At 32.6% G+C, this 113,742-nt stretch overlaps 10 protein-coding genes, 8 long non-coding RNA genes and 2 other non-coding genes across 23 annotated transcripts; 14 read left to right on the top strand and 6 right to left on the bottom strand.

Moving 5' to 3' along the window:
* Nucleotides 1-8,131: 8,131 nt before the first annotated feature.
* Nucleotides 8,132-8,796, top strand: LOC109161022. Its single transcript, XR_002050860.1, has 2 exons — nucleotides 8,132-8,295; nucleotides 8,470-8,796. It is a non-coding gene; the product is annotated as an uncharacterized LOC109161022 (long non-coding RNA).
* A 5,136-nt stretch (nucleotides 8,797-13,932) lies between these two features.
* Nucleotides 13,933-15,148, top strand: LOC109161018. The gene is made up of 2 exons (XR_002050856.1): nucleotides 13,933-14,056; nucleotides 14,664-15,148. It is a non-coding gene; the product is annotated as an uncharacterized LOC109161018 (long non-coding RNA).
* Nucleotides 15,149-18,374: 3,226 nt separating this feature from the next.
* LOC109161021 lies at nucleotides 18,375-19,132 on the top strand. The gene is made up of 2 exons (XR_002050859.1): nucleotides 18,375-18,496; nucleotides 18,843-19,132. It is a non-coding gene; the product is annotated as an uncharacterized LOC109161021 (long non-coding RNA).
* A 4,618-nt stretch (nucleotides 19,133-23,750) lies between these two features.
* On the top strand, nucleotides 23,751-24,543 carry LOC109161020. The gene is made up of 2 exons (XR_002050858.1): nucleotides 23,751-23,869; nucleotides 24,191-24,543. It is a non-coding gene; the product is annotated as an uncharacterized LOC109161020 (long non-coding RNA).
* A 1,860-nt stretch (nucleotides 24,544-26,403) lies between these two features.
* On the top strand, nucleotides 26,404-27,123 carry LOC109161025. The gene is made up of 2 exons (XR_002050864.1): nucleotides 26,404-26,499; nucleotides 26,829-27,123. It is a non-coding gene; the product is annotated as an uncharacterized LOC109161025 (long non-coding RNA).
* A 2,373-nt stretch (nucleotides 27,124-29,496) lies between these two features.
* LOC109161024 lies at nucleotides 29,497-30,096 on the top strand. Its single transcript, XR_002050862.1, has 2 exons — nucleotides 29,497-29,600; nucleotides 30,004-30,096. It is a non-coding gene; the product is annotated as an uncharacterized LOC109161024 (long non-coding RNA).
* A 2,597-nt stretch (nucleotides 30,097-32,693) lies between these two features.
* LOC109161019 lies at nucleotides 32,694-35,022 on the top strand. Its single transcript, XR_002050857.1, has 2 exons — nucleotides 32,694-32,872; nucleotides 34,758-35,022. It is a non-coding gene; the product is annotated as an uncharacterized LOC109161019 (long non-coding RNA).
* Nucleotides 35,023-35,582: 560 nt separating this feature from the next.
* On the top strand, nucleotides 35,583-36,328 carry LOC109161023. The gene is made up of 2 exons (XR_002050861.1): nucleotides 35,583-35,729; nucleotides 36,026-36,328. It is a non-coding gene; the product is annotated as an uncharacterized LOC109161023 (long non-coding RNA).
* A 2,683-nt stretch (nucleotides 36,329-39,011) lies between these two features.
* On the bottom strand, nucleotides 39,012-39,083 carry TRNAD-GUC. The gene has a single exon. It is a non-coding gene; the product is annotated as a tRNA-Asp (tRNA).
* Nucleotides 39,084-40,023: 940 nt separating this feature from the next.
* LOC109160834 lies at nucleotides 40,024-41,133 on the top strand. The gene has a single exon (XM_019309078.1). The coding sequence runs from the start codon at nucleotides 40,024-40,026 to the stop codon at nucleotides 41,131-41,133; it is 1,110 nt and encodes a 369-aa protein (XP_019164623.1).
* A 732-nt stretch (nucleotides 41,134-41,865) lies between these two features.
* On the bottom strand, nucleotides 41,866-43,876 carry LOC109161017. Its single transcript, XM_019309322.1, has 2 exons — nucleotides 43,558-43,876; nucleotides 41,866-42,432 (listed from the first exon to the last, which is right to left on the bottom strand). Exons 1-2 carry the CDS (start codon nucleotides 43,696-43,698, stop codon nucleotides 42,031-42,033), a joined length of 543 nt encoding a protein of 180 aa, XP_019164867.1. The 5' UTR covers nucleotides 43,699-43,876; the 3' UTR covers nucleotides 41,866-42,030.
* Nucleotides 43,877-46,091: 2,215 nt separating this feature from the next.
* LOC109161016 (nicotinate-nucleotide pyrophosphorylase [carboxylating], chloroplastic) lies at nucleotides 46,092-49,727 on the top strand. Of its 2 annotated transcripts, XM_019309321.1 has the most exons (11): nucleotides 46,092-46,327; nucleotides 46,451-46,596; nucleotides 47,054-47,187; nucleotides 47,270-47,333; nucleotides 47,418-47,500; nucleotides 48,087-48,170; nucleotides 48,268-48,420; nucleotides 48,571-48,747; nucleotides 49,253-49,320; nucleotides 49,407-49,547; nucleotides 49,579-49,727. In XM_019309321.1, exons 1-10 carry the CDS (start codon nucleotides 46,266-46,268, stop codon nucleotides 49,501-49,503), a joined length of 1,068 nt encoding a protein of 355 aa, XP_019164866.1. In that variant the 5' UTR covers nucleotides 46,092-46,265; the 3' UTR covers nucleotides 49,504-49,547; nucleotides 49,579-49,727. The 2 variants fall into 2 exon arrangements, with proteins under 2 accessions (XP_019164866.1, XP_019164864.1); XM_019309319.1 differs by having other exon boundaries at nucleotides 49,407-49,727.
* A 535-nt stretch (nucleotides 49,728-50,262) lies between these two features.
* LOC109161015 (probable U3 small nucleolar RNA-associated protein 7) lies at nucleotides 50,263-53,996 on the bottom strand. Its single transcript, XM_019309318.1, has 8 exons — nucleotides 53,703-53,996; nucleotides 53,252-53,317; nucleotides 53,069-53,158; nucleotides 52,284-52,416; nucleotides 51,950-52,068; nucleotides 51,747-51,814; nucleotides 51,633-51,681; nucleotides 50,263-51,527 (listed from the first exon to the last, which is right to left on the bottom strand). Exons 1-8 carry the CDS (start codon nucleotides 53,760-53,762, stop codon nucleotides 50,499-50,501), a joined length of 1,614 nt encoding a protein of 537 aa, XP_019164863.1. The 5' UTR covers nucleotides 53,763-53,996; the 3' UTR covers nucleotides 50,263-50,498.
* A 2,254-nt stretch (nucleotides 53,997-56,250) lies between these two features.
* Nucleotides 56,251-57,905, top strand: LOC109160833 (receptor-like kinase TMK4). The gene is made up of 2 exons (XM_019309077.1): nucleotides 56,251-56,282; nucleotides 56,783-57,905. The coding sequence occupies exons 1-2, from the start codon at nucleotides 56,251-56,253 to the stop codon at nucleotides 57,903-57,905; spliced, it is 1,155 nt and encodes a 384-aa protein (XP_019164622.1).
* A 14,633-nt stretch (nucleotides 57,906-72,538) lies between these two features.
* On the top strand, nucleotides 72,539-72,610 carry TRNAQ-UUG. Its single transcript has one exon. It is a non-coding gene; the product is annotated as a tRNA-Gln (tRNA).
* A 2,449-nt stretch (nucleotides 72,611-75,059) lies between these two features.
* On the top strand, nucleotides 75,060-84,743 carry LOC109160953 (putative 1-phosphatidylinositol-3-phosphate 5-kinase FAB1C). Its single transcript, XM_019309221.1, has 11 exons — nucleotides 75,060-76,661; nucleotides 77,363-78,136; nucleotides 78,474-78,627; nucleotides 78,714-79,058; nucleotides 79,427-80,053; nucleotides 80,335-80,663; nucleotides 81,422-81,548; nucleotides 81,643-81,807; nucleotides 81,942-83,411; nucleotides 83,551-83,814; nucleotides 84,240-84,743. The coding sequence occupies exons 1-11, from the start codon at nucleotides 76,159-76,161 to the stop codon at nucleotides 84,492-84,494; spliced, it is 5,013 nt and encodes a 1,670-aa protein (XP_019164766.1). The 5' UTR covers nucleotides 75,060-76,158; the 3' UTR covers nucleotides 84,495-84,743.
* Nucleotides 84,744-85,381: 638 nt separating this feature from the next.
* LOC109160956 (elongation of fatty acids protein 3-like) lies at nucleotides 85,382-86,252 on the top strand. The gene has a single exon (XM_019309225.1). It carries the CDS (start codon nucleotides 85,408-85,410, stop codon nucleotides 86,227-86,229), a length of 822 nt encoding a protein of 273 aa, XP_019164770.1. The 5' UTR covers nucleotides 85,382-85,407; the 3' UTR covers nucleotides 86,230-86,252.
* Nucleotides 86,253-88,572: 2,320 nt separating this feature from the next.
* LOC109160955 (elongation of fatty acids protein 3-like) lies at nucleotides 88,573-89,450 on the bottom strand. The gene has a single exon (XM_019309224.1). The coding sequence runs from the start codon at nucleotides 89,448-89,450 to the stop codon at nucleotides 88,623-88,625; it is 828 nt and encodes a 275-aa protein (XP_019164769.1). The 3' UTR covers nucleotides 88,573-88,622.
* A 1,940-nt stretch (nucleotides 89,451-91,390) lies between these two features.
* On the bottom strand, nucleotides 91,391-103,457 carry LOC109160957 (uncharacterized protein At1g66480). 3 transcript variants are annotated; one of them, XM_019309226.1, is made up of 3 exons: nucleotides 103,379-103,457; nucleotides 92,491-93,059; nucleotides 91,391-91,547 (listed from the first exon to the last, which is right to left on the bottom strand). In XM_019309226.1, exons 1-3 carry the CDS (start codon nucleotides 103,440-103,442, stop codon nucleotides 91,503-91,505), a joined length of 678 nt encoding a protein of 225 aa, XP_019164771.1. In that variant the 5' UTR covers nucleotides 103,443-103,457; the 3' UTR covers nucleotides 91,391-91,502. The 3 variants fall into 3 exon arrangements, with proteins under 3 accessions (XP_019164771.1, XP_019164772.1, XP_019164773.1); XM_019309227.1 differs by lacking the exon at nucleotides 103,379-103,457 and adding an exon at nucleotides 99,572-99,664; XM_019309228.1 differs by lacking the exon at nucleotides 103,379-103,457 and adding an exon at nucleotides 95,438-95,838.
* Nucleotides 103,458-105,062: 1,605 nt separating this feature from the next.
* On the bottom strand, nucleotides 105,063-109,303 carry LOC109160954 (U-box domain-containing protein 11-like). Its single transcript, XM_019309222.1, has 4 exons — nucleotides 108,867-109,303; nucleotides 107,709-107,825; nucleotides 107,140-107,604; nucleotides 105,063-106,561 (listed from the first exon to the last, which is right to left on the bottom strand). The coding sequence occupies exons 1-4, from the start codon at nucleotides 109,194-109,196 to the stop codon at nucleotides 105,491-105,493; spliced, it is 1,983 nt and encodes a 660-aa protein (XP_019164767.1). The 5' UTR covers nucleotides 109,197-109,303; the 3' UTR covers nucleotides 105,063-105,490.
* Nucleotides 109,304-113,742: the final 4,439 nt, after the last annotated feature.

Below are 113,742 nucleotides of genomic sequence, written 5' to 3'. Positions count from 1 at the left end.
TAAGTAGAAAAGATAGAGGATGGTGATAAGTAAAATAAGATGATAATGAATACAATCTTAGTAACGTGGTTATAGTGACATATAACCAAATAGATGACAGATGATTCTGTTTTCCATTTAGAAAATAATTTTTAAGAGTGTTCCTGAAAAATTATTTTCAGTTTTCAAAAAGGAAAACTATGTTAGTAAACATGTTTTCTGTTTTCTATTATCTAGTTTTCCAATTTTCCAGAAAACTGGAGAAAATTTCTAGTTAGTAAACGGGCCTTAGGAGTTTGGGTTTGGGATGTGTTCCTTGTGTACAGAAGTGTGCATATGTTAGGAACAAGTGTATTTAGATTTTGATGATATCAAACTGTCTAGGATTGTAGACCCCTATTTTTCATTCCTTTGATAAGTCTCGTGTAACAGACCCATGAGGTGTACAAGTCTTGCTCGAGACTAGCATAATAGGTCTACATGATGTTTTGAAGACGACAAGATGATCGAAAGATGCTTACAGGCGAAAGATGGATTGAGCAAGTCTTGGATAGACTTCTTTTGACAAAGAGGACCTTTCGTCAAAGGAGAAAGGACGAAAGATAAAGTCAATCTTTTGACCAACAAGTCAAAGACAGACTTGTAAAAGACAACGTTCATTCAAGTGAAGCAATAAGAATGTTGTCTATGACTTAGATGGGCAAATCATTCGGACAAAAAAAAAAGTGTCCTAGGAATGATCTTCACAAAAGACAAGGAGCATTAAAAGACTTGTACCATCTTGTCAGAGAACAAAGACAAAAGCCATAATGTTTTTGGCTCCAACGGCTACACAGTACAAGTGCATTAAATGCTCAATGCCCACTGATCAATACTCACTGGTTATTTGGTATGAAATTTTCATCTCCCTCCAACGGATGGATTTTTCCACCTATAAATACCTCTCTTCACCATTGAAGAAGGTGCTGGTTATGTTTCACTCTTGCTATCCAAAGAAAAGCTTTTCAAACAGCTTCATCTCTTAAAAGCTTTTCATAACCAGTGATCTTGTGAAGTTTTTTAAAAGGTTCATCCATTTCCACACTTCACAATCAAAGAAGTCTTGCATATTTTCAAGTGAAGATCCATCCAGTTATCAAGACAAGACTTCAACCAGTTGGAGAAACATCAGATTATCTTTCCAACATCTCAACTTAGGAAGAAGTTGATAGAAGCGGAGTAAACTCGAGGAGTTGAAAAACCTGTCAAGTGGCTGTCCGGCTTAGTGATCAAGGAAGCCAGCTTGAAGTAGTTTGTACTTGGAGTGATAGTGCAAACCCTTTCACGAGTTGTGAAAGAAGAGTGGAGTAGACTTCGTTAACAGACGAACCACTATAAAAACCTCTCTCTCCATATCTCTTTACTTTCTGCTATATTACTTTCGTGCATTGCATATCATATCGACCAAACGCTAAATCTTTTAACGAAAGTGTGCAAAGATGATCTAAAACAAAACATTATTTCCGATGTGCATATATTCGAAAGAAGTTGCTTTGTAAAATCGATTAGAGTCTATTCACCCCAACTCTCTAGACTCTCCTTTGACCCTACCGGGACCAACAGTGTTTATATATATATATATATATATATATATATATTGGCATGCCACTCGACTACAATATTATTGGCATTATTAATATTATTATTATTATTATTATTATTATTATTATTATTAATGTCTTGTTTTAAATATGAGTAGAGATGGGTCCAATCATGCTTGGAGAAGCCGACGGCGCCAAGTGTTTTGACGACTATGGAAAATGCATTAACACTTTCAAATGCGGTAACTGGTGCAGGAAGAAAACCTTTCCGGACGGTATATGTAACATCAAACAGATATGCTGCTGCATATACTAATAACATCTCCAAGTGGATCCAAGAATGCCGTTAATAAATGGGGTCAAAAACTTCAAAATTCTAAAACTTTTTATCAAATGGTTGGAATAAATTGTATATCATCTGTATTAATATAATATTCATAAATACTTTTTTATTTTAATTGAATCAATTTTATGTATTCCTAGACTATTAATTTGAATAGGATGATGTATAATTGATATTTCTAGATTATATTGACTAAATAGTTCATGAAATGTAAATTCACTTTTAAAATATTTTTTTCATAATTGAACTACAAAACATATATTGTAATCCCTATCAAATAATTAATCAATTCAAATAATTATTATTACACATTACGATTTACGCATTTTAAATCTCACAATTAATATAAAACTAAAAATGAAAAAAAAATAACTCCTTAAGTTGAACTTCTATGAATCCTTGATTGCCTTACATTAAAAATTAAGAATTACTACTCCCGCATTTTATGTGCATAGCTTTAAACCTTAAGGAGCACAAATTTTCTCTTTAACGTAATACTTTTATATTTTGATATAAAAGTATTACATTTTTCATCAAAAGTATTACATTTTTCCTTATAAATAATGCTGGCAAATGCTTATTACTTATAAGAGAAATGTAATACTTATGAGAGAAATGTAATACTTTTAAATCAAAATGTAAAAGTATTAATTACATTTTTCTTCAAAATTATTACACTTTTCCGTATAAGTAATAAACACTTTTTTTTTCTGATTAGTATTACATTTTTATCTTGACCCGACGCATCTCACAAACGAACATCCGTGTCACACAAATGTTTGCCGAAACCAAAATATATAACTAATACCAACAATTTCGGTATCATGCTTGTTACATGTATGCTTGGGGACATATTTAAGGTATATTAACAAATAACATACGTATACATAAACAAACCAATAAACATACCCTATATATATTGAGCTACATATACTTTGATATCTTTAATGTACACTAACATACACTTTTGACTAATGGCACAATCATTCAAGTTGTTCATCACTATATTCATCTTGCTGATCCTATCATTTACTGGTAACACTTTATTTTGATTTTTTTTTTGTTGGTTTATGATTTTAGTTTGTCAAATCGAGTGTATTAGTGAACATAAAAATATGTGAATCAATCGATTTTGTGATATCAAATTAAAGTACGTGTTATGTCTTAATTAAAAATTTAAGTTGATACCTACCAGGCATTGACTTAGTGGATGAAAAGTCTCACTTAAGACTTATTTTCAAGGATCACTAACAAAAAATTGTTCTCAATTTTCTGTTTTCTAATTTTCAGTTTTCATTCCCTGTTTAGAAAACTTGTTTACAAACACATATTTTTTCAAATTTCTTTATTAACGTTACAAAATTAATACAAGTTTAATTTCGAGTGATTTTTAAATCTTATATTTAAAATATTTTTTTACATATATTCATTTCAATGGCATGTATATAAATATATAATTTTTACTTTGAATTCTAATATATGTGAGATTTCAATATCTGATATCCGGATCGAACTTGTATTACGATATAATATAACTAAAATATCCAATTAATAATCTATTGGGTTCAACCAAAATCTAAAACATTGTATAGAGTTTAATTCTTAATTTTGATAATGTGAATAATGTCTAACTTTAAAATGTAAGCAAATAAGTTATGTTTATATAAGTAAAGTAGAAAAGATAGAGGAGGGTGATAAGTGAAATAAGATGATAATGAATACAATCTTAGTAATGTGGTTATAGTGATATATAACCAAATAGATGACAGGTGATTCTGTTTTCCATTTAAAAAAACAATTTAGTTTTCAAAAAAAAAACTGTGTTAGTAAACATGTTTTCTGTTTTCTATTATCTAGTTTTCCAGTTTTGCAGAAAATTGGAGAAAATTTCCCGTTAGTAAACGGACCCTAAGAGTTTGGATTTGGGATGTGCTCCTTGTGTACAGAAGTGTGTGTGTGTATATATAGTTCGACTAAACTGAAAAATCTTTACAATTGTACTACACATTTATTATTTTGAGTTAATTTTTTTTTTTTTTGTTCCTAGAGTTGTTAGGGGAGGACACATTTAGTCCACAATAAAAAAAAAAAAAAAAAAAAAAATTGTCACATTTTGGCCACACTTATTAGATGAGTTTCTGTCATCCCAGTTCATATATATACTTTCTCAACCTATTGAAGTACAAAGAGTTAATACTGTCCCAACTGATGAGGCTCGGACTCTTGACTTCCTATTTGAGAAAGCCACTTCATGTCACTCGACTACAACATTATTATTATTATTATTATTATTATTATTATTATTATTAATGTCTTGTTTTAAATATGAGTAGAGATGCGTCCAATCATGCTTGGAGAAGCCTACGACGCCACGTGTGTTTACGGCTATGGACAATGCATTAACCCTTTAAAATGCGCTAAGTGGTGCAAGAAGAGATGCTTTTTCGACGGTTTATGTAACATGAGACAGAAATGCTGCTGCATACACTAATAACATCTCCAAGCGGATCCAAGATGCCGTTAATAAATTATATTAAATGGGGTAAAAAACTTCAAAAATTTTAAAACTTTTTATCAAAGGGTTGAAATAAATTGTATATCATCTGTATTAATATAATATTTAGAAATATTTTTTTATTTTAATTGAATCGATTTTATGTGTTCCTAGATTATTAATTTGAATAGGATGATGTGCAATTGATATTTCTAGATTATATTGACTAAACAGTTCATGAAATGTAAATCTTCTTTTACAATATTTTTTCATAATTGAACTACAAAACATATTTTGTAATCCCTATCAAATAATTAATCAATTCAAATAATTGTTATTGCACATTATGATTTACGCATTATAAATCTTACAACTAATAATATAAAACTAAAAATGAAAAAATAACTCACAAATAAAAATTGCAATTAAAATGTATTCAACAAGTTTTGATCCCTAGATCTCTTAAGACAATAGATGCTTATTATCTAATTTTTTAAAATACTCATAATTATGAATAGTACAAACCCATATTATAGGTGAATAAACGGAATTCAATTAATTGTAAACACCACTACCCCTGCTCCAGAATTCCGACGAAGTCTCTGAACCTTAGGGTCGTCAGACATTGCAACGGCGGAGAACGTCAATGGGCGAGGGGTAGTGTGTGAAATGCGTATGTTACAGTAGATGTAATTGTGCAACCTAGAAGGCAAAATCCTATCTAAGGAACCAATTCCTAAATTAAGCCCTGACAATCCAGACGACATTTACTATTGAAATCCCTAAAATACACCTAACTTAATTAGTCTCTCCAAATCTACGGTCAAAAATATTTAATTAAAAAATCATTTTTTATATACCATTGATCTCAAGATTTCAATGGTCCAGATTTATCTACACGGACTCATGAGAAGAGATGGACTTATTTGATTCTGAGTATATATATATTGAGAAACTTGTGTCCAAGAAAGATTGAGAACCAATCATATCACTCTCTAAAGCTTTTAAAAAAATGCGATGACTATCAAATGCATTTTTTATATCTTTAAATACAATCTCTTGTGTGCATTTTACATATTGTCAAATGCATTTGTAATTTTTCAAAATGTACTTGTGAAGTACACTACTTGTACATGTTTAAAAATGCATTTGGATTGTTGAAAAGTGCGCATTCGTATACATAAACATAACTTATTGAATTATATATTTGGGAAACATATTGAAGCGGAATAGCTTAACCAAACTAATTTAGTTCTAATTATGATTTTTTTTCCGTGAAAGAATCATAAACATGTTTAATGTTTTTCAAATTCAAACGTATTCGTAACCAAACCAACAAACCTATACCTTATATATAGAGTTATATATATGCTTGAGTTATGTTCTTTCATGTTCACTTATATGTATACATGTAGAAATAAAAAAAAAATAAAAATAAAATAAAAAAGCCCAGAATTGAGAGCAATATAATGACAAGTTCTTTGAAGTCAATTACAATAACCTTCCTTTTTCTCGCCCTCCTTTCTTTTTCTGGTAATTTAATTCTTTTTACAAAAAATTTTATTAATATTATAATGGTGTCATTGTTATCTTTTATAAAGAGACTTTTAGGTTCGAATCTCATCCGAATCGAGCTTGGCATTATGCTGAAATACATTTTAATTTCAAAATATGTGTGCTTACTGTTGTAAAAGTCAGACTAAGCAGTCGCCTAGGCCATCTATGCTCTCGAATCGGACAACTCAGCGCCAGAGTAGACTACACTCGACTCCTGACTAGGCAGCCTAGACGCCTGAGTCAGCCAACTTGGCGCCCAACTCAGCGCAATGTTTTTTTTTTTTTTTTTTTTTTTTTTTTTTTGTTTTGTTTTTGTGTATGTGTGCGCTTAATGTGTACACTATTGTATTTTTCATATTATTATTACTCGCCCGCTTAGACACAGGCACTTGACTAGCACCTAACGCCTTCTACAACATTGTGTGTGCACCGTATATCATTTGCTTATTATTTGAATTACCTAGTTACTATTTCTGTACAACGACATTGGGTATTATATATTTTATAGGAAATTTTTTACAGTGTTAATTCGACACCTGAAAATACCATTTACCATCAATATATATATATATATATATATATATATATATATATATACCGAAAAAATTATACTTTTAGTCCATCATTGTTCCCGATTTATAAATGTGTCTTTAAATTACTATAATTTTTTAGTCCTTAAATTATTGATCAAGCTTTATATTTACTTTTTGTCTTTCAACTGTTATAAATCAAACCTTTAAATTATTGATTCAATTGTATTATTATTATTATTATTATTATTATTATTATTATTATTATTATTATTATTATTATTATTATTATTATTATTATTATTATTATTATTATTATTATTATATTTCTTCCCAATTATTATTATTTTCTGATTTAAATATAAGCAGAGATGGGTCCAATAATGCTTGGAGAAGCCAAGGACTGCGTTGGATCGAAGTGGTTATGTGTCACTAACCATTGCAATAAAAGGTGCTGGCGCCATGGCTATAAAAATGGCAATTGTGGCTCTAATTTATTCAAAAATTCACCATGCTGCTGCTGGTAATTATGACATGTGAAAAAATAATTAAAAATAAAAGGAAAAATTACACTTTTAGTTCTTAAGTTATATGTCGAGTGTACATTTATTCTTTATTTATAAATTTGGTCCTTAATTAGCAATGACAGTGACTATTTTCGTCTTTTGGAGACCAAAACACGACGTGTAAAAATTACAGTCTGGTCCCTAATATATATATATATATAGAGGCGAGTTCAGGTGCGGCGATGTCCTTAGGTGCGGCGGTGCGGCGTCACCAATAGTTCAACAAATATACACCATTAACGTTAGGAAAATACACCATAAAAATACACACAAATTAGGTACGCATCACCAAAAATACACCATTAGGCGTGAGAAAAAACACCATACAGTGTTTGGAAATACACTATTGGGGTGTGATGAGTTATATGGTGTATTTTTTGGGTCTGTTGTGTATTCTGTGATTTTTTTTGCATTTCATTGTGGTGCGTTTCCCTTACACTGTTGGTGCATGTTGATAACACTGTTGGTGTATTCTGTAACCCCGCCGCACCGCCGCACGGGAAGTGTCTGCCGCACGAGAACTTTTTCCTATATATATATATATATATATATATATATATATATATATATATATATAAGAGAGAGAGAGATTACTATTGACCTTGACATTTCAAAAATCTTATATCCAAACCAAATAATAATTTGGATATATTCGTTTCAGGTAAAATTATTTCGACTGTATTTTATATTTGTTAGCACTCAGGATATATATACCCAAAAACATTTTTTTTTTTTTTTGAAAACATACCCAAAAACATTGTTTTTATTGATCTTAACTTTATATGGCCATTTTACTAATTATTAAGTATTATATAATCCTGAACCATTTCAATAAGTTTAGATCCAGATTATAATCATTAGTATTTTAAAAACTCGATCATGATTGCATTAATTTACATCACAAATATTGCTGAGGCATAATTTGAACAATAGGAATACCTGAATCCTAAATACTAGGTTTTATCACTAACATGTTATCTGACTCACCTAAAAAGTAGGATAAATAACAAAACATATTCATTACCAACTAACCCCTATATATAGAGCATGTTCAATTCGTTTACATATACTCCTGTTAAAATAAAATAAAATAATAATAATAATAATTACTGTTGTAATTATTATTATTATAGTAACATAAATAATAACAATAAAGTTGGAATCTCAAAACTATTGATGGCAATGGCAAGTTCATTAAAGACTACAGCAACAATCTGCCTCCTGTTTGCGATCTTTTTTTCTACAGGTAATTTCTATATAGTTTGTTAGATCAAACACGCAAATAGTAATTTTGTTATAGTTAAAGGACCATTTTGGTAATAACTCAATAAAAATATGTCGTACACGAAGTTAACATCATAACTGTTTGAGGATGTTTTTTTTTTTTGTTGTTGTTTCTTTTTGGTTTAAACATGGGCAGAGATTGGTCCAATGATGCTTGGAGAATCACATAACTGTGATGATTTTAGCAAGCTTTGCTTGACCGCTAAATCTTGCACTAAATATTGCCTTAGAAAGGGGGCCGGTTATGAAAGAGGTAGATGCTTTGGATTTAATTGCTGCTGCTATCCACAGAAGGGTTACAAGAGTCTGAAGTGATTGAAAATAGAACTAGGGGATTAGTATTTTTTCTCCTTTTTTAGCATTATATTTTAGCTTTATGTAGTTTAGGTAAAAGTGTCGTGATTGAGTACAACATATATGTGAAGTGCATTCAATTTGTTAAATATACACGTATGTTGTGACATATACAAGTGCACTCGATAATATGTGAAGTGTATTTGGTGGGTTCCTGGGATAAATTTTGAGTAAGGACACTGAATTGAATCTGAGTAGCCGCAACGTATCAAATATAACGGGCTCTTGTGGACGTTAAATACTGGTCTTCCAACCTAAGGGTTTGTTTGGTAAATGATAATAATAATAAAATTTGAAACGCTGCATATTACAGCATTTTAGTTTAACATTTTTAAAAAAGATTAATCTTTCTCTAAAATTTCCATATAATTATTTAAAATAAAAAATAAAAAACCTTGAAACTTGCACCAAATACCATGAGCCATTTTGGCCCCTTAATAATTACAAAGGAGTCTGGCTCCCTATTAATGCTTGTCCATCTCTTGATGGGCAGTAGATTATGGAGCCTTGATGCCCCTTTTGTAGGAGCTTAAAGACTCCAAGCTATTGATAAATTGACAATTGACATGAAAAGAATATAAAGTGGAAAAACAAAAGGAAATTGCACAAACCACTTATATAATTCGGTGGTCAAATTTGCTAACACAATTCACTATTCGCTAATTGTTGATTGTTAAACAAGGCCAAATAATATGGGTAAGATTGCACTATAAATATCAAATAATACACTTGATAGTGTTGCAGAGTTCACTCAAAACATGAGATAATTATTAAAATGTCACAACATTTTTTTCTTGCTTCAGAATTGTTAATCTTCCCAACTCGATGAATAAGAATGGTTTTCAATTTTCTCTTAAGGACGAATTGTCACTTGAGTATGCTCATGTGTGTGTTATTATAATAAAAATAAATATATAAATTGATAAATATAATAATTTTGAATTAAAGAAATTGAAGAAAAAAATTCTTTTTTAGGGAAAGTGAGCTACGTCGGATCAAATTTTTATTGTTTGGTGTGGCCTAGTCTGTCTCATATTTAATTTGACATTAAAAAAAATTAAAATTAGTATATAAAATGAAACTGAGTAACAGTTTTACATATTTGAGTGTACATTATCCAATAAATTCATAATTGAATTAGAATTATAATTTATTGGTGTTGCAATACATGATAATAGAAAGTTGAGGTACAGTTCAAACTTTACCAGTTTCACTAGGGCTTTCCACTTTAACTGAATTTGAGGGAGACTTCTGCAATTGTGATTCTGATATCCCTGAATTTTGTGGAGGTGATGAATTCACAGCTTGACGGAGGGGACTTTTGGTGATCTTCTTGAGGAATATCGGGATTTTGTATAAAATGAAATTCAATAATATGTATGTCTCATTTTAATAAGACTGTTGTAGGTATAATGTTCCTGTTGTAAAAAATAGTTTAGGCGTCCTTAGACCGTGGCGATTTCTCTCTTAGGCGCCCGCCTAGATTACTGACCGCACGCCTAACTCGGTCGACTTGGTCGCCTAGCGCCGAATTCGGCTGAGTTAACTCGTCCATTTCGGTCGAGTTAGCCGAGTTAACCTGGCTGGCTCGGCCTCATTATATATATATATATATATATATATATATATATATATATATATATATATATATATATATACATACTAGTATTGTCTTGCAGGATAATATTTAAAATTAATTGACTTATTAGACGCCAATTACTTAGAATGTATTTGAACTACAGAAAAAAAATATGAATAACAATAAAATTTGTTTTAAAAACTACTAAATATTACACATTATGAATATGTGAAAGTGTTTGACCTTGACTCTTGTTAATCATGATAACATTAAGGAACATTAAGGAAATTATTTTCTTTGAAACTTAGGTAATCTCGGATCGAATGGTGTCATAGTCATATATATATATGTGTGTGTGTGTGTGAATAAATTATAGTGTCTTGAGTATGGCCATTTTATTAATTATTGATGTTAACTTTTTTTGTTGATGTTAACTTTTTTATGGCCATTTTATTAATTATTTGAGTATTAATATTTTTATATAATCCTGAACCATCTCAATAAGTTTAGACCTGATTATAATCAATATCTTAAAAGCTCATGATTGTATTAATTTACATCACAAATATTATATTGCTGAGACATAATTTGAACAATAGCTAGCTAGTGTTAACACAATGAAATAGCAATACCTTAATCCTAAATACTAGGTTTTATCACTAACATGTTTTCTGACTCACCTAAAAAGTAGGATAAATAACAAAACATATTCATTACCAACGCCCTATATATAGAGCATGTCCGTTTACATATACTCCTGTTAAAATAAAAATAAAAAATAATAATAACAACAACAACAATAATAATGAATAGTAACATAAAATAATAAAAACAAAGTAGGAATCTCAAAATTATTGATGGCAATTGCAATTTCATTAAAGTCTATAGCAACAATCGGCATCCTGTTTTTGCTCTTTTGTTCTACTGGTAATTTCTTTTACAAAAATTTTCATTACTAGTGCGTTATAGTTTGTTAGATTAGACATGCACATATTCTCATACATGCAAATTTCTTTAAGGACAAGCCTGAATGCCTGATCTTATCATTTTATAGGTCCGGAACATAGCAATAAAAATACGTCCTACATGAAGTTAACATCATAACTGTCTGAGGATGTATGGTTGTTCATTCTTTTTTTTTTTTTCTTTTTGGCTTAAACATGGGCAGAGATGGGTCCAATGATGCTTGGAGAATCACGTAATTGTGATGAGACTACCAAGGTTTGCATCGCCCCTAAATATTGCAATAAAATGTGCAGAAAACGTTCTCGCTTCTATACAGGAGGTAAATGCATAGAATTTAATTGCTGCTGCTTTCCACCGGAGCCACGCAAGTGGCCGTAATACCAATGGTGGTGGTGATTGTGGCAAGTTTTGGGTTTTACAAATTTTTTCACTTTTTTAGCATTATTATATTATTATAGCGTTACGTATTTTATGTTAGAGTACCGTGATTGAGTACAACATATACCTGAAATGCATTGAGTTTGTTAAATGTACACTTTTGAACACTACTGAATGTATGTTGTGACATATACAAGTGCACTCGATAATATGTTAAGTGCATTCAATTGGTTCCTGGTGGTAAATTGTGGATAATGACACTAAATCGAACATGGGTAGTCACAATGTGTGAGGTACACTCAATATTACGGGTTCTTGTGGACATTAAATACTAATCCTCCCACAAATGATGTATCCACTATTTTGATGTTTTGACCGTGGTCAAAACAACAAGAAAAATTAAAATGTGACATATTGAAGCATTTTAGTTTGACATTTTGAAAAAAGATTCATCTTTCTCAAAAATTCCCATATAATTATTTTTTAAAAAAAGAAAAAAAAAAAAAACCTTAAAACTTACACTAAATATATACCATGAGTCATTTTGACCTCTTAAAAATGAGTCTGGCTCCCAATTAATGCCTGCACATCAATATATCCATGGGGAGCAGATTAAAGCAACCACACATGTGGTTTTTTGGCAGTTTTTTCAAATCTTGAAAACATATCTTGATTTTTATATTGATGTAGGTCATGGTTGTTTTTTCAATTCTTTCTTCTGCAAAAATTATATTTTTTTAGGGAGAAGAAAAAAATCAAGCTCGAATCGAACAAGCTAAGTGGAGCGCACTTCGTGCCCCTAGCGGGCGCGTCAGAGTGACTATGACAAAACCACCGTTGATTTCTTTTAAAAAAAATTGTGAGATTTTTTTTTTTTTTTGCTTTTTTTTTTTTATATTTTTATCTCTCCTACGTGGCACCTAACAAATTTTGTAAATTTTTTCACTTAGAGCATCCTTATCAGTTGGGGTTATTAGGGGGAGAATATAAGAGTGAGTAGGAAAGAGAATAATGTGGGAGGGGAGGGAAAAAAAATCAAAACTGATTTTATAAAAAAAATATATATAAAAAATAAGCATGTCATTTCTCTATTGGTTCTTTATCCTTCATCATTAATTATTTTTCTTGGGCAGAGTAATATCCCAACATTTGCAGATGCTCCCCACCCCTTCTCTCTCTTGATTCTCTCTCTGCCACCATGGCATTTTGGCCTCAAAAGTAGTGAATTCTCCCCTATTTCTCCTCTGATGTAGATGCTCTTATATGGATGCTCTTATGGAGCCTTGATGCCACTTTTGCACGAGCCTAAAGGCTCCAACCCCACTTTTTTTACTGACAAATTGACAATTGACGTGAAAAAGTGTAGAAATGAAGGGGAGCCGCAGAAATCACTTATATAATTTGCTAGCCACTAACCACTAACACAATTCGCTAATCGCTGATTGCCAAATAAGGTCAATGAGTTGCTAAGTCACTGTGATTTACTTATTTACTATCATGTCGGGTCTGATTTGGGAGCGACTGAATTTTGCCTTATGTGGGTAAGATTGCACTATAAATATCAAATAATATATTTTATAGTGTTGCACAATACACTCCAAGCTTGAGATAATTATTAAAATGTCACAACATTTTTTTCTTGCTTCAGAATTGTAACCAATGAATAAGAATGATTCTCAATTTTCTCTTGAGGACGGGTTGTCACTTGAGTATGCTCATGTGTGTGCTATTATAATAAAAATAAATATATAAATTGATAAATATAATTTTGAATTACAGAAATTGAAGAAAAAAATTCTTTTTGGAGGGAATGTAGGCCAGGTCAAATCAAGATTTTTATTGTTTGACTTGGCCTACTGCGTGAACAATGACTGTGTTCCTGATTCTATTTCATATACTTGTTCTTTAATTTATTATTTCACCATTTGATCAACAATATAAATTAAAGATAAGTTAATTATTGATAAAAAAATAAATAGAACTTGCATTCAAGACTCACGGTTCAATTTCAGACACCACTTAGAAGAAGAGAGAGAGAGAAAAAGAAAGAACTATGTGTAAGACATAAATTTGAAAAATACTTTTGGAACAAAAATCTAAGAATATAATTTTCGTCAGAATGGGTCTTTTTTCTTTAACCAAAAAAAAAAAACTAATTTACATCTAATAATGATTTGTTCCGTGTAAGCATCATTAAAATGTTTGTTACATGCATGGTGTCATGCTTGTGGTGTTTCATGTTTGAAAATAGGACAAGTAATTATACGTATTTATATTAAAATCATCAAACATACACTATATACGTAAAGAGTAATATATATACAAGAGATCTTTCTTGTACATTTGTACACAAAAATAAGTCTCAAATAGAAAATTACATTAATGGCTCGATCCTTTAAACTGTTTGTCACTATGTCCCTTTTGTTGGTCCTCCTTACTTCTCCTGGTAATTCCTTCTGAATAAATATTCATTTATAATTTCTTTTCTAGTACTACTGATTCTGTTATAATATAGTATATGTCCATACATATTTTTTCAACCTAATAAAAGTTTCACTGACTCTATTACAATGTAGTATCTGTTCATAGCTACTAGCTACTTTCTCAACCTACTGAAACACAAAAAGTCAATAACACCTCCACTGGGGCTCGAAATCACAACCACTACTGGAAATTATGAAATTTCCGACCACCTGAAACTTAAATCAAATCGAAAGCCTTGTTCCGACCACTTTTGGTATCCGGAAAAACCTTTTGTTGCTATTTCCGATCACTTTTTGGTATCAACTTGATTTAAGATCACTTTCAGGCGGTCGAAAATTCCATAATTTCCAGTAGTGAACCTCCCGTATGAGATTCCAACCCAGATGCCTTCTATGCACAAGGTGGTTGGCGACGGCAAGGTCTTGAATGTGTTAAAATGCAAAATATATTATATATTTGCAAAATATAAAAATATGTCGTACATGATGTTAACATCATAACTATTTGAGGATGTATGGTTGTTCATTCATGTTTTTTTGTTTTTTGTTTTTGGGTTTAAACATGGCCAGAGATGGGTCCAATGATGCTTGGAGAATCATCACGACAATGTGATCCAACTACCAAGATTTGCATGAACGCTAGTAATTGCACTAAATATTGCCGTAATAAACGTTTTATGCGCTATGATGGAGGTGAATGCTACGAATTAAATTGTTGCTGCTATCCACCGAAGCCACCGGATTCACCGGAGGAGTAATACAATAATTGTGGTACGGTGATTGTGGGGAGTTTTGGGTTTTACAATCAAGCTTCAAATGGCTCCTCTAAAGTGATTGGAAATAAAACTCTGAGGGGATTAGTATTTGTTGTTTTATTACAAAATATTTCTTTCTTTTTAGCATTATATTATAGCTTTATGTATTTTACGTAAGAGTATCGTGATTGAATACAACATAATATACGTGAAGTGCAGCATTGAGTTTGTTAAATGTACACTTTTGATTGAACACTACCAAATAATGTATGTTGTGACATATACAAGTGTATTCGATTATATATGAAGTGCATTTAATTGATTCTTAGTGGTAAATTGTGAGTAAGGACACTGAATCGAATCTGAATAACTACAATATGTGAATTACACCTAATGTTACGGGTTTTTGTGAACATTAAACATTGGTCCTCCCACCTAAGGACTTGTTTGGTAAATAACGAATCTGTCATTTTAATGTTTTGACCTTGGTCAAAACACCAAGAAAAACTGAAATGTGACATATTGCAGCATTTTAGTTTGACATTTTGATAACAGACTCATTTTCTCCAAAATTCTCATATAATTATTATTATTTAAAAAAAAAAAAAAAAAAAAAAAAAAAAAAACTTGCACTAAACACCATGAGCCATTTTGACCCTTTAAAAAGGAGTCTAGCTCCCAATTAATGTCTGCCCATCAATCCATGGGCAGGCAGATTAGAGCAACTACACATATAATTTTTTGGTAGTTTTTTCATATCTTAAAAACAGAGCTTGATTTTTATAATGACGTAGATCATGGTTTTTTGTCAATTATTTGTCATGTTTTTGCACGGAGAAGAAAAAAAGCAAGCTCGAACAACACAAGTGGAGCGCACTTCTCGCCCCACTGGGGCACGTCATAGTGGCTGCCAGCTGGCGGCCACTTTAACAAAACAACTGTTGGTTTCTTTTTAAAAAAAAAATGTCGAAGTTTTTTTATTACCTTTCTTTTTCTCTTCTATTTTTATCTCCCTACATGGCACCCAAAAAAATGTGTAAAATTTTACATTGATATGGATGCTCTTATGGAACCTTGATGCCCCTTTTGTAGGAGCCTAAAAGCTCCAATCAAACTTTTTTCACCGACAAATCGACAATTGACATGAAAAATAAAAGTAGAGAAATAAAGGTGAGTCGCACAAATCACTTATATAATTCGCTAACACAATTCACTATCCACTAACCACTAACACAATCCGCTAATTGCGGATTGTCAAATAAGGTCAATGAGTTGCTAAGTCACCGTGATTTACATATTCACTATCTTGTCGGGTTTGTTGTGGAAGGGAGTGAATTTCGCCTTATGCGGGTAAGATTGCACTACAAATATCAAATAATACATTTGATAGTGTTGCACAGTACACTCAAAGCTTAAGATAATTATTAATTAAAATATCACAACGTTTTTTTCTTGCTTCAAAAATGTTAATCTTCTAAAATCGATGAATAAGAATGGCTCTCAATCTTATGCGGGTAAGATTGCACTACAAATATCAAATAATACATTTGATAGTGTTGCACAGTACACTCATGTGTGTGTTATTATAATATATATATATATATATATATATATATATATATATATATATATATATATATATATATATATTGATAAATATAATTTTTGAATTAAAGAAATTGAAGAAAAAAATTCTTTTTGGAGGGAATGTGTTTGACTTTTATTGTTGGGTTATGGCAAATTATGTTGTGCATCCGTATGCACCATGCATGGTGTATACGGATGCAAAAACGACGTCATTTTATTAAAAACACGCATCTCACTTTAAAAAAAAAAATCAGTTTCGATTCTCAGCAACAACATATGAATTAAAATTCCAGAATCTATGAACTAAAATTTCAGAATGAATGAACTAAAATTTCAGAATTTGATCTATGAACTAAAAATTCCAGAATGAATGAACTAAAATTCCGGAATCTATGAACTAAAATTCCAGAATCGATGAACTAAAATTCCAGAATCAATGAACTAAAATTTCAGAATCTATGAACTAAAATTCCAGATTGAATGAACAACATAATGTTGTTGAGGGGAACCAAAACTGATTTTTCTTTTAAGTGCGATGCGCATTTTTAATAAAACGACGTCGTTTATGCATCCGTATGCACCATGCATGGTGCATACGGATGCACAGTATAACTATCCTTGGGTTATAGGTTTTGCCAAAAAAAATTATTGTTTAGTCCGGCCCAACCCAAATCATATTTTAATTAGTCATTAATAAATTTAATAAGTCTAAGCTAACAAACTTGAACAAAGAATTTATAATATATTTTAACCTTTTAGGCTATGGGGTAGACTCGGTCAAGAGTTTTATTGTTTCGCCTAGCTTGATCAGACATTCAGACTCATACTTTAATCAAATTAGCCTAAACCAGTTCAAATAATAATGATGTGCATTCAGTTTGTTAAATGTACACATACTTTTAAACACAATAAAATGTATGTTGTGATATATAACATGAGCCATTTTGACCATATAAAATGACAGGCAAATTAGAGCAACTACATATGTAATTTTTTATAATTTTTTCAGATCTTAAAACACAGTTTGGTATTTATAATGATGTAGACCATGGAATTTAATTTTGTCAATTCTTTCTCCTGCAAAAACTATGTTTGTCAAAAAAAAAAAAAAAAAGGCTCAAACTATGTAAGTGGAGCGTACTTCGCGCCCCCTCCCCACGCTCCACTGGGGCGCGTCAGAGTGGCCGCCAGGAGCCAACTAGCTAGCGGTCACTTTGACAAAACAACTGTTGGTTTGTTTTTTTTTTTAAATTGTCCCTTTTTTTTTGCTTTTCTTTTTCTCTTCTATTTTTATCTCTCATACATGGCACCAAAAAAATTGTGTAAAATTTTCCATTGACATGGATGCTCTTATGGAGCGTTGATGCTTCCCATTTTTTCAGTCGACAATTGACATGAAAAAGTGGGGAAATAATGAGGTGTCGCACAAATCAATTATATAATTCGCTAGTCAAATTTGTTATACACTAACCACTAACACAATTCGTTAACTGCGAATTGCCAAATAAGGACAATGAGTTGCTGAGTCACAGTAATTTAATTATTCATTACTTTGTCGGGTCTTGTGTGGGAGCGAGTGAATTACGCCTTATGTGGGTACGATTTCACTATAAATATCAAATAATAAATTTGATAGTTTTGCACAATACACTCAAAGCTTGAGATAATTATTAAAATTTAAGAATATATTTTTCGTCAAAATGGGTCTTTATTTTCTTTAACCAAAAAAAAAAAAAAAAAAAAAAAAAAAAAAACTAATTTACATCTAATAATGATTTGTTCCGTGTAAGCATCATTAAAATGTTTGTTACATGCATGGTGTCATGTTTGTGGTGTTTCATGTTTGAAAATAGGACAAGTAATTACACGTATTTATATTAAAATCATCAAACATACACTATATACGTACAGAGTTATATATATACAAGAAATATTTGTAGTACATTTGCATACATTTGTACAAAACAAAAATAAGTCTCAAATCGAAGATTACATTAATGGCTCGATCCTTTAAACTATTTGTTACTATGTTCCTTTTGTTGGTCCTCCTTACTTCTACGGGTAATTCTTTTTGAATAAATTTTCATTTATAATTTTTTTTTTTTTTGTAATTCAGATTCTGTTATAATATAATATTTGTCCATATATATTTTTCTCAACTTAATAAAAGTTTCATAGTCATGCCGCTTGACCGCAAGGTCTTGGATTTATTTATAATTTGAATTTGTTAAAATACAAAATATATTATATACTTGTAAATATATATATTAAATATACTATATATTTGCAAAATATAAAAATATGTCTTATATGAAGTTAACATCATAACTGTTTGAGGATGTATGGCTGTTCGTTTTTTTTTTTTTTTTCTTTTTTTTTTTTAATTTTTTGGTTTAAACATGGGCAGAGATGGGTCCAATGATGTTTGGAGAATCAAATAACTGTTATAATAATTCCAAGCTTTGCGTGACCGCTAAAACTTGCACTAATTTTTGCAAAAAACGGCGCTATAAAGGAGGTGGATGCTTAGTAGAATTTAATTGCTGCTGCTTTCCACCGGGTGTAATACAATGGTGGTGGTGATTATGGAGATTTATCTATTTACTATTATGTCGAGTTGAGTGTGAGAGCGTGTGAATTTTGATTTGTATAAATAAGATTGCAGTATAAATATTAAATAATACACTTTTTATAGTATGTATTATTGAAATGTTACAATATTTTTTTTTCTTGCTTCAGAATTGTTGACCTTCCCAAGTCGATGAATAAGAATGATTCTCAATTTTCTCTGAAAACGAGTTTTCATTTGAGCTTGATCATGTATTCATGTGTGTATTAATTATTATAATAAAAATAAATATATAGATTGATAAGTATAATAACTTTGAATTAAAAAAAATTGAAGAAAAAAAATCTTTTTTGGGGAATGTGAGCTACGTCGGATCAAGATTTTTTTTTTGTTTGGTTTGGCCTAGTCCGTCTCATATTTAATTTGATATCGACAAATGTAATAACCCTGAATTTAAAAAATTGAAACTTAATTTGATATCGTCAAATGTAATAACCCTGAATTTAAAAAATTGAAACTACAGTATATATATATATATATATATATATATATATATATATATATATATATATATATATATAGTAAAACTGAATAACAGTTTCACATTTTTGAGTATATATTATCCAGTAAAATCATAATTGAATTAGAATTATAATTTAGTGGTATTGTAATAAAACTACAGTGTGTATAAATTGAAATTCAATAACATGTCTCAGTGTAATAATACTATTTGAGGTAAGTGTAATAATACTATTGTATGTATAATGTCAAATGAAATTTTAGTTGCGCTGAAATAAAATTACAATGTATATAAAATAAAATTGAATATGTTATAAAAACAGAACTAATTACACGGAACATATGCGGTTTCTTTTCATTAAAAGAAACGATACCGTTTTGAAACATGATCCACAATAAAATGAAACTTTAATTACGAGTGTAGGGGGATTACAATTCCCACCTAAGGACTTGTTTAGTAAATGATGAATCCACCATTTTTGATATTTTAACCTTGGTCAAAACACCAAGAAAAACTGAAATGTGGCATATTGCAGCATTTTAGTTTGACATTTTGAAAACAGACTCATCTTTCTCCAAAATTCTCATATAATTATTTTTTATTAAAAAAAAAATAACTTAAAACTTGCACTAAACACCAGGCCATGACCCATTTTGACCCTTTAAAAAGGAGTCTCGCTCCCAATTAAAAGCCAGCCCATCAATTCATGGGCAGGCAGATTAGAGCAACCACACATGTAATTTTTTGATAGTTTTTTCAGATCTTAAAAACAGAGTTTGATTTTTATAATGACGTAAATCATGGTTTTGGTCAATTCTTTGTCATGTTTTTGCACGGAGAAGAAAAAAACAAGCTCGAACAACACAAGTAGAGCGCACTTCTTGCCCCACTGGGGCACATCATGGTGGCCACCAGCTGGCGGCCACTTTGACAAAACAATTGTTGGTTTCTTTTAAAAAAAAAAATGTCAGATTTTTTTACTGCTTTTCTTTTTCTCTTCTATTTTTATCTCCCTACATGACACCTAAAAATTGTGTAAAATTTTCTATTGATATGGATGCTCTTATGGAGCCTTGATGCCCCTTTTGTAGGAAGCCTAAAAGCTCCAATCCCACTTTTTTCACCGACAAAAATCGGCAATTGACATGAAAATTAAAAGTGGAGAAATAAAGGTGATCGAGTCGCACAAATCAGTTATATAATTCGCTAACACAATCTGCTAATTGCGGATTGTCAAATAAGATCAATGAGTTACTGAGTGACCGTGATTTACATATTTACTATCTTGTCGGGTCTGGTGTGGAAGGGACTGAATTTCGCCTTATGTGGGTAAGATTGCACTATAAATATCAAATAATACATTTGATAGTGTTACACAGTATACTCACAGCTTAAGATAATTATTAATTAAAATATCACAACATCTTTTTCTTGCTTCAGAATTGTTAATCTTCCAAAATCGATGAATAAGAAATAAGAATGGTTCTCAATTTTCTCTTGAGGACAGATTATCACTTGATTCATTTTAGTAATGAACAAAAAATAATTTTATGGGACTTCCCTGTCGAGAATAAAAAAAATTTCTCTGTCATATATATATATATATATATATATATATATATATATATATATATAAATTGATAAATATAATTTTTAATTAAAGAAATGAAGAATTTTTTTTTTGTTTGGTGGGAATGTGTTTGACTTTTGTTGTTGGGTTATAGGTTTGGCCAAAAAAATTATTGTTTAGTCCCGCCCAACCCAAATCATATTTTAATTAGTCATTAATAAATTTAATAAGTCTAAGCTAACAAACTTGAAGAAAGAATTTATTATAATTTTTAACTTTTTAGGCTATGGGGTAGACTGGGTCAAGAGTTTTTTTTGTTTCGCATAGCTTGATCAGACTCATACATACTTTAATCAAATTAGCTTAATCCAGTTCAAATAATAACTAGATAGACCGTGAATTAATTCACCCATTTGATACCACTTAAATGAAAAGAGAGAGAGAAAGAACTATGTGTAGGACAGAAATTTAAAAAATATTTTCGGAACAAAAATCTAAGAATATATTTTTCATTAAAGGGGTCTTTTTTCTATAACAAAAAAAAAAAAAAAAAAAAAAAAAAAAAAAAACTAATTTACATCTAATAATGATTTGTTCCGTGTTAGAATCATTAAAATGTTTGTTACATGCATGGTGTCATGTTTGTGGTGTTTAATGTTGTAAAATAGGACAACTAATTACACGTATTTATACCAGGACTATGTGGTCTAATGGTATCCGGGTTGGATTTCCATTTGGAAGATTATGAGTTCAAGCCTCAGTGGAGGCGTTATTGGTTCTTTGTGTTTCAGTAGGTTGAGAAAGTATATGAACAGATACTACAATGTAATAGAGCCAGTAACTTTCAAAAAAAAAAAAAAATTACACGTATTTATATTAAAATCATCAAACATACACTATATACGTAAGAGTAATATATACACAAGAGATCAGATCTTTCTTGTACATTTACATACATTTGTAAAAAACAAAAATAAGTTTCAAATCGAAGATTAATGACTCGATCCTTTAAATTGTTTGTCACTATGTTCCTTTTGTTGGTCCTCCTTAGTTCTACTGGTAATTTCTTTTGAATAAATTAAATATTCACTTATATTTTTTTTCTAGTACTATTAATTTTGTTATAATATAGTATCTATCTATACATATTTTCTTAACTTAATTAAAGTTTTCACAGCCCTGCCGCTTGACCGCAAGGTATTTGATTTATTTAGAATTTGAATTTGATAAAATGTAGAATATATTATACATGTATGATTGTTCATTCTTCTTTTTTTTTTTTTTTGGGGGGGGGGGGGGGGGGGAGGGGGGGGTTTAAACATGGGCAGAGATTGGTCCTGCTTTTCACCGAAGCCGCCACCGATGCCGTAACACAATGGTGGTGGTGATAGTGGAGAGTTTTGGGTTTTACAATCATGCTTGAATTGAAATGGCTCCTCTAAAGTAATTGGAAATAAAACTCTTAGGGGATTAGTATTTGTTGTTTTATTACAATATTTTTCTCACTTTTTAGCATTATATTATAGCTTTATGTATTTTAGGTAAGAGTATCATGATTGAGTACAACATATATGTAAAGTGCATTCAGTTTGTTAAATGTACACATACTTTTGAACACGATAAAATGTATGTTGTGATATATAACATGAGCCATTTTGACCATATAAAATGACAGGCAGATTAGAGTAACCACATATGTAACTTTTTTATAATTTTTTCACATCTTAAAACACAGCTTGGTTTTTATTATGATGTAGACCATGGAATTTAATTTTGTCAATTCTTTCTCCTGCAAAACATAGTTTTTGCAAAAAAAAAAAAAAAAAAAAAAAAAAAACTATGTAAGTGGAGCACACTTCGCGCCCCCTCCCCACGCTCCACTGGGGCGCGTCAGAGTGGCCGCCATGAGCCAACTAGCGGCCACTTTGACAAAATAACTGTTGGTTTCTTTTTTTAAAAAAATGTCAGATTTTTTTATTGCTTTTTTTTTTCTCTTCTATTTTTATCTCTCATACATGGCATCAAAAAAATTGAGTAAAAAATTTTCCATTGATATGGATGCTCTAATGGAGCGTTGATGTTTCCCATTTTTTCAGCCGACAATTGACAGGAAAATGTGGAGAAATAAAGAGGAGTTGCACAAATCACTTATATAATTCGCTAGTCAAATTTGTTATACACTAACCACTAACACAATTCGTTAACTGCAAATTTCCAAATAAGGACAATGAGTTGCAGAGTCACCGTAATTTACTTATTCACTATTCTGTCGGGTCTTGTGTGGGAGCGAGTGAATTAGGCCTTATGTGGGTACGATTTCACTATAAATATCAAATAATAAATTTGATACTTTTGCACAGTACACTCAAAGCTTGAGATAATTATTAAAATTTAAGAATATATTTTTCGTCAAAATGAGTCTTTTATTTTAACCAAAAAAAAAAAAAAAAAAAAAAAAAAAAAAAAAACTAATTTACATCTAATAATGATTTGTTCCGTGTAAGCATCATTAAAATGTTTGTTACATGCATGGTGTCATGTTTGTGGTGTTTCATGTTTGAAAATAGGACAAGTAATTACACGTATTTATATTAAAATCATCAAACATACACTATATACGTACAGAGTTATATATATAAAAGAGATATTTCTAGTACATTTGCATACATTTGTACAAAACAAAAATAAGTCTCAAATCAAAAATTACATTAATGGCTCGATCCTTTAAACTGTTTGTTACTATGTTCCTTTTGTTGGTCCTCCTTACTTTTACTGGTAATTCCTTTTGAATAAATTTTCATTTATAATTTTTTTTTTGTAATACAGATTCTGTTATAATATAGTATCTGTCCATACATATTTTTCTCAACCTAATAAAAGTTTCATAGTCATGCGGTTTGACCGCAAGGTCTTAGATTTATTTATAATTTGAATTTGTTAAAATGCAAAATATATTATTTATTTGTAAATATATATATTAAATATACAATATATTTGCAAAATATAAAAATATGTCTTACATGAAGTTAACATCATAACTGTTTGAGGATGTATGACTGTTCTTTTTTTTTAATTTTTTGGTTTAAACATGGGCAGAGATGGGTCCAATAATGCTTGGAGAATCATATAACTGTTATAATAATCCCAAGCTTTGCATGACCGCTAAAACTTGCACTAAATTTTGCCAAAAAGGGGGCTATAAAGGAGGTGGATGCTTAGAATTAAATTGCTGCTGCTATCCACCGGGCCACCGGGTGTAATACAATGGTGATTGTGGAGATTTATTTATTTACTATCATGTCGAGTCGAGTGTGAGAGGTGTGAATTTTGCTTTGTATGGATAAGATTGCAGGATAAATATCAAATAATACACTTTTTATAGTACGTGTTGCTGAGTACACTCGAAGCATGATGTAATTATTAAAATGTCACAATATTTTTTTCTTGCTTCAGAATTGTTGATCTTTTCAAATCGATGAATAAGAATGGTTCTCAATTTTCTCTGAAAACGAGTTCTCACTTGAACTTGATCATGTGTGTATTAATTATTATAATAAAGATAAATATATAGATTGATAAATATAATAATTTTGAATTAATTATTATAATAATTTAGTCAAAACGACGTCGTTTTGCATCGTATGCACCATGCGCATGGTGCATTCGGTTGCACAGCATAACTATTGGTCTAAGCTAACAAACTTGAAGAAAGAATTTATTATATTTTTTAACTTTTTAGGCTATGGGGTAGACGGTCAAGAGTTTTTTTGTTTGGCATAGCTTGATCAGATTCATGCATACTTTAATCAAATTAGCTTAATCCAGTTCAAATAATAACTAGATAGACCGCGAGTTAATCCACCCATTTGACACCACTTAAAGGAAAAGAGAGAGAGAGAGAGAAAGAACTATGTGTAAGACAGAAATTTAAAAAATATTTTCGGAACAAAAATCTAAGAATATATTTTTCATCAAAAGGGGTCTTTTTTCTTTAACAAAAAAAAAAAGAACTAATGATTGGCCCCTTATGTGGGATGTCTTAAGTTCGAGCCTTGGTGAAGGCGTAGATAGTATATGTGGGTGTCCCCCTTCCTTTGTAAAAAAAAAAAAAAGAAAAAAAAAACTAATTTACATCTAATAATGATTTGTTCCGTGTTAGAATCATTAAAATGTTTGTTACATGCATGGTGTCATGTTTGTGGTGTTTAATGTTTGAAAATAGGACAACTAATTACACGTATTTATATTAAAATCATCAAACATACACTATATACGTAAAGAGTAATATATACACGAGATCAGATCTTTCTGGTACATTTACATACATTTGTACAAAACAAAAATAAGTTTCAAATTGAAGATTAATGACTCGATCCTTTAATTTGTTTGTCACTATGTTTCTTTTGTTGGTCCTCCTTAGTTCTACTGGTAATTTCTTTTGAATAAATTAAATATTTACTTATAATTTTTTTTTTCTAGTACTACTAATTCTGTTATAATATAGTATATATCTATATTATAGCCTTATGTATTATTTTAAGTAGGAGTATGGTGATTCAGTACAACATATATGTGAAATGCATTCAGTTTGTTAAATGTGCACTTTTGAACACGACCAAATGTATGTTGTGATATATACAAGTGTACTCGATAATATATGAAGTGAATTCAGTTGGTTCCTGTTGTTAAAGACACTCTATCGAGTCATACTATGACTCAAATACAAGAATCATAATACTAGTCCTAATAGGAGGAACCCGAGGTAGACGGAGCCTAAACTCTTACAAACACTCTATTAATATTAAAAATTATTAGAAATGTCAACTCAGCTGCCACGTAAGCCGGTAACCTGCTTAAATTGATAGTAACCTGTTATCAGGTGAAATTGCATACATTTAGAGTGTTCAATGTCCTAATTGCACTTTTTTTTTCATTCAGTGGCCTAATTGTATTTTCAGGTTACGTGGCCGATTTGAACCTTATTCCAAAAATATTTTTGGAACAAAAATCTAAGAATATATTTTTCGTCAAAATGGGTCATTTTTTCTTTAACCCAAAAAAAAAAAAAAAAAAAAAAAAAAAAAAAAAAAACTAATTCACATCTAATAACGATTTGTTCCGTGTAAACATCATTAAAATGTTTGTTACATGCATGGTGTCATGTTTATTTTGTGGTGTTTCATGTTAGAAAATAGGACAAGTAATTACACGTATTTATTTATATTAAAATCATCAAACATACACTATATACGTACACAGGTATATACATACAAGAGATCTTTCTTGTACATTTACATACATTTGTACAAAACAAAAATAATAAGTTTCAAATCGAAGATTGATGGCTCGATCCTTTAAAATGTCTGTCACTATGTTCTTTTTGTTAGTCCTCCTTACTTCTACTGGTAATTCCTTTTGAATAAATTTTCATTTATAATTTTTTTAGTAATAATATTGATTCTGTTATAATATAGTATCTATTCATACATATTTTTCTCAACCTAATAAAAGTTTCACAATCATGCCGCTTGACCGCAAGGTCTTGGATTTATTTATAATTTGAATTTGTTAAAATGCAAAATATATTATATATTTGTAAATATATATTAAATAACTATATATTTGCAAAATATAAAAAATATGTCTTACATGAAGTTAACATCATAACTATTTGAGGATGTATGGTTTGTTCGTTCTTTTTTTGTTTTTAATTTTTTGGTTTAAACATGGGCAGAGATGGGTCCAATGATGCTTGGAGAATCATATAACTGTTCTAATAATATCAAGCTTTGCATGACGGCTAATTCTTGCAATAAATTTTGCCAAAAACGGGGCTATGAAGAAGGTGAATGCTTAGCATTAAATTGCTGCTGCTTTCCACCGGGCCACCGGGTGTAATACAATGGTGGTGGTGATTGTGGAAATTTATTTATTTACTATCATGTCGAGTTGAGTGTGAGACCGAGTGAATTTTGCCATGTATAAATGAGATTGCAGTATAAATATCAAATAATACACTTTTTAAAGTACGTGTTGCTGAGTACACTCGAAGCATGATGTAATTATTGAAATGTCATAATATTTTTTTATTGCTTCAGAATTATTGATCTTCCCAAATCGATGAATAAGAACGGTTCTCAATTTTAGAGTGAATTCCATTTTTGGTCCTACTGTTATAGGGGCGTTTCCAATTTCAGTCCACTTTAATTTTTTTTGCCACTTTACAACCACTGTTATTGAATGTGTTCCACTTTTAGTCCACCGTTAATATTTCTGTCAAGAGACCGTATAATCAAAGGGTATTTTGGTCTTTTTATGTTTGTCTCTTATCTTTTAATCCAGCGGCTTCGTCCTCCTCCTCCGATATTCGAAGATGGCTCTCCGAACAACGAGAATGGGAAGCCAAAGCTACATCGTTTCGTTCGTTCCAACATGGGCCGGCGAGGTTTCTTAGGTTTTAGGTTTAATGTTCTCATTTCTTTAGTCAAACATAGTCTTGGATGAGAAGAAAGGTCAAAATACCCCTAGATTACACGGCCTCTTGATGAAAATACTAACGGTGGGACTAAAAGTGGAACACATTCAATAATAGTGGTTATAAAGTGGAAAAAAAATTAAGGTAGACTAAAATTGGAAACGCCCCTATAACAGTATGACCAAAAATGGAATTCACTCTCAATTTTATCTGAAAACGAGTTTTCACTTGAGTTTGCTCATGTGTGTATTATTATAATAAAAATAAATATCTTTTCAAAAAAATAATAAAAAATAAATATATAAATTGATAAATATAATAATTTTGAATTAAAAAAATTGAAAAAAAAATTGGGGAATGTGAGCTACGTCGGATCAAGATTTTTTTTTTTTTTTTGGTTTGTTTGTTTGGCCTAGTCCATCTCATATTTAATTTGACATCGACAAATGTAATAACCCTAAATTAAAAAAAAAATTGAAACTATAGAGTATATAAAATGAAACTGAATAACAGTTTCACATTTTTGAGTGTATATTATCTAGTAAAACCATAATTGAATTAGAATTATAATTTAGTGGTGTTGTAATAAGACTACAGTGTGTATAAAATGAAATTCAATAACATGTCTCATTGTAATAATACTATTGTATATATAATGTCAAATGAAACTATAATTGAAACAAAATGAAACTTTAGTTGTACTGAAATCAAATTACAATGTATATAAAATGAAACTGAATATATATATATATATATATATATATATATATATATATATATATATATATATATATATATATATGTTATAAAAACAGAACTAATTACACGAAACAGGTGCAGTTTCTTTTCATTAAAAGAAACGACACCGTTTTGAGACATGGTCCACATTAAAATGAAACTTTAGTTACGAGTGTATGGGCGTTACAATTCCCTCATTTTCATGTACTCAAAAATCCCATGCCCCCACTCAACTCCACCCCTATAAGAAAAAAGCAAAAAAAAAAAAAAAAAAAAAAAAAAAAAAAAAAAAAGAAGAAGAAGAAGAAGATAACATTGTGACAAAATAACCATTCTCTTTTCTAATCTAAAAAAATGATACCTTGACACAAAATTACACATTTATGCTTTTTTTTTTTTAATGTAAGCATTAAAAAAATAAAAAATAAAAAACTAACATTTTATTATGTTTTTTTTTTTTTTAATCAAATGGGATGGGGGAACCTGGGGTAGACGGAGCCTAAGCTCTTACAAACACTCTACGCATGCTGGTAACCAAGTTGCTATATTGACATTATATTGATCCATAATATAACTATTTCGGTAAATAATAAAAGGAATCAACATATATATTATTTTTTTGAAGGAGAAGAAGATCCAAATTAACACATTTATGGTTTTGAAAATTATATACAAAAATTATGATTGACATTTCAAAAATCTTATATCCAAACCAAATAATAATTTGAATATATTCGTTTCAGGTAAAATTATTTCGAATGTATTTTATATTTGTTAGGACTCAGGATATATATACCCAAAAACATTATTTTTATTGATCTTATTAATTATTTAAGTATTATTATTTTTATATAATCCTGAACCATTTCAATAAGTTTAGATCCAGATTATAATCATTATTTTAAAAACTCATGATTGTATTAATTTACATCACAAATATTGCTGAGGCATAATTTGAACAATAGCAATACCTGAATCCTAAATACTAGTTTTATCACTAACATGTTATCTGACTCACCTAAAAAGTAGGATAAATAACAAAACATATTCATTACCAACTAACCCCTATATATAGAGCATATTCAATTCGTTTACATATACTCCTGTTAAAATAAATAAAATAAAATAAAATAATAATAATAATAATAATTACGTACTATTGTAATTATTATTATTAAAGTAACATAAATAATAAAAATAAAGTTGGAATCTCAAAACTATTGATGGCAATGGCAAGTTCATTAAAGACTACAGCAACCATCTGCCTCCTGTTTGCGCTCTTTTTTTCTACTGGTAATTTCTTTTACAAAAGTCTGCATTAATAGTGCAATATAGTTTGTTAGATCATACATGCAAATCTCTTTAAGGACAGGCTTGAATGCTTGATCTTATCATTTTATAGGTTCGGGAAACCTTGGTAGTATCATCACGTACAGTTATGTGATTCTCCAAGCATCACCGGACCAATTACCAATTCGGTCATCACATGCACCATTTCCTCTGAAAAGTTATTTACCGAAATGTCCCCTTTGACTATAGTAAAGTTATTGATTTGGTCCCAAGTTAATGAATATCTAACGACAAAACAATGAAGTTAAACTCAATAAAAATATGTCGTACACGAAGTTAACATCATAACTGTTTGAGGATGTTTTTTTTTTTTGTTGTTGTTTCTTTTTGGTTTAAACATGGGCAGAGATTGGTCCAATGATGCTTGGAGAATCACATAACTGTGATGATTTTAGCAAGCTTTGCTTGACCGCTAAATCTTGCACTAAATATTGCCTTAGAAAGGGGGCCGGTTATGAAAGAGGTAGATGCTTTGGATTTAATTGCTGCTGCTATCCACAGAAGGGTTACAAGAGTCTGAAGTGATTGAAAATAGAACTAGGGGATTAGTATTTTTTCTCCTTTTTTAGCATTATATTTTAGCTTTATGTAGTTTAGGTAAAAGTATCGTGATTGAGTACAACATATATGTGAATTGCATTCAATTTGTTAAATGTACACTTTTCAACACTACTAAATATATGTTGTGACATATACAAGTGCACTCGATAATATGTGAAGTGCATTCAGTTGGTTCCTGGTGGTAAATTGTGGCTAAAGACACACTGTATCAAACTTGGGTAACAGTAATGTGTGAGTTACATTCAATATTATGGATTATTGTGGACATTAAACACTGATCCTCCCACAAGGACTTGTTTAGTAAATGACAGATCCACCATTTTGATATTTTGACCTTCGTCAAAACACCCCAAAAAAATTTGAAATGTGACATATTACAGCATTTTAGTTTGACATTTTGAAAAAGATTCAACCATGGTTTCTTTTCAATTCTTTCTCAAAAACAAAAAAAAAAACAAAAAAAAAAAACAAAAAAAAAAAAAGAAAAAACAACAAAAAAACTCGAACTGTGCAAGTGGAGCGCACACTGTTGGTTTCTTTTTAAAGAAAATTGTCAGATTTTTTTTATTTGCTTTTCTTTTTCTCTTCTATTTTTATCTCTCATACATGCACCTAAAAAATTGTGTAAAGTTTTCTATTGATATGGATGCTCTTATGGAGCCTTGATGCCTTTTTGTAGGAGCTTAAAGGTTCCAATCTCACTTTTTCTATCGATAAATCGACAATCGACATGAAAAAAAAAATGGAAAAATAAAAGGGAGTTGCACAAACACTACTTATATAATTCTCTGGTCAAATTCGCTAATTATGGATTGTCAAATAAGGTCAATGAATCGTTGAATCACTGTGATTTATTTATAAACTATCAAGTTGGGTCGGGTGAGGGAGCGAGTGAATTTTGAAAACGATCTATTAAATTCATCGAGTTGTTCCAAAGGATCAAAACGGCTAGTTTATGAATGTGGGCTAGGCCGGATCAAGATTTTTATTGTTTGGTTTGGCCTAGTCCGTCAAAGCTTATTCTTTTATTGTTGGGTTGTAGCTCGGGTCAAGATTTTTATTGTTTAGTTCGGCCCAACCTAATTCATAATTTAATTAGTCATTAATAAATTTAGGCAATTTATATCGTGGACGACTAGGGTTATAGTGCATTGTGGACCCTAGTTCAATACACAAAATTTGACGTCGTAAAGTACAGAATTCATGTTCATAATGCACAAAATTCATGTTCATAATACACATACATATAAACACGATATAATGAATATGAATTATGTGCATTATGAGCATGAATTTTGTGTATTATATTAAGTGTTTATATGTCATCAGCTATATGATGCACATAATTCAAGTTCATTATATCATGTTTATGTATATATGTATTATGAACATAAATTATGTGTATTGGACCCTCCACGTACGATATAACGATTGAAAGTTTAAGTTAACAAAGTTGAAGAAAGAATTATAGTATTTTTTTTTTAACCTTTTAGGCTATGGGCCAGATTGGGTCAAATTATTGTTTCACCAAGCTCAACCAAATTCATACTTAGGATGAAATATTTTATGCAAGAAGAAGAGGAAGAGATCAATCCCAATTGGACTAGCCTAAACCAGTTCAAATAATAACTAAATAGACCACAGGTGTCGGGTTAAACCACCCATTTGACATCACTTAGAGGGAGAAAGAGAGAGAAAGAACTATGTATGAGACAGAAATTTAAAAAATATTTTTGAAATATAAATCGCATAATATATTTTTCGTCAAAATGGGTCTTTTTCTTTTTATCAAAATAAGTATTTTTTGTTGATAGCCAAACATTAGAAAATTAGAAAAATAACATCAAGAAATCATTTTTTAAGTTTTTAAACCGACTCTTAATGGTTTTACTGGTTTCTAAGCATCTTTCAAAATCTGGTAAGATCTTTTGTGAAGCTTATGTTAACAACCAAATATAACAATGTGACGAACATACCATTCCGTTGGTATGCTTTTGAGTTCATTCTATTATTTAGATCATAAGACTTCATTAATTTTTTTTAAAAAAAAAATATCTTGTTAAAATTACTCTTTTGTCATTAACTATTCCATCATATCACCTTATTTTTTGTCAACTAAAAAAAAAAAAACTAATTTACATCTAATAATAATTTGTTCCGTGTAAGCATCATTAAAATGTTTGTTACATGCATGGTGTCATGTTTAATTTGTGGTGTTTCATGTTAGAAAATAAAAAAATAAAATTAAAATTAAAAAAAAAAAAAAGAAAACTAATTTACATCTAATAATAATTTGTTCCGTGTAAGCATCATTAAAATGTTTGTTACATGCATGGTGTCATGTTTAATTTGTGGTGTTTCATGTTAGAAAACAGGACAAGTAATTGCACGTATTTATATTAAAATCATCAAACATACACTATATATATACGTACAGAATTATATATATGTACAAGAGATCTTTCTTAGCTTGTGCATTTACAATCCTTTGTACAAAACAAAAATAAGTTTCGATTACAAGAGATCTTTCTTAGCTTGTACATTTACAATCATTTGTACAAAACAAAAATAAGTTTCAAATCAAAGATTAATGACTCGATCCTTTAAACTGTTTGTCACTATGTTCCTTTTGTTGGTCCTCCTTACTTCTACTGGTAAATTCCTTCTGAATAAATCTTCATTTATAATTTGAATTTTTTTTTTTTTTTTGAATTTGTTAAAATACAAAATATATTTATATTTTTGTAAACATATATATTCTCTCATGCTTGATGTTAAGTACAATGTTTTCATTGTTATTTATTAACTAAAATATTGAGCAAGTGATGTCAATGTATGTTATTTTATCCGATCCTTGAAGTATTAATGTAATACTTACTTTTATCTTTGTCAAGTTAAACATTATATTAAAAATATTTTAATTTAATCCTTTCGTATCTGGCCTATTTTATTCCTTATAAAATATGATGCGTATTATAATATTAGCCCCCTTGGAATGTTGAACATATAATATATAAATATAAATGTGTAGACCAACTATTAGAGTGGCCTTTTAGTTGATATGGAGTGCATGCTTCAATTTGGAATAACTATTTCCTTTGCAAGACGAATAGTTCATTTCTGAGAATAACTTGACTTACTAAAAAATGTAAAAATAGAATAAGTTTATTCACGAAAATGCTATTACATTTTAGACCCATTATGTAAACCAAATGTGTTGTAAATTAAGCAAATTTCAGAATAAAAATCTTGAAGTCTATTTCTCCCATTAACCGAACAATGATTAGAATTCCTATTATATTCCTTACTTGTTTTATTACTTATGAAATAGGATTCCAATTCTTCTAAAAGTTATCCCATTAACCAAACATATTGTTGTAATAGTAATCAAATCCTAAATACTTAGGGTCATGCTTAAGTTATGTTATTGGTCTCTAACATGTTTCTTACATGCTTGGGGTTGTTATGTTTGAGAATTTTCATTCTTTTATATATATATTGATACATATTTATTACAAACCAAGCAAGAATATCCTATACATAGAGTTATCTTACATGAACCTGGGGTGTGGTTGAGTAGCACACCAAAGAAAAAAAAAAAAAAAAAGAGTTATGTTACATGTATGTGCTTGAGGTCATTCATGTTTGTTTAAATACATTTATAGAAGAAAAAAAAAAAAAAGACTTAAGAATAAAAATATAAAATCAACAATAATGGGAGGTTTAATTTCTTTAAGTTGTTTGCTATTATGTTAATCTTTTTAGTTCTTATTTCATTTTCTAGTAATTATCCTGAAAAACTTTTTACTTAACAAATTGTTTACTCTCTCTCTATTTCATGTGTCGAATTCGACTAATAAGGATAGATTGAAGTTATGTACACTTTAATTTTCTATAATATTTAATTTAGTGTTAGTGTATAAAATTTATATGTTTAATTAAAAACTACATAAAAGTACTATTAAACTCACAAAAAACAAAACAAAGAAAAAAAAAATTAAAATTAGAAATTAAAAAAAAATGTTACAGAAAATAATCAAAGAAAGAAGAGTTCAATTGACCAATGATTTACAATGAATAATAAATAAAACTTGCAAAATGAGACAGATTGAGCATTTGTTATAATCTCCAGGTCAGCTATCCCACCCAATAGAGATGCCTACAATTTAGCGAGGAAATTATTCACTGTGTCCGACGATAGAACCTCTGGCATACACCCAAAACAAATAATGTACTTTGTATACATAAGCCATATCCTATTGTCTGACTACTATAAACAAAAATAAGCGCTGACTTTTTTTTTTTTTTTTTTTTTTTTTGTAAATGGAACAATTGTTTTACTTTCACTACTTATTATTTATAAAGGTGTCACTTTTAACCTCAATTAAGTTAGTTGGTCAGACTTGTGACTTGGTAATTAACCACAAAGTTACATGTTTGACTATTAATGGAAGTGGCCTGGCCTATTACCCTTCTTGGTTTGAACCGATCAATTACGGACGATTTAGACTGATTTACCTCCTTATGATCTTTTGTCAGCTACGGTCACAAGACAAGCAGAGACAAGCCCAATTAGGGTTGGAGAAGTGAATGGTAAGGGCAAGAAGTGCTTTGGCAATGTAAAGGACTGCAATGATGATAAATGTGATGCATTATGCAAGAAACGAGGCTCTAAGGCAGGCATGTGTGTGTACCCTGATTGTTGTTGTGCATGATTGAATACACATATATCATGTACTGTTTTGTAATGTCCAGAGGAGTGTTTTAAATAAATATGAATATTACTAAAGGACTTTTTTTATAATTATATCTCTTCATCTTATATTAGATTGAATGATGAATAATAAAGATTCACACACACAAAAAAAAAAAAAAAAAAAAAAAAAAAAAAAAAAAAAAAAGATAATTAAAATGATAGTGAACCCGTAAATATTTGATTGGAATTGAAGATATTATCATTGAGAAGAGAAAGATATTGGAAATGGATATTGAGCGTTAGAATAAACTCAATAAACACACCCTCACAAACATTCAACACAAATAGGTCTTTATTTTTTCTTTATTTTTTTAGAATCCAATAGGCCATGTTTTAAGAAGCTCAATTATATTAATCATTTAATTGTTATTGTTTTTTAAAAAAAAAATTAATTGTTATTGTTAATTGTGATAGAAACATAATCAAAATAAAAGCTTGTGATATCCCAAAGAAATAGTAACTCAATCCTAAATACATTGTAGCTTTAACATACATTCTTGTTGGCTAGCCTAAAACATAGGACAAATAACACAACTTGTTCATTACAAACCAAACATATATACCCTATATATAGAGTTACATGTTTTGAGCCTTTCATACTCACTCACACATATATTATATGTAGAAATAAAAGTAAAATAAAAAATAAAAATAAAAAAAAAATAAAATAAGAAGCCCAAAATTGAGAGCAATGGCAGGTTCTTCGAAGTCTCTTACCATCCTCTTCCTCTTCTTGGTGCTCCTTTCTTCTACTGGTAATTTCTTTTACAAACCAATAGATGTATGTAAATCACCACACAAAATAGATTGAATTGTGTTGATATTGGTATCAAATAGTATGGGAATATAATGCCATTATGATATTGGTAGCAACCCCATCCCACCCCACCCCTCCCCCCACAAAATGTATTTCAATATAAACATACATAAATATATATATGTAAATCAGCATTATTGAGAACAATAAAGAATGGTATACGTAATATAAGTATAGGTATGGATAGTATTTTTTACAATAAAAATAAATTATGTTGATATTGGTATGAAGCAGAAATGGGTCCAACAATGACGGCTGCGCATGACACCAGCCAACAGTGGTGCTTTGGGCAGGTGGGAGGGTGTTGGTCTAAAAAGTTATGCGATGAATCTTGCAAATCTCAGGGCTATGGTGGTGGCAAATGTAGCTTATTAAGAACTTGTTGTTGTGAGTGAAGGGAGAATTTTTAATTATTATTATTATTATTATTATTTTATTTTATTTATTCTTTTTTGTAAATAAGAAGTTACAACTTCGATTTTCAATGGATTAAGTGTTATTCCACACTATAAACTATGACGGATTTTTTATGTTGCATCCTGACCTTTCATAATTGTTGTTTCGATTCATAAATCATTAAAAAAAATTCGCCTTTAGAATCTATAATTCTAAGCCCACATCATTTACATCATTTCACATGCTCTGTAGGGTCGAAGTGTGGGGGTCCTTAGAGTGAGGATTCAACTTTGGGAGATGATTTACATTCTTGGGGAAGGGAAGAATTAAACCCCGTAACATAAAACAACATTGGAATTGACAACTGTAAATTAAACTTTGAATTTTTCAACGCTATTTTTTTCAATATCTTAACTGCAAGACAAGACTTCTCCCCAGTTTCCGCGCCAACAAAAAAAAAAAACCGAACTAAAGTCATCCTCTTCAATCCATCTATCATTTCCCTCTTCGAACAAAGCCAAGGTTTAATTTTATTTTATTATTACCTTGTCTCTATTATTCTGCCTTTGAAACCTCTGCTCCTAATTGATTTCGAAACTGCCTTTGAAACCTCTGCTGCTCCATTTCGAAACTGCCGATAAAATTCTTTAGCCAAACATTCTGTGAAGTAGCCTCGAAATAGGATACGGACTCGGCTTCCATGGTAGAAGTAGCTATTAAGGACTGTTTAACACTTCTCCATGAGATAGCCCCACCGGCAATAATAAAAATTCACCCTGAAGTTGATTTTCGAGAATCAACACAACCAGCGAAGTCCGCGTCTGAATAACTGATAACATCTAAATTGTTTGTCTGCCTAAACCCAAGCTTGTAACATTTGGTTCCTTTGAGATACCTTAGAACCTTCTTTACAGCTCTCCAATAGTCTAACCCCGGATTATGTTGGTAACGCCCTAGCATTCCAACCGCAAAAGCAATGTCCGGAAAATGACTTGGAGAAAGAATTCATGGAGAACATCCCTTGTTGAATGTCTTGGATATAGACATGGCGCCGGTATTTATCTAATGTGGTCTTATTGATTTTAATTAAAAATAAAGCATATAGAGATGAAGTCAATGCAAACATTTTTAGGGTGTGTTTGGAAACTTGGAAAATGAGTTCTGGAAATCATTTTCCAAGTTTTCACTGTTTGGATGTGCTTGGAAAATCAAGTCAACGGAAATCATTTTCCGTTGACTTTGGAAAATAAGCTTGTTTTGGAGGAAAATGACTTCTCCTTTTTTGGGGGGAAGTCATTTTCCAACTTTTACACCAACATCACACCACCACCAACATCATCAACACCATACCACCACCACCTCACTACCACCATCACCACCACTACTGCCGTCGCCGCCACCACTATACCACCGCAACCACCGCCACCACACCACCACCATCACACCACCACCATACCACCGCAACCACTACCACCACCACCATACCACTACCACCACTACTACCACCACCACCAACACCATACCACCACCACCACCGCTGCTACCACTACCACCGCAACCATCGTCGCCGCCACCACCACCACCATACCACTGCCACCACACCACCACCATATCACTGCCACCACACCACCACCATCACACCACCGCCGCCGCCACCACCCCCGCCGCTGCTACCACCGCAACCACCGTCGCCGCCACCACCACCATACCACCACAACCGCCGCCGCCACCACCACAATACCACCGCAACCACCTTCGCTGCCACCACCACCACCATACCACCGCTGCTGCCACCGCCACCGCCACCGCCACCATACCACCGCAACTACCACCACTACCACACCACCAGCATCACACCACCGCCGCCACCACCACGATCATACCACCGCCGCCACCACCACCACCACTATACCAACGCAATCACCGTCGCCGCCACCACCACCACCACCACCATACCACTACAACCACCGCCACCACACCACCACCACCACCACTGCCACCAGTCCACCACCGTCATACCACCATCAGTTATTATTATTATTATTATTATTATTATTATTATTATTATTATTATTATTATTATTATATAACAAATAACACCACTACTACTACACCACCACCACCACCATAATATTTTTGATATATTATTAGTTATTTTTTATTATATTTAAAATTATTATTATTATATTATTATACATGTTGTAATATTCTAAATAAAATAATTAAAATGTTTAATTATACAATTCTACTCATTTTCCAGAAAATGAACCAAACACACTAAAACAATTTTCCAGAATGCAACCAAACACTGGAAATGAAAATGTTTTCCGGAAAATGACTCATTTTCCAGAAGTCATTTTCCTACTTTCCAAACAGACCCTTAATTTTTTTTTTTTTAAAAAAAACAACTAAAAAACAAAGAAAGAATTGGGTTGTTTCAATAACTAAATTGGGCACAAAAAAATCATTTAGAACTAAATTAAGTAATATTATTATATCCGATGACTATATTGGGTATTAACTCATTCTTTTAAAAAAATTAATTTAATTTTAAATAAATTTCATATAAAAATTTAAAAGAAAATACTAGATTTCAAATGGATGACTCGTGATAAGGTCATCAAAACATTTTATACAATTCTAAAAGGAAGAAAAGATTACTGTGCTCTTATAAGAATCTCAATTTTCTGCAGCACCCTAAAAAATTAAAAAAATAAAAATAAAAATTAAAGCGTTAAAATAATAGGCATCTTAAAGCTTATCGAGGTTACAAGAACGACGGCGTTTAACTAAGTAATCAGGGAATTCCATTAACAAAACACTTCGCCGTTGCCAGGGATCGAACCCGGGTCACCCGCGTGACAGGCGGGAATACTCACCACTATACTACAACGACCGGATGTCCTTCTTCTTAACAATTTAACCTTTTATACTAAAGTATTTACAGATTGATTGTCTTCTTTTCATTTTTTTTTTTTTAATATATTTATTTATTTATTTTTGTAAAAAAAATAACTAAATAAATTATGACAATACGACATTTTCTGATTTTCCTGACCACAGAAAAAGTTATTTTTATTGAATTTATAATTTGAAAATCCAGAGTAATTTATGTTAAAGTACTACTTTGATCAAAATTGTAAGATACGGAGTAATAAATTAATAATTCGTATTGGAAACCTTTTTTCTGCAACGAATTTAATATTATTTTTAATGTATTTTATAAATATATAAATTTTACGGGATAGATACTACTCCATATCAAACTTAATATTATAAAAAATTTAATTAAAAATAACTTCAGTCAATTCTCGTTGAACTAGATACATAAAGTGAGATGAAGGGAGTATATAATATTTTTCAACATCCTTAAATATTCAAACATGAAGAGGCGATTATGTTAGCTAATTTTTGTATTCTTACGCTTAAATTGAACACCTATTTAACAAACAGTTAATTGAATAATCAAATCTGAAATAAAATCAATAGTCTAAAAGACCAATTATGATCAAATTAAAAACCAAAGATTAAAAATAATAATAATAATTCTTCAAAATAATAATAATAATAATAATAATAATAATAATAATAATAATAATAATAATAAAATATTTATTTGAAAAAAAAAAAAAAAAAAAAGGCACATTGTTTGACAAGTCATCCTCTTCCACTGGTCTTTTGCTTGGAGGATAAACCTATTTAGGATAGGAGTATTAGTCTAATCGAACTATTTAACTTTGATTCAACATTACTTAATTACTTTACTAATCACTATATAATTACATATATTTATATCCTTAATATAAGCATTTGGTTCCAACCGGAAATCCCAAAGGATGTCGAAAACAACATCGGCAATCGTTGTTCTCTTCTCCGTCGTCTTTCTCGTGGGTGTAGTCGCCGGACGGGGACCCCACGTCATCAACTTCCGATCGGAGAACCTTTTCCCGGAGTCCTTCGTGTGGGACCCAAGGTCCCAGCACTTCGTCGTTGGCTCTCTACGCTATCCGAAGCTCGTCTCCGTCTCCGACGCCGGCGTATCCGAAACCCTGATCTCCGACGCCTCTCTCCCGGCGGACTCGAAGATCCTGGGCATCGCCCTCGACCGGAGACACTACCGCGTCCTCGCCGTCGTCCACCGCCCCGCGCCGGAACCCTTCAACGCCCTCGCGGCCTACGACCTCATCTCCCTCCGCCGCATCTTCCTAACCCCCCTCATCGACGACGAAGAAGAAGATGATCGGAACCCTAACCCTAACCCTAGCCAATCCGTCGCAAACGACGTCGCGACGGATTTCTCTGGAAACGCTTACGTCACCAACTCCGGGAGAGATCTCATCTGGAAAGTCAACTTCGACGGCGAGGCCTCCGTGCTGTCCAGATCGAAGGCGTTCAAATCGTATCCGGTGGACGCCGCCGCCGACTACCACAAATGCGGCCTAAACGGCGTCGTTTACATCTCCAAGGGCTACCTACTCGCCGTCCAATCCAACACCGGGAAGCTCTTCAAAGTCGACGTCGAACACGGCGGCGCGAGGACCGTTCTCCTCAACAAGGACTTAACGGCGGCGGACGGGATCGCCGTCAGGCGCGACGGCGTCGTGGTGGCGGTTAGCCACCGGAAGCTGTATTTCCTAAAAAGCCAAGACAGCTGGATGGAGGGGGTGGTGTTTGACGAAACTGCCCTCGAAGAAGACCGGTTCGCTTCCGCGGTGACGGTGGGGAATTTGGACAGGGTGTACGTGTTATATGGGCATATCAACGAGGGCATTATGGTAAATGCGGAGAGGGATGAATTTGGAATAATGGAAATAGAGTCTGAAAATGAAAAGAGCGAAGACAATGTTTGGATCTTTGTTCTTATTGGTTTGGGTTTAGCTTATTTCATGTTTTGGAGATTCCAAATGCGCCATCTTGTGGATAGCTTGAACAAGAAAAGGCTTTGATTTTGTTTGTTTTTGTTTTTGGATTTTGTAATATGTATTAGAATAGGTTTTGATGTTTTTTTAACAAAAAATATTGTTTACGTTTTAATATTTAATTGCTCTATTGGGTCTTATTAATTTCAGTCCATAAATTCCGAAACTATTAATTTAGTACCTGTTTTTTTGTTAGACTCTGAGTTTAAACCCGTATCAACCATACTCGGACTAATTTTCATACGCACCGGAACAGCCCAATTAAGGGGCAAAGTGCAGGCCAGATTGGAGGGTTCGAACTCCCGACCTTCTTAATAGACAAGAGTGCAAAGCCACTCTCAAACTCTCGGGCAAAGTGGGATTGGAGAATAACTGAGGGCAAATTTTGGTCTTTTCAGTTATTTTTCGACGAAAATTTGATCGAATTGATAGAAATTGAGAAAAAGTTGATAGTTAAAGTACTAAATTGACAGTTTTAAAACTTATACACTGTAATTAACAAGACCTCAATAGTCCTTGGCAAAAAATAACTGAGGACAAATTTGTCTTTTCAATTATTTTCGACGAAAATTTAATCAGATGGACCGAAATTGAGAAAAATCGAATAGTTAAGGTACTAAATTGACAGTTTTAAAACTCCTCATAGACTGAAATTAACAAGATTCCAATAGTCATAGGACCAAAACTGAAATTAACTCTTTTAACTAATTAGGAGTTCAGAGTTGAATGTCTTAAAACTTCACTTAAACTGCTAATTGGTGGAATGAAACTTCATCTATTCTACTAACAGAGGGTTTAGAGTTCAATGTCATAAAAACTTCACCAGCATTTCTTGAGAGTTCAGAGTTGAATGTAATAATAAAACACAATAAAGATGGCAAATATTAACCTTCATGACAGAAAAAAACTGAGGAACAGCCATTCTCAGTTTTTGGCAATTGCTTTAGTCTCATCTTTCACTTCACCTCCGGTTTTTGGCTCCGACGATTTGGCCTCAACGCTCGCTGTGGGCTGCTTCTGCTCATCGCCTCCGGTTTTCGGATTCGATGGCTCGGCCTTGTTATCAACAGGCGGCGGCTTTTCATCCCCTACAGTTTTTGGCTTTGGTAACTCGGCCTTACTCTCGGTTTTTGGTTCATCGCCTTCTGGTTTTGGCTTCGGGGTCCCTACCAAGTCCTTGAGCAGATCAAGAAACTGCGAGATTGGGTTCCCGGAATTAGCTACCTCGACGGCCTCAGCAGGCTTAGCCAAGGAAATCCCGAGCCCCGCGGCTGCTATGCCCATCATAACATCTCTTCTTGAAACAGCAGCCCGAGTTTCCTGTGCCTGCAAGCTCAAAGAAGAAAAACCAACAGTAAACACCGAAAACAGGTTTAAGGACTCAAATGAACACTCAAAAGGGAAGACGAAAACTCTGACCACCCCATTCAATCCCAGGTATAATCAGAAGAAAGAAACCTAAAGAACTAAAAGTGTGAGAAGAAGTAAAAGATTGAATTTTTATGCTTGTTCCTAAATGAAAGATGTCTATAGGCAGTATGAAGCCTTTTCTTGACACTGATAACAAAGGTAAAATGCCAAAATAGTTCCCAAAATTCACTACTGGAAATTATGGAATTTCCGATCACCTGAAAATGATCTTAAATCAAGTCGAAAGCCTTGTTCCGACCACTTTTGGTATCCGGAAAAACCTTTGTTGCTATTTCCAACCACTTTTTACTTTCGACTTGATTTAAGATTATTTTCAGGTGGTCGGAAATTCTATAATTTCCAGTTGTGATTCCTGCAGAGCATACAGAATCTGCAATAGAATGGAGCTATTATTTTACTTTTTTGGTGACCAAGGAGACCCGCAGCTACTACTCGAGGATGTGCACTAGATAAACTCCACCTTCTGACCCTAGTCGACAAAGAACCACAAAGAGGTAAACCATTGCCAATAACTAAACAGCTCAAACCAAGAAGGCCAATAGGCTCCTCCCGTTCGGATTCAAACTTGTAACCGTTTGGTTACTAAGTCACCAGTATGACCAACTTGGTCGAGGTTGCCCCTGAATGGAGCTAATTTGATGTCATGAATGGAGTTAATCTCTAGAAATAATCAGGCAATTGAAAAGTTAGGTGCAACTACTTTCTAATTTGAAACCCTTTTTGCAAATTGCAGGCCTAACTAAACATATATAGCACAATTTGGGGACCAAGAAACTTAAAAATGGCTACAAAAGTTCACCCCCAACAATAGCAATTGCACAATCAACACTAAAATCCAAGAATGGGGTTTCAAAAACAGACAACATTTGACTAAAATGTGAGCCTGCTTCCTACATAACCCTACAAAATTGTCAGCATTAACGAAAGGGAAATTTCCAGATCAAGAAAAATAAGCAAGTAAATCAAAAAAGAAAAACAGAAAAGTACATAAAACTAAAGATACACGGATGAAATTCAAACCTGGAGAGCATGTGAAGACGAAGAAGAAATTTTGGGATTCACCCTCAGCATTGTAGCCGGCGGCGCATTTTCACGGGAACCATGTGGGGCGGAGCTGGAAGGAAGACAACCCACGACGGGTTTCAGAGTAGAGAGCAACATTGATCGGCGGTGGCGACGGGAGGGGAGTTCTACGGCGAGATCAGCTGCTCCGATCTTCTACTCCGACTGAAGTTTGACTAAGCTAGCAAAGATGGTCGGGTAGATGAAAAATTAATGGCAGCTTAAAGTGTATGGCGTATTTAAAACATGCTTCACGTTACTCCAAAATTGTAGTACATGGAATAAAAAAATGCTAAGTTGGAGCTATTTGTTTTGGGCTACAAAGCTTCAAGTTTAACTTTCAATAGAAATATCTTAGATTGGATAATCTATGTTAATTTATCTCATTGTGATTCCTTTAAAAGCGACTAATTAACCTTTTTTATTTGAGCTAGTCGATTTTAGTATTTGATTATTAATTTAATTATTTTTGTTCATTTTCTAATCAACTAAACTCAATTCAAAATGCCGAAATACTTTCATAAGCAGTGTTGTAGAAGGGGCTAGGCGCTCCGCGCTCAATGGGCGATTGGGCGCCTACTAGGAAAAAAAAAAATTAAAGAAATGGACAATTGGACATTTGAAATTGTCACTTGGAGTCCATAAACACTACAAACATTAGCAACATTAGCAATATATGTAATATTAACCAAACATCCTGTACTCAGTTGGCACATTTATCTCTCTCCTTGAGGGAAGGTCACATGATCAAACTCTGATCGTGGGAAATTGACTCTTTGGCGTCTCTCTACCTAGGTCCTGCCAAGCTGCGAAAGTGGCGATGATGAGCTCAATGTTCGAACTTTGTGCTTTTTGCTACCGGTGAATCTGGCAAAATTGAACGGGATTGTTTCAGTGTTGCGACATCTATGAGTTGAGGCACTAAGGTTCGATTGTGCAAGTTTGGGTTGGCTTCCTTTCCTTTCTTGCTTGTTGCTACTCCAGAACTTAGGTTTTGTTAATTTAACTTGTTTCGCTCAAAACTAAGTTATTTTTATCCAAACAAACCGTTTAAATAAACAAATAAATTGACTGATTTGCCTGAGGAGGCCAAGTAGTCGACTGGCCGCGTAACACCCAGGAAATCTCATTGGCTTACAATGCTATTCATAAGAAGAACTGTGAAGGTTAGTATAAGTGAGAAATTAAAGAACATTTTACATTGAAGTTAATCACTTTTTAAAAAATATTATTCATTCATTAAATTTATATCATAATATTCACCAATAGATTTTTCTGAAGCATAAAGAGTCAGTATTGTTAAAAAAAATAGCTTAAATGGTCTAATAAGTGGCTATTTTGTGATACAATTATTAGTATGGTCCACATCTGATTTGGGTCGGGTCAAAGTGGATTCGAGTTCTTCGTAGTGAGACGAAGAGATTGATATATTGTACGCTCAAAACGGATAATGGGTGAATGAGAAATTAATTCTCAAAGTAGACTCATTTGAGTTGGAAAAATGAAGGGAAAAGGCTTTAAAGTAGCCTTTGTCCCACATCGATTTGGGAAATGGATTTGCACCACTATTTATACAAGAGCCTTTCTAAGTGATTACAAGAGTCGGGATGATTTAGAATTTTACAACACAACAGAAATAATAATGTTTTATTCCTCGAAACTCTGCTCCTACTCCTTTCTGTTTTTTCTCTTGAAACTCTGCTCTTACTCATTTCTTGTTCTCCAGTGTTCATCTCATTGCTCTAGTTCGCTGGGTTCATTTGTTTGGGTGCTCAAACATTAAACCATAGTACGTTTTATCTTGGGAAACCTATGCTACAACGCTAGTGTTTTGTTCGACTCTTGCTAATCACCTACCCACCATATCTTTTTCGTCCTTCCCAGAATTTCCAATTTTCCCACAAAATAATAATCTTTTTTACGTAGGATTATTATTGTTTTTTTCAACCTTATTTGCAACATGAATTTCGTATCTTGAAGGTTCCTCTTAGTGTGCGTTTGGAAACTCGAAAAATTATTTCTGAAAATCATTTTTTGAGTTTCCCGTATTTGGCTAGAAGGGGAGATGAAAGTCAATGGAAAATAGGGGTGTGGTCAATGAAAAATAGAGAGAATTTTCCAGAAAATGCCTTCCCTTTTTTTTTTGGAGAAGTTATTTTCCACTTGCAGCAGTGAAGCAGCCAACCACCCGCCGTCGTCGCCGCTACCACCAGCACCACCCCCACCAGCAGTTCACCCACCACCACCATCATTGCATATTTTAAATATTTGAAATTAAAAATAATTATGTTCATTTTTCAAAAAATAAATCAAACACACTAGTCAGTTTTCTAAAATGCAAACAAACAATGAAAACGAAAATATTTTATGAAAAATAATTCATTTTCTCATTTTCCAAACATACTCTTAATTGAGTGGACTGCACATAGTCTGACTAATGTGAGTTACCTTTCTTATGTAATTTGTGAAGTGTTACATCCACCTATTTTATTTTATATTTTAAAGATAACTAAATCGAAAATTTAGCAGAAAAAATAATAGGGATTCTTTCTGCGCAAAACAAAGAGGAAACTAGGAAAAGCAGAGGCCACCAGCGAAGGGTTTATTGCTTTTTGTTGTGTGTACTGAATTGAAGATAGAGATTGAGTTGCGACATCAGATTCTCGATGTTCAGAGCCTTTTCTCTCCGTCCATTTTTGCACCATGCTCATCCCATCACTGCTCCCAGGTTTGCTATCTTTCTTTCTTCTTTTTTTTTTTTGCTTTTCAAATTTTCTCTCTTTATTTCGTAATTCGCAATCAGGGAAGTGTAAAGATTCAATTTTTTTGGTGAAAAAAAAAATGCTTGCAGATTGCTTGTGAAAATGTCAGCAGTTGGCACGATCAATAATCTTGGAAAAGCTGTTGAGTCTCTGGCAGTGAAGCCACCTGCTCACCCCACTTATGATTTGAAGGGTGTTATTCATCTTGCCCTTTCTGAAGATGCTGGGGATAGAGGTATCTACACCCCCCCCCCCCCCCCCCCCTCTCTATGTGAGTGTATTTGTGTGTGTAATCATCAAGAGAGAAAATTCCCAAATTTTTTGATCATTTGTGGGTGTTTCTTTGTTCAACTTTGTTTTCCTCTATGTTACTCATATGAGGCTATGTGTAATAATTATGATAAGCTTAATTTTAATGTGTTTTGAGAAATGGGAAATGGGAATAGGCAACTCTTGATGTTAATTTAATTGCATTTACAGACACTGGTGGCATATATGCTAAGATTATGTGGTTCAGGTAGTGTTAGTTGATAGCAAAATAAAATTATAAATTTGTGAAAAACTAAAAAAGTTTGAATATGACCAATTTGTTGCTTCAATCTTTTTGTAAAAAGATGCAGAATATGACCGATTTGGTCTCTTTACGTGATTGTAAATGTGTATTAAGATGCAACTATAATGATGAAATGCAGGAGACGTGACTTGCAAGGCAACAATTCCAGTTGATATGGAAGTGGAAGCTCATTTTATAGCAAAGGAGGATGGGATCATAGCCGGGATTGCACTTGCGGAAATGGTATTCGATGAAGTTGATCCCACGTTGGAGGTATTATACATTATGGTCTTAAGGTTTAGAATACGTTATATTCGATGGAGATATTGTTTCTAAGAGTTCGTTTCAACGTTAGGTGGAGTGGTCTCGAAAGGACGGTGATAAAGTTCACAAAGGCCTGCAATTTGGCAAAGTGCACGGTAAACTAAAACATTGGAAAATAATTTGATTTTATTCAAAAGTTTGATCATATTTGGCGTTTGATTCTCCTCAAACATATGCAGGAAACGCTCACAGTATTATCGTTGCTGAAAGGGTTGTGCTTAATTTTATGCAGAGAATGAGCGGAATTGCTACACTGACTAAGGTGTGTTTAAGTTGATGTAAGTCACTGTTCATTGATTCGAGAATGAATTAATATCACTTAACGAGGGTTAACATTTTCTCAGAAATTATACCACTTAACGGTTAAACTCTATAAATTCCCTGGACTTTCCTGTACTCTTAGAGTCCAAAATTTTACCATTATTAAGCTGCATTTTCATTCCTATTTTAGTGTATGTCCAATAAAACTAACGAGAATTATGAAATATTCTGCATTACGTATTTTTTTTTGTCAGACCACGAGGTGTCCTGAGCAGGCCCTAACTGTAGGAGGCACCTTTAAGCCCGTACCATATTCGGACTAATCCCCGTTGGCACCGGGCCAGCCCAATTAAGGGGCAAAGTGCTGGCCAGATTGGTTTTTCCATACGAGAGGGGGTTCGAACTCCCGACCTCTCTTAAGGGACAGGAGTGCACGGCCACTCACGCTAACCAAGCTGGTTCTCTGCATTACGTATTTGTCATATTATAATAACTAAATAAAGTTGAATATAACTACAATGAATATGGAGTCGGGTTTGATCTTATTATGCGGGTAGGAGAGATGTAGTTATTTATATTTGTTGTAGGCGATGGCAGATGCTGCAAATCCGGCATATATCTTGGAGACGAGAAAAACTGCTCCTGGCTTGCGTTTAATCGATAAGTGGGCGGTAGAGATCTCTTCTTTCACCTTTACTCCGTGTTTGTCTATTGTTGCTTTCGTGAATTGAATTTGGTTGATTTCTTTCCACCTGGCTTTCGTGATAGGTATTAATCGGTGGTGGCCAAAACCACAGAATGGGTTTATTTGATATGGTGATGATAAAAGACAATCACATCTCAACAGCGGGAGGTGTCAGTGAAGCCTTAAAATCTGTCGACCAGTATCTCGAGCAAAATAGCCTTCAAATGGGGGTTGAGGTACCCTTTTTTTTTTTTCGGTTTCTTGATGTATGTTTGAGAACGAAGAAATTATTGTTCCTTTAGCTTCTATATGACTACCTTTGTTCTTCCATTAACCACAACAGTAAATCTGGACATAAATTTTGACGATTTGTTTTCGTTTTACAGATTGAAACCCGGACACTTGAGGAAGTGCACGAGGTGTTACGATATGCGTCTAAAACAAAGACTTCATTGACTAGAATAATGCTGGACAATATGATCGTTCCACTGCCTAATAGGGATATTGATGTGTCCATGCTCAAGGAAGCTGTAGATTTGATCGGTGGGAGATTCGAGACCGAGGTATCTCCTGCTTCAATATACAATTTTTAATTGCAGTTATTTGACCGCTATTTTTCCAACCAAACGTCTGATCCAATGTTCTGACAAACGATGCATTTATCAGTAGTAATATTTTTTAGCTCAAATGGATCAATTTTTTGCCCACAAAGGCGAAATTCCCTCGCCCCCACAGCCCCCACACCCCGGCCAATAGGATAGTGGAAGGATAAATCACAGTGACCCAGCGGGTCATTAAGTGGGAGGACAAGTGTCTGGTGCCCACAAGGAGTCCACCACATTGGACGTAACGCCCCCACACTACGGCTGCCCGGGCTCGATCCTCGTCCTTGCCGACAATCTACCACTAAGAAACCAACTGAGTTGCCCGTGCTGGCTCAAATGCATCAATTTTTTCAATATCCTAACCCTACCCACTGCTACCTAGTCTTTCTAGGGCATTCATTTTAGATTTAGTGCAACTTCAAATGGTGTTCTTTTGCATTCTCATTTCCTTCTATGCTGGCAGGCTTCTGGAAATGTTACCCTTGAGACAGTGCACAAGATTGGGCAAACTGGGGTGACCTACATATCCAGGTAAGAATATCCATTTTAAATGACTGTCCAGTACATTTAAAATCCATAAATTATGCTCTAACACGATACTTGTTAAACATTTGCAGCGGTGCACTAACGCATTCTGTAAAAGCGCTCGACATTTCCCTGAAGATCGATACAGAGCTCGCCCTCGAAGTTGGAAGACGCACAAATCGAGCATGATCGCACTCCTCGTTTTCAACGAACCGATGTTATATTCCTTTGTAATAAGTTGATAGTCACAAGAATGGAATACAAATAAGAATTGGTCATATGAGCCTGCAAATTCCTTGATGATGTGCAAATTGGCAACTATGACTTGTTTAAGAGTTACACAACTGTAGTGGCAATTGCTCTTTTAAGTATGAAATGAAAGAAGCTAATACCTAATTTAATTTTCTCGACTATAATGATTTTTCTCGATTTAGTTTTAAACATCTTTTTGTGTTTAGTGGGCCCTTGATTTTGATCATTTTACCTAATTAAGTCACTGGCTGTTAGAATGATTGATCAAGGATTAAATCGGAAAAGATAATTATAATTGATGACTAAATTGTGTATTAATCAAGGACTAATTTGGGTGGGGAAAATTGCCAAGTTACAATTACAGAAGACTTAAATAGGTAAAACAATCGAAGTTGAATTATTTTTCTCAATTTAGTCTTAAACATCTTTTTGTGCTAATTGGATCCTCGATTTTGATCATTTTACCTAATTGAGTCCCTGTTAAAATCAAGGACTAAATCAGTAAAAATAATTATAGTTGAGGACTAAACTGTGTATTAATCAAGGACTAATTTAGGTAGGGGAAATTGCCAAGCTACAATTACAGAAGACTTAATTAGGTAAAACCATCGAAATTGAAGATTCAATTAAGCACAAAAAAAGCGTTTATGACTAAATTGAAAAAATCACTGGTCGAGGACTAAATTGAGTATTAACTCAAATGAAAGAAAACATTTGCCTCTTCATTTCTCTAAGCAAAATTCTATAATGGAGTCAAGGGGACAGGATTAAAAGTTGGTAACACATACAGGTTTAGCCTAAAAGGGGAAGGCAGCTTAACATTATATTTCACAGAATACATCTTCATCTCTCTTCATGGCTGTCACAAAACCCCCTGTTGGGACAGGAGAGGCCAAAAGAGACTTAAACAAATACCAGAACTTGGACTGTCATCATGCTGTTGATCTCTTTTTGACGAATCGCTGCAGGGATTTCGGTAGGTGATCGTCATTGCTAGCTCTCGTTCTCTTCTTGGACGATTCGGCCCCGCTCATCTGTTGTTCGAAGAACGGTCTCTTGGCGTTCTCAACGGCTTCCTGTTTCTTCCTCGCCTTTTTACTGGGTTTGCTTCGACCCTTTGTTTTGTTTTTCACGGGAACGCTCTTGGCTTCTTTAATAGCAGCTTCCATCCCCGACTCCCTCTCCTCTTTCGTCGGCTTTTCCTTCTTCCTAGTAGACCTCACAGTCCCGATCTTTGAAGGGTCCAACATGATTGTCTCTGGAGGAAGCTTGTCGATGAGAGACTTAACTTCCTTCTCCCTCCTCTGTTTAGAAGTTTCGAAAGGATTCGCCACCCAGGAGTCGAAGTTGGGCTCTCCGGATCCGGGAATCAAGATGGAAGACCAACCCATGGAGTGCCCGATGGCGAGAACATCTTCATATGGTCGAAACGACACCTTTTGTATTTGGTAACCTTTAGCCATAGAGTGCCCCATATAGCGGCTATAGTTCTGAGATCCCGAAAGGTCTCCTAAAACCTGGACAGAAGATCCCGTTGCACTTGCGAGCAAACCTTGTTGACTGAAATCCAAGGTCTTGGCGTGGCCCGGTAACGTTTGGAGAACCTCGTACTTCCTCAAGTCCCAGAGCTTTATCTTCCTTTCCATTCCCGCGGTAGCCATGAGATGGCCATTGGAATGGAACGCTAGAGCCGTGATAGGGCCATTATGGCAGAGCATTTTCACGAGGGGAGCAGCACTCGTGGGCTTCCACATGCTCACAGTGCCACCGGAATGGCCCACAGCAATCACACTATTGAAGGGATTCACCTGCATAACATCACTTCGACCTAGGCCAGTTCGGTAGTTACCAACCATCTCCCCTGTAGTGACATCCTGATAATGGAGCTGACCAAATTTGTTTATAGATGCCAAAAGGAAATGGTTTTTCAGAAATTGAAGTTTTAGCACAGCACCGTGTTCCTGAAAGATGAAGCCTTTAGTTCGAAAGATGTCTTATTAGCAATCAGTTAAAGATATGGAGCATCTGTTACTATCAGCGCAAGGATTATCAGGTTATTTACTAACCTTAAGGCAATGGAGCTCAGTACCATCCCGATTGTATATGTATGAATACCTGTAAAAATTTTGTGATTAAATGGCCTAAAAATGCAGGCTGTTTTTGGAAGAAACGTATCTTACTTCTTTTGAGCAGCAGCAAAAAACAGTTCATTGTGCAAGAATACTACATCACGTACTGTTTCTCTAACCTGGAAAAATAAATTGTTACGCATTTGTGAACACAAATTAAAAAGCCAACAAGTCACTACTCAGAACTATGAAGCCAAACAATATTGAGTTATATCATAGGTATATATACCCTCAATCTTCAACAACTCAAATACCTGTAGTTCTTTAATAAGATTCAGAGTTTTCATGTCTACAATAGCAAGGTGTCCCTTCCGGCCAGCTAAAGCCATGTAACGACCACTAGACGTGAAATCCAGAGTATAAGGTCCAAGATCTGCATATACAACTTAAAAGCTGACATGAGAAAGTAATGGTAAAAGCTATGCCAACCTACAATTATCACTGTTATATTTAAGTTCATTCTACAATTTCACAAAAGCAAATACCTCAGTTTACATAACAAGCAAGCAACCAGTAGCATAAGGTCACAAATTTCACATTTAAGTTTGAAAGAGTAGTGGAATAGTAATAAGAAAAGAGGACCCTAACCTGGTAAGACAATATCATATTGATTTCTTGAGCTCAAAATGTCTACTTCACGAGCAATTGCCTCCTGCTTGATCCTCCATGTCTTCTCTATCCCCTCAGGTTCCAGGTAACCCGCTTCACTTGGCATAAGCCACTGATATAACACATTCAATCATTACCACGCATGTTCTATAACAATTATTAGGAGTACTTTACATAGCAAATAGACTTGAGTAATACTCCCTCTGTCCCATTTTATCTGTCCTACTTACTATTCATTGGTAAAACCAACTCTTTCTTCTTTGTTTATTTTCTTTAGTATTCTTTACTTATTTTTAAATTTGATTTGTTGTGTTTAATAGTACTTTTAGTGTAGTTTCTAAATATATAAATTTTGTATACTAATACTAAACTTAATATTATGAAAAATTGGATTAAAAATAACGTCAGTCAAGCCTCGTTAAACAAACCAGACACATAAAATAGGACGGAGGGAGTATATGGATAGGGCATTTGTGTCTGTTTATAAAAGAAGTAACGTGGAAGAACGACAATAGTTTTATTTGGCAGACTAAAGTCCTTTAGGTGTTAAAGTGGTAATTTTATAATTTATATTGAGAATCATTTCTCCTCCAGTATCTTACTTTACCATAGGGAGATTGCAGATGTAGAGACTGCAATAGCTAAACTTAATTCACTTAACTTTGTTTTCAAAAGGGGAAAGTGAACATGGGGAAATACATTATGTTTAAATTAGTAAAATGGCATTTTTTCAAGTGATAAACAGTAATCGTTATTATAGAAACCTTTTCGGCCTTTGCAGCAGCATTTGCAGATCTTCCATACAATTCTTCTCTGACAGCAAGCTGGCCCTTCAACTTCTTATCTTGCAAGACCTGCAAATCAACCAACACAGTACGTCAACATATGATTATCATGGAAACATGGATGATTCAAGAACGAATAAAGTCTCAGAACCACTGAAATACCTCCAAATTTGCTGGTTCTCCTCTGAGGTACTTCTTTACGTTCTCATCCATCACTTCAGAACCATCCTGCAAATTGTAATTTAAGGTCTTAGAATCTACTCACATATCCAACTAATTGATAATGTGGACACCCAAAGCCAACATGCATAATACCTAGTGTGCCAACAATCTATTTACTATATGAACTACAAATTACTTCCTCAATCTCATTTTATTAACTAAACAAGTTTAATAAGTATGTCAAGTAAGAATATAATTCTTGATTTAATCGACCTGAATTCGCACCTGCGCCATTGAATTTTAGTAGCAATTTGCAGGTAGCTAATTAAGGTTTGACAATGGAGTTAACTTGAGTTCAGAAGCACAAAGAATCAAACCAAATTCAAAATACACACAAACAATATCATAAGCAGAAAGCAAAAGTTAACAGCTTTGGAACCGAAGTCTTTACCTCAGCCACAGAAGAAGCAGAATTTCTTCCAGGCTTTATCTTCTCCGCCCTCACCCCCATCTTTCCCAACGGCAATCGGATAAAAATGAGCTAAATCGCCAGAAAAAGAAAACTTTATCGTACGGAATCAAAATCAATACTTTAAAATCCCAGGTGGAAGAAGAAGATTGAGAGAAGAGATTTCCTCAAAGTTCTCGCCTCGTCCACTTCGAGGCATCAACTCTGTGAGTGGTGAGGGCGTCTGCCCAGGGATTGTTAGAGGAGTTGGAGAATAGGATTGTGCTAGGGTTTTAGACATAAAACCTCAAAAACTTGGATTTGCCTCCGACCCGGTCCGTGTTTATATGGTTTGTATCCAACCCGACACCGGTGCATTTTTTTTTATTTTTTTTTTATTATTATTTTTTTTTTTGGAAAAAAGTGTCATATAAGTTAGTAAACTTATCACTTCTATGTAATTTGATTATTGGACTTAAAAAGTGTACAATTAGATCATCAAACAAATAAAATATATGTAATTGAGACATTTTTTAATTTTTTTCCCATAATTTTGACTATATTGCTTACATAATATGTACTAAAAATCGTCATTTCCTATGTCATACTAGTTGTAATGAAATATTGAAATGTTTTCAACTCAAATTGCATTAAAATAAATTTAAAAAATATCTCAATTGCACATATTTTGCTTGCTTAATGGTTTGATTGCATATTTTTTTAGTTCAGTAACTCAATTGCACAAAAGTAATAAGTTTAACTATATTAAACACTTCTTCGTTTTTTAAAAAAATACTTAGGTAATCCCAATTTCATTGGATTAATCCTAAACTCACAATTCTCCAACTCCAGAACCCGCAAAGATAAACCACAAGTTGCGCAATCAACTCACTGATAAGACTTTTTTTTTTAAAGTTAACACCCAATTTAGTATTGGACTATAGTGGTTTTTATCGATTTAGTCCTAAACGATTTTTTGTGGTTAATTAAGTCCTTGACTTTGATGGTTTTATCCCATTAAGTCCTTGACTATTAGAATTAAGGACTAAATCGGGAAAAAAAAAATCACTATAGCCAATAACTAAATTGGGTAAAACCAATATAGTTTAAGACTAACTATTTAGGTAGCCAAACACCTTGTGCTCAGATGGCATGTAATGACCCCTCCTATGTGGGAGGTCATGAAATCGAGCCTCAGCGGATGCGTTGTGCGATATTACAATGTAATAATAGAGTCAGTAACCGTCGTGTAGGACTAAATCAATAAAAGACACAATCACTATAGTCAATGACTAAATTGAGTATTAGCTCCGTTTTTTATTATTATATGGACTTGGCTGTTCTTTTTTATTTGAGTAATTTTAGATACATTTCCTAGTTTTTCATTTCAATCTCTTTTGAGATATGAGTCATAATACAAGATTATCTAATTGACAATTAGTTTTTCTTTAAATTTTGTTAGAACAGTTTTTTTTTTTAAAAAAATTAGTTATGGAGTTAGTCAATTCATAACTTTTCCGTAAATGAAAGCCACATCAAGATGAAAATTTTAGAAGAAGAAAAAATAATTTTACGTTTTATTTTCATCATTGCTTCCTTTTGTATTCATTGGTCTCATCTTATCTTACACGGAGGACTAGATTATTACCTGAATCAATTAATTTGTGGGGGGAATAATACAATTGACGGTGTAATGTTTACTGTTATACAAAATACAAGAATAAAAAAATAAAAATAAAAAATAACAAATAAAATTCGAAAGAGATAATCATGTGAGTGGAATATGATTCTTGTACTTATAATTTAATTATGAATTTAATATTTATTGACATTCTTTTGATCGATGTTGTGGCACGTGATCTTCCTAAATTGATTTAGTGAAGGTTGGATTTTTTTCAAAATTTTTGTAAGACATACCACTCCATCTCAACATCCATTATCTCACTCCATCTTAAAAATTTTATTTTTTCAATGGTTTAAGTTTTTTCATAGCTTTTCCGTGGACTCACTAATCTATATTTAAATTTTTTTTTTTGTCATTTTAAATTTATAATTGCAATTATAACTAGAAAAATGGATCAAATAAGCCTCCTAAATGGATCAAATAGTGCAATTAAACATTTTAACCATTAAAAAAAAAAAAAAAACTCTTAAACTCGCAACAAACAAAATCCAATTGAACTCTAATTTTACCTTGATAAAGGTTCATTTTCAATATAATGCAAGTTCATTTTAACTTTTTAGTGTAGTACACGTTCATTTCTGGTATACCACAAGTTCATTATTAAAACTTGGAGGGTGCGGTTGAATGGAAAGTGACTCATCCATCATTAGCCAAAGGTCAAGGGTCTGATCTTTGACTTTGGGTATGAAAAAAAAAAAAAAAACCAACTTTTTAAGCTAATTAAGGAACTATAAGATTCTAAATTTAATCATAATCACAATTATAAAAATTTGAACAAGGCATGTTTGGTTGGAAAATATTTTCATTGAATTTGAGGAAAATTGAATTTTTCTTTTGTTTGGTTCATGAAAAACATTTTCCTCAAGAATGAGGAAAACATTTTCTATGGCCCCTCCTAGGTATTTTGTTTTTCATAGAAAACAAGTAGGAGAATTATGCCTTCACTAACTTTTCTTAATTACCATTATTATTATTTTTGTTATTATTATGTAGGGGTATAATTGTCTTTATACTCACTATTTCTTACAATTTTAAACTCAACTAAATAATGCAAGCAATATTCCCAGTAATTTATTTTCCATCAACCAAACAATATAATTAATCTTCCTAGTAATTTTTTTCCATGAAATTTCAATTCCATTTTCCCTCAAATATTTTTTGCGAACCAAACAGGCCGTAAGTATTTGACAAATATAGTTGGAGAAAATGGCATATTTAGTCAATGAGTTATATCTCATGTATAGACTTAATTTTTTTAAGGGTGAATCAACGATTTGGTCCCTCACTTATTCGCGACTTGTCAATGTTGTCCCTGAATCACGTATTCATCGATTTAGTCCCCGAAAATAATTGTTTTTCGTCAAATCAGTCCCTATGGCTGTATTCCGTCAAGTCTCAGGCGAAAGCTCCGATTTGTCCTGGGCATTTTGGTCTTTTCACGCCTTCTTCTTCATCATGGCTGGTCCGCTTCCAAAGATCCGTGTACTTGGATTAATGTCAACTGCGACAAACCCACCGGCAATGTAGTCTCCATCAACCTCGATTCCCAGTCCATCTCCGGCAAGTTCCCTTCTGAGCTCACGCAGCTGGCATCTTTCCGATCACTTTCCGTCCAGAAAAATTCCCTCTCCAGGCCCTTGCCGTCTTTCGCTAATATGTCCAGCCTCGAAGAGCTCTACTTAGACAGCAATGAGTTCAGCTCAATCCCCCCAGATTTCCTCTTGGGTCTTCCCAATTTGCAGATTTTCAGCATTTCCGACAATGGCGAGCTCAGCCCATGGCAAATTTCTAGTTATTTGGCCGAAAGCACAAACTTGGGATCTTTCTTCGCGAGCAACGCCAGTATCACCGTCGTCATTCCTAATTTCTTCGATTCTTTCCCTAATCTCCAAAACCTGAGATTATCCTACAATAACCTCACCAGGTCTCTGCCTAGGTCGTTTGGGAGCTCGGAGATACAGAATTTGTGGCTGAATAACCAACAACTTGGGCTCTCCGGGACTATTGATGTGCTTTCCTCAATGACCCAACTCTCCAAAGTCTGGCTTCATGCCAATGCCTTCACGGGTCCGATCCATGACCTTTCCAAATGCGTAAATCTCTTCGATTTGCAGCTCAGAGACAACCAATTGACCGGAGTTGTACCAGTTTCCATAACGGGTCTTCCGAAATTGGTGAACATTACTCTCCAGAATAACAATTTGCAGGGTCCCATGCTTGAGTTTGGAAATAACGTCAAGAAGAATCTTGGTAATAGTTTCTGTAATGATAAACCTGGACCTTGTGATCAACATGTGACTACACTTCTTGTTGCTGCTGGGGGTCTTGGGTATCCAATCACGCTTGCCCAATCTTGGGAAGGGAATAATGCCTGCAACAACTGGTCATATACCTGTTTTCCCACCTTCTGTGAACTTTTCTCATGGTTGCAACTTATTTCTTGGGAAGAATGTGAGTACCGGTGGTGGATCACCGGGTTCAGGTCGGAGTTGAACGCTCGCGTGGAGGATATACGGCGGTGAGCTAATTTCGACGAGCAGAGAAGAGATGGAGCTCCCTCCGGCGAAGCTTGGTCGGAGTTAATGAAGAAGAAGGCGTGAAAAAACCAAAATGCCCAGGGCAAATCGGAGCTTTCGCCTGAGACTTGACGGAATATGGCCATAGGGACTGATTTGACGAAAAACAATTATTTTCGGGGACTAAATCGATGAATACGTGATTTAGGGACAACATTGACAAGTCGCGAATAAGTGAGGGACCAAATCGTTGATTCACCCTTTTTTTAATTATTAGCGTGCATATATTTGTTGTCTTTCAATTATTACTGATGTTGCGATTTTGGTCATTTTCATAAAATTTTGATAGATTTGAAAGAAAAATCAATAAAATTAAAAAGTTTAAATGGTTTAAGTGAACATGAAAATTTGATTACTTTTTCGATCTCCTCCTTATACAAAATAGACGTTTTTAGTATTCCGCAAGTAAGTTTAATTGACAAAATTTCAAGCTAACTTAGTGCGACTAGTGTCCTATACATGATTTGAGGTTTGTCAAATAAACTCACAAAATATTTAGAATGTTTCTCTCATATAATGAGAAGAAAAGACTATCAAAATTTAATATTTACCCTTACAATTTAAGTTGTTTTTTAATTGATTTTTTTTTTTTTGGTTCAAATCTAACAAAATATTAACAAAAATATCAAAACTATGATTTCAATAATAACTGAAAAAACTAAAAATAAACATGATAATGACGGCAAATTATACCGTACCATGGACTAGGTTCTACCTTGCATTATTGTAGACTCTGATCCAAAAATAATCTCCAGATTATGTATCTATAGTTGACACATTCTGTACATGCAGTTCATAGTTTCTATACCTGTAATTATCCTATTATGTAACCTTCATATTATATATCTATAGTTGATACATTCTGTATCTACAATTGATAGTTTTTGCACATGTAACTATCATATTATGTGCCAACAATTATCAAGTTATTTGTTTACATGTATAGAAATTATTAACTGTAGGTATATAATGTGTTAACTGAAGGTATAAAATTTTTGTATCAAGATTCATAATGCAATATGAATCATGATCCATGGTATACAATTGGATAATGACTAAGGGATTAAGTCTACACATGAGGTATAACTCAAGAGTTTTTTGCACTTTTGGTCCCACGACTATGGTGTCACTAACAACTTTAATCAACGACTTTTAAAAATTGTAGAATTGATCCACGACTATGACTTTCTTAGAAAATTTGGTACTTTTGGTGCATTTTCCGTTCAATTCTTGCCGGAAAATTTTACTCTCCATTTTAACATTGGTAATATTGTCTTTTCCAACTCACAAACTAATGACATAAATAATTAATTAATTAATTGATTAATGTTTTTAGTGACAACCTTTGTCTAACGGAAATGGGGAGGATGATGAATTTGCCCATATTAACAAAAAATGTGAGATGGAAAAGACAATATTATCCATGTTAAAATGGAGAGTAAAAATTTTCCAAAAAATGCATCGGAAGGATCAAATTTATTAAAAAAGTCATAGTCGTGGACCAATTCTACAAAGTTTAAAAATTGTAGATCAAAGTTGTTAGCGACACCATATATAGTCGTGGGACCAAAAGTGCAAAACTTTCTATAACTCAATGCTCAGGTATATTATTATTTCTCATATAATAATTATGAGACTATATTTCTAATCACAATAAAGATACTTGTAATAATACTGATTTTTTAAATAGAAAATATTAAAATACTCACTATATACAAAAAAAAAAAAAAAAAAAAAACAAAACAAAACAAAAAAAACAAAAAAAAAAAACAAAAAAAAATAATAAATGTCCCAGCCAAAAAAAATCATATAAAAGATGTCAAACTTATTAATTTGACAAAACTTTTTTGAAACATTGAAAACAAATACACTAATGGTGGGTCCAATTTGTAAGCCTAAACTGGAAAGCTTCTCATGAGAAAAAAGAATTTTTGGGTTCCCCACTTTCCTATTTGTATTAAAAAAAAAAATCAATATATCCACATGGTGATGAGTCATGCATGACAACAGGGCCGGATTTTAGGCTGTGCAAGGTGGGCTACCGCACAGGGCCCCCAGTTTTAGAGGGCCCCAAATTTTAGAGGTCCAATATTTAATATTTACTGAGCTAGTTTAGATATAAAAATTAAAAGTTTTCAATTAAACTTAAAAGGTTCTATGAAGAGATGATAGTAATGTGTATTTATTGTATTTTTACTGGGAGGTTAAAGGTTCGAAACTTGCATATTAAAAATTATGATTTTGGAGGGCCTCAGTTATTTATCAGAACAGGGCCCTAAAAACCTAAAATCCGGCCCTGCATGACAATGATAATGACTATAGAGAAGAAAATAAAAATATTTGTTCCCTAAACCTCAAAGGATGGGCGGCTATGGCACGTCAATCTCATGCTAAATGACATTCTAATAATATATATATATATATATATATATATATATATATATAATGCTAAAAATAGGCTCAAATGTATGCATTGGGACATACAATGGGATCATTTGGCCCTAGAGGAGATTATCATTTTGGGATTGCAATGGATTAAAATGACCCTATCAAATATGAGATTGGACAAGACAAGATGTGTTTAACAATTGTTTATATCGTCACGTTTTGTAAATGGTTGTTAGCTGATAGCTCTTAGCTGTTAGCTGATTTGGTTAATTAGAAGATATAATTAGTTGATAACATTAGCTGATTGTAGAAAGGTGATTGGTAAATTAGTTGTTAGTCGATAGTTGTTTGATATAATTTATTTTCTCAAAACGTTAATTGAAAAAGTTATTTTGAGCAGCTTTTTGAATTTTAGCATTTTGGAGTTACAAAAAGCTAATTAACCAAACACTTATATTGATTTTTTTAACTAAGTCAAACAATTAATAGTGGTCAAATAAATCAAAATTGTCTGATAAGCTAACTATTTTACCAAAGAGGACCTATATGTTTAATGCCCAAAATCGTCCTCGACTATAGTGGTTTTTCTCAATTTCGTCCTAAACGACTTTGGTGACCTAATATCGTCCCAGACTTTTGTGTTTCGCTCAATTTAGTCCTCCATTTGTTATTCCGTCAAATTGGTGTTAAATAAAGGGACAATTCAGTAATGTCAATATTGATCTCTCTTTACTTTCAACTTGTGAAGTGCGAAATTCATCTTTCTTGTACGAATTACACCCAGAATTACTCCCGGACCTGCAAATCAAATTTTATATTCGCAGTTTTAGGAGTAATTCTGGGAGTAATTCGTAAAAAAAAAAAAAAAATTTACAGTTCACATGTCTATGAGTAAAGAGATGTCAACATTAAAATTACGGAATTGTCTATTTATTTAACACCAAATGGACAGAATAACAAATGAGGGACTAAATTGAGCAAAAACACAAAAGTCTGGGACTAAATTGAGCAAAACACAAAAGTCTGGGACGATATTAGGTCACCAAAATCGTTTAGGACGAAATTGAGAAAAATCACTATAGTCGAGGACGATTTTGGGTATTAACTCTTTATTTTTTGATATGGAAATATTGTTGATTTGTCGACAATAGTTAGTTATATCTTGGACTAGGGTTCATACTGATACATGCACCTAACACGTCTTTATTTTGTATCCTTATATCTTTTATTCAACTTAAATTTATTTTTCTCTTCTTCTTTTGGTACACATAAAATTAATGTATAAAAATATATTTAAAAAGCTATAATTGAGATTTTTTTTAAATGACGACATTCACGAGGCAAGGGATCAATTCAACAGTGTTACTATTTATAACTAATCTTTAATTTAATCATTTCTAAATTTTCAAACTAAGTCTAAATGCTCATAAATAAATAAATGAGAAGCAAACTAAAACACTCTTTGTGTGAATTGAAGGAGAAAATTCAAACTCTCATTATTATTATTATTATTATTATTATTATTATTATTATTATTATTATTATTATTATTATTATTATTATTATTATTATTATTATTATTATTATTATTATTATTATTATTATTATTATTATTATTATTATTATTATTATTATTATTATTATTATTATTATTATTATTATTATTATTATTATTATTATTATTATTATTATTATTATTATTATTATTATTATTATTATTATTATTATTTTATTATTATTATTATTATTATTATTATTATTATTATTATTATTATTATTATTATTATTATTATTATTATTATTATTATTATTATTATTATTATTATTATTATTATTATTATTATTATTATTATTATTATTATTATTATTATTATTATTATTATTATTATTATTTATTATTATTATTATTATTATTATTATTATTATTATTATTATTATTATTATTATTATTATTATTATTATTATTATTATTATTATTATTATTATTATTATTATTATTATTATTATTATTATTATTATTATTATTATTATTATTATTATATTATTATTATTATTATTATTATTATTATTATTATTATTATTTATTATTATTATTATTATTATTATTATTATTATTATTATTATTATTATTATTATTATTATTATTATTTATTATTATTATTATTATTATTATTATTATTATTATTATTTATTATTATTATTATTATTATTATTATTATTATTATTATTTATTATTATTATTATTATTATTATTATTATTATTATTATTATTATTATTATTATTATTATTATTATTATTATTTATTATTATTATTATTATTATTATTATTATTATTATTATTATTATTATTATTATTATTATTATTATTTATTATTATTATTATTATTATTATTATTATTATTATTATTATTATTATTATTATTATATTATTATTATTATTATTATTATTATTTATTATTATTATTATTATTATTATTATTATTATTATTTATTATTATTATTTTTTTTTTTTTTATTTTATTTTATTATTATTATTATTATTATTATTATTATTATTATTATTATTATTATTATTATTATTATTATTATTATTATTATTATTATTATTATTATTATTATTATTATTATTATTATTATTATTATTATTATTATTATTATTATTATTATTATTATTATTATTATTATTATTATTATTATTATTATTATTATTATTATTATTATTATTATTATTATTATTATTATTATTATTATTATTATTAATTATTATTATTATTATTATTATTATTATTATTATTATTATTATTATTATTATTATTATTATTATTATTATTATTATTATTATTTTATTATTATTATTATTATTATTATTATTATTATTATTATTATTATTATTATTATTATTATTATTATTATTTTATTATTATTTATTATTATTATTATTATTATTATTATTATTATTATTATTATTATTATTATTATTATTATTATTATTATTATTATTATTATTATTATTATTATTATTATTATTATTATTATTATTATTATTATTATTATTATTATTATTATTTATTATTATTATTATTATTATTATTATTTTATTATTATTATTATTATTATTATTATTATTATTATTATTATTATTATTATTTTATTATTATTATTATTATTATTATTATTATTATTATTATTATTATTATTTATGATAGTTAGTTGAATTCTGAAATAAATCTCCAAATAGAGAGACCACAATGTCTCCACCTTTAGGCGAAAGGTTGAATAAAATAGGTAGAGCAAATAAAGTTTATATATATATTAAAAAAAATGGTAGGGTATTATTTGGAGAATAATTAAATGTAAGGTTCACAAATTGCAGGCTGCATTTTATAAATATTTACAAATTACATAATTTTTTTTTTTTGAAAAGAAATTACATAAAATTTGATTGTTCATAACTCATATAATAATATAGTGCACACATGTATGAATGTATGATAGATGTTTATGTAGGGCGGACTTAAAATTTTATATTTTAAGCTAGACAACATTTTATTTTGTTGAAACAATAAATATTAGTAAATGAAAATGTATAATTATAATTACACGACTATAGTACAATAATAGACAAAATGAACTTAGGTATTCATCAAAAAATGAGGAGATATCTATACGAACTACTAAAAATAAATGACACCCGCCTTATCAAAAGAGTAATTTCTTGTCACGAAAGGGATGACCGATTGAATGAAGCATGACTCTTGTACTTGAAGGTTGTACAGGATATTCTTGGTGCAATTTACTTATCTTATATGGTTTGCGGGTTGTTGTTAATTTGCTCTAATTTTTCATTTGATACCATGATATTAAATTATTATTATATTTGTCAATAATGTGGTTTTAATTAAAACAAGAAAAATAATTTGTAATGAAAAGTCGGTTGAATCAAACATTAAAAATTGCAAATTCAACAAGATAGTTATTCCCAATCTATGTCACACAAGAATTGAAGCAAAACGTGAGCATTCTTCAATTCTATACAATTATGAGAAAACGCCAACAAGAAAACAGTGTATAGTACTCAGCTTTGCGTTGGCAGCTCACATAATTTGAAGAAATCAAATTAATTAAAGACGATGCCTCTCGCCCAAGTTTAGGCTTAGCTCAATGATTCAGCAGACATTATTAGGAAGAAGAGATCAAGGTTTGATTTTCGGCGACGACAGTATGGGGATTATGTTCACAGTGGGCAGATCCTTTGTATTTGGCCCTATCTGCTGAGCCATTGAGTCACCGTGATTTACATCCTCTCAAATATTTTGTCGGGTCGGGGTGTGAAAGGTCCTTAGAGTTGGGAATTTAACTTTTTGGAAGAAGAAAGATGATGCCTCTTGCCCGCACATGCTTAGCTCAATGATTCAGTAGGCATTATTAGGGAGAAGAGATCAAGGTTTGATCTTCGACGACGGCCCAGAGTGGACAGATCCCATGTATACTGAACCATTGAGTACCATGATTTACATTATCTTAAATACTCTGTCCGGTCAGAATGTGAAAGGTCTTTAGAGTTGGGAATTCAACTTTTTGAGAAAGAAAAGATGATGCCTCTCACCAAACACTGCTTAACTAAAGCTACCAAAGAGTACATAGAATTGGAAGATGATGAGAATAAAAATGTGGAGGTTTCGAGTTTCGGCGAAAAATACATAAGATTAGATGGTTGATTCTTATTAATTAGAGTTAATTTCGAATGAGATAATTCATAATCGTGGTGTATGGTACAATTGAAAAACTCACAATTTCTATTCACTTTTTGACCTTCAAAAAAGTAAATTGTAAGTAAAGATTTTTTTCCCCACTTGTCTGACCACCTAGAATGGTGGTTGGAAAGTGAAGGGTATTATCATTTATCGACCATTATTGATTGGTGGTTAAACTATTTTACCATCCACTATTTGATAACTAAATAGAGCTATTAAAACTGGTTTAGTTTGTCGAGTTGGTCCACCTTCTCACATAATAAGGTAGAGTGTGTTGGGGACGTCTAATTATATCATAAATCGGATTCACTTTGCATTATAGATTTTAGTACAAACTCCAAAATAACATTCATATTATGTGTTTGCAGTTAACAGATTATTTGCATGTAAATAAATTGAAGATATTGATGGATCTCAGCGTTGCACTATGCGTACGCTTAACCACAAAGTTCTTTGGCTATATGGTTGTTATATCATATTTAAAACCAATTGGTGATAAGTAGGTTGACATTAACCATTTAACCACTTTCCTCATGGTAAGCCACAACGACACGTCTCAAATCGAGTAGGGGTTGAACTCGGCTAACCCGGTCGATGCCCAATAATCCCCCTCCCAGCAGGGGTTGAACTCAGCCAAATCAACCTCGGTCCTTAGCCTCCACGCCCATCATCCCTTCCAGGACTAGACTTGGCCTGACCTACACCCACATCCCATCTGAGAATGGCGAGGCGAATTGAACCTGTGAGTTCAGCTCTGATACCAATTGATGGATCTAGCGCTGTACTATGCTTACTTCTCAATGGGTCACCCATTTTGTGACTGTTGTAAGTCAACCACGCTTAACCACAGATATTTTTTGGTTATCTGGTTGTCATATCCTACTTAAAATCAATTGGTGATAAATATGTGGATATTAACCATTTAACCACATCCCTTCATGGTAAGCCACATAGCCACGTCTCAAATCGAGTAGAGGTTGAACTCGGTCAACCCGATCAATGCCCAACATGCACATAATATGTTAATTACATGCACATAATATATTAATTGCATGCACATAATATAAAAACTGCATATTATATGTTTGCAGTTAACACATTATGTGCTTATAGTTAACAGATTATGTGTACATAACATGTTAACTAGTAACTACAGATACATAATTTTTGGACTAGGATCAACAATGCAAGGTAAACATTTGTTCATGGTATAACGATTGATTGGGGAAGAGCATCTCTAGTGAAGGCACCAAAATACTAATTTGGTGCAACCATCTACATCAAATTCTACACCAAAATGGTGTAAATGAATAGCGTTACACCAAATATGGTGCAACACTATTCATTTACACCATTTTGGTGTAGAACTTTTTAAAATATTTTTGTCAATTGTTTCATTTTAAAAATTTATATTATTAAAAATAAATTATAAGGATCTAAAGATGTTATTGAGACGTTTAAAATGAGATCAATATCGACTATGAAATAATTAAAAATTAAATACATAAAAACATAAATTCTATTTTAAAATATTATTATTTATAACAAAATTATATTTTATGTTAACATAATTAAAGTAGATAAAATTAAAAATTTTAAATTACAATAATACAAATTATTTTAGTGTATGAATAGAATTTGGTATAAACGGGTTGGAGATGGAAACATTTTGATGTAAGAATATCTAGAGAATATTTTCTTTGGTCTAAAATTTTAGTATTTTGAGTTGAAAATAGTGTAGGCAAGCTGCTGATTGGTCTACCATATTAATTATTAAAAAAAAAAAATCATATGACTAACTAGCTAAGTGACTATGTAAGTGAAATGACTAAGTGGCTAACCTAGTAATTTAATTTTTTTTTAGATATTACTATTATGTTTTTGTTTCCTATTTTTATATTTTTTTTGGTGGTGTTCTAAGACCTTGTTGTGTGAATATAACTTGTGTGAGACCATTTTACATAAAATGTGTAATATTTTTAATTAAAATGTAATACTTTTTTATGAACCTATAGAAAATATTATATTTTAATTAAAAAAATATTGCACATCTTACATGAGATGGTTTTACACAAGACTTATTTCATTGATATATAAACACCTACATATTTTAATATTCTCTTCGAGCATATTTTGTTTATATTATTGTTCGTTTAAACTGTTTAGTCAATTAACTTTGAATTAATATTTTATTAAATTTATTAGTTTTAAACAAACTATGATCGACCAGTACTATAAGTAAATGAAAGTTAAGGGCCACTTGACAATTTTAGTTAAAGATTAGCAGATAATTTTGAATTCTCAAAGTATCATATGAGACACATATCAATCTCTAATCTTATGCCTAAAATATCATCAATATGTACTAAAAAACTATTATTTTCGTTATTATATTAATTATGATATTATGATATCACATCTGATATAATTTAATCAAGTAGTTAATTATAGAAGATAATATATCTTACTTCACTAATTGCACAACTTGGACCAAAGAAATCTATCTTCAACTTTCTCACCTAACTTATCCGATTCTTCCTATTATATGTTCCACCAATTGCTATAATTATGATCCCCACTTAACGGTCATGTCATATATAAAATCAATGAATATACCAATTAACAAACACTTAATTCAAAGTGAAAAATATTTACTCAACTACCCATTGGACCGATGGAATGAATGGAGCGTGATTTTCATACCAAAAGGTTACGATTTTGATTCTTTCTCTAAATTATATTTGAGAGGATGTAAATCACGGCACTGCTGATGCGCACAAAGAATTTGCTCTGATCTTTTCCCCTAAATAATGTATGCTAAACTAGTAAGCTAAACTCGAGCGATTATTACATAAGAATAATATTACCCAATACACATTCTCAAATAGTGAATGCAGATTTTTCTCGTCTAACAATTTTTTTTTTTTTTATTTAGTTAGGGAGATTTGAAACTAATAGTTGGTATTTGTTTATTTGGTGGGATTTGTAGTTAACTTCCCCACTCCATATTTTTTTTAATTAAATTTCTTTAATACTTACTTTTTAAACTTGGGTGGGTATGTTTGTCCATCAATAGCAATAAAGAGTTTTATTGCCACGTTAGAAGGTAAATATTACAAGATCAATTCAATAAGAAAGTATTATTTTAAAAACTTAATTATATTTGCGGATTCCATGGACTATGTTTCATCCCTAGTTCAAAATTCAAAATAATTTATCTACAATTAACATATTATGTGCTTTCAGTTAATAATATGTTAACTACATGTACTTAATTTATTAATTGCAGACACATGATATGTTAACAGTAAATCATGCATAATATATGTTAATTATAGTAAGAACATAATTATGTATCTACAGTTAGTAAATTATGTATTTGCAGTTAATATATTATGTACATTTAATTTATTCATAAGTGCATAATTTATTAACTAGAGACATATAATATATTAACTTCAAACCTATAATCTGAATATGTTTTGAATTAAGGTTTATAATCCATAGTATAACAATTGAATGTCTTATGAGTAGTATAATCAAATACTATTTAGTTGAAACAATTATGAAGTTCTCACAACGTACGCCATGGTACAAACCACTACTTTATACAGTTCTGACATGTTCCTCATTAAAGCATCCTTCTTTTTTTTTTTTTTTTTTTTTTTTTTTTTAAAATTATATTTTTAATTTTTTTTTTTTTTGAAACATCATTAAAGAATCCTTAAAAGTGAAAAAAAGCAAACCGCCTACAACCCCTTCCTCCATGGGAAGCAAAGTACGCACGTGCATACCATGTGGAAAAAAAAGTGAATTACACTTATTATTATTATTATTATTATTATTATTATTATTATTATTATTATTATTATTATTATTATTATTATTATTATTATTCATTGTCTTTGTTATTTGATTTTTTTTTTTTGAAAAAATCCAAAAAAATAGAGAGAAAAAAAAGAGTTTAAACAACAAATGCTTATAAACATATTTTATAAATTAAAATAGAAAATAGAGAATTAAATAACATAACGTTATCTTTCAAAAAAGAAATAACATAACATTACGTTTATTATATGGAGATTTTTTTTTTCAAGAAGTGAAAAGTTAGGGAAAGAAAAATAAAGAATTTGAAAAATAATTATTGGTAACCATATTCTATTCAATATTAGAAAACAAAAATAAAATGGAAAACAAAGAATTGAAATGAAGGTAGCTAAATATTTCATAAAATTTGATGAGCGATAGATTATTACTTTAATAGCAGTTAAATGATATTATAATGATGTTCATATTATTATAATATAATTATGATTATAATAAAACCCCAAACATTATTATCATCATCATCATCATCATCATCATCATCATCATTCATCATCATCATCATCATCATCATCATCATCATCATCATCATCATCATCTTATCATCATCATCATCATATCATCATCATATCATCATCATCATCATTCATCATATCATCATCATCATATCATCATCATTCATCATCATCATCATCATCATCATCATCATCATCATCATTCATCATCATCATCATCATCATCATCATCATCATCATCTCATCATCATCATATCATCATCATCATCATCATCATCATCATCATTCATCATCATCATCATCATTTTCATCATCATCATCATCAATCATCATCATCATCATCATCATCATCATCATCATCATCATCATCATCTCATCATCATCATCATCATCATCATCATCATCATCATCATCATCATCATCATCATCATCATCATCATCATCATCATCATCATCATCATCATCATCATCATCATCATCATCATCATCATCATCATCATCATCATCATCATCATCATCATCATCATCATCATCATCATCATCATCATCATCATCATCATCATCATCATCATCATCATCATCAATCATCATCATCATCATCATCATCATCATCATCATCATCATCATCATCATCATCATATCATCATCATCATCATCATCATCATCATCATCATCATCATCATCATCATCAATCATCATCATCATCATCATCATCATCATCATCATCATCATCATCATCATCATCATCATCATCATCATCATCATCATCATCATCATCATCATCATCATCATCATCATCATCATCATCATCATCATCATCATCATCATCATCATCATCATCATCATCATCATCATCATCATCATCATCATCATCATCATCATCATCATCATCATCATCATCATCATCCATCATCATCATCATCATCATCATCATCATCATCATCATCATCAATCATCATCATCATCATCATCATCATCATCATCATCATCATCATCATCATCATCATCATCATCATCATTCATCATCATCATCATCATTCATCATCATCATCATCATCATATCATCATCATCATCATCATCATCATCATCATTCATCATCATCATCTATCATCATCATCAAATCATCATCATCATCATCATCATTCATCATCATCATCATCATCATCATCATCATCATCATCATCATCATCATCATCATCATCATCATATCATCATCATCATCATCATCATCATCATCATCATCATCATCATAACAACACATGTAATTATATATGTCATGATTTTTTTTTTAATACATTAGTAAAATGGAAAAATGTTGAGCTCATAAAAATGAGAAGTATAAATTTTATGATGTTTTTGAATGGATCATAAAAATGTTGAGCTCAGAATCTCACTCATAGCTTAGAATTGAATCGGTGAGTCATTCATAGTCATTCATAGCAATTCATAGCCATACTCTTACTTTTACTTAGGTGATTTAAGCTTCATCGGACTAATCTTAAGCCTACAGGACTCCGACCCTAGGGTCACTGCAGAGAAAAATCACGAGTCGCACAATTAACCCGTTGATCAGATCATAGTCTTCATGTGCACACAAGAGATCCAATCCAGAACGACCTTCCATCATCCTTTGACCTTTTCCATCATCCTTGTAAACCCATTTTTATATTGCTCACAAGAGACGAAATTCTTTCGTCCCTAAGATCCATGCAAGTTGCAGCACAATACGACAAACAAATCTGGAGTATTCCGGGATATTGAACCACATGAAAATAGGCGTATTAAGCACTATCTACTAATCTGTCCACAAGAAGCTAATCCTAACATAACGAGAGATAATTAACTACATACAATCAAATAAGCAATAAATAAAATGAAGGTAAACAATTTGAGAAATACAAGAGAGTAAAGAGTATAATTTTTGGAGGTCAAAGTGTTTAATTACATAGTGTGAAACTAAAGTTAAATATTTAATTAGGTTTTAAACAAGTGTGAAAGATTGCATATGAGGAATATTTAATTGAGTTTTAAACAAATTTGAAAGATTGCATAGGGGAGGAATTTTATTCCCATAATTTTAACCAAAATAAAGGTAAGTTAAGTATACTCATTTCCATGAGATACTTACATTGATAATACAAGAACAAACAATCAAGATAAAATCCTTTAACCAAGAGGCCAGATTAATAGTAAAATATTTTTCTAGCTTTTTGTTTGAGCCAATTTATGATGAAAAGGAATAACCATATAATATATTTATGGTAAAATAAATGTTTTAAAAACAAGTTCTAATCGGTTGATTCTTATTGTTTTCCATTAGTTAATTAAATTATATTAAAAAAAAATTATTAATCATTTTCACATAGGGAAATTCTTAACCTTTTAGGAATTGCTATATATAACCATCATATTGTTGTCCAAGTATTCCACTACTTGGCAATTAAAAAGAGAAGAAACTACATCAATTCAATAAGGAAAAATTGTATTTTTTGTTATTCAATTAACCCATAATAAAGTCATTAAAAATCAAATTCAGCACTTTATTAAAAATCCGTCACTTTATTAGACATATTATTGGTGATAAAAATAGTCTCTAAAGGACTAAAATCGCCACTACACTCATAACTTAGTGGCCAAAGATGGTCATACATATAACTGAGTGACTAAGCATATACTACATGTATAATTGGAAAACAAAAGTGCAAATTTTTCATTCATAATAATGTAAGAAGAGTGAGACTAGAGACATTGTATATTGATTGCCTTTAAATGAAAAAATGCAAATGGAAGAAGATAGAGTAGTTTGGGTGTCACACATGCAAATCCTTAAGACCCTAGCTACATTCCATATAATACATTCAAATAAGATTACAAATTCAATTGTTACTTGGCAATAACGTGATTTTCCTCAATTCCTTCAAATTCAATTTCACCACTCAATCGTACAAGAGTTGTAACAATTATTGTCCTCGAATTCACAAAGTAAATTTCTTTAAAATTTTCTTATTTAATTCACACAATAAGGATTATTAAAGTCTATCAATAAGAATGCTTAAATAACCATTGCCACTCATGAAAAAAAAAAAAAACAAAGTGGTTCCATGGTGTAGTGGTTAGCACTTTGGACTTTGAATCCAGTGACCTGAGTTCAACTCCCAGTGGGACCTTACCAACCACATTTTTGTAGTATAAATTTTCTCATGCAATCGTAAGTTGAGTGTGAGAGCTACACCTAATGTGTGCAAGGAGGCTAAGAACTTTTTTCTTTTTCTTTCCTTCCCTTGACAGGGCGTTTGGTTGGAGGGATTTTAAATTCCCTTCCCACTTAATTCCCACCTAATTCCAAAGGTCATTAAATTTCGTAGTTTGGTTGGAGGGAATTGCAATTCCATGGAATTGCAATTCCCCCATTTTCATGGAATTAAAATCCCATGTCCCCCCCCCCCCCCCCCCCCCCCTGGTATTTTAATTCCTGGGAAAAAAAAGATAATGATGAGTCAAAATTACCCCTTCCTTTTTTAACCTAAAATTAATGTCTAACAACAATAATGGATATTTTTGACTTTATACTACTTATTCCCTTTCAATTCCCATGTATACCAAACATTGGAATTGAAATTCCTAGTAATTCTATTCCTGTCAACCAAACACTGGAATTTAAATTCCCACTTTATTCCCAGTAATTCAACTCCCATGGAATTACAATTCCTTTCCCACATAATTCCCCCCTCCAGCCAAACGCCCTGTCAATGTCTTACACCTAATGTGTGCAAGGAGGCTAAGAACTTTTTTCTTTTTCTTTCCTTCCCTTCAATGTCTTTCTTTCCTTATTTGAGTTTTTATTTATTTATTTTTCCTTCAAGACTCTTCAATTTACAACATTAGAGATGTCTCGATATTATGATGTGGTTGAATGGAAGGGATTCATCTATCTTTAATCAAAAGTCAATGGTTCAATCCATCTAATGTACCCAAGATTGATAGTGGTTGAAGTTCAGAGAAGTCGCTTTTTCATTGTCATATTTGTCACCCAAGATGAGATTCACATATGCATGACCAGTTGTATCGTTTCACGCTTGGGTCGCTTTTTCATTGTCATCGCTTTTTCATTATCATATTTGTCACCCAAGATGAGATTCACATACGCATGACCAGTTGTATCGTTTCATGCTTTTTCATTGTCATGTTTGTCGCCCAAGATGAGATTCACATACGCATGATCAGTTTTATCGTTCCACGCTTTATGAAAAAAGAACTCGCCAAGTAAACGAGAGGAAGTAACTCGTCAAAACAACGAGAGGAAAAACATAAAAATGACAAATAAAATTAAACAAATAAAACAAAGTAAATGGAAATAACCGTGCGAAAGTAGAGAATGAAAGAAAAAACGATGAAGATATAAAAGACAAGAAAGCGAACACTATCTGCGGTGGGAATGACGGCAGGAGAAGACGATTGGACGTTGCCTCCGATCTGCTTGCTTCACGGAGGCGACGACCGTGTAAGAATTTGAGTAGTCGAACGAGAGAGAATTAGGGTTTACTAAGAATTCTCTACTTAAATGATTGTTTCTATTTTTATGGAATATATTGTATGACACTACAAAAAAAAAATTTAATACTTCGTTCGTCTCATTTTATGTGCTTTGTTCGGTAAATGAGACTTGATTGAAATTATTTACAATTTAATTTTTTTTATAATATTAAGTTTATTGTTAGTGTATACTCCGTAATATAATATATATAAAAACTACATGAAAAGTACTATTTAACACAGAAAAAATTAAAATAATTAAAAAATATTAAATTCTACAATACGGGAAATTCATAAAGGAAAAAATTATTTTCCTTCAAAAATTTCCTATATGCACAAATTCTACAATATTACACGTGATGTCATATATTTTAGTCGTAGAACTAGAAATTCTACTGAATATATTAGTGGATACTTCCATTTTCAAGAATAAAAAATAACTAAAAAAGTACTATAGAAAACAAAAAATAAAAATAAAGAATTAAATAATGGTCATGCTGACCAAGGGGTTAGTAGAGAGTTCAGAGGAACATTTACCAAACAAGTCCAAATCAGGAAATGGTAAAAGAAAATGCAACGAAAAGAAAAAAAAAATTATGTGAGATTATTTTTTGGATCTTTATTCGTGACACGAGTCAGATTAATATAAAAATATAATATTTATATTAAAAAATTATTTAAAAATATAATACTGATCAAGAATAAAATATTTATTTCTTTGAAAAATATAATACTTCTAAATCAAAAGGTATGATAAAGATTCCTCAGTGATAAAAATTAAAGCATATGCTCAATCTAAGCTAAGTTGATAGTTGGATTACACGCCCCTTCAGGTATGTGATGGGTTCCAAAGAATGACTCTGATATCAAATTGAAACATATGTTCTATCTCAACTAAAAGTCTAAGCTGATAATTGAATTATACATTAATAACTATATGCTCAACAGATTCCTGAGTGATAAAAAATGGTTTCATTTTCATGACATAAACCCTAAGAAACCGCATGGTCCGCATGAATATATATTTAAAATATTTTCATGGCATAAAGAAAGTCAGAAAGAGAACTGAAATTATGGATAGATGAAAGAGAAGAAAGTAAGAGAGAGAGAGAGACTATACATACACAAATATGATGTATTTATATATATTTAATACATCTGTATGACTGTATGCACATGAAACAGCATGTTTTGCCGTATATTTTAATGTTAGCTGAGAAGTGAAAAAAAAATGGAAGCAAAAGTGTTGCCGGGAAAGAAGGGAGAGAGAGATAGAGATAGAGAGAGAGAGAGAGAGTTAGCGTTTGTTCTTCATTGCTGTAGAAGCTGCTCAGCAAGGAGATGATGGCTCCGCATATGGAGATGCGAGCCAGAACCTTCTCCGTACTCTTCCTTTTCCTGCTATACATTCTCATTCTCTTCGTTATTTAATTCACTCTTTAATTTCTACTCCGTATTTATCTTTCTTTTCTTCTCAATCGACGCCTATTGGAGAATCAAGCAAGCTAAGTTCTCTCTCCATGTAGCTGAAATTAACTGTTTTGATCATACCCAGTACCTTCTTTTCTCGGTTCTGAACTTTGTTGGGTGCCTTTTGGTGGGTTTTACTGTTTGATTAAGGGGATTATTGAAGAATCTGATCTGGGTTTGATTCAGTGAAAGCTCCTTAGGGTGGCAAAGTTTTGGATCTCTTGTTGATTGTGATGAAAGATTCGATTTTGGGATCTGAGCTTGATGATTCTGGGATCGGTTGAGTTGGGTTTATTGGGTTGATTCTACTATTTGAGTCTGATATTCATACTGTGTAATTGTTGTTGCTGTTTGTGCTATAGTTGTCATGGAATAGGGTGTATATACAATCAGATTAGTCTGAACCTAATGGTTCCAATAGCCTTTCATATTTAGTGAATTTCCAGGGGGAATTTCATTAGGTTTTGTTTTTTGTCTTGCTCTTTTTGAACCCCAATTTTCATCAGAAAATCAACACATAAATAACTTTGAAGAGACCCACTATTTTTATTGTGGGTTTGAGTTTCCATCATTACTTGGATTGGGTTCCCCTTTTTTGATACCCACTAATTTGATAAGTCTGTGGGAATTGTACTCTTAAGCAATCAAAAGTGTGTTGCTTTTCCCTCTGAGGCAGATGTGGTGATTATACTTGGTGGGATACCACTGGTCTATGGGAATACCTGATAGTTCATTACCCGATTTGATTGGGAAGGTTAAATCTTGGATTTCTTGGGGAATCATTTATCCAACTTATCTGTCTGGAGGACTTGGAATGGATTCGAACATAACCTGCTGTGAATGCAAGATGAAATTTACCAAATCTTGCCTGAAGTACCACTGCCAAATTTGCAATCGAGCTTTTTGTGGGGACTGCTTGCAGGGTAATCAATCCCTGGATGTTGTTGCATCAGGTGGTATGGAAAACACAAAGGAAGCTGATATTGGTATCATTTCTTGCAAATTTTGTTCTGACCTTAGCACTTGGCATAGAAGTGCAAGGAAGTATAGTGATGTAATCCATCCTTCTGACTCTCCCAGACAAAGCCCAGAACCTCCATCACCAAATTATAGTAGTGACAGGTTTGATGGCTATTCTCCCAATGCTGCAAAGAGTAGTTTTGCATCTTTTTCAAGCAATCCGTCCTCAGTATTTGTTCGTCGCTCACCGAGCAGGTATGAACTTTGGCACATATTTATTCAAAAACCTTATAGGCATGCAAACTTTGGTTCCTTTGGAGTAGCTAACTGTGTTATCCCTTGTTTCCAAGTACTTTGTAAATATGTCAAGGATACTGACGCCTTGTTTGGTAAATGGCTGTTAGCTGATTGTGTTAATTAGATGGTATAAAAGTTGATAATATTAGCTGATTGTAGAAAAGTGTTTGGTAAATTAGCTGTTAATTGATAGCTGTTTGGTATAATTTCTTTTATGAAAAAGCTAATTGAAAAAGTTGCTTGGAGTAGCTTTTTGAATTTTAGCCTTTCGGAGTTGCAAAAAGCTAATTAACCAAACATTTATATTGATATTTTAACTAAATCAAACAATTAATAGTGGTCAAATAAGCCAAAATTGGCCTATAGGCCAATTTTTTACCAAACCCCCTTGCAAAAAGTTTCCCAGTTTTGTTTATCTGATAATTAACCACATGTGTAGATTAGATTTAGGTAATAGCAAGAACAATAATCTGATTTCTTGGTTAGTGACTGATATTCATATAATTAAACTGTGTCTGACTAAATGTTTTCTTCCATGTCCTTAAAAATCGGCTCTAAAGAAGTCTATGTTTATGACTTATTAGGTGAAAGTTCTCTCTTTTTAGTGCTTCCTGAAGCTTTTGCAACTAATAAGTATTATTCTGATTTTTATAATCTAGGAGTGATGATGATGAAGGGGAGGACTCCACAAATGAATTTTTATGCCCATCAAGTGATTGCTGCCATGATACTTCTTCAGATATAGATTCAAGTAGTATTAGCGCTAGGCATGAACCTCACAGTTTTAAGTCAGTTGGATCAAGTCCTAATGACAGCCCCTCTAGGATTCATTTTACTTCCAATAGAGTTGGGCATTCTGTACAGCAAGAGCAAATGGAGACCCAGAGATCTCCCAATTATAGTTCCTTTGACCAAGAAACCTTGAATGTTTTAAGAAGGGTTGACAAAGGAACTGAGGATATTGAGACCACCAATGGCTTTGGCAATAATTTGTCTCTCTTTCAAAGTCAGTTTGAAAACAACGGTCTCATATGGTTCCCTCCTCCTCCCGAAGATGAATATGATGAAACAGAAAACAATTTCTTTACATATGATGACGAGGATGATGAAGTTGGAGAATCAGGTGCAGCGTTTTCTTCCAGTGGGAGTCTTGCTAACGCATTTTTGTTGAAGGAGAAACAGAACGGGGGTCACAAAGAGGCTATAAGAGATGTAGTTCAGGGCCATTTTAGGGCTCTTGTGTCACAGTTATTGGAAGCAGAAGGAGTAATGTCAGGGAAAGAAGGAAGTGCTGAGGAATGGCTCGATATAGTAACCACAATAGCTTGGCAAGCTGCAAGCTTTGTGAAACCAGATACTAGTAGAGGGGGAAGCATGGACCCTGTTAACTATGTGAAGGTTAAATGCGTAGCTTCAGGAAGGCCTTGTGACAGGTGAGATACTTGTCTTGTTCTGGATTATTTATATGTTTGCCATTATTTTTGATCAGACCACGAGGTGTCCTTAGCAGGCCCTAACTGTAGGAGGCACCTTTAAGCCCATACCATACTCAGACTAATCCCCGTTCACACCGGGCCGACCTAATTAAGGAGCAAAAGTGCTGGCCAGATTGGTTTTTCCATACGATAGTAGGTTCAAACTCCCGACCTCTCTTAAGGGACAAGAGTGCATGGCCACTCACGCCAATCAAGCTGGTTTATATGTTTTTCATTATTGTATTCAAATGCATTCATATTCATTAAGAGGATTTGAACGTTTTTTTCTTTGCAGTACATTTATCAGAGGGATTGTCTGTACAAAGAATATCAAACACAAGCGCATGACATCACACTATAAAAATGCTCGATTACTTCTCTTAGGAGGGGCACTTGAGTACCAAAGAGTTCCTAATCAACTGGCTTCTTTTAACACCTTACTGCAACAGGTTCTACTTGATTGCCTTGTTTTTGACTGAGATAAGATTAATTAGGATTTAGGGAGGAGAGTTTATGAATTTCATTGTGCTGATAGGAAAGAGATCACCTGAAGACAATTGTTTCAAAAATTGAGGCTCACCGTCCAAATGTGCTTCTTGTGGAGAAAAGTGTATCTTCATATGCTCAGGAGCATCTATTGGCAAAAGAGATATCCTTGGTGTTGAATGTTAAAAGGCCACTACTAGAGCGGATTGCTCGGTGCACTGGTGCTTCTATAACTCCATCCATTGATAACATAACAGCAGCAAGACTGGGCCACTGTGAACTCTTTTATTTAGAGAGAGTGTCTGAGGAGCATGAAGCCACCAACCAGTTAAACAAGAAACCATCCAGAACCTTGATGTTTTTTGATGGCTGTATCAGGCGTTTAGGCTGCACGGTATTGTTCCCTTCCTCTCAAATCTATATCCCTGATTTTAACTGCTGGTGAAACATGAATTGCTATGTATGTATGTATGTATGTATGTATGTATGCACGTGTTATTACAGTCTATGGTCTTGGACTTATTTTGGCATTTGATTACACGCACAATTGTTTTGAGATTGATTGAACATTTGAACCTATTATCAACTCCTACAAATTGCTTTAATGCAGTTTTCTCTCGCCTTCTTCCTCTCCCTCTTGTCAGTACTTGTGCCATGTGTTTACGTATTATCAAGATTATGTTTTTACCTAATTGATGCATCAAGAGAGATGAAATATTGAAGCACAGAGGGAAATTATGATTTTTATCTGACATTCTGTAGGTCCTGCTTAAGGGATGTTGTCGGGAAGAGCTAAAGAAAGTGAAGAGGGTTGTTCAATATGCAGTATTTGCTGCATATCATCTATCCCTGGAAACGTCTTTCCTCACTGATGAGGGTGCTAGTCTTCCTAAAATGGCAATTCCGCATTCAATTTCCACACTTAAAATTGCTGATAGAGAATCTGCTACGCTCTCTTTGGAAGTTGGAGTGCCTGAATCGTTGTCTCAACATCATCACTGTAGTGAAGATGGATCGAGCGATGTTCTCCCTACCACCACGTACAATGGGAATTTAGCATCATCTGTATCAGTTGATGATTTAACTTCTGGTGAATTTATCGAGAGCAGATGCCACGAACGGGACAGGTCACAGGATACTTCTTGTCAAGAGGATGGTGAACCTGGTGAAATTTCAGAACGCCCTACAGCTGAAAGAGTTAATGGAATTGAAGCTTCGACTGACTATTATTCAGCTGGTGACAGTCAGCAAAGCATATTAGTATCCTTTTCAAGTCGCTGTGTGGTAAATGATACTTTATGTGAGCGCCCTCGACTCCTACGCATACAGTTTTATGGCTTTTTCGATAAGCCTCTTGGTCGATATCTTCAGGATGATCTGTTTGGTCAGGTAAATTCTATTAAACCTTTTTTTTATTTAGTTTATATTAACTCTAGTTAACCTGGGGGGTGTGGTTGAGTGGAAGGGACTCATCTATCCTTAACCAAAGGTCAAGGGTATGGAGTAACCTTAAATCTCCAGGCCAGCTGTCCCACCCAATAGAGGTGCCTATAATTCAGCAAAGGGGATTAGTCACTGTGTTCGACGGTGGAAACCCTGGGCTACACCCAAAAAAAATAATATTAACTCTAGTTTCAATTATTTTTTAATTATTGTGCTTTAATTGCCAGGCATCTTGTCGATCATGCAAGGAGCCAACTGAGGCTCATGTCATTTGCTATATTCACCAGCACGGGAACCTTACAATTAACGTTAGGCGCATTCCCTCAGTGAAGCTTCCTGGAGAAAAGGACAAAAAGATATGGATGTGGCATCGGTGCCTCAGGTGTGCACAAGTAGAGGGGGTCCCACCGGCGACTCGCAGGGTACTTATGTCTGATGCTGCTTGGGGCTTATCGTTTGGAAAGTTTTTGGAACTTAGTTTTTCCAACCATGCCACTGCCAACCGTGTGGCAAGTTGTGGTCATTCTCTGCAAAGGGACTGCCTCCGATATTATGGGTGTGTGATCCATTGGTTATTACTGATAATTTCATTTTATTTTATATATGGGTTACCTTTAAGAATCCACTTTATTTTACAGTTAGGTATTATCAGCTAGAAGTGTTGTACAATCTATAATGAGTTAATACCCAAAATGATCCTCGACTATAGTGGTTTTTCTCAATTTCGTCCTAAACGACTTTGGTGCCTTAATGTAGTCCCAGACTTTTGTGGTTTTGCTCATTTAGTCATCCATTTGTTATTCTGTCAAATTGGTGTTAAATATAGGGACAATTCAATAATCTCAATATTGGTCTCTCTTTACTCTTAGCCTTGCGAAGTGCGAAATCCCTCTTTCTTTCACGAATTACTCCTAGACCTACGAATCAAATTTTATATTCGCAGGTTTGGGAGTAATTTGAGGGATTTCGCACTTCGCAGGTCTAGGAGTAAAGAGATGTCAAAATTGAAATTACTGAATTGTCCCTCTATTTAACACCAAATGGACGGAATAACAAACGGAGGACTAAAGCAAAAACACAAAAGTCTGGGACTACATTAGGTCACCAAAGTCATTTAGGACGAAATTGAAAAAAACCACTATAGTCGAGGACCATTTTGGGTATTAACTCAATCGATAATCTATAAACTTTGCCAAACATGTAAAGTGCAATATTTAATCTATCATATTAATAGGCTTGACAATCAGGCACAATGTAATAACCGAAATTATTTCTTCAGTTTGGTCTGATTCAGGATCAAATTTCCTTTGACAGATCAGGGAGTATGGTTGCAATCTTCCGCTATTCTCCTATTAATATTCTTTCAGTCCGTCTGCCTCCATCGATTCTTGAATTCAGTAGTAAAGCGGAGCAGGCTTGGACAAGGAGAGAAGCTGCTGAGGTGCTACATAGTCTCTGAAAATGCTTTTCCTGGAATGAAATTGTTTTTGTCCCTATATCGAATGTTGTAGATTTAATATCTTGTTTTCTTGCAGCTTTTGAGCAAAGCGAAGTCCTTCTACGGTGAAATAGCAAGTGCCTTTAACAGGATTGAGGAGAAAAGTTTGTCGATAGGATGTGAACTGTATGATACGAGTGAATTGCAAAACTACATGCTGGATTTAAGAGACCTCTTAATGAAAGAACAGGATGATTACAATGTGAGTTCTAACCTGCGAAAAGTCACTCTTAATGCAGTTTTTTGTGAACCAAACATCAAAACAAAAACATGCTCCTTTATCATTTCTCCATTTTTTTTTTTGTTTCTGTTGATTCATGTTTCTCTCCCTGATAGGACTTGCTTCAACCTACTGAAGAAGGCGTTTTGGATAAAGAGTGGGAAGCAATTGATATTCTTGAAATTAATCGCATGAGGCATTCCCTCATAGTTGCTTCGCATGTTTGGGATCGTCGGCTTTATTCAATGGACTCCCTCCTTAACAAGAGTTCTGGTTCACTAGAGCAGGCAACTTCTACTAACCTGGAAAGGTGGAGAAGTGATTTGAGTTTGAAGAATGGCATTATCGAGCCAGTTCATGAAGAGAATACACTCGAACTCCCAAAATTAGATGCTGACCATTCAGAAGATTCCATGCTGACCTCATGTGAAGATGAAAAATGTCAGGATTCAGAAATTCAGGTGGAGAATCCCGACAAGAATTCATCTTCAGAATTTGCCCCTTGTTCTGCAGCTGTTCTCTCTGATAAGATAGATTCTGCTTGGACTGGTATAGATCAATCTCAAAAAACGCAGTTGCGTGCTTCGCTGCAAGATGTACCCGAAACCGCTCCTTCCAGGCAACTAAGCCAAATCGAGCATTTTTCTGTAAGAAAGCTTAGGTCACCAGCAAGAGTTCATTCCTTCGACTCTGCTATGAGACTTCAAGAACGAATTGGGAAAGGACTGCCACCATCGTCGTTGTATTTGTCAACTCTAAGGTCTTTTCACGCTTCTGGTGACTACAGGAATATGATCCGAGACCCTGTTTCCACTGTTCAGAGGACTTATTCTCAGTTATTACCCGGTGAGGCTCAGAAGTTATATCCTTTACAGAGTTCATCAACCGCTTTTATCTCTCATGTATCTCTTCTGCCTGAAGGAGCCAGATTGATGGTTCCACAGAACGGGCAAAATGATGTCGTGATTGCTATATATGACAACGAGCCCACTAGCATAATATCCTATGCACTTAGTTCGAGGGAATATAAGGACTGGATCAATGATAAGCCTAGTGTTGTGTCTGAAGGAGGGTGGAGCTTTGGCGATGCTCACAAGGAAAATTCGTTAGTTTCAAAGTTTTCAACTTGGCAGCCTTTCGGCTCTCTGGATTTGGATTATATCCACCAAGTAAGCTATGGTTCAGAAGATTCATCTAGTACAATTAGTTCCTTCTTTTCGGATCCCAAAAGTTCCCCTCATCTTAGGATATCTTTTGGGGATGAATCTTCGAACGCTGGGGGGAAAGTGAAGTTTTCCGTGACATGCTACTTTGCTAAACAATTCGATACTCTTCGGAAGAAATGCTGTCCTAATGAACTGGACTTCATACGTTCTTTAAGCCGATGTAGGAGATGGAGTGCTCAGGGAGGGAAGAGCAATGTTTATTTCGCTAAGTCGTTTGACGAAAGGTTCATAATAAAACAGATTCAGAAGACTGAATTAGATTCTTTCGAAGAATTTGGTCCTGAGTACTTCAAATATTTGACGGATTCTCTCATCTCGGGAAGTCCAACTTGCCTCGCAAAAGTTCTTGGTATATTTCAGGTTCGACTCTTTCTCTTTCTCTTTCTCTTTCTTGATTATGTATGGTTCAGTAGGTTGATGAAAGTATTTATATGCACGATTTTACTGTGGATTTGTTTCGAAGAAGAAATGTAATTCCAATTTTTATTATGAATTTTAGGTTACAGTCAAGTACCTGAAAGGAGGTAAGGATACGAAAATGGATTTGATTGTGATGGAGAACCTGTTTTACGGGAGAACTATTTCGAGGGTTTATGATCTCAAGGGTTCTGTACGATCCCGTTACAATTCAGATACAAAAGCGAACAAAGTCCTGTTAGATTTGAACCTTTTAGAGACATTGCAGACTAAACCGATATTTCTTGGAAGCAAAGCTAAGAAATGCCTGGAGAGAGCTGTTTGGAACGACACATCCTTTTTAGCGGTAAGTAAGCTACTTGAACTTTCGATATCTTTGAATCAATGTTTCAGAAATTACGTGAAAACAATATGTGGATTCAGATAATATATAGCTTTCTATTCTTGGTTGCAATTTTCGATAAATTATGAAATGATTGCCCAGTTGGTCTTTTAACCAGCTTGGTTGGCGTGAGTGGCCGTGCACTCTTGTTCCTTAAAAGAGGTCGGGAGTTTGAATCCCCTCTGGTATGGAAAAACCAATCTGGTCAGCACTTTGCCCCTTAATTGGGCCGGGCCGGTGCGAATGGGGATTAGTCTGAGTATGGTACGGGCTTAAAAGTGCCTCCTACAGTTAGGGCCTGCTCAGGACACCTCGTGGTCTGACAAAAACTTCTTGTTGAAATTCCATTTGGTGCATGAACTGATACTATGGCGCCTTACGATTTCCAGTCGGTTGATGTGATGGACTATTCGTTGTTGGTTGGGGTGGACGAAGAGCGGAAAGAGCTCGTGTTAGGGATCATCGATTTCATGAGACAATATACTTGGGACAAGCACTTGGAGACGTGGGTAAAGGCGTCGGGCATACTTGGGGGCCCGAAGAATGCATCTCCGACCGTCGTTTCTCCAAAACAGTACAAGAAAAGATTCAGAAAAGCAATGACAACATATTTTCTTACAGTACCTGATCAATGGTCATCCTGAGAAAAGGGATTCCATTTGGTCTCTCTCATTCCATTCTTGAAGCTTCTGGTGGTAATAAGGGCAAAACTCAAATTTCTATTGCACAGGAGAGAAGAAGGTTTTGTTTTGTTTTGTTTTCTTTCCAATTGGTTCATTTTTAGTTCTTTGTAATGGCTAATGGGGGCAACAAATGCCCCTTTTGTACAATTGTACATTGTAAAACATTCATCAAAGCATCATCTTCTTGAAAAACCCCTTTTTTGATTTTTACTTGTTTCTTTAATCTTTATAAGGCTAATAGACACTTTGATTTATGAGAAAGTTTGCCGTTGCTATCTGAATATGCCCTCTGAGTCAAGAGGTGTGTAAACCAGAAGTTACTTATAGTTGATCAGCTCAAATCAAAAAGATCAATAGACAGTTTTGTGGTTACTAAATCAACGGTTCGACCAACTTGACTAGAGTTGTCTCGGCTAATAAACACTATACCTCATACTACTTGGTAGGCATTAAACTCTTTATACTCATCATGCCTATAACTGGATGATGGATCTAGTAAATATTTTCACTAAAAAATTACGGAGTATTTCTTAATAAATATTATACAACTTGTGACAATAACCTTGTGATCTGATGACATTATTATTACTATTTTAAAATAAGAAAATTTCTTTTAAAACTTACATTTATAATTAGGATAGCGTGACACATGCATGCATATATTATTATAGATTCCTTGCTCCGCCTTGGGCAGCCGTGACTTCAGCCGCACGCCACCACCTCCGATCTGCAAGTAAAATCCAAATTTTAATCTAATTTAAGTATGATTAGCATGCAAATGAACAGTATTTAAGAATATTACCCTCTTCAGAGTTTCATAGAATTCTTTCTCCGAATATTCCTTACTGAACTAGTGAGCTAAACTCGTACCGTGATGGAGACTCTTCTTTCCACCATCCACTACTGGCTGGTGGACCACCCGGCCATCAGCCAATACGAGTGGAAAGAAGGGGAGACATTAGGCGCCTCGCCGCTCTTTGCCGCCGTCACGGCCATCTCCTACCTCTCCGTCACTCTCTTCCTCCACCGCTTCGCCGTCCTGCCGGCCCTCTCCTCCGCCGCCCTCCGCCGCGCAGCCGCCGTGCACAGCATGATCCTCTGCCTCCTCTCCCTCTCCATGGCCGTGGGCGGCACCCTCGCCACCCTCCGCCAAATGCCGGCCATTCACGGCTGGAGATGGGTGGTCTGCTTCCCGGCGGCCGCCACGCTGCCACGTGGACCCGTGTTTTTCTGGGCCCACGTTTCGTATTTCTCCAAGATTCTGGAATTTGTAGATACCCTTTTGATCCTCCTCAGTGGGTCCCGCTCCCGCCGCCTCTCTTTCCTCCACGTGTTCCACCACGGCGGCGTGGTGGTTGTCTGCTACATCGCGTTATCGACGGCGCAGACACTGATTCCGGTAGCGCTGGTTACCAACGCCGCCGTTCACGTGCTAATGTACGCCTATTACTTCCTCTCCGCGCTGGGTCACCGGCCACGGTGGAAGAAATTGGTCACCAACTGTCAGATTATCCAATTCGTCTTCGGTTTCATGATTTCGGGTTTGATGCTGTATTATCATCTTACCGGGTCGGGTTGCTCAGGAATATGGGCTTGGACTTTCAACATTGTTTTTGTTGCTCTCCTTCTAACAATGTTCTTGGACTTTCACTCTAGTAATTATTCTTCCAAGAAAAGGAAAGATCACGACAACTAAAATAAAATAAAATAAACGGCAGAGATTTCGTGGCATCATATCTTTGAATTGTTACTCTTCCAAGTTCGAGTTTTCATTTCATTTCTTTCTTAAATGTATTGAGTTTAATATCTACTCATAAAGTCCAATTTTATCTGTCTTACTTATTATTCATGAGTCAAGCCAATTATTTCTCCTTTGCTTATTTCTATTAGCATTTTCTTATAATTTTTAAATTTGATTTTTTTGTGTGTGTTTAATAGTACTTTTAATGCACTTTTGCGTATGGAAGTACAAAACGGGAGGGAAGAAAGTAGTAGTATTATTGCTTGGGACGCTAGGCCCAAAATGACATGTACAAAGTCCGAGATACTGGCCTAAAAGGGCAGTCTAAAAAATAAATAAATAATACAAGTTATAACCGCGATTAGGGACTAGAAATAATAACAATGGAATCAAACCGTGGTGTATGTGTTAAAGAGAGGCAATGTGCCTTATATAGTGTTGAAGACCTTCCGAATGGTTGACAAATGTACGACATTAGCTAGTATTCATTCTTGGATACATACACATGCATGTTCAACCCCCCCCCCCCCCCCCCCCCCCCCCCACTGCTACTTTGCTTCCAGCGCACTTCTCATGCATAAGTAAGACTTCTTGCTCTCCAATACATAAAATAAGTAGTGACTTGGTGGATTAGGATGTGTGTTGTCTTGTGGAGGTTACAAGTTTGAATCTTGCTAGTTACCATTCTTCAACTTAACATTTTATTCCTTTCTTTTGGGCCACAAAATGGACACCCCATTGGACTAAGATTTATTCATCAATAAAATGGACCATGCATGGTCCCATGGCCCCATCACTAGTAAAGGACTACATGAAGTAAAACTAGCCTAGGTCACCTATAGTTGACCAATTCAAACCAAGAAGTTAATATATACTTTTCATGAAGAGTCGAATAGGAAATCTTGTGGTTACCAAATTAACAGTTCGACCAACTTCACTTGGATTGTCCCGGTTAATGGACACTGTACCTTATATTATTGGTTCTTTATATGTACTCTTCATGCCTACTTACTAGATGATGGATCTAGTAAATATTTTCACTAAAGATGATGGATCTAGTAAATATTTTCACTAAAAAGTATCTTTGTTGTTAAAATGCCTAGAGTCCATAATAGGAGATCATTTTATATTTTAACAGGCTGACTGCATACTTTATGAAGGCCATTTTACAATATTAGGAGGGATAAAAGATCAAATTTATTAGAATATCAAAAATTTTATAAGATGAAAATGATCTTCAATATTTAAATTCACGTACTAGATAGAAAAAACTAAAAGTTTAAAAGATAACAATTTGCAACATTTAACAAATGATTTGTCAACCATATTTACTAATTATAAAAGAGTGACTAGGTTTCATACTCCCATATACTTTTCCCAACTTGGACATAGTCACATAATATAATTACTGATGTTCTTTGAATTGACACCCAAAATGTGAGAGATCTATTTGTACAAAAGATAGGAATTCGGGAATTTTATCACTCTTGAAATCTCTTTAAAAATTTCTTCCCGAAGACGAAAGATCATAGTAAATTACTTAATATTACTAGCACTAAATAATGAATTTAGATATGTAATTGATGAATATCATGAGTGCATACTTATAGTTAAATGGACGCTAATATATATATATATATTTTTTATTATAAGGAAGGGGGATACCCTACACATACACACTATTGCCTCAATTGAGGTTCGAACCTTACACCTCCCACTTAGGAGAGCAATCCGATACCAATGGACTACAAGCCACTTGGTATGGATGCTAATATTTATTATTCAATATAAACTTTCAGACTATGTGTTAAATAATTCATAAATAGTAAACTTTTTAAGAAAACATTTGTCACGTTCGAATCACAAAATATATTTTATCTCAATTAATTAATCAATTTAAATAATTATATTACCACACATAACATATTATAAAACTCATAAATTAACAAACATTAGAAATATAAGTAGTAACGCATAACACATAATAAATCTCTCAAATTAACACACATTATAAATATAAGTAGTAAATTACTCAATTAAGAATAAATTTCAAATTTTGATATGAATTCAAATCAATCTAAATTATACATCTCACAATTGATGTAAAAAAAAAAAAAGACAAAATATTTTACAAAGTCACAAGTCAAAAATCATAAAGTAAAAATTAAAATTGAAGTACATTTTATAAATATATTTTCCGTCCAACTTTATATGATAAAAAAAAAATTAAATTTAAGGTACATTTTATCAATACATTAAAGAAAGAAATGAAATGAAATGAAAATTCAAACTTGGAAGAGTAACAATTCAAAGATATGATGCCACGAAATCTGGGCCGTTCATTTTATTTAGTTGTCGTGATCTTTCCTTTTCTTGGAAGAATAATTAGTAGAGTGAAAGTCCAAGAACATTGTTAGAAGGAGAGCAACAAAAACAATGTTGAAGAACCAAGCCCATATTCCTGAGCAACCCGACCCGGTAGTAAAATGATAATACAGCATCAAACCCGACATCATGAGTCCAAAGACGAATTGGATAATCTGACAGTCGGTGACCAATTTCTTCCACCGTGGCCGGTGACCCAGCGCGGAGAGGAAGTAATAGGCGTACATTAGCACGTGAACGGCGGCGTTGGTAACCACCCCCAACGGCAGCAGTGACTGCGCCGTCGCTAACATGTTGTAGCTGGCAACCAGCACGGCGGCGTGGTGGAAGACGTGGAGGAAAGAGAGGCGGCGGGAGCGGGACCCACTGAGGAGGATCAAAAGGGTATCTATAAATTCCAGAATCTTGGATAAATAGAAAACGTAGGCCCAGAAAAACACGGGTCCACGTGGCACCGTGGCGGCCGCCGGGAAGCAGACCACCCATCTCCAGCCGCCGTGACTGGGCGGCATTTGGTGGAGCGTGGCGAGGGAGCAGCCCACGGCCATGGCGAGGGAGAGGAGGCAGAGGACCATGCTGTGCGCGGCGGACGCGTGGCGGAGGGCGGAGGAGGAGAGGTCCGGCAGGACGGCGAAGCGGTGGAGGAAAAGAGTGACAGAGAGGTAGGAGACGACGGTGACGGCAACGAAAAGCGGTGAGGATCCAAATGTCTGGCCTTCTTTCCACTCGTACTGGTTAATGGTCGGGTGATCCACCAGCCAGTAATGAACAGTGGAAAGAAAAGTCTCCATAACGGCCCGAGTTTAGTTTAGTGGTTCAGTAAGCAAGATTTAAATAAGAAGAAAATAAGCTTTGAATTTTGATATGCAACTCCCAAGAGGTTAATGTTCTTAAATACTTTTCATTTGCATGCTAATTAAGCATACTTAGATTATGATTAACGCAGATCGGAGGTGGTGGCGTGCGGCTGAAGTCACGGCTGCCCACGGCGAAGCAAAGTGTGTATGTATATATATCGTGCCATTCTGCATGGCTAATAGCCTAATAATAATGTCGTATTAAACAAGTTGTCTATCTTGCATGTATATATAAAATTATGGGTTTTCACATTTTTGCATATGAGAGTCTACTCTTGTTTACATGGCCAAATGGAAGTTAATAATATATGCATGCATGTGTCACGCTAACCTAATTATAAAAGTAGAAACTATTAAGGTAAGTTAACTAATTTATAAGATTTCTCCAAGGAGATACTTGATTTGCAAATTGATCGAGTTAATATACTTGATTTTTTTTTAAGTCTTTTATTATAAACTATTCTTGGTCTGTAAACCTAAGAACCAAACACACCTTAAGTTGTATTAGGGAGGGAATTTGGTTTTACAACCAACATCTGATTACAAAGGTAGGAAATTAAAGTTGATTACTTTGATTACTTTTGTGGTGAAAAAGGATAGTATTATATTATTGCCCTAAGAAGAATGGTTAAAATGTTAACCCCAATCAAAATGGCAAGAGATCCGATCCACACTTATAACTACAAGGTCACAAGTTTGAATTATTTTTCCCTCGATTTGAGCCAGTCAACTATGAGTGATCTAGGTTGGTTTACTTCTTTGTTGGCTAGAGTTACGTTATAACTTACAAGGTCATGTTTACCTACATCTAAAGGGTTGTGGGGTTTCTCTCGTCAAAAAAAAAAAAAAAAAAAAAAAAAAAGAATATTTTGAAGATAGCATATGTATTATGTAGATGTTGATGAAAATGTAAGGGACACTTAATTAATTAACCTGCTATTGATATTATAGGGGTTAGGGCACAATTTAAGCAAGATGGTTGCAAATGGACAATTTATAGGTCATGACCTAATAATTCCCATTGTCCATTTACAATTAAAACCTACAACGATATATATGATCATACTTGGGGAGATCAATATGATGAAAAATAAAACTATTAATGTGATGGCTTTTTGTGTTTTAATTGGTTGAGAAAGTAGTTAATATAATAGAGTTAGTATTTTTTGTTTTCATAATTAAGTGTCATTTGTTGTGATTTTAAAACCGATATATTATTATTTTATAATTACATTATTATATTTGTATAATTATCAATTAATTATATTTTTTTAAAAAAATTTTATATTCAAATGCGTATTGCAATCACAAATAAACTCTACATACACTTTTAATTTTAAAAAAATAAATTAATTATAACTAATATTTATCAAATAATAACATTCAATAGTATGGAATAATATTTGAGCATAGTAGCTAGGCTACATGTTAAATTTAACAATTCTCGATCATCTTTCAACTTCTAGCACACTCTAGCTTTTCAAATAAATTTATCGATTTTCTCTATATAAATATTTTTGTGTGATCTCATAATTCTATTATATATAAATTAAATTAAATTATAATTAATTTCATATTTTGTCCTAGATTTACGTACAAGTTGTAGATCATTTTTAGTCATTTTTTTTAGAACATCCCCATTTGGTCCTAGTATTATTATGCCATAATCATTTTTGGCCTTTTGTCAACAAAATCGTTGAAATGACATTAAATACAATATCATTTTGACCCATTTTTTTTTTTATTTTTACTTTTGTGAAAAATCACCGTTTGAAGATCAAAATGTCATTGTATTTAAGGGAATTTAAACAATTTTGTTGATAAACGACAACAAATTATACGTCATGCCACAATAATATTAGGACTAAAGAGACGTTCTGGAAAAAAAAAAGTGAAATGACACCTATAAATTTAGGACAAAAAATAGAATTAACTCATTAAATTATTAACATAAAAACTTATATTTAAGATATCTAAGGAGAGGAGCTAGGCTTCTGCTTCTTGCTGGATCTCCCTGAAACCTACCCGCTTCTGCAAATAAGAAAGCCAACAATGATAATACAATACACTATTAGATACATGCACAAATCAGGCTAGCTATATGTATATGTGTATATAGGATTTGGATCAAATAAAAATACTAGCTACTGTACTGTATGAGATAATTAGGAGTCACTTAGAGTCATCGATTTGGAAAGGCTTAACAACTTTAAAGTAAGGAGAAGCGAAAAAAAAATACACTGATAATTTTATAAAAAAAAACATGACTTTTAAAATGCAATTAATAACACTATGGAGTGCAACAGATAAGACCATAGACTACATCTGTCATATGTATAAGTAGTGCAGTGAACATATACCTATGGAGCTTTAATTTGATTATTTGCACTCTATTGTGTTGATAATTGCAAGTTATAGTGTTGAGTTTCAATTATTTACAAAAATGTCTCCAAAATTTTATACAATCTGACATGACAATAAAATTCTTTTTATACATACATTTGTTACCATGAATTGTCTAACATTGCTTGGTTAAAAAAAAAAAAAAAAAAAAAAAACAACAACAACAACAAAAAGAATCTACTTATTTATTTTATACGAATCATATATTATCACAAAATCGGAAGGACCAGTCCAAGAAGAACGCTTTGAAAGTAGAACCGTGTTTTGAATTTTGTAAACAAATGAGAAGAAAAATAGGGGAGAGAAAATTAAATTATATCAAAGATTTTGAACGATTTTGTCATAGTCATGCTCAATTAATTAGGAGAGAAAAGTAAAAATTAAATTGCAACATTGATAATCAAAGAAATTTGAAAGAAAGTTATAAAATTAATGAAGGAAGAATCTTGTCTTTTTTAATGATAGTGCGTGATTTGGAGAAAGATTTCCCTCTTCATCGAAAATCAGGCCTGAATTTATAGGGAAGATTTAAAATAAAAAATAAAAATAGCAGAAAAAGAAATATTTGTACCTGACTGGATTTGAGATCTTTCTTGATTATTCCGGGAATCGGAGCCGTAGGTCTGGATCGAGTTGACTTGTTTAGCACGGCAGCATTATTATTACCCATGCAAAGTCGCATGATCTTCTCGGCAACCTCGCCGCCGCCGCCATCCTTACTTTGCTTTATCAACTTCTCTACCTCCGCCTTGGGCAGCCGTAACTTGAGCCGCACGCCACCGCCGCCGCTCTCCGGAGACTTCATGAACGAGATGTCCGACACCGACTTGCTACGAGCCAGCATTAGGCTCTCGAGCCGGGCCTCGGCGCTCATATGGATCCCCGACGACCGGACCCGCCTCGGCACCACACGCTCCTCCTGCGGCGGCAGCGGCTCCGCCACTAGAAAGTAGACCCTTTTGGGCTGCAGTTCCTGCTCCGCCGCTAACGGCTTCGCTCGGAACCCAAAATTCTTAACCGCTTCGGAATCTACCAAAATGTGCCCCGGGTTTGCCTTAACCACCTCGCCGGCGTCCACCGGAATCTTGAATTCAGTTGTTTGGCCGTCTACTCTCATCACCTTAGCTACCTTCTTCCCTCCTAGACAATTTCCCATTATTTTTATAATTAATAATTCTCTAATGTATGGGTATATATATATATATATATATATATATATATATATAGGGATGAGAATAGGGTCATTGATAAATAAGTGAGAACTGATCATCGCTGTTCATTATGTTCATCAATGGTGGAGGGTTTTAGTAAAATTATACTAGATTAATTTTACAATTATTGAAATTTTTTGAATTTTTAATAATTATAAAAAGAATCCCACTTTTTTTCCCTTTATATTCTAGAAATCTTCAACCTGTGATTTACCCAAATAGATAGATAAGATTAATTGTCACTTTTTATCATAGAACTTGTTGTCACATTAACCATTCCCTATATATATAAAGGAAAGTACCCAGGTTTTCGCGGGTGAAAGAGCTGGCGTGAAGATTTAAGGCTGTTCTATACTCAAAGTCGTTTTCACCACAGGTGGAATAGCTGACCTGGAGATTTAAGGCTGTTCCATACCCAAATTCGTTTTCACCAGTGGAACACTTGATATGAAGATTTAGGACTATTTCATACCCAAAGTCAATGATCGAACTCTTGACCTTTGATTAATAATGAATGTGGCCCTTCTACTCAATCATATCCCAGATTAACTTATTTTAAGTTAATCAACCAGTTAAATGGTGGCAAATCAAATAAGTTAAAGATACCTGTTATTTTCGTATTAGATATAATGGCAGTCTAAGTATGAGACATCAAAATCTTTTTGTTTGACGAGAATTTCAAAAGATCAAAATTCAAGGAAATTAAAAGCTTTTCGGACAAGGTAGTTGTTGTTAGTTTAATGTTCATTATTATTATGGGGCCAAAGAAAGGTTAGGGAGATCTTGAAAATTGGATCCTCTTTGACAAATATTACAACAAATATGTTTTGGTACCCAAGCTATCATTTTCTTGTAGGTAGAAAACAGTTATATTTTAATTTGCTGTGTATTTGCATGGGAAGCCATGTTCTCAGTCCATGCACCTTTGTACAAATATGACTTTTGGACTTGCAGTCTTGCTCATGGTGTAAAGTTACTTTGAACTATTGGATTGAGTCTAAGAAACTTTATTAAATGAAAGTGACCTTTGACCGTGCATGTTACATGTCTCAATGATAATTAAAGTGGGATTTACATCCCTAACTCCAAGTACCCCACGTCTCGATCCGATAGAGTATCTAGGAGGATGTAAATCATGGTAACTCAGCTGAACACAGAGACTAGACTTTTGCTTATTGCGCACAAGGAGTCTTCTTCACTTTAGGAGGTTGCTCTCACACTATCGTTGATGAAGCTTGATCTCAGATCATTGTTCTCGAATTTTACCTCTGTGATCAACTGAGTTGTCCATGCGGACAAGTGAGATACATATTGCAATCAAGCTAGGGAGGTATTTGGAGCATGCAATGACTTGTTCAACACATGTGCCTCATTGAGAATTTAAAGTAATATTTACATATTAATTACCATCAAGCTAAGGAAGCTATTGGATCAATGGCTTTTAATTTCTTCAAGTTTGGAGATAGAGTTCCTCTCTGATTAATTAAGGGGCTTGTCTCGAAAAGGATAACTAAGTGGGCAGATCATGATTTTTTTATCTGAATGTCACGAGTTCAATTCTTGTCATCAACACTTTTTTTGTCAAGTCTGTCTCACAAAGTCTTCTTAGTATAATTTACCTCTTTATGTGATTTGCGGGCTATAACTATTGTGTATAGAAGATAGAGATGTCAATCGAATTTGTGTCAATCCTTTTGGCCCTATACCTAAAACCTCATGCTATTAGGTTTATTTGATAGGCTCAATGAAAATTTGTTTGTTAGATTTTAAAATTAACATTCTAAACTTTTAATTTTAAAAAATCTGCACATTGTACATTAATAAATATAAATGTAAACATCATTTAATGGATCTAAATTTCTATTTTTCAAACTCCAACTCAAAAACATAATGCAAGCATGTAACAATTAATTTAAAATATAATACATGTAATTAAAATAAAAACAAGAGAATCAATGACATGTAATTTTTTTTTTTTAAAAATAGTTATGTTTATAATGACACCACATATTTACTAATTTAATTTTAAAAATAAATAAATAAATCAGGCTAACGGGTCAGCCAGATCAGGCCAACCCAACTAGCTCGGTCAGGCTAGGCCAATTAGCCTGACTTCTTATCGGACTAATTTTTTTACCCTAATTCTATAATCCTTCGATCTTTTTCACGCTAACTCATCGAGTTCGGACTAAGATTTACTTTTCTAATAAAATATTATAATATTAAAAAATCAAAGAAATTATTTAAAATATAAATTGAATCTAAATTATTTTAAATAAAAGATTATATTTATAAACATAAATCAACCTTAATTTGTAGCTAGACATCTTCTTTGAATTGGTTCTAGTGTGAACCTAGGAATTCACATGGAGATTCCTTCCACCCATCGACATGCATGTTATATTCTTTCTTACTTACGAACCAGCTGCATGAAATAAATGAATTGGAATTTTTTTTTCAACTATTTTTAGATTGGTATGGTCTACCTGTCTCCATGATGGAAAGCGTTTGCCATGTTAAGTCTATCCATAAATAAATCTCAAATGGGGTAATCAAGCAGTAAAGTATGATTCTCATATCAAAAAGTGATTATCCATTGATGTTGGGAATAACTATATGTTGTGCTGACTAGTCACTAGTGGCCCTGTTCGGCACGTCTAGTTGAAAAGTTAGTTGAAACGTGAAAGTTGAAAAGTTAATAGCTAATAAACTAACAAATTGAAATTAGTCAAAGACCTTATAGTTAAGCGACATGAAATGACTCTTTTAAATAGGAGGTCATGGGTTCAAGCCTCACGAACGTTTGTGTGACGGGTTGAGTTAAGATGAAATGTAATACTTTTAAATTTTGATGTAAAATAATTACATTTTCCTTTATATATAATTGCAACATTACTTACAAATTAAGAAATATAACATTTTTTATGAAAAAAGTAATACTTTTACATTATTTAAAAAAAATGTAATATTTTTACATCAAAATATAAAAGTATTACATTTGTCCTCAAGAGTATATTTTTCCTTATAAGTAACAAATATTTTATTCATAATTTAGTATTACATTTGCATATTGATTCGACTGATCCAATCCAACCCGTCTCACACAAGTGTGACCCTTAGAATTTTGATTATGAAGGATAGATGATGCCATTCTTAATAAAAAAATAATAATAAAAAAGTAAAAAGGTCATGAATTTATTTTAAAACACTACTTTAAAATAAAAACAAACTATTATTTTAAGCTTCTCATATTTCACCAAACAGAACTTATAGCTTATTTGTACCTTAAAAATAAGTTATAAGCTATAAAATAAGTTCTACCATACAGACTCCAATTCTTTTAAGTTGGGTGATGGTCAAAATTTGCTTTGCTTAATTTTTTTTATGGTAATAATAATAATAATAATAATAATAATAATAATAATAATAATAATAATAATAATAATAACCTAGAAAATATCATATAATTAACACTCCATAATTAAAACTTATTTTCATTTATTTTTTTCAATATCTAAATAAAACGTATGTATTTATTTTATAAATAATAATTATGTGATTAATGCATTTTTTTATAAATTAATATACATATTTTTATGTCTTATACATCTTAACAGCTAATCATAAATACCTAATTTTACTAAACATCTCTCTACAAATTGCCAGTCAAAACCATAATTGTTTATGGTTAAATAAGTCCACTATGTTATATTGTTGTTGCATCGTTAATAAGTTATGAACACAAATTGCCAGTCAAAACCATAATCGTTCATGGTTAAAAAATGATAAATTATAAATATTGACGTAACGATATTTCAAACGTGGTAGTTACTTCCATGTTACTAATGCATCAATTATTTTCTACTGCATAACAAAGTTAGCATATGTCTTCAAATAATTAAAGGTATCACATTTATTATTATGAATAGAAAGAAAATGTGACCTTTTTATAAATAAAATGACTGTATTTAACGAAAAATATTACCAACTCTTTTTATTTATAAATAGAAACAATGTTTTTTTAATATTGATTTTTTTTTTGTGTGATGAAAAAAATCTGTAATCACTATCTGAGGGTATGCATTGGATAAATCTTACGTTGTAACCCTAGCTGACAAATGATTACCATGAGTATTTTTTGAAAATCGCTTACAATGAATTAAACTAACTTAAGTTGTCTATAATTGACCAATTCAATCAAGAAGTTTAATAAATCACTTTATCTAAAAATTGAACTTGTAACTCTATAGTTATCAAGTGAAATTGTAAAATTTTTCGTGTGATAATTTTAATTTTCTATAAACTATTATTGCACCTAATTCGTTGAAAATTTTCATAGCTTAGCTTAGTGAATTTCAAAGATTGGAACATGATGATGCGTGGGATCCCATGTGCTCTTCCCATAGTTTGAGGACCACCCTCCTCTCCCATCAAGTTTCATAAGAGTTAAAATAGGCATAAATATATTTACTCCCTCCATCTCATTATCTCATTTTATATGTTTAATTTGGTTACGATATTTAACTAAAATTATTATTTATTTATTTTTTTTATAATATTAAATTTAGTATTAGCATATAAATATTTATTTATTTAGAAATTAATTAAAATTACTATTAAATACAAATAATAAAATTTAAAAATAATTAACATTTTTACTAAAGAAAATAAGTAAAGAAAAAAGAATTGATTTGACAAAAAATAGTAAACAAGAAAAATAAAATGAGGCATAAAGAGTATAAAATAATTTTTAAAAATGGTTATATTACTTAAAAATGGGGGGTATTTGACTGAAATGGAAAGGTTTCGGGTGGGGTGTGCATTTCGAGATTCGGTTTAGTTTTATTATTATTATTATTTTCAATTTGCCCATTTCAATATTAAAAAAAAATGATACCATTCGGTTTCACATTATAGTTGTGTTCGGTTTCGATTCAGTTTCAAAAAATTCGGTTTCAGTTTGGTATTAGTTCGGTTCAATTCGGTTTAAGAACCCATATTTTAAACATTTTTTAATTTTCCAAACACACTACCAAACAATACATATTCACATAGTCCAAATCCAAAGTCTAAACATTATATAACAAAATAGCAATACAAAGTACTAAGTGGCTTGTGGTTTACTGGTATCTGGTTGCTCTATTATGTGGGAGGTTTAAGGTTTGAGCCTCGATATAGGTGAAAAATGTATATGTCGGTGTCCCCTTTCTTTTGTACTAATTACCAAAGATCAGTATTTGGAGAACAAGTGCTAAATACTGTATAGTTAATTTTTGGACAAAATCCTTCATTGTTTGACAATTTAAATTCATTACAATATAGTAGCAATTAATTTTAATTATGCATCATTGTATTTAAATTAATTTTGAAATATATAAAATTGATATAATTAAAATAAAAAGTACTTATAAATATCATATTAATAGACTCGATATTCTATTTATTTCAATCATTTAATATATTTTATCATATTTTAGTTTTTTTTTTTTAAATCTTTTTTAACCCAATTAATAATATCCGGCCTGGACTCTGGATATGCCCTTTGTTTACGATTTTTCTTTCTGTTCAAGCAGCAGCAGAAGAACGGTAATTTAAAGCCACATATATATGTATCATAGTTTCGGGTCACGCACAGTTTTTCGCAGTCTTTATTAAACTCGCATTTCCCTTTGGTCTCATTAAAACACCTTGCGGATATACCTATCATCAAAGCATAATACAATATAAAATAATAAATATTTCAGATTTTATCGACTTATATCCTGAACCTCAGTCTGAGATTCTCACAAACCGACTAGGGATGGCAACGCAGAAAGACGGGGAGTAAACTCTCCGTTCCCGTCCCCGATTCTCCAACCCCATCCCCGTCCCCATCCCCGGCACGGAATTGAAAATAGTCTCCAATCTCCATTTCCGCGGAAAATTAAGTGGGGACGGGGATTCCTGGTCCCCGATCAATTCTTAGTCAAAATCGTATAATTTTTAATTTAAAAAATTAAAAACCAAAATTTTAATTTAAAAATTTAATATATATATATATATATATATATATATATATATATATATATATATATATATATATATATATATATATTATTTATTATAATAATTATTCAAGGACGTGGCAGGGTGTAGAGGGGTATCCCCATCCCTGTCCCTATTCCACGAAATTTTTTCCCATCATTGTCTCAGTCGGGGAGGAAATCGGAGATTCCCGTCGGGGACAGGGCAAATTGACATCCCTAAAATAGTCAATTTAGTTTTGAGACTCAATATGAGATTATACATTGTTCACAATTAAGGAACCCATCCCAACCCAAAAGTCCTAATGTTCATGGCAAGAATAGAAATTTTAATTAAGACATGACACATCTTTTAATTTAACATCACAAAAGTCATTAATTCACATATTAAAAAAATTCAAAAAAAAAAAAGTATTACCAGTAAATGAAAGGAGCAACAAGAGGGATATAGTGATGAATAAATTGAATGATTGTGCCATTAGTCAAAAGTGTATATTAGTGTACATGAAAACCTCAAGCTAAGTAGCACTATATATAGGGTATGTTTATTGGTTTTGTTATGTGTACGTATTTTATTTCTCTTACCTTTACAACTAAAATACCTTAAACATGTCCCAAGCATGTAACAAGCATGATACCGAAATTGCTCGTATTTGGTTATTTTTGTTTCACATTATAAAAAATTATAAAATATGCCCATAGCTTTATAAGAATGAAGTTGTATTAGTCTTTTATAAAATCAAAATTTAAGAGTGTTTTTTTTTAAGCGTAGTCATTTTTTTTAAAATTGAACACATGAAAAACTAAAAAATTGACCTTCATTATTTCAATTGGAACATGTGCAATGACTTCCCACATTTTATCGTGTAAGACAAATAAGTATGTCTGCATACGGATGTACCCGTCATCAAATTCATCTTATAAAAACAACCTGAGCTAGAGTCATATATGTCTTCATTTTAAATATGGTTTTGAAAAATATGAGATCTACTAGTAGCCAAGATAAGTGTAAGAAATGTTAAATGAATTCTACCAGATAAGGTCATTCAATGAAATTCGAGTTTAAAATCACCAATGAGGGGAAAAACAAAGATAAAAACAGTACATAGATAAGAAGCTCAGGAACATTTTATATTCATAATCAGAAGTTCAGCCATGAGAATCTGTAAATAGTCAATTAAATATGTGGACTCACACATAGTTCGAGGAAAAAAAAAAGAAAGTGTTACATTAATCTCTAAAACTTATATTACAAGAATATATAAATCTCAACTGTTACATAATGCATTGCCATTTTGTCATGATAGAAACCGGCTCAACAATGAATTACAAAACCAAGTATTTAGCACATTAAAAGAACAAGTCCCTTAGGATTACGGTTCAACCTTTTGAAAAGAAAAGAACAAGTTAAGAGCTATCCATATTAAATATCCTATAATACGGACTTGAAGCCTCAATGAAGGTGCATGTATTTACAATTTAAATTCATTACAGTGTAGTAGCAACTTCAATTATGCATCATCATATTTAAATTAAGGAAAACGTATAAATAAGCCATTGAACTATTTGAAGAATATTAGCAATAATTAAGTCATTGAACTCGAATAAACTCCAAATTCATCTATGAATCCGGAAAAAAAAAAAAAAAAAAAAAAAAAAAAAGAGCAATTACCATTTTTAGCAAGTTAACAACTGATTTACGCTGATTGCAATGTCGTGTGTACTTATATATTTTTTATTATCCTACTTGGACTACATGTAAGCATTTGACTCTTTGAAGTCAAAATTTAAAGCCTTAATTTCCTCTTCATTCCAACAATCTCTCCAGCTCATATTCGATTTTCTCCGAAAACCTATGTGTAATGAGAGTTTGGAAGACATAAATACTTCGTTGATTGCTCAGTTACATGGAGTATTGGGATTCTACATGTAAGCATTTGACTCTTTGGAGTTAAAATTTATAGCCCTAATTGCATTTGACTCTTTGAAGTTAAAATTTATAACCCTAATTTCCTCTTCATTCCAACAATCTTTCTAGTTCATATTCGATTTTCTCTGAAAACCTATGCGTATTGGGAATTTGAAAGACATAACTAGTTCGCTGATTGCTCAGTTACATGGAGTATTGGGATTCTTGTTGATTGCTCAAATCTCAAACAATTAGGAAGAGATTGATAAAGTAAAATAGCAATTGTTGCAGACGCGAATGAAGAACCGGAGAAGAAATAGAGGAGAGATAAAATTAGAGTTTTAAATTTTGACTTCAAATGATCAAATGCTTACATGTAGTCTAAGTAGGATAATGAAAAATATATATATAAATACACATGGCATTACAATCAGCGTAAATCGGTTATTAACCTGTTAAAAATGCTAATTGTTTTTTTCTTTTTCGGATTCATGGATATATTTGGAGTTTATTAGAGTTCGATGGCATACCAATCAGCGCAAACCGGTTGTTAACTTACTAAAAATACTAAATTATTCTTTTTTCTGGGTTCATAGATGAATTTGGAACTTATTCGAATTCAATGACTTAATTGTTATCTCCAAATAGTTCAATGCTGGTCTATTTGTATATTTTCCTTTAAATTAATTTTGAAATATATAAAATTGATATAATTAAAATAAAAACTATTTATGAATATCATGTTAATATATAAATTACATATTCTACTTATTTCAATCATTTAAGATTTTATCATATTTCAAAGTTTTTTTTTTTAAATAACTTTTTGACCCCATTATCTTGGGGCCATAGCAGCAGCAGAAGAACGGTATAACTGTGCCACAGAGGATCGGAGAAGAAGCTAAGGAATATTTTACATTCATAATCAGAAGTTCAGCCGTGAGAATCTGCAGACAGTCGATTAAATATGTCGACTCACATACACATAGTCCGAAGAAAAAATAAAAGAAAGTGTTATATTAATCTCTAAAATTTACAAGAATATATATATATATATATATATATATATATATATATATATATATATATATATATATATAAAATACATTGTCATCTTGCCATGATAATCTATTTATTTCAATTATTTAATATTTTATCATTAATATATTTTATCATATTTCAAAGTTTTTAGGTTTTATTTACAGCAGCAGAGGAGCGGGGCAAGTGTGCCACAGTCAGGTTTTTTATAGCCTTTATCCTTGCACGGTTGTAAGCAGTCGTTATTGGACGTGCATTTATTAAGCAAACACTTGAAGCCTTCTCCCAGCATGATTGGACCCATTTCTGCTCATAATTGAATCAAGACAATAATAATAATAATAATAATAATAATAATAATAATAATAATAATAATAATAATAGTTAATTCCATTTTTTGTTCTAGATTTATATAGGTGATAGCCCATTTTTATCAGAATATCTCTATTTGGTCTTGGTATTATTGTGACCTGACCAATTTCTGTCCTCTATAAAAAAAATCGTTGAAATTTCATTAAATACAAAGACATTTCGATCTTCAATTATGAATCTTTTCAAAAAAAAAAAAAAAAAAAAAAAAAAAAAAAAAAACATAACAAATATAACGGGCCAATGCATTTTGTATTAAAAAGATCAAATTGTCCTTGTATTTAACAAAATTTCAACGACTTTGTTGATAGAGGACCAAAATTGGTCATGTTACAATAATATTAGGACAAAAAGGAGATGTTCTGATAAAAAATAAAAAATAAAAAAAATAAAGACTAAAAGTGAACTGCTACCAATAAATCTAGAACCAAAAATAAAATTAAGTCTAATAATAACAACAACAACAACAACAACAATACACCCCTAGCTATCATCTATAGAAATAAAGCATAATACAATATAAAATAATAAATATGTAGTACAATTCCAGGAAATTTTCCTGATTTCGTTGACTTATATCATGGACCTCGTCCTGAGATTCTCATAAACCAGCCCTCAAAAGCATATGAGGAGGTAAATCCAGGCAAATTAGTTTTGAGACTCAATATCAATTTATATATACATTGATCACAAGGAGTCCATCTCAAACCAAAAGTCCTAATGTTTATGGTAGGAATCAGAACCCACACTACCAGTAAAAGCAAGTCTTTAGTGAAACTCCTTATCTACTAAACCAATTTCATAGGCAACAACTTAATTTTTTAATTAAGACATGACACATCATTTAATTTAATATCACAAAAGTCATTAATTCACATATATAAAAAAAAAATTAAAACAAAGTATTACCAGTAAATGAAAGGAAAAATAATAAGAGGAATATAGTGATGAATAACTTGAATGATTGTGCCATTAGTCAAAAGTGTATATTAGTGTACATGAAAACCTCAAGCTAAGTAGCACTATATATAGGGTATGTTTATTGGTTTTGTTTTGTATACGTATTTTATTTGTCATACCTTTACAACTAAAATACCTTAAATATGTCCCAAGCATGTAACAAGCATGATACCAAAATTGTTTGTATTTGGTTATTTTGGTTTCACATTATAAAAAATTATAAAATATGTCCATAGCTTTATAAGAATGAAATTGGATTAGTCTTTTATCAAATAAAAATTTAAGAGTTCTTTCTTTCGAGCGTAGTCATTTTATTTAAAATTGACCTTCATTATTTCAATTGGAACATGTGCAACGACTTCCCACATTTCATTGTGTAAGACAAATAAGTATGTCTACATGTGGATGTACCCATCATCAAATTTATCTAATGAAAATAACCTGAGCTAGAGTCATATCTGTCTTCATTTTGAATATGATTTTGAAAAATATGAGATCTATAGTAGCCAAGATTAGTGTAACAAATGTTAAATGAATTCTGCTACCAGATAAGGTCGTTCAATAAAATTCGAGTTTAAAATCATCAATGAGGGAAAAACAAAGATAAAAACAATACATAAAGAAAAAGTTCAAGAACATTACATTCATAACGAGCCGTGAGAATGACTCACACATAATTCAATGAAAAGAAATAAAAGAAGACGTTACATTAATCTCTAAAACTTACAAGAATATATATATATATATATATATATATATATATATATATATATATATATATATCAATTGTTACATAATGCATTGTCATTTTGTCATGATAGAAACCGGCTCAGCAATGAACTACAAAAACAAGTATTTAGCACACTAAAAGAACAAGGTAAGAGCCACCCATATAAAATATCTTATAATACGGACTTGAAGCCTTCATTGCATGTATTTACAATTTAGATTCATTACAATGTAGTAGTAATTTCAATTATGCATCATCATATTTAAATTAAGAAAAAAATGTACAAATAGGCCATTGAACTATTTGAGAAATATTAGTAATTAAGTCATCGAATAAGCTTCAAATTTATCCATGAATCTGAAGAAAAAAAATAAAACAAAAACAAAAACAAACCGGTCCTCCAGAGCACATGAGGAGGTAAATCAAGTCAATCTAGCTTTGAAACTCAGTATCAAATTATATATACTTTGTTCACAATTACGGAGCTGCTCCCAAACCAAAAGCCCTAATAACCAGCTTGGTTGGCGTGAATGACCGTGCACTCTTGTCTCTTAAGAGAGATTGAGAGTTCGAACCCCATCTCGTATAGAAAAATCAATCTGGCCAGCATTTTGTCCCTTAATTGGGTCGGCCCAATACAGACGGGGAATATTCTGAATATGGTACAGGCTAAAAGCCTAAAAGGTGTCTCCTACAGTTAGGGCCTGCTCAGGACACCTCGTGGTCTGACAAAAAAAAAACGCCCTAATGTTCATGGCAGGAATCGGAACTCACATTACCAGTAGAAGCAAGCTAGTCTTTAATAAAACTTCTTATCTACTAAACTAAATTAAAATAAAAATAAAATAAAATAAAATAAAATAAAATAAAAAAAAGAGAGAGAGTAACAAAGATTAAAGAGAAGAAGCTAAGGAACATTTTACATTTATAATAACCAGAAGTTCAGCAGTGAGAATCTGCAGACAGTCAATTAAATATGTCGATTCACACATAGTTCGAAGGAAAAAAAAAAAAAAAAGGTTACATTAATCTCTAAAACTTACAAGAATATATCTCAACTGTTACATAATGCATTGTCATCTAGCCATGATAGAAACCGGCTCAGCAATGAGTTACGAAAACAAGTATTTAGCACACCAAAAGAACGAGTAAATAGAGAATAGATACACCGGAAGCAATGAGAACGCCCTTTTTTTTGTTTCTCATGCTTGTGTTGTTTGTTACACCCTAAACAAGAATAATCGTGTAATAGTAATACGATATGACTATTCGATATGTATTAACGAAAGAAAGAAAGAAAGAAAGAATTTTTACTGCTACCCGCACCTGTGCTAGAGCTGCTGTGCTTTCCGGAGGTGTTCCAACAACGATGTGGCTTTCCGCTTGGCCCTCTCGGTGCCGCTTTTGGAAAGCTCGGTTAGAGGAATGACTGCCCCGAGCCTACTGAGACACGCGAGGTTTTCGGAGTCTCGTTTGCAGAGGGAAAGTAAAATGGCGGCTGCGTTTTCTCTGTTACGGGGGAGGCCAATCCGGAGAAGATCTATCAACACGGGGATAGTGTTGGCTTTCGCTATGGCGGCCTTGGCCTCTTGGTGGCTGGCGAGAACCGAGAGAATGGTGAGAGCTTCGTCGACCATGCCACCGCTAGGGTCGGTTAGCATTGTTAAAAGCGCGGGAATAATGCCCGACCTTACGGCCCGCCCTTTGTTCCCCTGATAAATGCACAAATTGAACAACGCGGTTGCGGCGTCTTTCTTCCCTCTCGTGCTCCCGTTCTCGAGGAGCTCCACGAGAGCCGGGATGGCCCCCGACGCCCCGATTATGATCTTGTTTTCGTCTCCGAGCGACAAACTAAAGATGGTCGCGGCCGCGTTTTCTCTCGCTTCCATGCTTCCGGCTCGGAGGACTTGAACAATCGAGGGAATCGCACCGGCCATCATGATTAGCCCTTTGTTGTTATCATATATCGAGAGGTTAAGAATCGACGTTACCGCATTCTCTTGAATCGGCCCATCTTCGGACGTCAGCAAGTTAACCAATACCGGGATAGCTCCAGCTTCCGCAATCAAAATCCGATTGTCCGTGCTTCTTTTGGACAGCGATCGAATCTCGGACACTGCAGCCCTGCGTTCTTCAACGGACCGACTCGACAGCCTCCGGACAAGCGCCTCAATGGCTGCAACATTACCGCTTACTTCTCGAAACGACCCGTCGCCCTTCTTTATCCTTCCATTAATCAACGCTGTTGGCTGCTGTATATTGTGTTTTCCACACCACTGACTTATTAGGCTTCGTAAAACGTAATTCGGTGTAAGAGTAAGATGTTCAAGCATTTGCTGAGTTTTTGGGCAGGTCGTGTTGCCACAGTCTATCCATCTCTGTATGTAAGACCTCTCGTAAGTCTGCACGATGAAGGAAAAACGCAACACCCTTTAAAAAAATTATTTCTTTAATCGGTTTCCTAGTTAGAAGTAAGAAATTCTCATAAAAAAACCAGGGGGCTCAGACTGTCGTTTTTGCCATTTAACATCCTAGACTATTATTTTTTGGACAATTTTAGTCCTTCTCATGACTTTTCCTATTTTTAGTAAGGGCATTTTTGTCTCTTCATATTTTCCTTTTGTTATTTTTGGGTTTCAACCGGTTTAATTGGTTTAGGACTTTACTAAAAACCGGTTGAAAAATATGATTAATAAAAATCAGAGGTTACCTAAAGTCCTAAACCAATTTAACCGGTTGAAACCCGAAAAATATGAAAAGACAAAAATGCCCTTACTAAAATAGGAAAAGTCACGAGAAGAACTAAAAGTGTCCAAAAAATAATAGTCTAGGATGCTAAATGGCAAAAACAATAGTCTGGGACTAAATTTGGAATTGTCACCAAAGACAAAAGGACATCTGGTGGAATTAACACGATAAATATAATAGTAAAATGAAACACTTCCAAAAGAAGTTGTTAATTATAGGTATAGGTGATAACCTGCCCGGTTGCAACAATAACGGGGTCCCTCATAAGCTCCAAGGAAATGGGGCAAAGGAAATCGTTGGGAATCACGGGAGACTTGGGCTTCTTGTTCTCTTCAGGAGTTTCATCGGTTGGCTCATCTTCGTGCACAGAACCAGAAATCCCCGGGACACAATCCTCGGGTGATGATGGCGAATTCATCGCGCTTTCTGATTCGAGAATCGTCCTACTAGAACCACAGTCGTTTGTGCCATTAACTAACGGGACTGGAATTCCCCCCGTCTTTGCTCTAACTTCATGATCGATGTTGCCAATATTTTCTATGTGCAAACTTCCGATTGCCCTGTTGCTTGGCTGAAGGTGAAGGGGATCTATTTCTTTATCCAAGGGCTGGGATAGTGTGCGAGCTAATATAGTCGAATTTATAGGCCCACCGTATCTTTCTGTGGCTCTTCTCAACTGTGCCCTGAGCAAGTGAACCTGCCAAAACGGGAAACGTTATTTGGGGCGGAGGGTATATCAGAATCATCCAGTCGAGGATGGAGATATACAAAAGTACAAAACAACCATTCATTTAAGCCTACCTGTTCCGTTACTTCCTCGGATATGTCTAAATGATCATATGGAAAGTTTCCCAGGGCCTTCTCCAATTTCCAAGTCACACATTGAAATTGAAAATGGATTTTCTTCATCACCCCATCCTTGAGTCAAGAAAATAGCACACTTTGAGAAAGGTAGGTGATAAGTTTCTCGAATGAGCTCAATGGAAAAGAATTTATAGTAAACCAGCATGTAAATCAACACCATAGATATCACAAAGTATTAATTTTTTTATTTTCATAATCAAGAATTCGAGCAATCAAGCATTGTAATGAAGATTATAGTAAAACTATTCTTTCTTGGAGCAGTCTCTACTTTCAACTATGCAAAATCCTATCGATCCACAACCAAATGAGCTTCTCAAAAGTTACTAATACAAGATTCAACTTTCAATTAGGGAACATCCTATCGATCCACAACCAAATGAGCTTCTCAAAAGTTACTAATACAAGATTCAACTTTCAATTAGGGAACATCATATCGATCCACTTCATGTACTTCACCACAACAAAATGAGCTTCTCGAAAGTTACTAATACAAGATTCAACTTTCAATTAGGGAACATCTTATCGATCCACTTCATGTACTCCACCACAACAAAATGACCTTCTCGAAAGTTACTAATACAAGATTTATTCATATAACTGTTGACTTAGTAAACACAAAGTTACAAGTTGGAATCCCAATGGGAACGGCTTATTAGTCTTCTTGGTTTAAGCATATCAGCTATGGGGTCACAAGGCGGTTAGGCCTATTAGCCATTGCAGACTAGGGTCAAAAGACGGGGTTTACCTTAATGCACAGTCTCGAATAGTGATTGAGGTTTCTTTGTCACCCAAAAATAAGGAAATGAATAAATTCTCTCTAAAAGCTTATCTCCTAATTTCAATCAACTACTTTTCCTATAAAATTCAGATCAGAGTTTTAAAAAAAGCAGAAGAACATCCTCAAATTGAATAATGCAACAGAAAGTCACGATCTTGGATCCCAATTTGAGACCAAATTGATGAATTAAAGGAAAACACCAAAACCCAAATCCACAAAACCCTGCTCAAAACCAAAATTAGTAAATTACCCACTGGGCATTTCAATTACCACACGCAAGAAACCACAAACGCGGCCGTATATATATATATACTCACAGATGAGATCTTGGAATCAATGTCGTTAGCCGTGAGGAGAACCCTTTTAGCAGCCTGGAGAGCTAGCGAGAGATCAGACAAGCAAGACCCGGAAGACGAAGACGAAGAAGATGAAGAAGAAGAAGAGCCCATAACCAAATGGGCCTTGAAATCTCTGATCTCCTCAAGCAAATGAGCAAGAAGTGAGACCCTGCGAGCTAAATCCGTGCAGTCTCTCTTGAAGGCGCCCGAGAAGCCCGAGCCGGAGATCCGCACTACGTCGTGAACTGCCCGGAGAGCGGTCTCGATGGACTCACCGGCGACGGCGGCGATGGTGTCTCCGCCGGCCATTCTTGTTGGTTGGTGGTGCTGTGAACTGGGATCCGTATTTACAACCACAATGTCGTGACTAGCATATGGAGCTCATGAGCCTTGGGATAATAGAGTTTGGGAAATTTTTTTTTTTTAATTAATAATTTATAAAATATAATAAGTGCCACTATTCAATACATATATTATAAATACTATATTATAACAAATTTTCCATATATCTTTTCAACGAATATATCTATAAATAAGTGATCACCAATAATTCTATAGCACTAATTTTAAATTATTCATAGCTAAATTATTATTTTGGTCCAATTTTTTTAAAAAGTTATTTATTGGTATCTAAGATATGTCGTTAAAGAGATGAAATTCAAATTCAATTACTACCTGAAAATAGAAACGACCACTAAATCAATTCATACACGAACTATCCTAAATTGGGCCCGACTTAAGCTGAGACCGATCATTCTTAATTTGGAGGGTGTGGTTGAGTGAAAGGGACCTACACATCCTTAATCAAATGTTAAGGGTTCGATCTTTGACTTTGGATATGGAACATTCTTAAATCTCCAGGTCAGATGTCCCACACAAAAAAGGTGTCTTTCGTTCAGCGAGAGGATTAGTCACTGTGTCTGACGATGAAAATCCTAAATACACCAAAAAAAAAAAAAAAAAAAAAAATTATAACTTTAACCAACAAAAAAACTCTACTATGAAACAAACTAGTTTAACTTATACATAGCTCACAACTATACTCCTTATTTGTCTCTCTTTTACATTAAAAGGGGAGCCATTATAGGAAGTTGTAAATGTATAGTTGAAGAAAAAATTATGGAGCTGATTAATCATGGCTTTATATTATTTATTATAATTATAATTGTTATGCGGAAATGTCAAAGAAAACATTGATAATGTCAAAGAAAACACAGAAGAAATTGCAAGAATATAATCATGTGACAACATTTCTTTGCATTTTCTTAACTTTATAATGATTTGAATGAGTCTAAAGAATGCAGTCTCATGTATTTTCACAGGGATTAAGACTACTAATTTAGCATTTATCATCAACTAAGATATCCCATATACAATTGGATGAACATGCAATAAAAGGGGCTTAATCTTTTATTCAACTTTTCTTTTTCTTTTTCTTTTTCTTAAAAAAATAAAAGTTATGATAGGATGTAATCTTTGTGATGCATAACATAATGATAATAACATTATAAATGACTTCAGAAAAATAACAATCCTTATTATTTATGAATTTCAAAATTACAATAGTGAGTCAAGTAAACTAACTTTTGTGGTTGCACATTATCATTAGATAATGATCAAAGTTGAACTGATTTTTAACTCGACAGATCAAAAGTTTAAAAAAAAATGTAATAATTGAGAATACTAAAATTACAATTAAACTCATTATATTCATCGATTACCTATGAATTAGCTGGTTCTACTAGCTAGTTTTAAAAAAATACAGAGTACTTATTAATCAAGTTATGACACATAATAAGAAAATGAATATTGCCCACACAAATAGCTCAGTTGGTACTCATGTATGTGGTAGGTTGAGAGTGAAAACTCATAATCGGACTCCGAAAACGAGACACTAGACACTTGTCTTCCCACTTAAAAAACCAATGAGTCACCAAACAATGGACTTTAATTTGCCTTTTTGAAAAAGAGGAAATGAATATTAGGAAAATATTGCATTGCTCCTTCACCAATAATATAAGCATAAAGCTTTATGAACCAAAAATTTTAATAAAAATGTTTCACCATTTGACATGACAAAAAAAAAAAAAAAAAAAAAAAAAAAAAAACTATTTTTCTTCATTGATAACTCATAAATTTACCAACCCTACACCGCACTTAAAAAAAAAAAAAAAAAAAACTATTTATTAATCAAATATAAAAATAAAAAATAAAAAAAAAATCATATATGCTCTGCCGGGTGATGAAGAATTTTGATAAGAAATTTTTTTGTCACAAAATATACAATTTTTGTCAAACACAAAACATACTTATAACACAATAAGGTATAAGAGTGTTTATAATTTTCTAATATAGCGAGATTCCCGGAAACGAGTGAAGAAACTGGAAATGTTGAAAACAGAAGAAAACAAGAGAATACAGTTGGAAGGAGAATATTGGCCGTTAGCTAAGAAGAAGCTGTAAAGAAGATATTAAATTATGCAACCAAAAAAAAAAAAAATTCTATTATTTTATTTAATTATATTCCCTTTATTTTATTTTATTTTATGTGTTGGTTCCAACAAATTACACCATTTATATTTTTCTTGTTTTAACTAACGATAAACAGCACAAATTAGGAAAAAATGATCAAATACTCTCAAAAACTTTATAAAAAAGTACAATTAAACTCTTAAATTTTTGAAAATGTGCAATTAAATATTTTAACTTCATAAAATCAATCAAATAAGTTCACTTAACCGGAAATCAATAAGTTACCAGTAACTATTTCGTCATTGACCGTCATCACCCAATGTTGACTGTCATTCTAAATAGTAATCCAAAAAATTGATCGACAAAATCAGAAGGCGATTGGTCACCTTCTTCTTGGAGAAGGAGGCTACGTTTGGTCGCTTCCTTCCCCAAGAAGAAGGCGACCTCATTGGAAAAATGTGACCAGTCGCCTTCTTCCTGGAGAAGAAGGCGACGCAGTTGAAGAATGCGAATGGTCACCTTCTTCAACTGAGAAGAAGGTGACTGTTAACGGTTGTCGATGGACAGATTTGATTATCTGAAACTGTCGTAAACGGTGAATTTAATCATCTGAAATTTAATTACTGGATATTTCAAGTGGGTGACCAATTATTGGACTTAGGTGTATCAAAATGATAAGTTTATGTGTTTAATTGAACTTTTTTTAAATTTGAGAGCCTAATTGCACTTTCGTATAATGTTCAGGGATCTATTCGACTATTTTTCCTCACAAACTATATTAATTAATTTATTTATTTTAAGTAAATAAAATTTATATATTCAAAATTATATTAAATAAAATAAACCATATAATAACAGAAAATGAAAATTTTATTTGGCATTAAATAAAACATATACTATATATTATAATAACAGGTAAAATAAGATGTAACATCATGATTTTTTATTTTATTTTTTTACAATTATTGGGTATTTTTATAAATGTATTTTTCCAAGTAGGATTTTCTGGTGTGCCGCTCGTGGGAAGTTATAAAGCAGTGGGCGCACCGGTGTTCTTGAGGTTTATGGATAAAATAGTAAATTGCTTTTTTTTTTTTTGAAAGTTACTGGCTCTTTTCTCAACCTATTGAAACACAAAGAACCAATAACGCCTCCACTGAGGCTCGAATACATAATCTTTCAAATGAAAGTCCAACCTAGATACCATTAGACCACATAGTCTTGATAAATAGTAAATTGCTTATTTCATAATAATAATAATAATAATAATAATAATAATAATAATAATAATAATAATAATAATAATAATAATAATAATAATAATAACAAAATATTATCGCTATTGTTCATGTATAATTCTATTTAGAACGGTCAAAACGGACTTAACTTACCAAGTTGGGTCAATTTAAACAGTTTTAATTTTAACGTGGGATGGGTGCAAATTAAATAATTTTGGCCCCAAATTAATTTAAAATTTTTATTTCAGTTTTGATATATCAAGATATAACAACAACAACAACAACAACAATAATAATAATAATAATGTTGTAGATCGGTAGGTGTACCCTATGCTTTTTAGAATGTACTTTATGCTTTACAAAGTTGTATTCTTCCTCACTTATTTACTTTTGACAAAACATAATATACAACTTTTTTCAAAATACAAAACATTATAACTCAGTATTATAAAACATTTTATCAATTATAATGTCATTTTCGCTCATTATACATAATTTTAATCTTTTTCACTTTCATTTCTCAATTTTAGTTCTTGACTCTTTAAAAAAATCAATATAGACAAATAAAATGGAATAAACTCATTAAAAAAAAAATATTGACAGTTTGGTCCCCACTTTAATTGCATGGGCACAATGCTACAAAGGAAAGTGTTTTCTCCTTGTATTCTTCCTCCCCTCTTAAAAAAAATCTTCGGCATGGGCCAATTGTAAATATGTTGTTTAATTTCTTAAAGACAGCATTATCTTTATCCAGATAAAACCAAAAAAACAAAAAAAAAAAAAAAACAAAAACAAAAAAAACAAAAAAAAAAACAAAAAACAAAAAACAAAAAAGGGAAAAGGGTCAAATACACCCTTCAACTTTAGGTAAGAAGTCAATTAGGCCCTCAAACTTTTGGAATGTGCAATTAGACACATTAACATGTGAATTTAGTGCATCAAGGCCCAAACACCTAATAGTGACCTGCAATAACAAGTCAATAATACACCGGCGGAGCTCCGATGACTTTCCGACGGACGCATGACCAGCAAGTCGCCGGAATGTCACCCTCAACCACCGCCCCTCCTCCCTTTGCAAGATCCAGAAGTTCAGAGTTCAGAATTGAATAGAAACAAGCCATAGCTCTGCAAGATCCAGAAGTTTA

The sequence above is a fragment of the Ipomoea nil genome, unplaced genomic scaffold, assembly GCF_001879475.1.
Source record: "Ipomoea nil cultivar Tokyo-kokei standard unplaced genomic scaffold, Asagao_1.1 scaffold2921, whole genome shotgun sequence".
Taxonomy (NCBI): Eukaryota; Viridiplantae; Streptophyta; class Magnoliopsida; order Solanales; family Convolvulaceae; genus Ipomoea; species Ipomoea nil.
Note: the sequence above shows the minus strand (reverse complement) of the source record. Positions and strands in the feature narration are given on the sequence as shown.

Coding starts and splice junctions, on each gene's coding strand:
- LOC109161016 (XM_019309321.1), top strand. CDS start 46,266: ATGTTCAGAGCCTTTTCTCTCCGTCCATTTTTGCACCATGCTCATCCC. Junction 47,188..47,269: donor AAGTTGATCCCACGTTGGAG/GTATTATACATT, acceptor TTTCAACGTTAG/GTGGAGTGGTCTCGAAAGGA. Junction 48,421..48,570: donor GCCTTCAAATGGGGGTTGAG/GTACCCTTTTTT, acceptor TTCGTTTTACAG/ATTGAAACCCGGACACTTGA.
- LOC109160834 (XM_019309078.1), top strand. CDS start 40,024: ATGTCGAAAACAACATCGGCAATCGTTGTTCTCTTCTCCGTCGTCTTT.
- LOC109160957 (XM_019309226.1), bottom strand. CDS start 103,442: ATGGCACAATCATTCAAGTTATTCATCACTATATTCCTCTTATTATTT. Junction 93,060..103,378: donor ATTTTTCCTTTCATTTACTG/GTAATACTTTGT, acceptor GAAATTGTCTAG/GAGGGAAGAAGGTAGCTAAG. Junction 91,548..92,490: donor AAGATCTCAAATCCAGTCAG/GTACAAATATTT, acceptor TCTTATTTGCAG/AAGCGGGTAGGTTTCAGGGA.
- LOC109161015 (XM_019309318.1), bottom strand. CDS start 53,762: ATGGGGGTGAGGGCGGAGAAGATAAAGCCTGGAAGAAATTCTGCTTCT. Junction 53,159..53,251: donor GAGAACCAGCAAATTTGGAG/GTATTTCAGTGG, acceptor GTTGATTTGCAG/GTCTTGCAAGATAAGAAGTT. Junction 51,528..51,632: donor CTGAGCTCCATTGCCTTAAG/GTTAGTAAATAA, acceptor TTCATCTTTCAG/GAACACGGTGCTGTGCTAAA.
- LOC109161017 (XM_019309322.1), bottom strand. CDS start 43,698: ATGTTGCTCTCTACTCTGAAACCCGTCGTGGGTTGTCTTCCTTCCAGC. Junction 42,433..43,557: donor CGTCTTCACATGCTCTCCAG/GTTTGAATTTCA, acceptor TTGAGCTTGCAG/GCACAGGAAACTCGGGCTGC.
- LOC109160953 (XM_019309221.1), top strand. CDS start 76,159: ATGGGAATACCTGATAGTTCATTACCCGATTTGATTGGGAAGGTTAAA. Junction 76,662..77,362: donor GTTCGTCGCTCACCGAGCAG/GTATGAACTTTG, acceptor TTTATAATCTAG/GAGTGATGATGATGAAGGGG. Junction 78,137..78,473: donor TCAGGAAGGCCTTGTGACAG/GTGAGATACTTG, acceptor TTTTCTTTGCAG/TACATTTATCAGAGGGATTG.
- LOC109160956 (XM_019309225.1), top strand. CDS start 85,408: ATGGAGACTCTTCTTTCCACCATCCACTACTGGCTGGTGGACCACCCG.
- LOC109160833 (XM_019309077.1), top strand. CDS start 56,251: ATGAGGAAAACATTTTCTATGGCCCCTCCTAG. Junction 56,283..56,782: donor TTTTCTATGGCCCCTCCTAG/GTATTTTGTTTT, acceptor GTCAAGTCTCAG/GCGAAAGCTCCGATTTGTCC.
- LOC109160954 (XM_019309222.1), bottom strand. CDS start 109,196: ATGGCCGGCGGAGACACCATCGCCGCCGTCGCCGGTGAGTCCATCGAG. Junction 107,605..107,708: donor CCGAGGAAGTAACGGAACAG/GTAGGCTTAAAT, acceptor CCGTTTTGGCAG/GTTCACTTGCTCAGGGCACA. Junction 106,562..107,139: donor TTATTGTTGCAACCGGGCAG/GTTATCACCTAT, acceptor TTCATCGTGCAG/ACTTACGAGAGGTCTTACAT.
- LOC109160955 (XM_019309224.1), bottom strand. CDS start 89,450: ATGGAGACTTTTCTTTCCACTGTTCATTACTGGCTGGTGGATCACCCG.